This window comes from Trichomycterus rosablanca, chromosome 9, assembly GCF_030014385.1.
Source record: "Trichomycterus rosablanca isolate fTriRos1 chromosome 9, fTriRos1.hap1, whole genome shotgun sequence".
In the NCBI taxonomy this organism is placed as follows: Eukaryota; Metazoa; Chordata; class Actinopteri; order Siluriformes; family Trichomycteridae; genus Trichomycterus; species Trichomycterus rosablanca.
Window position 1 is genome coordinate 18,868,659 of NC_085996.1, and position 116,532 is coordinate 18,985,190.

Consider the following 116,532-nt stretch of genomic DNA (forward strand, 5'->3'; position numbering starts at 1 on the left):
CCACCGGGACCCATGTCACTGTGCGGCACTCACTCACCAGCTGCTCCATCGTGCCACCAAATATATTGATTATTGCAAAATATAAGTCAAATGAAAGAAAATTTACAGTATCACATGCTGTAAACTTGTATATCATCCACAACTGCGAGTTTCCTACTCGAAAGAACGATTTATTAGGCTTTACCAGTGAAATGTTTCAACGCATTAACACAACACATCGACTTAAAGCAAACTTTGACAACTGTAAGCTCGTAAATTAAGAGTTTCGTAAACGGCGCTTTTAAAGCACGCATTACGCTGCCCCCTAGCTGGGGCCCTAACTATGTCAAGCTAAAATCTGTGTAAAGCTGTTGTTGATAAAGAGTCGGTTGTCGCGTTTCCCTCTGAATGGGCCCCGCTCAGGCTACGCTCCACTCACTGTAGTTCTCGGTCAGTCACTCTGGCCAGAGAAACTGAGTGAGATGCCGCTGTGGCAGGCGGGCAAAGCGAACCCAGCTCAACTAGAAAACAACACAAAAACAAGCAGAAATGGACAACAATGACGCATATTTACATCTCAGTAAGTTTTAACTGTGTTTTATGCACTTCCGGGGCTCGAAGCTTGGAGCTCTTCCGCGCTGTTTACTTTTCTTGCCTGTATGTATGAGTGTTTTGTCAGTGGCCGAGTGGTTTTTACATGGCGGGTTGTTGAAGTGTGTGAAGAAAGTACGAACACTCGATGATAAAGGACTTTATATGAAACATAGAAATCAGTCAGTAGTCGTTATGAACGCACTTGTCTTTGGTTTGTGTGTTTATGGACGCTCAGAGAAAGAACGACTTGTTAGTCATGTGACGGGTCAGAGGTTTGGCACTTTAAACTGCGCTCGGAAATTTATGGCACAGTCGCTAAGTCTCTGGTGTCTCAATCCGGATTTATTAGTGCGCTAATGGCGCTCAAAGCCACTCCAGTGTGTGTCCGCTGCTTACAGGCTGTTCAAACAGCACATAACTCAACTAAACCTTGGACTTGCACCACCACGCGTGCAGTTTGTTTGACATTATAACTAAGTAAGCATCGACTGATCACAACCCTCCATTACTGGGACGGTCTGGCCTGACTTCAACTGGCTCATAAAAGACATTGTAATTGGCCTTATTTAAGTCCGCCTTGATCTGCAACCTAAAACACGTCCTGTTTAACTGCCGCATCTCCAGGATTTAAAAACATCTGGGATATACGCCAACACATCTGGGGCTTATAAGGAATCTGGCAGTGTTTTCCTTCTGGAAAGCATTTTTTACATTTTAATATCTGCAAGCACTATTTTCAAGAATTTAAAATACATTTAGATTCATTTTTAGCTTTAATTTTATCAGAGCTTTTTTAAATATACAAAATTGTCAGGTTCCACAAGGAAATGCCTTTTTATTTTTAACAAAGATAGGTTGATTTTTATCTGTGATAAAAATCAACACTGTAGGACTGAATCATAACCAATGTCATGTTTAAGGTGGGTGTACGTTTATGTTAAGGTTATAAGTCAGTGAGCCTGTCACTATTTTAAAAAATGGTTTAAGAAATACAGTAGACCCTTGACTTACGAATTTAATTGGTTCCGAAGGGTTGTTCTTAATTCAAAATGTTCGTTAGTTAAACCTATTTTTCCCATTAGAAATAATATAAACAGAATTAATCCGTGCCAGACCTCCCAAACCACCCCCTTACATAACCTCTCTAATGCCTTAAATGCTCTTTTTTTGTTATAAATACAAGTATATTTTCCCTTAAATCTTAAATTATAGAATAGACATTACTGTAATAAACAATAATAAACAACAATACACAGTAGTACTGTACTGAACATAAAACACACATCACATTTCAGTACAGTACGTGTGCTTTACTATACACCATAATACATTTCCTTCTTTTTTTTTAATAAAATGTATCTACCAGAAACAACAATAACTCCCATATTTCTCTATTATTTCCTTGGTTATTTCAATTGTGTTGTATTTTGTAGGTGTAATTGCACGAAAGAAAGAATACTTAGGAGTAATTAAATAACAACGAATAGTAATAGATTTGTTCATTTTCTCAGCACTACGCTTCCTCTGCAACTTCTTTGAGGCCATTTTAATATTAAATTTTACAAAATATAAAGAAAACACAGTCACGTGTTTTGCAAATTTCGGTTTGTAATCTGAAATTTGTTTGTACGTTAAGTTGAAAAAGATCGTTCGTAACCCAAAATGTTCGTATGGTAAACCGTTCGTAACCCAAGGGTCCACTGCATTGTTTATTGTCATGAGTACTTTTTTAAAGGTTCGCTTGTTGACTCTAACCCACTTTATAATATTAGTTTGATAAAGCACATGAATTGAACTTGCAAGCGAGAGATTATTTCTTAACTTTCTCTTGGCTGCTCATGTATTTAGGGGTCACCACAGCAGATCATTTTGGTCAGCATACTTGATTTGGCACTGGATACCTTTCCTGATGCAGTCTTTCTTATTTTTATCCAGGACTGTGACTGGCACTAAGAGTGCACTGACTGAAAGTACACCCCCCCAATGGCTAGGCTGTCAGACATAGCCTTTTATATTGGTGTAGTTGCCGACCAGCCGTTAGCACCGCTGAGTGTTTTGATGCTGCGTCACCCGAGCATCCCTTAGTGTTTCTTAATAAATATTATGTAAATTTTGTATTTCGTAAAATTGTGAAAAGTACATTTTCAAAAGTGAAATGCAAAAATTTACCTGGTTGTAAAATCAAACAGTTTAACTTGCGTCATTCCAATTGCGGCCGATGACCCATAGTGGTGCAGCTTTACTTTAAGGCCTATTATTTCTATAAATGTAAACATTTTGTCCCTGGTTGCGACACAATTTATCAAAAGTCAAGAACCACTGCATTACACAGAATATAGTCTCATGTAACTTAAGTGAGAATTACTTTGTCACACCACACTGCTCATCAGAAAGGGGACCCCTAAGCCCCCCACTGACAGGATGTGTTTTGGCTGGTGTACTGTATGGGTGTTTGAGTCAGCAAATTCCTATTCATTTATTTATTTTTGAAATAAATGTTAAATGTTAATACAGTAATCCCTCGCTATATCACGCTTCGACTTTTGCGGCTTCACTCTATTGCGAATTTTATTTGCAAGCATGTCTAAATATAAACCGCGGATTTCTGCTAGTGATGGGTCGGTCGCGAACGATCCGGCTCTAAGAGCCGGCTCTTTAAAGTGAACGATGGGATTTTTTTTTTTTTTTTCTTTTTTTCATTTTTTTTTTCTCGTTTTTTTTTTCCCCGTTTTTTTTTCTGTTAAAGCCGCACGTGATTGGTCAAGATGCGTAGTGGCGTGCACAGACAGCGTGCACACGAACAGGAGAGAGAACTTGATAAAGTTCCTCAGACAAGGGGGGTGTGTTCGAAAAGCTAGCTCTCTCTCTACATAGACGCATTTTACGTCATCCTGTGCGCGCTTCCGATAAGGAGGCTGTTCAAACATGGCTGACGGTGCGGACAAACAAATGGAGTTATTTTCAAACGTAAATAAAATATTACTGATTTTTAACTTGTATAAACTTGTACCGAGTGTTTTTATTTGCAAGTTCGGGCTTGTCAGGAAATGTAACCGTTATCGGTACATGAAGGGAAATGTTATACTGACGTTAGCATGCTGTGCTACCTCAATCCGTTGGTTTTAATGACAAGATGCTAAAGCCGATGGAATCGGGTTATAAAAATAACCATATAAACACATGGTTTTTACTTCGCAGATTTTCACCTTTCGCGGAGGGTTCTGGAACGCAACCCCCGCGATCGAGAAGGGATTACTGTACTTACTTTATTTGGTCCACAAGCCTAATTATAACATTGCAAATGTGCAGTCCTGAGCAGAACAATTGGCCAAAAGGGGGGGGGTAAAGCTGAAACTAATAATATACAGTGTATCACAAAAGTGAGTACACCCCTCACATTTCTGCAGATATTTAAGTATATCTTTTCATGGGACAACACTGACAAAATGACACTTTGACACAATGAAAAGTAGTCTGTGTGCAGCTTATATAACAGTGTAAATTTATTCTTCCCTCAAAATAACTCAATATACAGCCATTAATGTCTAAACCACCGGCAACAAAAGTGAGTACACCCCTTAGTGAAAGTTCCTGAAGTGTCAATATTTTGTGTGGCCACCATTATTTCCCAGAACTGCCTTAACTCTCCTGGGCATGGAGTTTACCAGAGCTTCACAGGTTGCCACTGGAATGCTTTTCCACTCCTCCATGACGACATCACGGAGCTGGCGGATATTCGAGACTTTGCGCTCCTCCACCTTCCGCTTGAGGATGCCCCAAAGATGTTCTATTGGGTTTAGGTCTGGAGACATGCTTGGCCAGTCCATCACCTTTACCCTCAGCCTCTTCAATAAAGCAGTGGTCGTCTTAGAGGTGTGTTTGGGGTCATTATCATGCTGGAACACTGCCCTGCGACCCAGTTTCCGGAGGGAGGGGATCATGCTCTGCTTCAGTATTTCACAGTACATATTGGAGTTAATGTGTCCCTCAATGAAATGTAACTCCCCAACACCTGCTGCACTCATGCAGCCCCAGACCATGGCATCCCCACCACCATGCTTGACTGTAGGCATGACACACTTATCTTTGTACTCCTCACCTGATTGCCGCCACACATGCTTGAGACCATCTGAACCAAACAAATTAATCTTGGTCTCATCAGACCATAGGACATGGTTCCAGTAATCCATGTCCTTTGTTGACATGTCTTCAGCAAACTGTTTGCGGGCTTTCTTGTGTAGAGACTTCAGAAGAGGCTTCCTTCTGGGGTGACAGCCATGCAGACCAATTTGATGTAGTGTGCGGCGTATGGTCTGAGCACTGACAGGCTGACCAACCACCTTTTCAATCTCTGCAGCAATGCTGACAGCACTCCTGCACCTATCTCTCAAAGACAGCAGTTGGATGTGACGCTGAGCACGTGCACTCAGCTTCTTTGGACGACCAACGCGAGGTCTGTTCTGAGTGGACCCTGCTCTTTTAAAACGCTGGATGATCTTGGCCACTGTGCTGCAGCTCAGTTTCAGGGTGTTGGCAATCTTCTTGTAGCCTTGGCCATCTTCATGTAGCGCAACAATTCGTCTTTTAAGATCCTCAGGGAGTTCTTTGCCATGAGGTGCCATGTTGGAACTTTCAGTGACCAGTATGAGAGAGTGTGAGAGCTGTACTACTAAATTGAACACACCTGCTCCCTATGCACACCTGAGACCTAGTAACACTAACGAGTCACATGACATTTTGGAGGGAAAATGACAAGCAGTGCTCAATTTGGACATTTAGGGGTGTAGTCTCTTAGGGGTGTACTCACTTTTGTTGCCGGTGGTTTAGACATTAATGGCTGTATATTGAGTTATTTTGAGGGAAGAATAAATTTACACTGTTATATAAGCTGCACACAGACTACTTTTCATTGTGTCAAAGTGTCATTTTGTCAGTGTTGTCCCATGAAAAGATATACTTAAATATCTGCAGAAATGTGAGGGGTGTACTCACTTTTGTGATACACTGTATATATACAGTGTATCACAAAAGTGAGTACACCCCTCACATTTCTGCAAATATTTCATTATATCTTTTCATGGGACAACACTATAGACATGAAACTTGGATATAACTTAGAGTAGTCAGTGTACAACTTGTATAGCAGTGTAGATTTACTGTCTTCTGAAAATAACTCAACACACAGTTATTAATGTCTAAATAGCTGGCAACATAAGTGAGTACACCCCACAGTGAACATGTCCAAATTGTGCCCAAAGTGTCAATATTTTGTGTGACCACCATTATTATCCAGCACTGCCTTAACCCTCCTGGGCATGGAATTCACCAGAGCTGCACAGGTTGCTACTGGAATCCTCTTCCACTCCTCCATGATGACATCACGGAGCTGGTGGATGTTAGACACCTTGAACTCCTCCACCTTCCACTTGAGGATGCGCCACAGGTGCTCAATTGGGTTTAGTCCATCACCTTTACCTTCAGCTTCCTCAGCAAGGCAGTTGTCATCTTGGAGGTTGTGTTTGGGGTCGTTATCCTGTTGGAAAACTGCCATGAGGCCCAGTTTTCGAAGGGAGGGGATCATGCTCTGTTTCAGAATGTCACAGTACATGTTGGAATTCATGTTTCCCTCAATGAACTGCAGCTCCCCAGTGCCAGCAACACTCATGCAGCCTAAGACCATGATGCTACCACCACCATGCTTGACTGTAGGCAAGATACAGTTGTCTTGGTACTTCTCACCAGGGCGCCGCCACACATGCTGGACACCATCTGAGCCAAACAAGTTTATCTTGGTCTCGTCAGACCACAGGACATTCTAGTAATCCATGTTCTTGGACTGCTTGTCTTCAGCAAACTGTTTGCGGGCTTTCTTGTGCGTCAGCTTCCTTCTGGGATGACGACCATGCAGACCGAGTTGATGCAGTTTGCGGCGTATGGTCTGAGCACTGACAGGCTGACTTCCCACGTCTTCAACCTCTGCAGCAATGCTGGCAGCACTCATGTGTCTATTTTTTAAAGCCAACCTCTGGATATGACGCCGAACACGTGGACGTCTTTGGTCGACCCTGGCGAAGCCTGTTCCAAATGGAACCTGTCCTGGAAAACCGCTGTATGACCTTGGCCACCATGCTGTAGCTCAGTTTCAGGGTGTTAGCAATCTTCTTATAGCCCAGGCCATCTTTGTGGAGAGCAACAATTCTATTTCTCACATCCTCAGAGAGTTCTTTGCCATGAGGTGCCATGTTGAATATCCAGTGGCCAGTATGAGAGAATTGTACCCAAAACACCAAATTTAACAGCCCTGCTCCCCATTCACACCTGGGACCTTGACACATGACACCAGGGAGGGACAACGACACATTTGGGCACAATTTGGACATGTTCACTGTGGGGTGTACTCACTTACAGGGTTTGGACAATGAAACTGAAACACCTGGTTTTAGACCACAATAATTTATTAGTATGGTGTAGGGCCTCCTTTTGCGGCCAATACAGCGTCAATTAGTCTTGGAAATGACATATACAAGTCCTGCACAGTGGTCAGAGGGATTTTAAGCCATTCTTCTTGCAGGATAGTGGCCAGGTCACTACGTGATGCTGGTGGAGGAAAACGTTTCCTGACTCGCTTCTCCAAAACACCCCAAAGTGGCTCAATAATATTTAGATCTGGTGACTGTGCAGGCCATGGGAGATGTTCAACTTCACTTTCATGTTCATCAAACCAATCTTTCACCAGTCTTGCTGTGTGTATTGGTGCATTGTCATCCTGATACACGGCACCGCCTTCAGGATACAATGTTTGAACCATTGGAGGCACATGGTCCTCCAGAATGGTTCGGTAGTCCTTGGCAGTGACGCGCCCATCTAGCACAAGTATTGGGCCAAGGGAATGCCATGATATGGCAGCCCAAACCATCACTGATCCACCCCCATGCTTCACTCTGGGCATGCAACAGTCTGGGTGGTACGCTTCTTTGGGGCTTCTCCACACCGTAACTCTCCCGGATGTGGGGAAAACAGTAAAGGTGGACTCATCAGAGAACAATACATGTTTCACATTGTCCACAGTCCAAGATTTATTTACACAGTCCTTGCACCATTGAAACCGACGTTTGGCATCGGCACGAGTGACCAAAGGTTTGGCTATAGCAGCCCGGCCGTGTATATTGACCCTGTGGAGCTCCCGACGGACAGTTCTGGTGGAAACAGAAGAGTTGAGGTGCACATTTAATTCTGCCGTGATTTGGGCAGCCGTGGTTTTATGTTTTTTGGATACAATCCGTGTTAGCACCCGAACATCCCTTTCAGACAGCTTCCTCTTGCGTCCACAGTAAATCCTGTTGGATGTGGTTTGTCCTTCTTGGTGGTATGCTGACATTACCCTGGATACCGTGGCTCTTGATACATCACAAAGACTTGCTGTCTTGGTCACAGATGCGCCAGCAAGACGTGCACCAACAATTTGTCCTCTTTTGAACTCTGGTATGTCACCCATAATGTTGTGTGCATTGCAATATTTTGAGCAAAACTGTGCTCTTACCCTGCTAATTGAACCTTCACACTCTGCTCTTTCTGGCATGTGTGCAATTAATGAAGATTGGCCACCAGACTGGTCCAATTTAGCCATGAAACCTCCCACACTAAAATGACAGGTGTTTCAGTTTCATTGTCCAACCCCTGTATATATACAGTATATATCCCTTGAGATCATTGTCAAGCTCCTCCCGTGTAATTCTGGGCTGACCTCACCTTTCTCAGAATCATTCTTACCCCACCAGGTGAGATCTTGCATGGAGCTCCAGAGTGAGGGTGATTGACTGTGATCTTGTATTTCTTCCATTTTCAAATTATCGCACCAACAGTGGTCTCTTTCTCACCAAGCTTCTTGCTGATGGTCTTGTAGCCCATTCCAGCCTTGTGCAGGTCTACAATCTTGTCCCTGACGTCCTTTGATAGCTCTTTGGTCTTGCCCATGGTGGTCGGGAGATTTGAACGGAAGAAACTGATTCTGTGATAGGTGTCTTTTATACAGGGACAGGACTAATTTGTGTGCCTTTTGTGCACATAACCGGTCTGTGGGGGTCAGAATTCTTGCTGGTTGGTAGGGGATCAAATACTTATTTCCCTTAATTAAATACAAATTCATTTATAACTTTTATTTAATGTTTTTTTTCTGGATTTTTTGTTGATATTCTGTCTGTCTCTCTGTTAATATAAACCTTCCATATAAATTATAGACTGTTCAAGTCTTTGTAAGGGGGTAAACTTACAAAATCAGCAGGGGATCAAATACTTATTTTCCCCACTGTATATATATATAAGCTCCGGTTTCCTCCCACAGTCCAAAGACATGCAAGTGAGGTGAATTGGAGATACAACATTGTCCAGAACTGTGTTCAATATAACCTTGTGAACTGATGAACCTTGTGTAATAAGTAACCATCGTTCCTGTCATGAATGTAACTAAAGTGTAAAACATGACGTTAAAATCCTAATAAACAAACAAACATGGGGGGTAACTTATTTTTTTATATAATTTCTTCAATGACACACCTACATTTTCTTCATGCTACATTAAAATCAAAATGGCAGAAATAGTAAAAAGTCCAACTTCATAAGATATCAATGTGGTGTACTTGTGAAGAAAGATAGAGGGAACAAGCTGCCTTATCAGAAAGCAAAAAGTACAGATAACTGACACTTCAACTGCTGTGGTAGCTTCTTAATCATGCATTCATATCATGTAAAGAAAACAGTCTATTTTTTACTTTTAATTTGGTGAATCTACAGCCACTTTATGAAAACAGCTGTTGTATGCACTATGTTGTGTTTTTTATTTTATTGTTTTTTTTTTTTACTTGCATCTTACCAAAAAATGCAAGTTTAAATGCAAGAAGATTGACTGGAATATGAAAATGCACAAGGCAAAAACCAGATGAACTTGCTTGGAGCATGTCTGGACACGAATGAATATTCTAATAAGTACGCTTGATTGACATCCATCTGTCCAGGCCTCCAAGCCTGCTTTGCCACTCAAGCAGATCCATGCACAAAGGTGCAATTGCCAAGAATTGGGATTTATTGACCCACAACACTTCCAAATTATAGAATTATCACAGTAGGCTGGACTGGTTAGGTTGGCTAAGAATAAACTATATACACCGATCAGGAATAACAGTTCTACAATTACTGACTGTAGTCCATTTGTTTCTCTGCATGCTTTGTTAGCACACTTTCATGCTGTTCTTCAATTGTCAGGACTCTCCCAGGACCACTACAGAGTAGGTATTATTTAGGTGGTGGATCATTCTCAGCACTGCAGTGACACTGACATGGTGGTGGTGTAATAGTGTGTGTTGTGCTGGTATGAGTGGATAAGCCACAGCAGTGCTGATAGAGTTTTTAAACACCTCACTGTCCCTGCTGGACTGAGAATAGTCCACCAACCAAAAATATATCCAGCCAACAGCGCCCCGTGGGCAGCGTCCTTGAGTTTAGAAACACTTAACATTTGCTTAGTAGACTGTTCACTTTTTATATTTTGTGACTTTCCTTGCTTTCCAGTCCCACTTTAAACCCCACATAAAACTGCTACCTGAAAGGAAATTTTAAGGACCTATTTGAAAAGACCCACTTGGGAAAATCTTTGACTTTTTATCATATCTTAATCTAATGCACCTAATAAAATACCTGCAGTTTTGCACGCTCTGTAAGAAATAGTGTAGAATATCACATATCCTAGATAGCATATCACATATCCTAGCTTGTTTGGAAGCTGGGGTTAGAGCACAGGGCCAGCTACTCAGGGGCCCAACAGTAGCTGCTTAGCAGCAGAGCCAGGATTCGAACCCACAACATTTTGATTGAATGTCCAGAGTTCTACTGACTAGACCATGAATATAGCCAAATATGTGCTAAACTGGCAATAAAACCAATCAAATTCTTGCTTTTACAGCCTAAACTGTATTGTTTTTCCACTGTTTTGCATACAGTAGCACAAAAATGACAGCAAGATGCTGAAACAAATGATTAGTTATATGTACCGGTCTTGCCTTTGCAAAGACTATGAGATTTTTTTGATAAGAACCACAAATGTTAAGATCTGGCACTTTGGACTCAAATTTAACAGCACAGTCAATGATTGTTTTGCCAGTGGCTCCTGAACGGCAGCCAGTACAGTCATCGCTTGAGTTCTGCAAGCCTCATTTCCAAAAAAGGTGGGATATAATGTAAAATGCAATAAAAACAAGAATCTGTGATTTTGTAAGTAAGTGTGCCTTTTTGATTATAGCTTCGAAACTTAGGCTGGCCATTACACTGACTATTTTTATATCCTGTCTAAAACATACTTTTATTCTCTGGCATTTAAAACTTCATGAGAATTGTATATTGTTTGTGTATAGTGGTTTCTTTGTTCTTATGTCTGTTTTTTTATTATAACCGTGAGACAGGGCCATGTACTTTGGTTAACTGCTGTTTTTAAATGTGCTCTAGAAATAAATTGACTGGCAAAAGTTCAGCTGAATTAAAGTTTTTCTAATGTTTTCACTGACCAACTTCATTGTATTTTGTTTATCCAAGCACATTTGGAATTGAAAACCTGCAACACACTTAAAAAAGTTTAAGGGACAGTGCATGATTAGGCAAGCCGTAGCCTAGTGGTTAAGGTAAAGGACTAGCAATCCAAAGGTTGCTGGTTCAAGCCCCACCACTGCCAGGTTGCAGCTGTTGGGCCCTTGAGCAAGGCCCTTAACCTTCAATTGCTCAGACTGTAATGTAACTGTAATGTAAGTCGCTTTGGATAAAGGCGTCTGCTAAATGCTGAAAATGTAAACTAATGTATTACATCACTTTTACTATTATTACTGTAATAGCCTACATTTGTAATACTCATACATTTTCAATAGGAGACAGATATGTACTGCAGGCAGGCCAGTCAAGCACACACACTCTGTGTCTACAAGCCATGTTGTTGTAGGCCATACTGAATAAGACCTGACAACAAAGCACCTGCTTTTCTCAAAACATACTGAAACATGGACTCATCTGACCACAGCCCTTGCTTCTACAGCACGGTCCATCTCTAAAGGGAACTTGTTAGGCGTCTGTTGGTCTTACACTACACACACACACTCTTTATACACTGAAATGCCTCTTACTGTTCTTGTCTGTTAAACTACTTGATTTTGTCTGATCAATTGATTAATTTTAAAATTATATAGGAAAAGTCCACATATCAGTCCACATTTGAATTTGGGGTTTGGTGTCAGTGTAGTTTGTTGTTGCTTCTTTATGTAGCATTTATTGCCTGATCATACTTACTACAGTTCTTGAACAGTAAAATAAAAGAATAGACCACTGAAGTCGTGCGTCATTCTGTAGTCCTCGTTATGCCCATATTTGGAGACCCGGGTCTAAATCAGATTTCCTATAGGAAAAATGAACGGGGTTTTCAAAAAACTTGACTCTAAAGCATCCTGTGCTAAATAAACATGTTCAGAACCTGTACGTTTTGTCCTGTGTACATTTTTCACTTGTACATCACTGGATTACTCTGAATTACGAGGTTGTTAAAGGGTCATAATACTAATAATGCTACACGAAAGCTAATGCTACTGCACATTAATTAGACATCACTGAACTACACCAATCAAATCAACGGAACGAGCGGCTCGCTTTTGGTGAGTATAACCAAAGGCGTAACACCCGACCATCCTTGCTTTCTACTTTAATGTACAGTAGCTATCTACTAAAAATATAAAGTAAAACTTGTGAATATCACTCCACTGTTACACTGGTGAATCGCGCTGCTTCGTGCAGTTATTTAAGAGGCTTATAAAAGAAAAAGAAAGAAAAAATTAAGAGGCTTCCAGTTTAGTGACGTCAATTCAGTGCGAAGTAGCATTAGCTTACATGTAGCAATATTCATATTTTGACTCTTTAACGACTTCATAATTCAGAGGATCCAGTGATAATAGACAGAAGAATCTCCATAAAACAAAACGTAACAGCTCTGGAACATTTTTATGACTACAGGATGCGAGAGAGGCAATTTGCGAAATCTCCATTCATTTTTCCTATTCAAAATTTCTGTTAGACCCGGGTTACCAAATATGGGCATAACAACATGGCGTGGACTACAAAATGACGACACGACTTTAGTGGTCTATGCCCCCAGACAAAGTAAAACTGAAAGTGATTTGTGTTGTACAAAGCCGTTGGGATATGTTTGTCAAAACTAAATCTTATTTGCAAAGCAATAATGAAATGCTAATGTGTAGCGAGACAGTAAATTACAGTGGTACATTTCTTTACTGCTGAAGACATGCATGTTTGACATGAAATATTTGATGATCTCACACTTGCACATCAGGAGTACACCTTACACCTTACAGCATCGTTATCGTTACATGACGCTGATGTTTTTATGATGGCGAGTGTTCAGTACGTCTTGGATATGTAGATTTCTTGTGTGGGTGCAAAGCCAGGTAAAATGTTGCTTGCTTTAGATTATCACCAGGCTTCAGTTATCCCCACATCAATTACTGTTTTGTTATCGTCACTTTTCTTTGTAACCTCACCTAATCTTATTGCTCCTTATTAGCTTTCTGAAGAATGACATTTTTTTCCAGTAAGATTTTCTGCTGATGTTAGCATTAATCAATATGCAGTTAATACCTTCTAATTCAGAAATGCAGAAACCATTACTAGATTGCTAGCTTCTTACATTAACATACGGTGTCTTCTTTGGCTTGCACAACTGCAGCTGTAATGAAGACGCAACCAGTTATGGGTGTGAAGACAGGCAGATGAGATGAGTATTGATATAGTCCACTTTAGGGGTAGAGTTAGAGTCTTAGAAATGCATTAGCACTGCAAGTTAAGTGAAAATAGTCCATTATTGGAAATAATATTCACATATGAAATATGAAAAAATACTTTCACTTCATTACCATCACAGAAACAGTTTCACTACTACTCTACACATCTGGTTTCTTTCTATCATCTTGCTTAAAACTGGTCAGTGTTTAATTTTTGATTTGCTGAGTCAAGTGGAAAAAGTTGACTCTTATTTTTCTATGGTGTCACAGTTCCGTTTCCTTGGTAAATGGTTATATTTGTGGTCGAGGTGAATGCTAATTGTCTATATTTCTTTAAGTACAGTTACACAGAGCGAGGTGTTAATCACAACATTAAAACCCTGCAGTGGTAAGGCATGGGTGTACAACAATAATACAACAAACTTCTTTCTGTATTTTGTTCTGTATACAAGTAAAGATTGGCTGCACCTAGGAACCTTTTCATTGTCTGAAAACTAACTTGTGAATGAACAATGCAAACCTACTCTGCTGGTCCAAGGACGTAAACACAACAAGTCTTGCATGTTGACATGACACACCCTCGACAGCTTGTGTGTTAAAGTCATCAGAGTAAAAAAGAACACTGCATAAGGCTTCTGGAACAAACCCAATACTCAGTGCAGTTACACCTACTCTTATTTAAAAAGCCAGGATCCATTAATATACTTAAATAAGCTATATGAAATTTGAGCATTAGTAGTATACGCTAGGGGTGGGCGATATGGCCTTTAAATAATATCCCGATATTTTGGGATATTTTTGCGATAATGATATTCGCTAGCGATATATAAGAACACTTTTTAAAAAATTTTCTTTTAAAAACACTTTTGTTTTGCAGACAGGAAATCTAAGGTACAAATGTTACTAAATGTAAATTAAATGAAGCATCACTTCCTGTACAGTAACCTTCAAATAAAATAGAATATTCACTGCTAAACAAAACCTTATAACATCAATGCCAAAACTAAATACAATGTGTACATTGAGTGCAAATGAAAATGTATCATTTAAGTGTGGAGTGGAAACAAAATTGAGTCAATATTTATACAAGTAAACACTTTTATTTTTACAACCGCAGCAATTTCTTTGTCTAATCAACAAATCTTCAATAACAGTCAACAGGAAAATATTTTTACCTTCAAATCTGTTTCAACTGTTTCAACTGTAACTTAAAATTAAATAGGCAGGAACCACAGAGTTTCCAGTTGCTATCAATGTAGTGCACGGTCAAGCTTAAATATGACTCTGTGGTTCTGCTCGACCACAGGTCGGTAGTCGATGCATAATGCGATACTGAAGCGAACGTAGCGGCTAACTTAGCACGGCATTCGTCATACAGTTGAGGCAATGCTATTTGAGAGAAATATTTCCTTCCAGGGATGTTGTACCTTTGGTCTAGCTTCTTAACAAGCCACTTAAATCCACCCTTTGGATAGGCACCATGTCCTTAGCTAACCAAAATGTGACTGCTTCAGTAATTTCACTCCACCGCTTGCTTTTTTTGTCATACGGAGCGAATGCCCCCCCTGTGGTCACCTGAGTGATGTTAGGTTTGGCGTGTTTGTTCACTGACACAGTTTTTGGCCTCACATGATTCTCGGACTCACGCAGTGACTGACACTCCTCGTACTCACGCGGGTGCTTTTGCTTTAGGTGCTGAAATAAATTTGATGTGTTGCCACCTTTTGACAGTATTTTTGCACGTTTTGCAAATTACAGTCGTTTGTTTGGAGCCTGACCTTCTGTATCTGAAAAACTTCCACACTAGTGATGTAGCTCCCCTTTTAGGGATTAGTTCGTCCTCAGTGCTAACTCCGGCACTACTCTCTGCATTGGTCGCCATTATTTCACTGTTACGTGCTGGAGAGCGTTTGCTAACGATATCGCGATATGGCAAAAATCATATCGAATTTACAACTATACCAGTATTATCGTGAACGATATTTTATCACCCACCCCTAGTATACACAATACACCTACAGGAGATTTTATGACAGCCAGTTCCAGATCCATAGGGATGAATATGCAGTTGGTCCCCCATTTGCAGATTTTACTTCTCTGTGAAGGCTTTCTTCTAAGATTTTGGATTGTTTTCTACCTGTTTATCCAGAAAAGCATTTGTAAGCTCAGACAATGATGTTGGACATTAAACGGTTTTCCATCCACCAACTTTTTGCGAATTTTGAAAATGCGCATTAAAAAACCTGGATGGAAAAGCTCAAAATTCGAAAAAAGACCCAAATATCGCAAAAAAAGTTTTCACGCTTGAATGAGGTGGAAAAGTTAGAATATCGCATCGCCGAAATGCGAAAAAAGGGGATGGAAACGGGTTTTGCGAATAAACGATATATATATATATATATACAGTGTATCACAAAAGTGAGTACACCCCTCACATTTCTGCAAATATTTCATTATATCTTTTCATGGGACAACACTATAGACATGAAACTTGGATATAACTTAGAGTAGTCAGTGTACAACTTGTATAGCAGTGTAGATTTACTGTCTTCTGAAAATAACTCAACACACAGCCATTAATGTCTAAATAGCTGGCAACATAAGTGAGTACACCCCACAGTGAACATGTCCAAATTGTGCCCAAAGTGTCAATATTTTGTGTGACCACCATTATTATCCAGCACTGCCTTAACCCTGCTGGGCATGGAATTCACCAGAGCTGCACAGGTTGCTACTGGAATCCTCTTCCACTCCTCCATGATGACATCACGGAGCTGGTGGATGTTAGACAGCTTGAACTCCTCCACCTTTCACTTGAGGATGCGCCACAGGTGCTCAATTGGGTTTAGTCCATCACCTTTACCTTCAGCTTCCTCAGCAAGGCAATTGTCATCTTGGAGGTTGTGTTTGGGGTCGTTATCCTGTTTTCGAAGGGAGGGGATCATGCTCTGTTTCAGAATGTCACAGTACATGTTGGAATTCATGTTTCCCTCAATGAACTGCAGCTCCCCAGTGCCAGCAACACTCATGCAGCCCATGACCATGATGCTACCACCACCATGCTTGACTGTAGGCAAGATACAGTTGTCTTGGTACTTCTCACCAGGGCGCCGCCACACATGCTGGACACCATCTGAGCCAAACAAGTTTATCTTGGTCTCGTCAGACCACAGGGCATTCCAGTAATCCATGTTCTTGGACTGCTTGTTTTCAGCAAACTGTTTGCTGGCTTTCTTGTGCGTCAGCTTCCTTCTGGGATGACGACCATGCAGACCGAGTTGATGCAGTGTGCGGCGTATGGTCTGAGCACTGACAGGCTGACCTCCCACGTCTTCAACCTCTGCAGCAATGCTGGCAGCACTCATGTGTCTATTTTTTAAAGCCAACCTCTGGATATGACGCCGAACACGTGGACTCAATTTCTTTGGTCGACCCTGGCGAAGCCTGTTCCGAGTGGAACCTGTCCTGGAAAACCGCTGTATGACCTTGGCCACCATGCTGTAGCTCAGTTTCAGGGTGTTAGCAATCTTCTTATAGCCCAGGCCATCTTTGTGGAGAGCAACAATTCTATTTCTCACATCCTCAGAGAGTTCTTTGCCATGAGGTGCCATGTTGAATATCCAGTGGCCAGTATGAGAGAATTGTACCCAAAACACCAAATTTAACAGCCCTGCTCCCCATTCACACCTGGGACCTTGACACATGACACCAGGGAGGGACAACGACACATTTGGGCACAATTTGGACATGTTCACTGTGGGGTGTACTCACTTATGTTGCCAGCTATTTAGACATTAATGGCTGTGTGTTGAGTTATTTTCAGAGGACAGTAAATCTACACTGTTATACAAGTTGTACACTGACTACTCTAAGTTATATCCAAGTTTCATTTCTATAGTGTTGTCCCATGAAAAGATATAATGAAATATTTGCAGAAATGTGAGGGGTGTACTCACTTTTGTGATACACTGTATATATATATATATATATATATAGTTTAAAACTGAGTGACTGTCAACGTGTGTAGTGTACATGAAGAGGTGTGATGTTTTAAAGACTGCTGCGTCATCTGCCCGACGTCTCTCACGTCATGTAAAGGTTTTTTAGCATAACTGTAGTTGATGGAAACGCAACATCTTCCGCTTTTTTTCTGCCGATATTTCATAAATGCACATTACACTTGCGAAACGTTTGGATGGAAACCTGGTTAGTGTTTGATGGGGTTGAGGTCAGGGCTTTGTGTGGGACAGTCAAGTTTTTCCACACCAAACTCACCCAATCATCCCCCTATGGATCTTGGTTTGTGCACTGGGACACAGTCATACTGAAACAGAAAAGGGCCTTTCCTCAAACTGTTAACACAAAATATCCTCACATTTTCCGTCACTAAAATTAAGGGGTTAGGCCAGCCCCTGAAAAACAACCACAGAGCATTATCCCTACTCCAGGAAACTTTACAGATGGCACAATGCAGTCTGGCAGGTAACAGGTTTGGAACAGTTATTGAGTCAGCAGAGCTTAGGAGACTTTAACTCACTTTTCACTAATAATACTCACAGTTCAGGGACTATGTAGGATGGAAGCAATTTCATAAGCTGGCTTGTTGCAACAGTGGCATGCTATTACAATATCATGCTCTAATTAAGTGAGCTCTTTAGAATGACCCATTCTTTCCCAAATGTTTGTAAAGGCAGACTGCATGGCGAGGTGCTTGTTTTATACACCAGTGGCAATGGAACTGAACTAGAATGATCTTCTGTGGCGATCTTTATAGTAGTGAAATTATATTCATAGTTTTTTTTAATTCGATTACTTAGTTGACCACAAAATAAAAAACCCACAGTGGCAGATTTGACCATCAAAGATATGTAAACCCTTAAACAATGTTTTGGTTAAGGGGTAATTTAAAGACATTGGTTGATCCTTGATATTAAATGAGAGTCGATATCATAAACGCATTTGATAAAACTCATTTAGCATGTAAATGTGGTCATTCATTAAAACATCTGAGATTGTTGCATACTGTGATGCCACAACATACAATAACAACTTGATTTTTGAGGTTATTTGCATACTGCAGCTTTAGAGAAGAAAAAGTACAAAGGCCTCTGTACTGGGATAACAATTAACCAGCAATACTTTGTGCTGTTCTATTAGAGCCTGGTTAGTTAATCTATACAATATGTTCGAGCAGTGGGTGGTAGGCATTATATCAGCTGGCTTTGATTGTTATGAATGACCCTACACGCCCTCATACCTCAGATAGAGCGACACACAGTATTGCAGTGATTGAAAGTGCAATAAACGAAATAAACTGAGCTCAGACTATCTATAAACACATACAAAAACAAAATGTTAGAATTCTGCTTTTGAAGCTCAGAGCCGGACTGGGACTCTATATATTATTTCATAAAATGGCAAATAGTGCAAGCAGACAAGAACAATGCAAACCCCAATTATAGAATACCAGGACATTACAGAAGACAAAACAGGACTCACTGAGGGCATTTATATTCACATGAATAATCTGATCGTTATCATTTTTTGTCAGATACAGTATCTAAGTGGCCAGGCAAATAACATACTTTATTTTAGATTGGAGTTGGATGGAATTCGATTTCAGGAACTAGATTTAATCCCAGTAATAAATGTATGAGTGAATGTTGAATGGATTTGCTTTTTTATGGTAATTGGTACTTCTTTCAGTTTCTATAACTGTGTATCTGTGAATACATTTCAAACCGCGTGCTAATGTAAGAATGCTCAAACGACAACCTATTGTACTTTTAACAAGAGGATTAGATGAGTGAAAAAGAACTTTTTTGACTGCACTAATACACCAAAATACATCATTCCCCATGGTCTTTGGGAGGCCATTGGCGTGGACAAGATGCTAATTATGCTGATTTAGTATTAGATGTGAGTATGTCTTTGTTAGTTGGATTTAAACAGTAAGTCACAGGTCGACAAAAGTCCACTAACACCCGGCCTCGATAAAGTGTCACGTCTGTGTTAACTAGACAGAGTCTAAGTTAAAATACACACAATAATCTGATTACTGCAAAAAATCTGATTTGGTCAATAATCTGATATCTAATCATAGGAAACCCCTGGGTTTAAAAGTCATGCCGTAATCTAATCTCTCAGTGTAAGGATCTGTAGTGAAACTACTAGTAGTTATTTAGACCAGTTTATAATGTTTTTTTTAATCAAAACCATTATTTATTTTTAATTTTTTTTATTGAAGTCCACAATAATACAGGTATGTGCAGCATAATGTCTTTTCGGGCAATGTCTGATCTCATATATGTCCGTGGTCTCATAAGGTTATATTGGAGATCAGATATTCTGATTGAAGAACAGGACGCCCGATCTATATATAGTTAATAAGGATGCACAACAGCATCACATATAAATTTGCTAAGTATACTAGTGTATGTGCAACATCCAAATCACATAATGTCCTATTTCACAGAACGCATTAGGCACATTAGGTGGTACATTCCTGTAACAACTAATAGTTTATTATTATTATAATTAACAATGAATCGAATATGGTTTATTATCTAATACATGCATATAATCAAAGTGTTCAAATGACGGCCACTCAGGTGGCACAGCGGTAAAACACGCTAACACACCAGAGCTGGGATTTGGAATACATCGTATCGAATCTCAGCTCTGCCATCTGGCTGGGCTGGGCGGCTGCATGAACGAAGATTGGCTGTTGTTCATAGGGTAGGATATGCCGGATAGGGACTCCTAATAACTGAGTGAATTACGACCTCTGCTGGCTGGTTGATGGCGCCTGCACGAGTCGAGAAATAATGCTGATCAGGGTGTGGCTCTCCGTGCACAAAGCTGATCAGCATATGAACTCGTTTCGTGCAGGTGAAAAGATGCAGTCGGCTACTGAACACGTGTTGGAGGGGGCGTGTGACAGTCTCGCTCTCCTCAATCAGGGCGGGGGTCAGCTCCGGTGGAGAGGAAGCATAATGCAATTGGGTAAAAATTGGACACGCTAAAATCAGAAGAAAAAAGGGAGAAAATGCATTACAAAAAGTGTTTGAATGACTAAACAACTGTGCTAATTAACATCTAATTGTTTTACTTTGTCACCAGTATTATATATTTTAGAATCTGTCGTGTGTTTTTTCGAGTCCCAAGGCTGTTCCATGTTTGTTAATCTTTAAGGTATAAACAGTGCCTTAAATATTCCTGCTATGAACCTCTCTGCTGATGCACACCAGTCTAGCACCTGTAATCTCTTACTACGAAGCTGCACTGTTGTAACATGCAGAATGTGGCTTGGCACTGCCTAGCAGGAATGTACCTGAAAAGGCAGCATATGTGGCTCCAAAACGCATAGATGCTCTTCAGCATTAATGGTGCTTCACAGATGTGCAGGTTATTCGTGCTGTTGGCATGAACCCACCCCCATACCACGACAGTCGTTGGCTTTTAAACTTCACATTGGTTACAGTTGGGATCGTCCTTTTCCTCCTCGGCACAGAGAACACAAAGCAATGTCCATTATTTCTAAAAAACAATTTAAAAGGTCGACATGTCAAACCAATTACTCTCACCAAAGTACACTTCATCTATCTGTTGATGCATGCTCAATAATCCAGGTACACAAATCCACAGAGTTGAGTCAGTTCATCTGGACATGAGTTTGTTGTAGAGATACGTTTCGTCACTCAATCCGAATGACTTCTTCAGTCATGACTGAAGACTGAAGAAGTCATTCGGATTGAGTGACGAAACGTATCTCTACAACAAACTTGTGTCCAGATGAACTGATACACTTCATCTAGTTACCTACATCTGTTCTGATAGAATTGAAAGTACCAAAAAATGCCTGACACCTATATATGCCAGCACTACAACCTAGTGTGTTTTATTTATTTTTAATTGTATTTATTTATTTGCAATCTTAAAAACAACCATTAATGTCATGTAATGTCAATTCTCTTTAGTCAACGACTGTTTAAAGAGCAGTTCAGACCCAGAGCATGCTTTGACTTTTAAAATGCAACACAGCAGCACAGCAGCATTTTTTATTACATGTGACCTGAGATTGATTGCATCATTTGGTCAGATATGTGTGTGAAAAGGTCACACTGTGATGGTCATTCGTCACGTCAAATGTAAATATATGTGAAGGTTCTATATACAGCCTCTGTACTGTATATAGTAAAGAGGCTGTATATACTGTATGTACAGCTAATATACTACCTTCAATTTACTGGGAGGGCTTTCCACACATTTTGTAGTGTGTCTGAGAATTTGTGCCTGTTCAGTCATTTAAGTACTTAGGTTATGCCTAGTTCACACTACACAATTTCTGCTCTGATTTTCGCTCGCCGACTGGTCGACGCTAGATTTGCCGGCTCGGGAGCAACTCGGCGTTCACTTGGCAATCGAGACTCGGCTCTCAATCGTTATGTGTGAACTACCCAACAACTCGATGCGATCGGCGATCGACTGAAGGGAGATTTCTAGCATGTCAAATATCTGGATATAAGTTGCCCGACTGGCAATGAGTGCTATGTCGAGTAGCCAATGAGAACGCAAGATACGGGGTGAGGGAAAAGGCAGAGGCATAATATAGTTTCTATCAGAATACATCGGCACACACAAGTTTTACAGTATTTCTGACCTTATCGTTCTCTACAAAACACCAACGTTGCATTGCAAAAAATATTTAATAACCTCCAACTCACTATAGAACAATCCAAGCTGTTTGCGTAGCCAAATCCACACAGATTCATTTATTTTTTCTCCTTGATTTTATGCTGCACATAAGCGCACAAACGTTGATCGCTCGCTACTTGTTGACGTGCATTTTTGGACGTGGTATCATTAAACCCCTCGTCACTTCTCGCATTTGTTTTCATGACAAAACGTAGTTTGGGAGACCAGAGAAGCTCGCCTGCGATTCCAGTTGGTGATAGATGGTGTAGTGTGAAACCCCCTATTGCCGATCAGTCGTGTAGTGTGAAATATACGACGACTTAAAAGACTCCCGATTACAAGAGATCCAGTCGTGTAGTGTGAAGTGTACAGCGACCTGACGACTTGGAAAGTCGTGTGGTGTGAACTTGGCATAACTTGAGGTTAGTCATTGAGTTTGGATGAGAAGGCCTCGAAATGCATTTTAATTTTAGCCGGTAATAGAAAGTAATTTTTTGCTATTTAAAAAAAAATCTCAAACAGATGGCAGACATTTGGTTTTTATGTACTGTTGAATATTTTTTTTGCTGGGGATGTAAACACTCTGTGGTGTATTGGTGTAGCTTTAGCTTATTGTACATCACCAAAGCTTTAACTGTGTCAGCAATGTGGCCTCAACTATTATAGCTTTCAATTATGTCTATGTGGGCCGTTTCCTTTATGAGCTGACATATTTTCAAGAGGTATATTTGTTTGAGTTACCCTGAAGGCATTCTCTCTGACTGTATTAATCTCCTGTTCTGCTTTAGTCTTCTATATATTTATTTTTATTTTATTAATATGACAGCTTATATGACAGCTTTCCATGTACATATTTGCATATACAGTTACAATCAGAGAAATCATGTTTAAATGCATTATAGGCATGTGTGTAGAATTAAACTGAAGTATACAACAAGAAGTCTCCGTAATGTGCAGCAGTAAAACATGCTAATGCACAAGTTCTGAGATCTCAGCACTCGAGTTTGAATCTCAGCTCTGCTATCAGCTGGCTGGGTACCTAGACAAACACAGGGGAGGGGACAATGGCTGAAACAGGGTTTCTCATTGGTGGGGCAGGTGAGACCTTTGTTGACCACTAGAGGTACCTGCAAGAGGGACTGATCTCTGTGGGACCACACTCCCTGAAAGAAGTGACCACAGGCTTGTCGAAGGGGCGCATGAATAATTGATTTTTATAAGTGCTAACAAGCTTCTGACACCTCTCTTGTGGAATCTTTATCCATTCTTCTCTTGCAAAAGCTTCAGTCTTTGATGTTTCAAGGTTTGATGGCTTTCATGCTGAGAAGGCCACTCCAGGATATTTCAGGACTGATTCCTTAACCAAACTTTGGTTGACTTGAAAGTGTGTTTGAAATCAGTGTCTGGAAAGTTGCTGAAAGTCAAATGATCACCTCCATTATGCCAGTCACATGGTCAAGGTTGCCATTTCCTTCAGGAAAAATAGTATTCTTCTAGTCATAAGCCAGACAATGTCAAACAAACCGCTGATTTATATGGTCAAACAATTCCAGTTTTGACTGAGTGGCACGCGTCGTAAAGTCTGGCCATAAAGTTCTTGGTTGTTAAGTGATCTCATGGTTACCACCATGAAGTCAATCATAACATGATTTCACAGCATCTGCACTCATTTTATTACTCATTCATGTTTTTTCTTCAATTTGTCATCTGTATTCTTTTGACATTATTTGACATGCTCCTTTATTGCACTGCTTTGTGTTTTGTCATGTTGTTTTTTAGTGCTAAGCTGGTCTCTGTCATTTCTAATATATATACAGTATATAGGGCCAGTGATAGCTCAGTGGTTAAGGTACTGGACTATTAAACAGAAGGTTGCCGGTTCAAGCCCTGCCACCACCAAGTTGCCACTGTTGGGTCCCTGAGCAAGGCCCTTAACCCTCAATTGCTCATCGTGTAAGTCGCTTTGGATAAAAGCGTCTGCTAAATGCTGAAAATGTAAATGTAAATGTAAATATACTGTATATACTACAACCCCTGGCAAAAATTATGGAATCACCACTCTTGGAAGATGTTCTTTCAATTGTTTAATTTTGTAGAAAAAAAATAAATCACAGACATGCCACAAAACTATCATTTCTCAAACTGTCAACCCTCTGGCATTAAGAAACAATAAAAAAAGAAACAAATATAATAGTTGTGGTCAGTCACAATTGCTTTTTTTTAGATCAAGTAGAGGAAAAAAATATGGAATCACTCAAATCTGAGGAAAAAATTATGGAATCATTAGAAAACACTGCACCATTATTACTTTGTTGCACCACCTCTGGCTTTTATAATGGTTTAAACTCTCTGAGGCATGGAGTTAACTAATGACAAACAGTATTCTTCATCAATCTGCCTTCAACTGTCTCTTGCTGTTGCCAGATCAGCTTTGCAGGTTGGAACCTTGTCATTGACCATTTTCTTCAATTTCCACCAGAGATTTTCAAATGGATTGAGATCCGGACTATTTGCAGGCCATGCCATTGACATTATATGTTTTCTTGAAGGAAAGTTTTCACGTCCTTTGCCCTATGGCAAGATGCATTATCATCTTGAAAAATGAAGTCATCATCACCAAACATCCTTTCAACTGATGGAATAAGAAAAGCATCCAAAATTTCAATGTGGACTTTGGCATTTATTGAAGACCATCTCCCCTGTGCCTTTACCCGACATGCAGGCCCATATCATCAACAACTGTGGAAATTAACATGTTTTCTCTAGGCAGTTATCTTCATAAATTTCATTGGACAGACACCAAACAAAAGTTCCAGCATCATCACCTTGCCCAATGCAGATTCGCGATTCATCACTGAAGATCACTTTTATCCAGTCACCCACAGTCCACGATTGCTTTTCTTTAGCCTACTTTAACCTTGTTCTTTTCTTTTTAGGTGTTAATGATGGCTTTTGTCTGGCTTTTCTGTATGTAAATCCCATTTCTTTTAGGTGATTTCTTACAGTTCAGTCACAGACATTGACTCCACTTTCCGGCCACTTGTTTCTCATTTGTTTTGTTGTGCATTTTCTGTTTTCAAGACATATTGCTTTAAGTTTTCTATCTTGATGCTTTGATGTCTTACTTGGTCTACCAGTATGCTTCCCTTTTACAACCTTCCTATTTTTGTTTGTACTTGGTCCAGATTTTAAACACAGCTTACTGGGAACAACCAACATCTTTTGCGACATTCCACAATGATTTATCTTCTTGAAGGAGTTTTATAATCCTCTCATTTGTTTCAACTGACATATCTTGTGTTGGAACCATGATTCATGACAATCTGCTTTGTGCAACAGCTCTCCGAGGTGTAAGCACTCTTTTTAAACTGAAGAATAATTAGCAAATCTAATCTGCTGCAAATGTTTTGTTTTTAAACTGCAAATTACAGAGTGATTCCATAATTTTTTCCTCAGATTTGAGTGATTCCATATTTTTTTCCTCTACTTGATCTAAAAAAAGCAATTGTGACTGACCACAACTATTATATTTGTTTCTTTTTTTAATTGTTTCTTAATGCCAGAAGGTTGACATTTTGAAAAATGATAGTTTTGTGGCATGTCTGTGACTTATTTTTTTTCTACAAAATTAAACAATTGACAGAACATCTTCCAAGAGTGGTGATTCAATAATTTTTGCCAGGGGTTGTATATATAAATATGATTAAGTTTACAGCTATGTGGCAGTAGCTTGTAAACTTCAATTGCACTTGTTCTCTCATTGCACTCTGCCAAGTTCAGGGTTTGTACTCTGGTCTTTGGTGATTTGTGTGTTTGCAATGATATTTTTGGAGTCTAAGACACAAATAGCCAAAACACAAATAGTGTGTGTGTGTCCAGGAGTTCAATGGTGTTGTGCTTGCACTACTTTAGCCAGTGCTTGCTTTGCATATGATGATCTTAGACTGGCTTAATACAAACACATATTGTAACAGCATTAATAGTTTAATGTATGCAGACAAGGTCAAAAGTGTCATGTCAAATGTCCAGCTTATAGCACAACTCTGGTTTTTGACCACTTTACATAGCAGAGTATAACTGTTTTTGGCACAGAGCTGACTTTTTAGTACAGTCCATGTATTCTGGATAGGACCTCTTCATCACCATGCTTGACGATTTGCATGGGGTGTTTATAGTAATATGTTTTTTTTGTCATAGTGCTGTGCATGATGACCCAACATCTCCATCTTGATTTCATTATTATTTAAGGATATTGTTACAGAACTTGGTTTGTTCAGATGCAATTTTGCAAACCTACATCATGTTGCCATAAAGAGAGAAGGGTCTTTTTCCTAGAAACTCTTCCATGTGCTAATGTGCTTGATTTTTTTTCTCTGTCTTGAGGGCTCCATTTGTAAACAATTCTTCTCACTGTAGAATGGTTGGGTGTCTTTATATCTATTTTCAGATTGATAAGCAACAACAGTTACTGTTTTAAACTTAAGACTAATTTCCTTTCCTCTTAGTATGATGTAGACACACACCGGAATGCTCCAGAACACCAAGCTGCCAAAAGTTCTCCTGTTATAGAGGTGGTCACATTTCTTGATAATTACTTCAATTCTCTGAATCTGATTTGCAGTATGTGGCTTCTAATTGCTCTCTTAATGATTGTTACAAATGACTACATTGAACCCATTTTTGGTTAGGGGTTACCTGAGGTTGGTTAATGTTCACAGAAGTTGGTGAGGACTATATAATTATTTTTAGGCCCTGATACATAGAAACGTAGAATTAAAAGAGGGTAAAAACTAATGAATAAATGAATGTCTGTGAAGTTCATAGGTTAAATGCGAGTCTTTAATCTCCAATACCACACACACTTGCCACCCCTAGCCTACCAACAGGTGTCCAGCCCCAGAGTAGACAATATTCCTGACATCCTGAACCTGTTTCTTGGTACGACATTGTGTGTGTCGGGGTTGGTGGTGGGGGCAGCAGGGGGATTGTTTTGGGTTGGGGTGTAAGTACAGCAGGAAGCGGCCTGTGTGGGACTGAGACATGGATTATCTTGAGTAATACCATACCACCACTGATTCCTCCCCCATCTTTAATCTGCCTGGTCTAGTAGTGATGTACCACTGGGGAGTTTTTTTTTTTGTGTCAGAGGCAGTTAATGGTCTGGTCATGAAATTGCAGTTGGACAGCCAGGGTGGGAGACAGCACTGTAGAGTAGTGCCAATGTGCCAATCATCTTGTTATGAAGTTACCTTTTCTAATTATTATTAGCAGTAGACACTGGTAAATTTTTTGCCTGACTGTTGAGGTTTAAATATTGGGCATTTATTAGATTCATTGTTTCATGCTAGCACATTTGCATAAATATTACACCAAAAATCATATAACCAGCATAACAATTTCACTTAAAATCTGGGTCCGGGTTTCGATTCCTAGGTGGAGCGGTCCGGGTCCTTTCGATGTTGAGGTTGCATGCTCTACCTGTGCCTGGTTGGATTTTCTCCAGGAGCTCTGGTTTCCTCCCACAAGTCAAAACATGCAAGTGAGGTGAATTGGAGATACAAAATTATCCATGACTGTGTTTGACATTAAAGACTTGAACTGATGAATCTTGTGTAACCAGTAACTACCTGTCCCGTCATGAATATAGTGTGTAAAACTTGACATTGAAATCCTAATAAATAAATACCTTTTCTATTGATGCATGTGCTAATGCGACACTCAGACAGTAGGTTTACTGATCCTACTCATCAGAGGCTTGTTTAACGTAATATATTTGTAGCCAGTGCTCACCCGTAATATAAAAGACATTAAATACTAGGAAATTCTGAAAATTCATGTAAAGTTTGCAACTTTTCACTCAACTGGTTATGCTTATTATATAATTTGTAATAAAAACATTGCAAACTCAACATGGCAAGATAGAAGCATTTCCACCAGCGGTCTCAGACATTTTAAACCCCTGTCTACATTAGGAATGTAGTATGCGGTATGTTCGTAAACCTTTACCTGTGATGGACCTTGGGAAACTTTAGACTGTGTGATTTAATGTCGCATGACTGATGACTTTTGTCTAACAAAAATCAGGGCACAAATCGTGTAGTGTAAACTAGACATGAGGCTATTAAGTTGGAACCCAGACTGGTTGATAAGACAGGTGTCAGACAGAGGACTGGGAGTTACCCCCCACTGCTGCTGCTGCAGAAGTGACTCCTACTTTTCGCTTGCTGGCATGAGTGGTGGAGAAATTCAGAGAACATAGAGTTCTCAATCAAATGTACGAGGAGTAAACGGATGAGAGAAGAGGTCTACAGAACTATGTGTCAGCCTATCAAAATTGCTTGTATGTATTAGTAAATGTTCTTTTTTATTTTTTATTCATTTCTATACACGTCACTAATAATTTTTTAGGTGGGGGGTGGTGGTAAATATTTTCAACTGTATGCCTTTTGATAGTTGTTTTCTTCTATGAGACTTTTAACTCCTTAAAGGAAAACTTTAAGGACTAATAAGATGTCTTTTTTTATTAACAAAATTTTTTAGAAACTTGCTTTTAAACAGACAAACCTGTATGAGCTTTTAAAAAGTTGCTGGGGTTTCCTCTTATGTTTTAGATTGCTGTTTGCAATGAGATTTTGGGCTCTGTGTGTATGTACTTGTACAGTGGATATAAAAATTCTACACATCCTTGTTACAATACCAGGTTTTTGTTATGTAAAACAATGAGATAAATAGATAAAGATAAATAATCTCTGAACTTTTTTCACCTTTACTGTGACCTATGTGATGCTCAGTGTTGTGAATTATGGAATTATGGCATAAAATTAACCTTGGTCTTACCAGACCATAACACATTTTCCCACATGCTTTTGGCAAACTTGATTTAGGTTTTTGCAACATGTTGCCAGGCTTGGATGTTTTTCCTGCCACCCTACCCTGCGGCCCAGACATATGAAAAATTACAGGAGATTGTTGTCACATGTAGTACACAACCAGTACTTGCAAGAAATTCCTGTAGCTTCCTTAATGTTGCTGTAGGCCTCTTGGCAGCCTTCCAGGTCTGTTTTGTTTTCTCATCAATTTTCGAGGGACGTCACTGTCATATTTTACTTGTTGAGGACTGTCATGTTTTCCATTGTATGTAACGTCTTGGATTTTTTTTGTACCCTTCTCCTGACTGATACCTTTTAGCAATGGGATCACTTTGATATTTTGTGAGCTCTTTTGTGAGGGAAATCCTACTAGAAGAGCTGAAATTTTATGGGGTTAATCAGTCACTTTAATTGATGGGCCGTTTGTATTGAATACTATGTAACATGAGTTCAAATGTGATTGGTGAACACAGCCACATCCCCAAATATAAGAGGGTGAGTACACTTATGCAACCACATTATTTTGGATTTTTATTTTTCCCCTCTAAACAATTTCAAGTTTGTTTGTCAGCTGAATTGCACAGATTGCAGGCCCATGTTGCTGCATAGTTTTGCCATGTGTCATGTGACCTGCTTGTCTGATAAATAAACTGTCAAACGAATGAGAAATTGTAAATAGTGAATACAGAAAGTATTTTGAGTTTGCACGTTATTATGTTGTGTATTGGATTTTGAATGGTTATAAAGAATCTACATAAAATCACATATAATGATGGAGCATAAACTTTTCTTAACTAATTAAAAATCAAAAACTGAAAGTTCATATTTACTAAAGTATTTAGACGCTATATTCAGTTTTTTTTGTAAAAGCCCCAGCGATTACAGTCTTGAAAACATCTGTATGAGCTTTGCACACCTGGATGGATGACAACTATGAACTGACATTTTCAGGTCTCTTCACAGATGTTTGATGTGGTATAAGTATGATCTTTGGTTAGGCCACTTAAGAACATTTGGAGACCTGTCACATAGTATGTTTTACCAAACACATAGACATCATAAACAGGTAAAATGGCAGTTCACAATCGGAACTTTCCATTCACTATCGGAAGTCAAGAGGTCTGAATTCTTTCCTGAATCCACTGTAAATAGCACTAAATCTTTATGTGAACTTTATTTCTTACATTTATTTGGCGGACACATTTATCCACTGCAAATAACTTGTGACATGGAATATAAAGCTTAGCAGGGAATGGCTAAGTGTTGCTTAAGGGCTTAAGTATGGCTCTAACAGTCATAAGCATAGTAATACGTCATTAGAAAATAGATAATTATCAGTGATCATATATATTCATTACATAGTTACACTTAGAAGCAGCTTTGAGATAACATATGCACAGTTTTTGGTTGGAATTACATTAGTTCAGTGTTTAAACATTCCTATGTAAATACCAGTTGACCTGTAGTAACCTGTTGACTATTGGAAGCATTACTGATACTAAAGGTCATAAAAGCCTTGTGTTAAACTGTAGTGTCTGTATAAACTTTTTACTGCTGTGTCATTATGGTTGCAAAACCACCTTGTCAGACTTCCCAGTAAGATACTTCTGACTTTTTTTCCCCCCGCCTCTGATAGTAGATCTGAATGAGAATGTGTGGAAGAGGAAGACATTGAGTGTGAGTGGGTGTGTGTATGTGGGTGTGTTGATGAACTCTGGGAGTGGTTTTTAACCTGTGGGCTGCAGTGGTACTGCAGGACAGGAGTAAATTTTTATTTACTCCAAAACAAAGACAGTTGTGACAGTACAGAAAATATATATTTTTAAATATACACACATATTTAAAAAAAAATTCAGTTTCTTACTTTGACTTCCGAAAGTAGAAAATAGTAAATTATTAAAATAATTTCATTTGCCACTCAGGTGGCGCAGCGGTAAAAAGACACGCTGCAACCAGAGCTGGATTCTGAGTACCTCGTATTGAATCCAGCTCTGCCTCCCCGGTTCGAGGCTGAGTGGCTGTATGAGCAACGATTGGCCGGTTGCACAGTTGGGGGGTGGGACAAAGAACCGGATGTGGGTCTCTCTCTGTCAGAATGCGATTACGACCTCTGCCGGCTGATTAGAGGCGCCTGCACAGAGATGAGGAAGAGTGCCCTTAGGGTGTGTCTCTCCGCATGCAACTCTAGGTGGCGCCAAACTCATCAATGTGTGGGTGGCAAAAATGCATCTGGCTGCTGCCCATGTTTTGGAGGGGATATGGGTTAGCTTCGATCTCCTCTGTCAGGGCAGGGTTCGGCATAGATAGAGAGAAAGCACGATGCAAATTGAACAATTGGATGCGCTAAAGGAGGAGAAAAAGGGGGGGAAAAATTTTTTCATTTGTTAATATACATGAATTTGTGAATTTCATCAACACATTCCAAAAAAGTTGGGACAGGAGCAATTTATGGCTAGGTAAAAACAAGAAATAATGATGTGATTTAAACCTGCCACTAAAGACTATTTTTCTATTGATTAATCTATAGACTATTTTATCGATTAGTCGATTAATCTAACAATTAATTTTCCTCCAAAAAATTTAATTCAGAATCTCATTTAAGCTTCTTTTATTTTAACAAAAAACTGTATGACATAATGATATGGCACAAAACTAAATGTAAACAGTGTTTATGTCCACTAGGGGTGGGTGATAAAATATTGTTCACGATAATACCGGTATAGTTGTAAATTCGATTAGATTTTTGCCATATCGCGATATTGTTAACAAACGCGCGTCACTCGCTCTCAAGCACGTAACAGTGAAATAATGGCGACCAATGCAGAGAGTAGTACCGGAGTTAGCACTGAGGATGAACTAGTCCCTAAAAGGGGAGCTACATCACTAGTGTGAAAGTTTTTTGGATACAGAAGGTCAGGCTCCAAACAAACGACTGTAATTTGCAAAAATACTGTGGCAACACATCAAATTTATTTCAGCACCTAAAGCAAAAGCACCCGCGTGAGTACGAGGAGTGTCAGTCACTGCGTGAGTCCGGGAATCATGTGAGGCCAAAAACTGTCAGTGAATAAACATAGAATACACAGGTTACCATTTGAGAATGTTTAAAACACAACAGCACTAAGCGGAATGCTTTCCTTCGTGTATGAGCATGGAAACTGAATCACTGAGTCAATGAGTCAGAAACGACTCTTTTCAGACGAATTAATTATTGGAAACGAATCAGGATTTTTTGATGCTCATTAATTTGAAGTAAAATGGACAACATAAATGTGATTGTGAGATTCTGCTGGTTTGTTTAATCTAAATGTTGTCAATATGAATACAAATACAGCCTGTAATAATACAAAATACAGTCGAATCCGGTTAATTGGACCACCGGTTAATCGGACCAGCCGCTTATTCGGACCGAATCCTAAAGTACCGAAACAAATCCTATTATGTACGTGTAATGTTATTCGCTTATTTGGATCAAAATTCCGTTTAATCGGACCAAAGAACGTGAGAGCGAATAAGAAAAAGAAGCCACAAGTCGCCACTTAGAGCGGATGCAAAGCGGGTCAGCGAGATATGGGAGGATTCCTGGGCTCCCCGGGAGAATTTATGCTTTTATCAAAGGTCAGGAAATCCGAAAAGTTGTGTTGACAAGAGCAAAACCAGTGGGAGGTGAACACGCCCACCACTTTCTTTCCCACAACGAAGCACCCAGTAGCCAGCAGCGTGGTTATTGGATCCATCTGCATCTCCGCTTTTCGGCGAAATGAAGTCAAGTGTAAACAAGAGTGTCCGGCAACACGTGCAAGGAATTCCCTCCTGTCAATCACGATTAAAGTCTACACGAGAAAGCTATCATTCCACTATCATTCCTTGTAACATAGGGCATGTTCGTGTAATCGGACCAGCCGGTTATTAGGACCAAAACGATCGCGTCCCGATGTGGTCCGATTAACCGGATTCGACTGTATAAACATTGTAATAAGTCAGAATTTATCAGAACTACAATGTTCTGTGTTTTTAAGATACTTACAAACAATATAAGCTAAAATACGGGCAGTGGCCTTCCATTGTACTTTAAGTTTACATTATATCAGCCCTAATATATATTCATTTGCACTGAATGTATACAGAATTTTCACTTTTGGCATTGAGTTTACAATTAGGGGCTTATTTATCAGGGAATATTCTATTTAATTTTAAGTTACAGTTGAAACAGTTGAAACAGTTGAAACAGATTTGAAGGTAAAAATATTTTCCTGTTGACTGTTATTGAAGATTTGTTGATTAGACAAAGAAATTGCTGCGGTTGTAAAAATAAAAGTGTTTACTTGTATAAATATTGACTCAATTTTGTTTCCACTCCACACTTAAATGATACATTTTCATTTGCACTCAATGTACACATTGTATTTAGTTTTGTCATTGATGTTATAAGGTTTTGTTTAGCAGTGAATATTCTATTTTATTTGAAGGTTACTGTACAGGAAGTGATGCTTCGTTTAATTTACATTTAGTAACATTTGTACCTTAGATTTCCTGTCTGCTAAACCAAAGTGTTTTTAAAATAAACTTTAAAAAAGTGTTCTTATATATCGCTAGCGAATATCGTTATCGCAAAAATATCCCAAAATATCGTGATATTATTTAAAGGCCATATCGTCCACCCCTAATGTCCACATCTCAAGTGCTCGATATTAAACAAAGTGCAACATGTGTTTATGGCATTCCGTACACAAAGCAAAGTGCTTAAACTTAATGAGGTCGGCACGTCTCATTAAGTCCAATGTACAGTACAGTAACGACAGAATGAGCCCAGATTCTAACCTACACATTCACTCAAAACTTACTTCAAATTCTAAGCGATGTAAACAAAGTGGTAAGTTTTAGGGCGCATTCACATCAAAAGCTCTGTGCGCTTTGAGCGCCGCAACAACCGCAAAAATCACGAGCCCAATGCAGCAAAGTGCGCGGCGTTCTAACTGAACTCGCTAAGAAATACTGTACTTTAAGATCTCCGTGATTAAGAAGCTTAATGAAACAATATAGAAGTAAAAGTTTTGCCGCATCTCATGCGGCCTAACTGAACTTGCTAAGTAAGTAAGTAAGTAAGTAAGTAAGTAAGTAAGTAAATTTTATTTATAAAGCACTCTTAAAACAACTTACGTTGACCAAAGTGCTGTACATCGAATAATTGTTGACATAATAAGGAATACGGTATTCTAAGATCTCCGCGATTAAGACACGTAATGAAACAATATAGACGTGCAACATTGTGCTAGTGCTGCCGTGATATACCATCAAAGCTTTGCACAGTGTACAAACCACCTTTTTGTTTTGTGCCAGTTTTAAGTATTCCCAAACTTTTGATGATTTGGGTCTTGGAAAACTTTTAGCTTTTCTTTGAAAGCTCTCTACAATCGGCCTCTGACTGCTGCAGACGGCATTTTTTAATACTGCGCTTAATGCCGCCTACCAGCAAGAAGTGCTGAGGGAAATCATATGAATGGAAACATTGTAGAAATTAAAAGTGATCATTTATAAACATAGTTTTAAAAATGATGCATCGACTTAAAATGCGTCGATCAGTCGTGGCAGCCCTAATGTGATTTCAAACATGTGATTTCAACAGGCGATTGTAATCATGATTTGTTGGTTTATCTTTGCTGTCCTGGTGAGTTTAATAGGGATATTGAGTGAAACGTTGGGCTTTTTTCCACAGTCAGGCAGGTTTGCTACTGCGCCATAAATTTAGAACTTCCGGACAGTACTCCCAATGGTGTTTTCAGGAATGTTCCAGGTCTTGGAAATCTTCTTATATGTAAATGATCTTCTCTTTTAGCTTTTGTGACAGCTCCTTAGTTTTCAGTTTGGTTACGACTAGAGATGCATGAGTATCGATACTGGTATCGGGTATTTGCCCGATACCACGCTCATTAACTTGTACTCGTACTCGCAAACGAGGCTCCGATACTAAACATCCGATACCGTGTGCCTAGTGCATGTTGCTGCGTTATGCCTAGTTCACACTACATGATATTTGCCCTGATTTTCGCTCGGCGACTGGTCGGCGCTAGATTTGCCGGCTCGGGAGCAACTCAGCGTTCACTCGGCGATTAAAACTCGGCTCTCGATCGCTAAGTGTGAACTATCCAACAACTCGATCCAACGGGCTCGCCGGGCGCTTGGCGATTGGATCAAGTTTTCTAGCATGTCAGATATCTGATCCAATAGGTATCGGTATCGGCAAGTACAAAAATACATGTACTTGTACTTGTACTCAGTTGGGAAAAAATGGTATTGATGGATCCCTAGTTACAACACACCTTGTACACTTGAATCTCTAGGTGTTGTTTATCTAACACATCACAGCTGAAGCAAATTAAGGGTCATCATTGCCTCAATGATTAAATCATGCTGTAATCAAAAGAAACTTTTTGGTGAAATCTGTGTATGTTTGTAGATATAATACAGAACTCTACATCTTACAATATTTACAATATACTGTATTTGTGTGGTTTATTAGACTGCAGGATGTTGCTATACATAGTTTACATCACATGCTTCCTTCATGACAGGAAGTTTTGTAACTTTTGAACATCACTTTAATTTACACACCCATGAAAAATAGTGTTAAGTACAAGCCCAGTTCCCAAAAATCAGAAAGTGAATTGTCAGCTGTGTTTTACTGGCATTTATTAAAAGTTACTCAAAAGAGAAATATTTAATGCTTTATTCTATCAACTTTATTGACTTGTGTAAATAAACAGCTAATTCCAAATTAAATTCTTGCAACACCAAAAAAAAAGTTTGTAGTATGATTAAAAACATGTTTTTTGGAACTTTCCACTGGTAATTAGATAAATAGGTGACAGCAGATGCTGTAATAAAAGGCTTAGTGAGCAAGGATTAGTTGTGCTTTGCCACTTTGTAAAAAAGTGTTTGAGTAAATAGTTCAACCGTTAAACCGTTATGTAATAATGTCAATCTTTTTTCATAAAACCGATGTGCATCTAATGTGCATCTAAAAACCAAAATGCTTCTGAAATGAATAAAGTAGACCTTGAGTTACGAACGGTTTACCATACGAACATTTTGGGTTACGAACGATCTTTTTCAACTTAACGTACAAACAAATTTCTATGAACCGAAATTCGTGAAACACGTGACGTCACGAACAAGTTGACTCTGACCGTCTCTCTCTCTCTCTCTCTATATATATATACAGTGAGCAAACATTCCGACAGCGGACGGTGTATTTCTGGTGTTTTCTTTATATTTTGTAAAATTCTATATTAAAATGTCCCCAGAGAAAGCGCAGTTTTTTGTTGTATAATTACTCCTGGCAGTAGCTGTCACTGTGTATCAGACAGAGGGGACAGTGAGTGAGAGAGAAGAAGGAAGTTATTCTCTCGTGAAATTACACCTACAAAATACAACACTATTGAAATAAAGAAGGAAATAATAGAGAAATATGAGAGTTATTGTTGTTTCTGGTAGATACAATGTATTATGGTGTATAGTACAGCACACATACTGTACTGAAATGTGATGTGTGTTTTTTATGTACAGTACAGTACAGTACTACTATGTATTGTTGTTTATTATTGTTTATTACAGGAATGTCTTCTATAATTTAAGATTTAAGGGAAAATATACTTGTATTTATAACAAAAAAGACAATTTAAGGCATTAGAGAGGGTAGGTAAAGGGGTGGTTTGGGAGGTCTGGCACAGATTAATTCTATATTATTTCTTATGGGAAAAATAGGTTTAACTAACGGACATTTTGACTTATGAAAAGCCTTTTGGAACCAATTAAATTCGTAAGTCAAGGGTCTACTGTATAACCACATGGGCTCGGGAATAGTTTGGGAACCTTGGTCAGTATACACAGTTTATCACTGCATCCACAAAAGACCCTACTAGGCAAAGCATAATCCTTATATCAGCTATCCTAACCCATTAAACTTTGGGTTTGCATTTTAAATGAACAAAAGTGTTTAAATCTCTTGTTGTATTTTGGCAGATCCAATTAATGAAACACATTTTATGATTGTACCAAGTCAACACTGCTGATATGAGAGAATAAAGATAAGACACTACAGTGAAAAAATATCTTTCCTTCCTGTTTATGAATACTCTGTTCTTCTATTTTTTTAGACTAACCACCCCTTCCACTTGTGTTCTGGACAGGGTTAATATTTTAAGGAAATGTGTATATGTGCTTTTGAGCCCAGGTTTAGTCCCTGGTACTGATCTATTTTGCCTTGTACTGCCTTGTACTGATTGAGGTTGAAGGTAGACCTTACCGGATGTGAATGTAATCCGCTCACAACAGCAGGAATCGATTGCTATGAACGATCCTGTGTATGGACCAGAATATTCGAATCAAGTGTAAAAAAGATTAGGAGGATGTTTGTATTGAATCAGGTATCAAGCAAAACTCTGAACTTTGATATAGCATAGTTGCTGTTTTAAAAATGGGATTGGTACAACCCCAACCTTTATTATTGTAGACCTCTTTGAGACACCTACAGTACCTGGATGAAAATGCATACCTGCATAGTGCATTCAGCTATCAAAAAATAGCTTTTTTGTTTTTGTCACATGAGCTGCCGAAAATGCATGATGTAGACTTTATCAAAAGTAACGTAGGAGTGCACCATGTCTCTGTTGTTATCATGCTGCGGTGAGCGATGCTTGTGAGATGAGGGTGTTGAATTTATGCTGTGTCAGATTTTAGCACAACACTGTCTCTACATGGCACAGTTTGTAAGTAAGTGTGTGTTAAACACCCCTTTTCAGAAACAAATGGTTAAGTTACTAATCCCTGATGTGATAAAGCATGCATTAATTGTCCATGGATTCATATCCAGGCTCTAGTTGCTTTGTGTTAATTAACAGTAGGGTGTGGCATGATATATAATTTACCATTCTGTACACTCGGAAGGATTAGGAACACGTGCCAGCATTTAGGGTCGATTTAATGTACCCCGTCTGCCAACGTATCGAGGCAGACTCAACCAGAGTGAGATCATTTCTCACCCTTGTCTCTCTAGCTTCCAAGTCCTCTCTCCATTTGTGTCTCCCCATCTGTTTCATGACAGCTGGTGAGCTGGTAGATTCAGACTGAGCAGCTTAATGCCACATCTCATCAGACATCAACCTTGTTTGGGTCAGGACTAAACAAGGACCTTCGTAAAAAGCGTCAGGTTTAGAATTTTAGACACCTTTGGTAGAAATGGGTAAACGTTTATTAGAGATGTCTGCAAAATTAGTGAGGATTATTATATCATCTATGAGTGCTTTTAGATTCCTTGCTCTGAATTCTCCAGTCTTATCATGTATTATGAGACAAATCTCTGTGCTGAAGCACTGATATATTTTTTTAATTGTTTATGGTATATTTGGTGGTAAGTTTTGGGTCATTGTCCTGTGTTAGACTCATTGCCAGCGTCCTTTGATCCTCAGTTTCTCAGACTTGTTGTGTTGCATTTGCTTTATGGAATTTTCAATATTTATTGTATTTAATATATATTTGTCTAATTTTATATTTACCTGTGCAGTCTTCTCTGAGCCACTGGCCGTCAACATTTGGCATGGTGTTCTTTTTATCAAAAGCTGCCCCCCCAAACACACAAACATATCTTAATCAGACCACAGCAGCTAATACCCCCCTGGTACTATAAAACACCAAAAATCATACTGAAACTGGCGGAAAAACAAAAGCAAAACACCCACCCAAATGAATACCACCGTTTATTCCTAGAAACCAGAGAATGTTTCCCACATCATATGACAATGTACACAGACGGATCCAAAACTGAAACAAGAGTCACAGCAGCAATCACATCCGCAAACTACCAACACAGCATACAACTACCAAACTACAGTCCATATTCTCCGCAGAAGGCTATGCTCTATTATTAGCCCTAGAATATATCCAAACAAGCAACCATAAAAAATTCCTTATTTTTACAGACTCAAAATCATGCCTAAAAGCCTTGGAACACCTTGACACAGACCACCCCATTATTTCCCGAAATACTGACAAAAGATAAAGAATTACAAGAACAGGAATATAATGTAGTCTACTGCTGGATCCCAAGCCATATTGGAATCCCAGGAAACGAACGATCAGATCTGATCGCCAGAACATCCACTGCAGACACGATCACCACACGACCCATTCCCCCCAGAGACGCCTTTCCAAATATCTTCTCATTCTTTAAAAACAAATGGCAGAATGAATGCCAAAACAATGAATAAACCACAAAACAAACTGTACGAAATAGAGCCAAAAGTAGAACAAACCTACACTAGAATCAAACCATCCTCACAAAATGCCGAATCGGACACACTACGCTAACAAACAAGCATCTCCTCACTAAGGAAGATGCTCCAACCTGCTCGATGTAAAGAGACACTAACAATTAAACACATACTGATAGACTGGTTTTTTAATGAGAACGAGACACGAAATGTGCACCAGGGAAAATAATAAATTTTTTAACATATTTACATCTAAAACATCTTTTATCATTTGTTTTAAATGACACAAAGTGAAGAAGCAACTTGAGTACCGCGGTATAAATGACCCCAGCGTGTAGGTATGGCGCTAAAACTAATCAATCAATCAATCAGACCACAGCACTTGTTTCCCCATTGCTTTTACTAAATATTAGTAAAGAACAACTCAACCTTCCTGCAGGTTCCTTGCTGTCATAAGGGGTTTGCTATGCCTATCTGACTGACACACAAACAGTTCTATTTTGTTTACTTGGTCATTCAGAACTGACATTTTGAACATTTTGTTGGATGTCAGCACAAGATTTAAATATATAATTCTGATAACAAAGTCAGTAGAGTCCTGTATTTACACTGATCAGCCATAACATTAAAACCACCTCCTTGTTTCTACACTCACTGTCCATTTTATCAGCTCCACTTACCATATAGAAGCACTTTGTAGTTCTACTGACTGTAGTCCATCTGTTTCTCTGCATGCTTTGTTATCCTACTTTCATGCTGTTCTTTAATGGTCAGGACTCTCCCAGGGCCACTGCAGAGTAGGTATTATTTGGGTGGTGGATCATTCAGAGCACTGCAGTGACAATGACATGGTGGTGGTGTGTTAGTGTGTGTTGTGCTGGTATGAGTGGATAAGACACAGCAATGCTGCTGGAGTTTCTAAAAACCTCACTGTCACTGCTGGACTGAGAATAGTCCACCAACCAAAAATATTCAGCCAACAGTGCCCCGTGGGCAGCGTCCTGTGACCACTGATGAAGGTCTAGAAGGTCTGATCCACTCATACTAAAACAACACACACTAACACACCACCACCATGTCATTGTCACTGCTGTGCTGAGAATGATCCACCACCTAAATAATACCTGCTCTTTGGGGGTCCTGACTATTGAAGAACAGGGTGAAAGCAAGCTAAAAAAGTATGTAGAAAAACAGATGGACTACAGTCAGTAATTGTATAACTACAAAGGGCTTCTACATGGTAAGTGGAGCTGATAAAATGGACAGTGAGTGTAGAAACAAGGGGGTGGTTTTAATGTTATGGCTTATCGGTGTATATTAAAGCCTAAAGCATTTAACTTAATATTTTTATTTTATATTTTCCATGTTTAACATGGAATTGCTGTACCCTGTACTGAGAGGGGATTCACTGGACAGCAAAAGTGCAGAATTCTGCATAACATTGCTGTTGTATTTACACATACAGGGGTTGGACAAAATAACTGAAACACCTGTCATTTTAGTGAGGTTTCATGGCTAAATTGGACCAGTCTGGTGGCCAATCTTCATTAATTGCACATTGCACCAGTAAGAGCAGAGTGTGAAGGTTCAATTAGCAGGGTAAGAGCACAGTTTTGCTCAAAATATTGCAATGCACACAACATTATGGGTGACATACCAGAGTTCAAAAGAGGACAAATTGTTGGTGCACGTCTTGCTGGCGCACCAAGACAGCAAGTCTTTGTGATGTATCAAGAGCCACGGTATCCAGGGTAATGTCAGCATACCACCAAGAAGGACAAACCACATCCAACAGGATTAACTGTGGACGCAAGAGGAAGCTGTCTGAAAGGAATGTTCGGGTGCTAACCCGGATTGTATCCAAAAAACATAAAACCACGGCTGCCCAAATCACGGCAGAATTAAATGTGCACCTCAACTCTCCTGTTTCCACCAGAACTGTCTGTCGGGAGCTCCACAGGGTCAATATACACGGCCGGGCTGCTATAGCCAAACCTTTGGTCACTCGTGCCAATGCCAAACGTCGGTTTCAATGGTGCAAGGAGCGCAAATCTTGGGCTGTGGACAATGTGAAACATGTATTGTTCTCTGATGAGTCCACCTTTACTGTTTTCCCCACATCCGGGAGAGTTACGGTGTGGAGAAGCCCCAAAGAAGCGTACCACCCAGACTGTTGCATGCCCAGAGTGAAGCATGGGGGTGGATCAGTAATGGTTTGGGCTGCCATATCATGGCATTCCCTTGGCCCAATACTTGTGCTAGATGGGCGCGTCACTGCCAAGGACTACCGAACCATTCTGGAGGACCATGTGCATCCAATGGCGGTGCCGTGTATCAGGATGACAATGCACCAATACACACAGCAAGACTGGTGAAAGATTGGTTTGATGAACATGAAAGTGAAGTTGAACATCTCCCATGGCCTGCACAGTCACCAGATCTAAATATTATTGAGCCACTTTGGGGTGTTTTGGAGAAGCGAGTCAGGAAACGTTTTCCTCCACCAGCATCACGTAGTGACCTGGCCACTATCCTGCAAGAAGAATGGCTTAAAATCCCTCTGACCACTGTGCAGGACTTGTATATGTCATTTCCAAGACGAATTGACGCTGTATTGGCCGCAAAAGGAGGCCCTACACCATACTAATAAATTATTGTGGTCTAAAACCAGGTGTTTCAGTTATTTTGTCCAACCCCTGTACATTACAGGTGTGTGCACACAGAGTCACATTTCAGTTTTTGTCTGTGGTGCTGATCTACGTGATTTGCAGCCCTACTGTTGATTTAAATATCAACTATTGTTGGAAACTAATTCAAAGTACTTAGTTAACTATTTGACAACATTTATCAAAGGAAACGTTATTTGGATTAAAGTAGCTTATCAGAGGACATCTGTAATACAGTTTCTCCTGATACACCAATCAGCCAACAAAACATTCAGACCACCACTAAAATGTGCATGTCAATGCCTTGTAACAGTTGGGCATGTCACAGTTAGAGAAAGAATAATTATTGGGCTGATGGTAGTTATTGGTAGTACATCTGTTGAATGCAGCAGATACAAATAGCATAAAAACCTGAGTGTCTTTGACAAGGGCCCAAATCATTATGGCCACACGACTGGGTTGAAATATCTCAGAAACAAGCAATGATTGGACATCAATGGACAATGATTGGATCGTCCGCGGGTGGGATTGCCTGAGGGGATATTCATCATAATTGCTGCAGTCACGACCTCTGCTGGCTGATTGAGACAGGAATTAATGGAGATCAGTGCTTGTCTGTATGTGATATTGATCCAACCTATGAACTCGCCCCATGCGGGTGAAAAAGAAGCGGCCGTCTACGCACACATGCCGTAGGGGGTGTATGTTAGTCATGGCTCTTCTCAGGAGTGGAAGTCTGCAGCAGTAGAGGAAGCAAAATGTGATTAGGTAATTGGATACGACCAGATTGGGAAAATGCATAAAAATCCATTTTTGCCAAGTATGAGATTTTATTTAATATTATTTTTTTATTTACTTTGCTGTATCAAATTACAAGGGTATGCACTGTTGCCTCACAAAAAGAAGGCCCTGGGTTCAATTTCCAATTGGAGCAGTCCCGGTCTTTTCTGTGTGGAGTGTGCATGTTCTCCCCGTGTCTGCGTGGGTTTCCTCCGGGAGCTCCGGTTGCCTCCCACAGTCTAAAGACATAGAAGTGAGGTGAATTGGAGATACAAAATTGTCCATGACTGTGTTTTTTATTAAGGACTTGAAATGAGTAATTACCGTTCCTGTCATGAATGTAACCAAAGTGTGTAAAACATTAAAAATCCAAATAAATAAATAAAATAAATACAAGGGTATGTTAAGCACTATCAAATATTTTTTTTGATAAACGTAAAAGTATTGTTGTGATTATGCTTGGTTAAATTAAAAAGCCAAAATTATGATCACACCAAAATAATAATTTAAAAACACTGCCCTGGTTTTGACAGTCTGCGGTTGCTTCTTTGAATCTGTTTTCTCTTAAAAGCTGCACTTTGAACTGCAACAAACAGGTCAAAGTTAGCACTGCAGTGGTCTGATTGTGAAAGGCAGTGTGGTAGAACAGTGGGTGGGTAGACTGTCTATCATACGCTAGCTAGTATGTCCACAGTCCCAAAAAATAAAAGTTGCATATTATAGTAAGAACTGACTACTGCAAAACAAATCAGATCTACTATTTTATCCAACCATAGTGCCTGATCAACTGATCTGCTCAATGTTCTACAGTACACCTCTGCAGGGTCAGGCAGTAGATCTGATCAGTGCCTCAAAGAAAAACTCTGCAGGTTAGACTCTGTATCGGAATAGTACCTTGAAGAAAAAACCCCCAGATCAGACAGAAGATCTGTCTGCAGATTTAAGTAAACAGATGCAAATTAGACTCTAGAACTAGCCACCACCTCAGAGAATAGCTTTGCTGATCAGACATTAGTTTTGCCTATAAAAAGACACTACATGTGAAGAAATAAATAAATGATCAGACACTAGATTTAAAGGAATAAAAAATGATTAGACACTAAACTTGCACCATGCTACACAGAACTAAATTTGCAGATGAAAAATTAAATTGCAGATCCAACACTTGATAGTCAGGCTTGTAGGAATATCCCTGCCAATATGTGTCTTGAATTGCTATATTTTAATGATAATTAATCCTTTAATTAAAGGATCAGTGTAATACATTACAGTTGGAAAATAAACAGTGACACAACACTACAGGTCTAAAAATTTGATCTGTCTTTTAATGTCATTTATTTGAAGAAGCAAAAAATATTCAGCTATATTTTTGATACTTGATGATTTTCTAGGATTATAGTGGCATGTGTTTCTGTGTTTATACTATTCTCAGCAGAAGCCTGCAAGAAGATCCCATATCCCTCTCCACACACACACCCACCCACCTGTTTTATATTGGTGTCTGTGAGCTTATTTAAATCTAACAGCTGGTCTAAGTGGATCATTCGAGGACAACCTGCATCATTTTATGATTTTTCTTTGTAGTTTAAATGCTGGACCTAAATCGAACCTGGACAACCCACCCACAAATATATGTTCCCTCTTTTATTACACACAGTACTGTGTGAGGTCCCGCCTATAGTTGCATTTGTTTTCATCTATAGTTAGATACCTAAAGGCCTTTACTTTTATATAGCTTAAAATGTTTGAACCCACAGCATGATGCACTTCCATGTTTAGCTACATCAGTACTAATAATTAGTGCAACCATTCTGTATGGAACATTACAGGTGATTCCATATACACTATTACATCATGGTGAATACTGAATTAAACATGATTAGCTATTGTCATGAGCTTTATAGGCAAAACAGTCTGTGGGCAGAGATTTGTTTTGACACTGTAAATGTGTTTGTAACAAGTGATGAGGATAAAACACAGAGACTCACCACCGGACTGATTGTGGGCCCAAGTGCAAGAACTGACTAGAATCAGAAAAAAAATAAGGAAAAGCTATGAATCTAAAGGCAAAATATCACACCATGAGTGTGCTTTTTAAAAAAGCAGTCAGAATGTATACTTTTTCCAACCACCTAAAGTAGGGCTGGGCGGTATATCATAAATATCGATATATTCGATTATACTTTTTACACGATGTTAAAAATGACCATATTCGATACATCGAGTATGCATAGAATACACAGGTTACCATTTGAGAACGTTTCAAACACAAAAGCGGTAAGCGGAATGCTTTCCTTCGCGTATAAGCATGGAAACTGAATCACTGAGTCAATGAGTCAGAAACGACTCTTTTCAGACAAATTATTCATTGGAATCGAATCAGAAAACTGTGCTCTTATCTATGGTAAAGATTCATTCGATTTGCTCACTGTGGGCAAAACAACTCTGGTTCAAGAGATTCAGATGTATAAACCAATCAGAGCTTCCTAATTTAAATTTTAGGCGCAATTACAATCTCTCTTCATTGGTTGCTGTATAATTGACAGATAAGTGAACGAATTACCAGTTTCAGCTTTCAACCGCGACAGCCAAGAGAATAAATGAGGTTAAATTATCTAAGACAGTTTTCATTAGTGAGGTGGATAAACACAGTTAAATATGGATTTTTGTATTCTGGAAATACACAAGATGGCCTCCAAGGTAACCTGTGGTTATGATTTTATGCTGCTGTGTGGTTGATCTGGGTCGCGGTGCTGCTGTTTACTGTGCGATTTCATTTTGCAATGATAACAAAGCATTATCAAATATTACATGTTTTCGGGATTTTTTCGATGCTTATTTATTTGAAGTAAAATGGACAGTATAAATGTGATTGTGAGATTCTGCTGGTTTGTTTAATATAAATGTTGTCAATATGAATACAAATACAGCTGTAAACACTGTAATTAGTCAGAATTTATCAGAACTACAATGTTTTGTGTTTTTAAGATAACTTATATAAACAATAAAAGGTCAAATATGGGCGGTGGCCTGCCATTGTACTTTAAGTTTATATCATACCATATCGTATATCGGCACTTTTCAAAAGCATATCGAGATATGACTTTTTTTTTAGCCATATCACCCAGCCCTAACCTGAAGCTAAATTCAAAGCCAGTCTGTAGAGTGTTAAAGACAAACACTGTACAGTCTAGATTATGTGGCTGCTTGGCAAACCAAAAGCAAGCGCAGGGAAAATGCTCAAATAAGGGAGGAGTCGACTCTTTCCTTGCAGTGACTTTTTTTTAAGGATCTAACTACTACTACTTTTGAGACAGATTGCTAGGTGAAAGGTCAGCAAGCCAGCTACTCAATCCACCAACAAATTGACATGTGATTGCAGCCATATGCTTTTCTCTATCTACAGAAAATTGAAGGGATGGGAAAGGCAGGGAGTTGGTTCAAGCAAGTGATTCGAAGTAGGTAAAATGCCTTCATCAGGAATGCAGAAGCAAAACCTTACATTTAAACGAACACCAAAAACCGCAAATTCAGAGAGTTCTCTCACAATGCAAAATAAAGACACAACACCAGTCATCTATCTTACCTACCTACGAGCTTTGTCAAATGACTCGGGGCCACATCTTTCCCCCGGATTTTTTTTATATTGCTCGGAATCAGCTGCAGTGTTTTGGCACTAATAAGCACTACAGCTCCTGGTATTTTTAGTCCACTTGGGACATCACAGGAGTTAACATTGTGTGACCGTTTGGGCTAGCCTGGTACTACTTTGTTTACCGTTTAAGGAAGGCTGTTTCTTGTTTCAGCGTGACTGTACCCCTGTGCGCAATGCAGTGTCCATAAAGATAAGGTTTGACAAATTTGGTGTGGAAGACCTCTGGTTACCTGCGCAGAGCCCTGACATCAGTACCTAAAATGTGAGCCAGACCTTCTCATCCAACATCAATGCCCGATCTCAGAGTCGCTCTTTTGAATGAATGGGCACAAATTCCCACAGCTACACTTTACAAGCTGTTATCGCTGCAAGAGATTGAGGGGTCACAAGCTGCTTATCTGCTCTTATGATAGGACTATTACGAATCTCACAATTGTTAATGAAATGAAGAACCAAGACATAGTGGAGAACATAACTTAATCATCCAAAAATTCAACAACACAGTGACCTTAACATACTGCCTACATAAGTCCAGTTATAGTCAATGGCAATCACTGACTAGAAATTAGGAGTTTGTGGTCCAAATTAAAATGACATTGATAACCTTTCAGCACCACAAAATAATAATTTACATTGACGTGTGTACATTTTGACCCATCAAATGTTGGCATATTTTTAGAAGAACCCACAACAAATGTGTGTGTTTAATACAGTTTATCAGGCCAAAGAGCTGCAGCGAGGCATGAGCATGAAGAGAACGAATTGCTGAGCTGTGTTTAGCCCTGTTGGCTTCCCTTCAGCATCGGAATGTGACATTTACTGAAAGCCACTGGCAGAATGTGTCTTGTGTCACAGCCAGCGAGAGACAGAGAGAAAGAAAGAAAGAGAAGAGAAGAGGGTGGGGGAGCAACACATGGACATTTTTAAACAACTTTGCTGAACAATTTGTTCTCTGTTGAAGATTATTGGCTTGCTCACTGGTCTGCTCTGTGCTGCCTGTTAGCTGGTAAGGAGAATATGCTTAACCATGGCACATGTTTTCACAGATTAGGAGGTATCAAATGAAGAAGACTTGGGGTATAGGGGTGGTGGTGGGGGGGGGGGGTGCTGACAGGGTTGAAACATTCTGTATGAAGCTGCACGCAGAGCAAAGAAGAATTGTTGTGTTCCAAATAGCATCCTGTATACTAAATAGTGTGCAAAATCTGATTTTGAGTATTTTTTGGCTACGACTTTAGCACATTGCCAGCTATTGGCATATTTCTATTATGTCGTGAATAAACGAATGTTGAGGAATTGCATAATTAGACAGTAGTTTTGTCAAGGGCATTAACACTTAAAATAACCCAAAGGTTGCCAGATTTCTGACAGTGTTTTATCCACAATCCACACTTTGTTGCTCTGTTCACTGAAGGTTCAGACTGCAGAGACTGCAGCTTAAAAGTGCTGTGATCCAAAAGATGCTGTCACACCTACTTGTAATGCAACCTCACCTCAAACATTTTGCACAAATTGGATAGAACATGTTATTTTGGACCCTTCATCACAACAAAATGTCAAAATGCAGGTGCAGTGCGGTTGGATTACTCAGAACCTGTAGTAGCAGCTAGGGGAATGCTCATAGTTTTGTTGGTGACATTACTGCCCAACAGTTCTTGCTTGTTGGCGGTTTTTATTTTAGTTGGTTATATTAATTGATGACCAGCATTATTGTTTTTTTAAGACTGCCCCATAAAAAGGTGCTGATATTACATCGCACATCATCACATTAGTGGAAAACGGATGCTGTGCTGAAAGCTTACTTAACAGAAAATTTGTACCCTCAGCCTACATGCACCAGATAACCACGTGCTACCACGCTCCAAGGTCAGCGTCGTCCTGAACTCTCTAAACACCAGACATGTCATCAGTCAGGTGCAATTGTAAAGCGAACTTCAAAACATTCATACATTTAAATTATTAATAGGAAAACTGTTACACATTTAAATTCCAAACAGGAGAACTGTTTAGTATCATTATGGAGCAAATAGTAAAAAAATGCATGTAGTCATTTTATGATGGATATAAGTGGAACAACTAGCTCTGGTCATGATATTTTACTAAAGCTGTTTTGCTGTCATGTTAAGCTTTTTTTTCTCCTTGATTGAAAGGCTTTAGCATTGTTGACTTGAAATTTAACATAATGGGTCTGTCTGAAAACCTAGTGAGCTGTAGTGTTGCCTACTGCCTACCTAGGCAGCTGCCTAAGTAGAGAGGATTTTAATAAGACATCAAATGTCTCACATTTTGTGCCGCACTGAATGCTGGGATTGCCTTCACCGCTAAGAAAGCATTGGATGCTCATTCGTTATTCAGTTAGATCAGGCGTCACCAACACTGTGCCCGCCTTGTTGCCCACAGGGACCACGTGTGTTGCCCGCAGGGCATGTTCTAAAATAGCACTAGTGACTATAGAGTTCTCTAGAAAAAGTTTCTTGTTTCATTGTAAGAAGTCTGTATAATTAGCAAATTTTTCTAATTAAGACAATTGTAGACAAAGTTTCTTAAATTTAGATTATTAATCTTGCACATGCAAATCTAGTCAAGTCAGTTAATCTTAAAATAAAAAAAACAAGATCTATTGTTTATTTTTAAGATTTTCTGCCTTGTCAAGATTTCATTTTTTGCAGTGTGTATTAAAGTACTGCGGGAGGCTTAGTGGTGCAAGTGGTAGGGTTGGTGCTCCAGTGATGTAGGTTCAATTCCCACCTCAAATGACTGCGGAATTTGATATGCTCCCCCTGTATATGTGGAAGCACTCTGGTTTTTTGCAAGTAGGTAGATTGACTACTTTAAAACTGCCTTAAGTGTATCTCATGCCCTGCAATTGAATGGCATACAAGGGGGTATTCACACTTTGCGCGCGAGTCATGACTTCATGGAGATTCCCAACCGGCTGATAGCAATGCTGAGGATTTATGATTTATTGCTGCAGAAAAAATGTAGAGTAGGGGGCCGCACACTGAATCTAAAAATGTGAAGCAACACAATTCATATAAACACAAACACGCACATACACATACAGAGGGAACTAAAAGAAGTAGCCCAAACAAGCATTTACTTTTTTTTGGCAGCAACGTTACTAACAAAACTGTGAGCGTTCTTCTAGCTGCTATTACAGCCAAACCACACTTCACAGCAGCAGTGTAATCAGTGATCTCATGTTATACCTGCATTTTTAAGCTCTGCTGTGATGAAGCATCTTAAAAGGGATATTATGTCTAATTTGTGAAAAATGTGAGGTGCATTTGCATTACACTTAAGTGTGACAACATCATTTGGATCACAGTAAGTGTGGATTGTGGATGAAATCTGGCAACGTTTGGTGTGTGAATCTAGGGTTAGTGTGAATACTTTTGAATATTTTGACCAACCTACTGTTTAAATAATATACTTTATCAATATATAAATATAATTAAAAAATTCTATCAATGATAAAAAAAACAAGTATTGGTGCAAAAGATATAAAGAGATGTTTAAGAGAATAGAATATACAAGCTGTCGCAAAAAAAATAAAAAATTAATCAAATCTATAAAATGAGGACAGTTTTAGAGAAAGCATACAATAACTCGTGAAATAAAGCGTGAAATGTTTTGTTTAATATACAAACCTCTGTACACTGAGCAAAAAAGCACTAATTAGCCAGTAAGCTGGAGCGCTGTGTATCAGTCCACACACACACACAATCCTAGTGCTCGAAATAGCTTTGCCAGTGGTCAAAAATAAATTTGACACTCTATTTAGTTAGGGCAGCATGGTAGCTCAGTAGGTAGCACTGTCGACTCAGAGCAAGAAGGTCCTGGGTTCGATCCCCAGGTGGGGCGGTCTGGGTCGTTTCTGTGTGGAGCATGTTTTCACCGTGTCTGTGTGAGTTTCCTCCAGGAGCTTCGGTTTCCTCCCACAGTCCAAAGACATGCAAGATGTTAAATTGTCCATGACTGTTTATGACATTAAACTTGTGAACTGATGAATCTTGTGTAACTAGTAACTACCATTTCTGTCATGAATGTAACCAAAGTGTGTAAAACATGACATTAAAATCCTAATAAATAATTAAACACTATTTAGTTAATAAGATGGTATTTGGAACACAACAGCTTTCATTAGTTTAGTTCCATTAGTTCCATGTCATTAGTTTTATATTTACATTCTCAGTTTTTTCACTCTGAACTTGCTCAGGCTTTAGGGGGTGGGATTGAATCTAGAGTCACTGCGGTGAATATAGTGGGTAGCTGCAGTTCTTGCAACCCCCTTTTCCCTAACTTAAAAAAGCCCTACGGTGCCATACCAAAAATATAGAAAAAAAGCAATCAAAAAGCCAACATTTGAATGCCTACTTTTTGAATACAAGCAAGGTTGTAATTGGTTAAAGCGGTATATTGTGCTGAAATGTCCTGAACTGAAGGCTAGGAGTAATCTAAAATGTATTAGATGCATATACAGCAAAAGTGCTTTATCACAAAATAAGTGGAATAATAAATATAAATAAATGGAATGGAATAAATAAATATAGTAATAACTGGTTCTTATTAAGCATGTCAACTTCATCAAAACAGAGTTAATCGAAAACTGTTACTTTGTAGTTTAAAAGTATATTAAACACAAATATGATGTGGATTTTTCATTCCATTTTCTTTTTTTTCACAGACTCACCTGGGGCCCTGAACTCTCCTCTCTCACAGCCTCCACCAATGAGCTCCATGATGGGTCACTCAAGTGTTATTAGCTCTTCACGGCCCATCCCTTCAGCCATGGGCTACTCAGTCATCACTTCCTCTATGAACTCGCCCTCCATGTCATTGCCTTCCACACCAGTAATGGGTTACAGCACCCTCAACAGCCCACAGGTAAATATGCTAAATCCTGATTAGTCATTTTGGTTAGTAATCAAGTACTGAGAGTCTCACAGGGACCCGTGGTTAGTTCTGTCTTTGGTTGTGGTCTAAAAGGAGTTCGATTTTCCAACATCTGTGTGGGTATTTGATGAGTACTCCTGTTTTCTCTGTTTCTCCAAAAAATGCCATTAGCCATGTTGCTCATAGGTGCATGTTTAGCTCATTGCTAAATGGTGCAAGCTGGGTAAAGAGCCAGATGTCATGTAAGAGCCAGATGTTATTTGAAAATGGTAAATGCACATCTACCAAACACACCTGCATTTTTTGTATTTGCCATAATGCTTATCATAAAAGCTTTGAGACTCAAATATAATACCGATCATGCCATAAAATGACACAAATATGTGTTAAACATGGCATTAAAATCCAAACAAACAATCATAAAAGCATAGTGAGGAAAGACTGGTAGTCTTGGAATGCACAACGTGGCATGCTCACTGATGGCCGATTTAATGCTGCTCCTACCAAAGAAAGCTGACTGACAGAATCTCTCATTGTGATGGCTGCTATGAGGCATTTCTACCAATCCACCACTAGCAGGACAGCAGAGGATGGGCCAGAACAAATAAATCAAACATTGTGACTTATTTAAATGAAATTTATAGGAGTATTTAAACAATCCATTGTTTACAATATCAAGCTCATTTCATTCATGCCAATGTAATGGGACAGTGGTAGCATAGTGGGTAAAGCATTGGGATATCAATCGAAAGATTGCTGGTTCAAATCCAGGTTCTGCTATTCAGCCACTTTTGGACCCTTGAGCAAGGCCCTCAACCCTGTCTGCTCCAGAGGCACCATACAATGGCTGACCCTGCACTCTGACCCCAGCTTCCAAACAAGTTGGGATATACAGAAGAGTAATTTAATCGTACTGTACACCTGTATATGTATATATGACAAATAAAAGCATTTCTCATTCTTCTAAAATAAGAACTGTAAGCTTCTTACATGTCCACATGTGCCTTTTAAAAAAATTGGCATCCTCACAAACTGTGTCAAACTTTCCTTTTTTTGCCTTTCAAATTGTGTTTTATTCAGCCCTCTTCTGCCAATATGTTTTGATGATATGGTATGATGTGATGTTTATTCACAAGCCTGTGGTTGTGGTATGAGTATAAACCTGCCTTTACTGTTTAAAGTTAAATCTGTGGCTAGTAGACTTTATTCACAGTAAATTTGCTGTTTTTTTGTACATTCATTTAAACAAATGAACAGCTATAAATGTGCCGTTGTCTTACCTAGGCAGTTAGCGTTAGCCTACAGGGTGATTGCTGTATATGTAATCCTAGTCATCAGTATAAAATGCTCGGTCAGTGCAAATGACAGTTACCTAAAAAATAGTTCCATTTGCATTTTTTAATGATGCCTTGATCATAATTTGTTAGTTAACACAAATAAAAAAGCATAGCTTACTAAAAATGTCATTATAAAAAGACAGACACTGTACACTTTTAATGTAGCATATAACTGTTTGCCCTGCAACAAAAGTATGTGGAGATGTTGACTGGCAAGCTGTTGCCAAGTTAAAGTTTCTAAACTGGACTAAAAAGCGTCCTGCTATGCCCTCTTGGGGTTGCGTTCTTCAGATGCTGTTCCTTTGGGTACATTTCAATAAATCTGTGTACTAAAAAAATGTGTGTTATTTTAGTGTAAACAAAACAAATATGCATATATACAAAATGATAAATATGTGTTAAATATGGCGTTAAATAAATAATGCATATATACATGAGGGTTCTTTAAAAAGTTTCCGTACTTTTTTAAACTCTATTTATTAAGAATTTCAAAAACAAATGACATCACTTTTATACATAGTCACCTTCCGGTGCATTTTTTCCAGCATCAGAGCTATGTTGCCTAGAAGCCAGTCATTGGTCTACAATGTTTTCTGGTTTGGATCTCTGCCTGGATAATTTTTATCTTGAGTACAGCTTTGCCAGTTAAACTCTCATAATAAGGTGATCTTGTTTATCAGCCTTGACTTAATACTTTCCAATCTTCACTAGCTTTAGCAGCTTCACATGAAATTCCAGACATTTTGCTGTTGAATGTGGTTTCCCATGAGAAGGTAAAAAATTTTAACATGTGCTAGTGAGTCTGTTGGCTATTAAAGTGGGCCAAATTTCCATCCTGCACAGAGCATTATTAAAATTATTTCTGTTATCTTAATGTTAGTACATATTTTATGACATATTTCCTTGGGAATACAATAGACTTCCACATTCCTGCTATTACCATGGGATTTTTCTTCTCTAATATCCTTAGATGACCATAGGATTATTTCTGTTCCCATCCCCAATGTGCATAGACATTAGCAAAAGAAGAAATAATTCACTTAAGGTTGGATTCATGGGTTTTACAGTTAAAACAAGGACAGACCCAGTAGGCTTGTGTCATAATTGTGGATATATTTGATTTCATAAGATTTAAATTAATGAAGCCCTACATGAGTGTTGTTTTTTCTAATTATTTTAGGACATTTAAGTACATTTAAGGAAATATTCCCAACACCCTTGTGCATAGTGTTACAGCCTGTTACCTAGCCTGCTATCAAATGGGAACCGCTCAATCATCAATCATTATTTGAAATATTTAAATGAATGGTATTGTCCCCCTTTGCAAAATCTGAAGACCCACTTGCAAATTCCACTTGCAAAACTGCAACAATTAGTGTCCCAAGTTCCCAAACCAGTAAAAAGTTTTAATAATAGGAAAGTTGATGAAACACAGTGGTTTACACGCCTTTGTCCAAACTTTTTTGGGGTGTGTTGCAGGCATCACACATCTAAATGTGTTTCTATTTACAACATACATAAATGAATGAAGTTGATCAGTTAAAACACTTTAAATCTTTTCCTTATACTTTTGGATTCAACTCTTTCAGAATTGAGGTTGTTTTAACAGAACAGACAGAACAAAGCTAGAATTGTTAATGGTTCTTTGCATTATTTCCAGAAGGATGTGTAAAGAAATGTGTCTGGACATATTAGAGGAGAATATATCATTCAACAAATTTTATTTGGACAACCTCAGATATAAAGCCACAATAACTGATTTTTTAAGAAGAAGGTGACAGTGCTTGCAACTAGAAAGTGTAAGAGGTTCTTCATGACCATAGAATTCCGTTTCAAATCTATAGAGAATTTAGATATTGGAAGACAAATCAGTGGGACCATGGTATTGTCCACGTGACACTTGTCATGTCACTGTATAATTCACACTCTGCGGTCATGTCATAAGGATTACTTTGTAATCAGTCTTCCAGTTTATCCCAGGTGTTAAATGGGGTTGAGGGCTTATTATGTGCTGTGCTGTCTAATCAAATGATTCCACACCACTACTTACAAAAACTAAAACAAACGAAAAACAATACAACAATGGTTCTGGGAGTGGCATTGAGTTTAAAAGGCTTAAAGTTTCAAGGTATTTTTTTCCATAAGGATGTATGGGGAAACCTGTTACTGCGTTCCGTGGTCCTGTGGAACTGCGTATATTTTAGGCTTATGTAAAATAATGGGGTTGTTTTTGACACTTATACACTAAAAATAAGACAAGTGTAATATTAAAGAACACTGAAATACAATTGGAAACAGTTAAATACAATAAAGCCTGTTTTTTAACCTGTATTTCTTTATTGTTTCCTTATGCTTTATAATTGTGGAGATGCTTGATCTTCAAATACCGTAATTCATTCAGTAAGGGCACATTGACATGAGAAGCGGCACAATAGCGTTTGTCCTGGCTGTGCTGTTATTTTCTATGGAGTGTGGCGATGCACAAAGCTTAACATGACTTATTGTACTAAAACAACAAGCAAGGAATTTCATTAGTAGAGAGAACTTATAAGCAGTAATAATTAAGAGAGGCTTTGTGTTCCTGTGTCTTTTTTAATACTTTGTTACATTAGGCTTTTTTAACGATAAACGTTTAGACCGTTTAGAAAGCTGATTCTCATAATTTCTCAGCACCCCGAGCTGTCACACAAGTTTAAAAGTGAAACAGGAGGAAAATCCAGCTAAACACAGATACAAGTGGATGCTTTCAGAGTGGATTTGACGGTTATTCCACACAAATGCAGATTCGTCTCATATGCACACTTTGATGACATTTTACCCCACCAGAGCTGAGCAAAGTGGCAGTCACACATACATAAGCTGCGTCCGAAATCGCATACTTACAGAGTACATACTAGATTTGAGAAAGTACGCATCGCTCGGCCGGTAAAGAAGTACGCGCTTTCAGTACAGAAGTGTGCAGTATGCACACAACACCCCTACGTACTACGTCCGCCATCTTACCAACGTCAAGTGATGACGTGAGGACGTGATGGCATAATATCACCATAGTTACGGACCGCATGCTCATTACAAGCCCCACTCGCCAAAACTTTGGATATTTATTGTTTTTTTGCACTAATCATAATGTTATTTAGGGTTTTGTTTATCTTACTTACACTTGTAAACAGAGGACTCTCCGTTTTCCACCATCTTTCTTCTTTCTCCAGTTGAATTATGGGATACATTAGCGGACCGAAAGTGTGCATCGTTTGCATACTCAAACATGGCTGCCCATGAAGTTGGTCATGGGCACTTCTCGCGTACCTTTTTATGTATACAATGTATTCGGACATACTAACCGCTCTCGCGTACTGCTTTTGCATACTATTGAGTATGGAAGTATGCGATTTCAAACGCAGCTATTTGAAGTTACAAGGTACCCCCGGGCGGCACGGTGGCTAAGTGGGTAGCACTGTCGCCTCACAGCAAGAAGGTCCTGGGTTCGATCCCCAGGTGGGGCGGTCCTTTCTGTGTGGAGTTTGCATGTTCTCCCCGTGTCTGTGTGGGTTTCCTCCGGGTGCTCCGGTTTCCTCCCACAGTCCAAAGACATGCAAGTGAGGTGAATTGGAGACACTGAATTGTCCAAGACTGTGTTTGATGTGGCCTTGTGAACTGATGAACCTTGTGTGATGAGTGGCTACCGTTCCTGTCATGAATGTAACCAAAGTGTAAAACATGACGTTAAAATCCTAATAAACAAACAAACAAGGTACCCCTCTATTGGGTTTTGATTTGTGCATATGTTGCACTGACATGCTTAAATTTAAGATTAAATTGGACATGTTAGTTGTTGATCTGTGCGGTTTTAGTAGGTTTTAGCCTCAGTTGAAGGACGCTAGGATGAGCGGGCAGTGGAGGTGGAGACGTTTCTGATGAAATGATTTGAAATCATTCGTTTGAGGAATGTTTGAGACGTCCGCCCTCTACCGGCTGTTCTACTGTGTCAGGCACCATTTCTTACCGTTTAGTTTACCGAGAGAAAGCCAGACAAAAAAAGCGAGACAGAAAGCGAGACAAACCCCGAGACAAAAAAGCGAGACAGAACGCGAGACAGAACGCGAGACCTAAGGGGAGAAAGCGAAGGAATAAAGAGCGCGCGCGAATGACGGAGATACACATCTAAATGTAGAAAGAGAGAAAAACGATGTAGGTGCTGTGTGTATATAAGGGAAGATTAACAACATAGGGTGCATGCAGATAAATAACCAAGACCCGTTTTCAGTTCTCGTTCTTGTATTTGTAAGCCTCCTGCTTCATTCTGTTGCAGATGAACTCTCTGAGCAGTGTGAGCAGCTCAGAGGACGTGAAGCCTCCTCCCGGCCTGCCGCCTTTAGCCAACATGAACAGCTACCAGTGCACCAGTCCCGGCTCCATGTCCAAACACATCTGCGCCATCTGCGGGGATCGCTCCTCAGGTACGATACAGAAGCATGTTTACCATGTTTACCATTCTAGAACACCATGTCGTTATGTACAGTTACAGTCGCCACAATGCCAGATTCGTGCCTGTCAACAGCAATGCCAGTAACACTGTACAATTCTCTGTACCAATCTGATACCACGGTAAAAGCAGAAATATCCATTACGTGCAATTCTTTGTAAAAAATCTAAAGGTGTGTAAGTAATGTCAAACGTTACACTAGACTATGATTTATATAGTGAAGTACCTGTCATACCAAAGTAATTCCAGGCATTGTAGCTATTGAATCCATTGTTAGCATTTTCATTGTATTTATTATAATTTGGCAGTGGTAGCGTAGTGGTTAAGGCACTTCAAGACCCACTACCACCAAGTCGCCACTGCCCAGCCCCTGAGCAGATGCCTTAACTTATAATAGCTAACTCTTAATTACTAGTGTGTGTGTATATATGTATGTTGTGTGTATATATATATATATATATATATATGTGTGTGTGTGTGTGTGTGTGTGTGTGTATATATATATATATATATATATATATATATATATATATATATATACAGGGGTTGGACAAAATAACTGAAACACCTGTCATTTTAGTGTGTGAGGTTTCATGGCTAAATTGGACCCGTCTGGTGGCCAATCTTCATTAATTGCACATTGCACCAGTAAGAGCAGAGTGTGAAGGTTCAATTAGCAGGGTAAGAGCACAGTTTTGCTCAAAATATTGCAATGCACACAACATTATGGGTGACATACCAGAGTTCAAAAGAGGACAAATTGTTGGTGCACGTCTTGCTGGCGCATCTGTGACCAAGACAGCAAGTCTTTGTGATGTATCAAGAGCCACAGTATCCAGGGTAATGTCAGCATACCACCAAGAAGGACAAACCACATCCAACAGGATTAACTGTGGACGCAAGAGGAAGCTGTCTGAAAGGGATGTTCGGGTGCTAACCCGGATTGTATCCAAAAAACATAAAACCACGGCTGCCCAAATCACGGCAGAATTAAATGTGCACCTCAACTCTCCTGTTTCCACCAGAACTGTCCGTCGGGAGCTCCACAGGGTCAATATACACGGCCGGGCTGCTATAGCCAAACCTTTGGTCACTCGTGCCAATGCCAAACGTCGGTTTCAATGGTGCAAGGAGCGCAAATCTTGGGCTGTGGACAATGTGAAACATGTATTGTTCTCTGATGAGTCCACCTTTACTGTTTTCCCCACATCCGGGAGAGTTACGGTGTGGAGAAGCCCCAAAGAAGCGTACCACCCAGACTGTTGCATGCCCAGAGTGAAGCATGGGGGTGGATCAGTGATGGTTTGGGCTGCCATATCATGGCATTCCCTTGGCCCAATACTTGTGCTAGATGGGCGCGTCACTGCCAAGGACTACCGAACCATTCTGGAGGACCATGTGCATCCAATGGCGGTGCCGTGTATCAGGATGACAATGCACCAATACACACAGCAAGACTGGTGAAAGATTGGTTTGATGAACATGAAAGTGAAGTTGAACATCTCCCATGGCCTGCACAGTCACCAGATCTAAATATTATTGAGCCACTTTGGGGTGTTTTGGAGAAGCGAGTCAGGAAACGTTTTCCTCCACCAGCATCACATAGTGACCTGGCCACTATCCTGCAAGACGAATGGCTTAAAATCCCTCTGACCACTGTGCAGGACTTGTATATGTCATTTCCAAGACGAATTGACGCTGTATTGGCCGCAAAAGGAGGCCCTACACCATACTAATAAATTATTGTGGTCTAAAACCAGGTGTTTCAGTTATTTTGTCCAACCCCTGTATATATATATATATATATATATATATATATATAAGGCTATGCCACCACTATCAAATCTAGTGTAATGATTAAAGGCTATGCATTGTACATTATAACATTTTTGATAATATCTCAGATACCTAGCTAACTCATAATAGCTAGTGTTTATACACTGCCTGGCCAAAAAAAAAGGTCACACACTCTTAAATTTCGTTGGACCGCCTTTAGCTTTGATTACGGCACGCATTCGCTGTGGCATCGTTTCCACAAGCTTCTGCAATGTCACAACATTTATTTCTGTCTTCAGAGTTGCATTAATTTTTCCACAAGATCTTGTATTGATGATGGGAAATTTGGACCACAAAGTCTTCTCCAGCACATCCCAGAGATTATCAATGGGGTTCAGGTCTGGACTCTGTGGTGGCCAATCCATGTGTGAAAATGATGTCTCATGCTCCCACTCTTTCACAATTTGAGCCCGATGAATCCTGGCATTGTCATCTTGGAATATGCCCGTGCCATCAGGGAAGAAAAAATCCATTGATGGAATAACCTGGTCGTTCAGTATATTCAGGTAATCAGCTGACCTCATTCTTTGGGCACATAACGTTGCTGAACCTAGACCTGACCAACTGCAGCAACCCCAGATCATAGCATTGCCCCCACAGGCTTGTACGGTAGGCACTAGGCATGATGGGTGCATCACTTCACCCGCCTCTGTTCTTACCCTGATGCGCCCATCGTTCTGGAACAGGTTAAATCTGGACTCATCAGACCACATGACCTTCTTCCATTGCTCCAGAGTCCAATCTTTATGCTCCCTAGCAAATTGAAGCCGTTTTTGCTGGTTAGCCTCACTGTTAAGTGGTTTTCTTAGGGCTACACAGCTGTTTAGTCCCAATCCCTTGAGTTCCCTTCACATTGTGCATGTGGAAATGCTCTTACTTTCACTATTAAACATATCCCTGAGTTCTACTGTAGTTTTTCTATGATTTGATTTCACCAAACGTTTAAGTGATTGCCGATCACGATCGTTCAAGATTTTTTTCCGACCACATTCCTTCCTCAAAGATGATGTTTCCCCACTGTCCTTCCACTTTTTAATAATGAGTTGGACAGTTCTTAACCCGATTTTAGTAGTTACAGCTTCTCCTTAGATGTTTTCTCTACTTGATGCATGCCAATAATTTGACCCTTCTGAAACAGATTAACATCTTTTCCACCACCACAGGATGTGTCTTTTCACATGGTTGTTTAACAAATGAGAAGCTACTCACTGCATCAGTTAGGGTTAAATAACTTGTTGCCAGCTAAAACATAATCACCCATGCAGTAATTATCCAATGGGAGGCTCTTACCTATTTGCTTAGTTAAATCCAGGTGGTGACCTTTTTTTTGGCCAGGTAGTGTATATATATATATTTATATATACATGCACACACTAGCTATATATATTTACCGATTAGCCATGACATTAAAACCACCTCCTTGTTTCTACACACATTGTCCATATAATGACCAACTCAAACAGATGACTAATCATCTCTGACTTTACATCTACAAGGTGGGCCAACTACGTAGGAGTGTCTAATAGAGGGGACAGTGAGTGGACAATGTATTTAAAAACTCCAGCCATGCTGTTGTGTCTGATCCACTCATACCAGCACGACACACACTAACACACCACCACCATGTCAGTGTCACTGCAGTGCTGAGAATCATCCACCACCTAAATAATACCTGCTCTGTGGTGGTCCTGTGGGGGTCCTGACCATTGAAGAACAGGGTGAAAGCAGGTTAAAAAAGTACCTAGAGAAACAGATGGACTACAGTCAGTAATTGTAGAATTTCAAAGTGCTTCTATATATGATAAGTGGAGCTGATAAAATGGACTGTGAGTGTAGAAACAAGGAGGTGGTTGAAATGTTATGGCTGATCAGTGTACAGTGTATCACAAAAGTGAGTACACCCCTCACATTTCTGCAAATATTTCAATATATCTTTTCATGGGACAACACTATAGACATGAAACTTGGATATAACTTAGAGTAGTCAGTGTACAACTTGTATAGCAGTTTAGATTTACTGTCTTTTGAAAATAACTCAACACACAGCCATTAATGTCTAAATGGCTGGCAACATAAGTGAGTACACCCCACAGTGAACATGTCCAAATTGTGCCCAAAGTGTCAATATTTTGTGTGACCACCATTATTATCCAGCACTGCCTTAACCCTCCTGGGCATGGAATTCACCAGAGCTGCACCGGTTGCTACTGGAATCCTCTTCCACTCCTCCATGATGACATCACGGAGCTGGTGGATGTTAGACACCTTGAACTCCTCCACCTTCCACTTGAGGATGCGCCACAGGTGCTCAATTGGGTTTAGTCCATCACCTTTACCTTCAGCTTCCTCAGCAAGGCAGTTGTCATCTTCGAGGTTGTGTTTGGGGTCGTTATCCTGTTGGAAAACTGCCATGAGGCCCAGTTTTCGAAGGGAGGGGATCATGCTCTGTTTCAGAATGTCACAGTACATGTTGGAATTCATGTTTCCCTCAATGAACTGCAGCTCCCCAGTGCCAGCAACACTCATGCAGCCCCAGACCATGATGCTACCACCACCATGCTTGACTGTAGGCAAGATACAGTTGTCTTGGTACTTCTCACCAGGGCGCCGCCACACATGCTGGACACCATCTGAGCCAAACAAGTTTATCTTGGTCTCGTCAGACCACAGGGCATTCCAGTAATCCATGTTCTTGGACTGCTTGTCTTCAGCAAACTGTTTGCTGGCTTTCTTGTGCGTCAGCTTCCTTCTGGGATGACGACCATTCAGACCGAGTTGATGCAGTGTGCGGCGTATGGTCTGAGCACTGACAGGCTGACCTCCCACGTCTTCAACCTCTGCAGCAATGCTGGCAGCACTCATGTGTCTATTTTTTAAAGCCAACCTCTGGATATGACGCCGAACACGTGGACTCAACTTCTTTGGTCGACCCTGGCGAAGCCTGTTCCGAGTGGAACCTGTCCTGGAAAACCGCTGTATGACCTTGGCCACCATGCTGTAGCTCAGTTTCAGGGTGTTAGCAATCTTCTTATAGCCCAGGCCATCTTTGTGGAGAGCAACAATTCTATTTCTCACATCCTCAGAGAGTTCTATGCCATGAGGTGCCATGTTAAATATCCAGTGGCCAGTATGAGAGAATTGTACCCAAAACACCAAATTTAACAGCCCTGCTCCCCATTTACACCTGGGACCTTGAAACATGACACCAGGGAGGGACAACGACACATTTGGGAACAATTTGGACATGTTCACTGTGGGGTGTACTCACTTATGTTGCCAGCTATTTAGACATTAATGGCTGTGTGTTGAGTTATTTTCAGAAGACAGTAAATCTACACTGCTATACAAGCTGTACACTGACTACTCTAAGTTATATCCAAGTTTCATGTCTATAGTGTTGTCCCATAAAAAGATATAATGAAATATTTGCAGAAATGTGAGGGGTGTACTCACTTTTGTGATACACTGTATATGCCACCACTATCAGATCTAGTGTAATGGTTAAAGGCTATTTTGCTAATGTTTGATGTTAGTGGGCTCCGTAAGGTATCTGAAAGAGTCCTGTGGTATATGGTACCAGGGCATTACCAGCTGGTCCTTTAACTTATGTATATTATGGGATGGATCATACTTCAGTGAAGTTTGTGCCATATCTTTTGCGGGTAAACAATGCACATCAACATGGTCTTGGAAAAATAGGATTTGACCGATCTGTTGATCTTCTGCCATTGCATTACGACACGTCATTTATTTATTTATCTTCTATTATAGTATTACTTGTTGTCGGCCAGTAAACAACCAAACATTATTAAATTGCATGAACTAACTCTGCAGTAAACAAGGAGTAAACAGCAAACAACAAATAAAGCTGTTAAATAATAATAAAGTGCATGAAGCAGAACGCTGATTAAAATGCATTAAATGTTGTAATAGTTACACAGTAACATGTACGATTAGTTCTGCCTGTATTACAGAACTGAGTTCTATACAGTAAAAGAAAATATTAATGTAAATGTTAATGTTGTGGCAACATATACATAAAATAATGTATAAAGTCCAAACATGGGGGGGTGGGGGGTTAACGAGGGGTTTACTTTAACGGGGTTTTACTTTTAATGTTACACAAGCTCAGCCGGAAACCGTGTCATTCCAACATCTTCCCTACACACTCGCTCCCTGCGCCCTATAGTACACTTAACATTATTAAAGGGCCAGACAATATATTTGTAATTCACATTAGACGACAGGAGATGCCTTAGAAAACAACTTTTTTTTTTCTTAGAATAGCTCTTTTTTTTTTTTTTTTTAAGGAAAAATAATTCTTGTGTGAAGCTTCCCCAGCATGAATATTAATAAAAGTGCCTGTAAAAAAATTGGAACATGTAGCTTTGTCTCAGAAGTGTCTTTTTGTTATTACCTTATGGGATTAAAAAATATCGAGATATACAGTGTATCACAAAAGTGAGTACACCCCTCACATTTCTGCAGATATTTAAGTATATCTTTTCATGGGACAACACTGACAAAATGACACTTTCACACAATGAAAAGTAGTCTGTGTGCAGCTTATATAACAGTGTAAATTTATTCTTCCCTCAAAATAACTCAATATACAGCCATTAATGTCTAAACCACCGGCAACAAAAGTGAGTACACCCCTTAGTGAAAGTTCCTGAAGTGTCAATATTTTGTGTGGCCACCATTATTTCCCAGAACTGCCTTAACTCTCCTGGGCATGGAGTTTACCAGAGCTTCACAGGTTGCCACTGGAATGCTTTTCCACTCCTCCATGACGACATCACGGAGCTGGCGGATATTCGAGACTTTGCGCTCCTCCACCTTCCGCTTGAGGATGCCCCAAAGATGTTCTATTGGGTTTAGGTCTGGAGACATGCTTGGTCAGTCCATCACCTTTACCCTCAGCCTCTTCAATAAAGCAGTGGTCGTCTTAGAGGTGTGTTTGGGGTCATTATCATGCTGGAACACTGCCCTGCGACCCAGTTTCCGGAGGGAGGGGATCATGCTCTGCTTCAGTATTTCACAGTACATATTGGAGTTCATGTGTCCCTCAATGAAATGTAACTCCCCAACACCTGCTGCACTCATGCAGCCCCAGACCATGGCATTCCCACCACCATGCTTGACTGTAGGCAAGACACACTTATCTTTGTACTCCTCACCTGATTGCAGCCACACATGCTTGAGACCATCTGAACCAAACAAATTCATCTTGGTCTCATCAGACCATAGGACATGGTTCCAGTAATCCATGTCCTTTGTTGACATGTCTTCAGCAAACTGTTTGCGGGCTTTCTTGTGTAGAGACTTCAGAAGAGGCTTCCTTCTGGGGTGACAGCCATGCAGACCAATTTGATGTAGTGTGCGGCGTATGGTCTGAGCACTGACCCCCCACCTTTTCAATCTCTGCAGCAATGCTGACAGCACTCCTGCGTCTATCTTTCAAAGACAGCAGTTGGATGTGACACTGAGCACGTGCACTCAGCTTCTTTGGACGACCAACGCGAGGTCTGTTCTGAGTGGACCCTGCTCTTTTAAAACGCTGGATGATCTTGGCCACTGTGCTGCAGCTCAGTTTCAGGGTGTTGGCAATCTTCTTGTAGCGCAACAATTCGTCTTTTAAGATCCTCAGAGAGTTCTTTGCCATGAGGTGCCATATTGGAACTTTCAGTGACCAGTATGAGAGAGTGTGAGAGCTGTACTACTAAATTGAACACACCTGCTCCCTATGCACACCTGAGACCTAGTAACACTAACAAATCACATGACATTTTGGAGGGAAAATGACAAGCAGTGCTCAATTTGGACATTTAGGGGTGTAGTCTCTTAGGGGTGTACTCACTTTTGTTGCCGGTGGTTTAGACATTAATGGCTGTATATTGAGTTATTTTGAGGGAAGAATAAATGTACACTGTTATATAAGCTGCACACAGACTACTTTTCATTGTGTGAAAGTGTCATTTTGTCAGTGTTGTCCCATGAAAAGATATACTTAAATATCTGCAGAAATGTGAGGGGTGTACTCACTTTTGTGATACGCTGTATATTGTATATCGCCATTCAGAAAAAAATATCGAGATATAATTTTTGATCCATATCGCTCAGCCCTAGCATTAATAGGTCTTGGCTGTTTAACAATCTGTTGGTGGTTCATGGCTTGTCCCTCCTCTGACCACTGTCTGAAGTTACTCATCACAGCTGCCTGTGAGCACTCTTTGCTGTCATTTGGGTCTTTATGCTGCCCTATATCTGCTGCACTTAACTTATGCACCACAAGTAATGAACCGTAACATTGTGAACATTTTTATGTCTTTAAATGTTTACCATATTTTACACTGGACATCATAAATGAACTAAGTTTAAATAAAAGGACCATTGTAAACATGTTTGGCTTCATGGCAGGAATTGTGTTTTATAGTAGGAAAACATTCGTTTGGTAAAATATTCATTTATATATTTATTTGTTTACAATTATGTTGCATGTTTAGTTTTTTTTTTAATAACACTGAAAAGTATTTTTATAATCCAGTTGGACAACTCTGACTAAATACAAGAACACCCAGCACTAATGTCTGTGGTTTTATGAGAGACATCACACTTTTACTAAGCATTCGTGTTGGCTACAAATAAATAAATACAACCCATATAATTACTCAAACTATTATTACTCGAGCCATGTCATAAAGCCAGCATTGTTTTAAATGGATTGGTTTATTGGCCAGGTTTATTATCGTGCTACTGCACCTTCTTCTTCCATACAAACATTATGCTTTCTCTTGATGATTTTGTACATCTCAGTTGTACTTTTTTACACATTTTGCAGCAAATCAGCTTCTTTGAAGAGTCTAAAGTGAGGTGCTCTTAGAATTTGCAGAACTTTAGTCATAGCATTCTCAGTTGCAGTGCACAGAAGTAAAAACTAGGATTCAATTTGTAATTTAGTGTCACTGTTTAATATTTCACATGCTAGTATAAACAACTGACAGACTAATCAGTATTTTGTTAACTCGTTTGTCAGTTAGTTGTTGGCTTAATAACTGCTATTATGTAGTCTTACTGTGCAGCTCTACAGTTACCATGACACTGTTGGCTTTGCTGTTAGAAATAGTATCAGTATTTTAATGAACATTTATATGCTACTGTATACATTTCAGTTAAACAAGTAGTCACACACTACCTTGACACATTTTCTTCTTAGTTGATTTCTTATGCTAGTCCAAATCTGGTAACCAAGTCTCTTACTGTGAATACAGGAAAACACTACGGTGTGTACAGCTGTGAAGGGTGTAAGGGGTTCTTCAAGAGGACCATCCGGAAAGATCTGACCTACACGTGTCGAGACAACAAGGAGTGCCTGATCGATAAACGGCAGCGCAACCGCTGCCAGTACTGTCGCTACCAAAAGTGCCTGGCCATGGGCATGAAGAGAGAAGGTGTGTGTGTGCATCCCTCAGACTTACAATAGTACAGAAATGCCCAAGGCATGAGTGACATGTGTGCTTGTATTTTTTGAGTATTTACATTTTTTTCTTCGGGGTCTCTCCTTGCTTCCTGCAGCAGTTCAGGAGGAGAGGCAGCGTGGGAAGGAGAAAAGTGATAATGAGGTAGAGTCAACCAGTAGTTTTAATGAAGACATGCCTGTGGAGAAAATCCTGGACGCAGAGCTTGCAGTGGAACCCAAAACTGAAGCACACTCAGAAGGCAGCCCCGGAAATTCTGTAAGCCTTCAACACTTGCACACCATACCCACATTACAGCATTTAAATTAGCATCATGCATACCTAAACCAACCTAACAACTTGTTTAAATATTCCTAAAATACTTTATATATTCTAAATAGCAGCTTCTGTGAATATCAATGTCTGTGGTGAGCTTGACACAAGTAGTGAATAAACCAAGACTGTAAACTAGGGATGCATCGATACCATTTTTTCTCAACCGAGTACAAGTACAAGTACATGTATTTTTGTACTTGCCGATACCGATACCAATACCTATTTAGAATACCGTTTTTTTTTTTTAACAAAAACACACGTGAGAAGTGACGAGAAGTTTAAGGATACCACGTCCAAAAATGCACGTCAACAAGTAGCGAGTGATCAAAGTGATGAAATCAAGGAGGAAAAATAAATGAATCTAAGTGGATTTGACAACACGAATAGCATGGATTGTTCTGTAGTGAGTTGGAGTTTAATAAATATTTTTGCAATGTTGGTGTTTTGTTGTTATGTTTTGTAGATCAGGTCAGAAATACTGTAAAACGTGTGTGTGTGCCGGTGTATTCTGAAATAAACTATATTATTCCCCTGTCCCACCTGTTTACACTCCTCTCCTGCGTTTCCCCTCACACCGTATCCTGCGTTCTCATTGGCTGTTCGACATGTCACTCATTCCCAGTCGCACATCTGAGATCAGATATCTGACGTGCTAGAAAACTCGAGCGCTCGGCGAGCCGGTCGGATCGAGTTGTTGGATAGTTCACACTTAGCGATCGAGAGCCGAATTTTGATCGCCGAGCGAACGCCGAGTTGCTCCCGAGCCGGTAAATCTAGCGCCGACCAGTCACCGAACGAAAATCAGGGCAAAAATCATGTAGTGTGAACCAGGCATAACGCAGCAACATGCACTAGGCACACGGTATCGGATGTTTAGTATCGGAGCCTCGTTTGCGAGTACGAGTACAAGTTAATGAGTGCGGTATTGGGCAAATACCAGATACCAGTATTGGTACTCATGCATCTCTACTAAACATTTACATGGAACCACCCACTCTAATATATTTTCTCTCTTTCTTTTTCTCAGACCAATGACCCGGTCACTAATATCTGCCAGGCAGCAGACAAACAGCTCTTCACACTGGTTGAATGGGCTAAAAGGATACCGCACTTCTCTGACCTACCCTTGGATGATCAGGTCATTTTACTCCGGGCAGGTAGGCCAACAAAACAAACATGGACACAGACACATGTCCACAAAAATACAGACACACAGACCAAACACAACCTCACAGATCCAAAGAAACATTCACATGGACAGAAAGACAGATACAAACACAGACAATGACGCACATACAGAAGAACAATTATGCAACACAGTTTTGCTGTACACATATTTTCCATCTTCCACCTCTGACTATTGCAATGTCTATAGCAATGACCAGAACTGTTTATAGACAATGACTGTAACCCTAATAAAGTGTTACCTTCTTCTTGTTTTTTATCCTTTATTTGCACCCTGACATTTTGAGTTTGTTGTTATTCCTAGGTTGGAATGAGCTGCTTATTGCCTCCTTTTCACACCGCTCTGTCACAGTAAAAGATGGCATTTTGCTGGCCACTGGCCTTCACGTGCACAGAAGCAGCGCCCACAGTGCTGGAGTAGGCTCTATTTTTGACAGGTACACTCACTCATCTATGACTAACACACAGTCCACAATTTGATCAAGCATAATCCTGTGCCACAGGGCAGAAATACAAGCAGCACATTAACTCACTTGCTCAAACCTAGGGAGAGCAGTCCACCTTCTGCATGTTTTGGGAGGCTGGAGAAGAGTTTTGATGGAGACAGACTGACAATGATGGTGAATCATTGTAAATATCTGAAATATCCTGGTACTGCTCACTGCCCACACTACCTGCTGTGCCACTCTGCCGCTCCACTAAAGATAGTTTTAATGCTTTTTTTTTTATATTCAAGTCATGACATCAACTAATTGAGGTGCACGAAATTCGTTTTTTTCCATTTCGCTTTTATCAACCGCTTTATCCTGGTCAGGTTTGCAGCAGAAGACAACCCTAAGGTGGTGGACTAGCATAATAGACTGCTGTGCCCCAGTGTGCCTGCAGAATATTATTATTAATACTTTAAAACTTTCCCAAATATTATTTACTTAAAGTTTGTACTTGAAAATGTTCCATTGCACAATCCATGTTTTATTGTAACTATTACTGTTCTCCCATCGCAAGCTTGATATTTGACAAAAACAGTTGACAGTTTGTGTCTACCCATTTGTGTATTTGTGAGTGCTTAGGCTCCACCACAGAATCTTTAGAATGGTTGTACTGAAACACTGTGTGTATATGTCGTAGGGTGCTGACTGAGCTGGTGTCAAAGATGAAAGACATGCAGATGGATAAGACGGAGTTGGGCTGCCTCAGAGCCATTGTACTTTTCAACCCTGGTCAGTAATATGCCCATACACACACACACACACACACACACACACACACACACACACACACACAGCAAAATCCTCAAGATTAGAAGACGTGTCTACACCGATCAGCCATAACATTAAAACCACCTCCTTGTTTCTACACTCACTGTCCATTTTATCAGCTCCACTTACCATATAGAAGCACTTTGAAGTTCTACAATTACTGACTGTAGTCCATCTGTTTCTCAGCATGCTTTGTTAGCCCCCTTTCATGCTGTTCTTCAATGGTCGGGACTCTCCCAGGACCACTACAGAGCAGGTATTATTTGGGTGGTGGATCATTCTCAGCACTGCAGTGACACTGACATGGTGGTGGTGTGTTAGTGTGTGTTGTGCTGGTATGAGTGGATAAGACACAGCAGCACAGATGGAGTTTTTAAACACCTCACTGCCACTGCTGGAATAGTCCACCAAACAAAAACATCCAGCCAACAGCGCCCTGTAGGCAGTGTTCTGTGACCACTGATGAAGGTCTAGAACAGGGGTCACCAACCTTTTCGAGACCGAGAGCTGAATAATACGAAGGGCTACTAACATAAAGTTGCATGGTTCACCTTTAATAATATTATTATTATTATTATCATTATCAATATTCATATATATATATATATATATATATATATATGAAGAGACTGTCTGATCATATGTCAATGTTAATGATTCCTCAGAAAAATTATTAACAACGATTTACCATGGTAGGAAACATATATTTCAACATGCAACATTATTAATCTCTATTAATCTAAATCTGTTTCAATATTTGAAAGTCAGAGCTATCACATCTCTGATATTTTTGTAAATATCTTTCTTGACAATTTTGTATGAATGAGCACATTTGTAGCATTTTGATCAAAATCACACCATTTTTGTACAGAAGTGGTCACTTCTGTACCATTTTTTTTAGAAAATCATTAACAGTCACATCTTCAAATCATGTCCCATTTGTACTTATCACGTCCTTTGCAACATTTTAGAACAAATCATGAACTCGGTCCCATGTTATGTAAAATTTTTTAAAAAGCTGTGATGTATATGGAAGATTTTGTGACACGTACTGAAGTGTCTCTTCACATTCTTCTCAATCATTGTAAAAATATTAAGTTTTTTTTTCATCATAGCTGCGCATGCGTAGCCTGCTTGTCTCAGTGTTCTGCGCACAATATTAAACTCCGCACCCAGACAAGATCAGAGCTTATATAAACATACAACATTTTTGTTTTTAAAATGTTATATTCAGTATTGTCATTTTCAAATCTACATCAATGCAAGTCTTGTTATTGATTCAATAAGAACAGCATCACAAATACAATTTTTAGACGGATCTCTACAGTCACTTGTGCTTTTTTAGAACATGCCCTGCGGGTGACTCACATGGTCCCTGCGGGCGACCAGGTGCCCGCCGGGGGCACCGGGTTGGTGACCCCTGGTCTAGAAGATGACAAACTCAAACAGCAGCAATAGATGAGCGATCGTGGACAGTGAGTGTACACGGTATTTAAAAACCCCAGCAGCGCTGCTGTGTCCGATCCACTCATACCAGCACAACACACACCAACACACCAGCACCATGTGATTGTCACTGCAGTGCTGAGAATCATCCTAAATAATACCTGCTCTGTGGTGGTCCTGTGGTGGTCCTGACCATTGAAGAACAGGGTGAAAGCAGGCTAAAAAAAGTATGTAGAGAAACAGATGAACTACAGTCAGTAATTGTAGAACTTCAAAGTGCTTCTATATGGTAAGTGGAGCTGATAAAATGGACAGTGAGTGTAGAAACAAGGAGGTGGGTTTTAATGTTATGGCTGATCAGTGTATATAGCGAGTTTTGTAAACCCATAGGTGCCTTACAGAGAGTACACACAGCCAGAGGTTAACAGTAAAAAATATTACAATGAAGTTTTAAAAACTTATCTATAAATGATCATTAAAATAATCTAAAATAATAAATGTTCATGTTTTTTTAATTGACCCAAGAGCTTTTTAAATAAACAATGAACATCTGTGCGCTTTAATTGGCAATAAAAAATGCCATAATCTGTGAGTCCATTGCCATCAAGTCTCGATTTTGCTCATCAAATTCTTAGTGGTTTATTTTTTGGTATATTTTAATTTGACCTATTACCTAGCTATTACCTTACCGACCACTTTATTAGGAACACCTGTACTTCTGATCATTCATGTAATTATTTAATGAGTCGTGGCAGCAGTGGTGAGAATTAAATAATACATTTACATTTTCAGCATTTAGCAGATGCTTTTATCCAAAGCGACTTACACAATGAGCAGAACACGATGAGCAATTGAGGGTTAAGGGTCTTGCTCAGGGACCCAACAGTGGCAACTTGGTGGTGGTGGGGCTTGAACCGGCAACCTTCTGTTTACTAGTCCAGTACCTTAACCACTGAGCTATCACTGGCCCACAGCGTAAGAGCTTTAGTCACCATTTAATCAAACATTTAAATAGAAACCTGAGTGACTTTGATAGTGTCTAACACACTATACACTCCTGTATTCCTCCACCACTCATGCGGGCATCTTAACCAGACAGTAGGAAACGCTGTTGCAGCAGCAGGAAGGTAAATCACTATTTGGCCTTCCCTCCTAGGGCAAAAAAATTGTGTCTGTTAAGCATCTGAACAGGCTGGTGTCTTTATAAACCTGGCTGAGGTATTTAAACCTAAAGATACTGTTGCTGTGTGTGCTGCACTTCAACCAATCCTCAAAATACTTGCTACCGTATTGTTATAAGCATTTTGTGTATGAACCTTTTTATTTTAAATTAAATCAAGTGAGAAACATTTTTGCTGATATTACCCCAGTAAAATAGACAGTAAACAAAAAGTAACTTAAAGCAGACAGCAAATATTAGTGAAGCCTTTGTAAATCTTTATATTGTTAAATGTCGGCGGCACGGTGGCTGAGTGGGTAGTGCTGTCGCCTCACAGCAAGAAGGTCCTGGGTTCGATCCCCAGGTGGGGCAGTCCGGGTCCTTTCTGTGTTGAGTTTACATGTTCTCCCCGTGTCTGCGTGGGTTTACTCCGGGTGCTCCGGTTTCCTCCCACAGTCCAAAGACATGCAAGTGAGGTGAATTGGAGATACTAAATTGTCCATGACTGTGTTTGATGTAACCTTGTGTGAACTGATGAATCTTGTGTAATGAGTAACTACCGTTCCTGTCATGAATGTAACCAAAGTGTAAAAACATGACGTTAAAATTCTAATAAAACAAAACAAACAATATCGTTAAATGTTCATTATTCAAATATAGTTAATGTTTAATCAGTTTAAATTTTGAGACAGGACATGTTTATTACTGTGTTACAAAACCTTCTAAAACACATTCTGTGATAGTTTGACAACCGAGGACACCAACTGTTATCAAAGTGAAACTGGAATTTGAAATAAATTCTGGATTTAGCACCTTAGCTACTCAACAGTCCAGAGTGTCTGTTGTCACACATTTTAAGTCCAGCATTTGTCCTTTTGTACTACAAAACCACACTGGGGTAGCAAGTGAAAATCCTGGCTTGCTGTTGTCTTGCTTATACAAGCAGGTTCATCTCCCAAAAAGATTCTGTTTAGGTAGAAGCATATGTTGCTTTAAAGTGTGTATGTACCTCAAAGCATTGATGGTGCTTTCAAAGATGTGCAAGTTACACATGCTATTGGAATTAACACACCCCAATGCCATGACAGATATTTTGCATTGGTAATAATCTGGATTTGTTTTAACATGTAATATTTATTATTTCTTTTTTTTTTTTTTTTTTTATCTATTTTTTCCCACTTTTTCCCCCTAACTTTTATCCCCATTCTAATCATGTCCAATTACCCTGAATGCGTGCCCTATACTGATTCGACCCTTTGCCGCTGACTGAGGACGCCACTCAACTGACTTGCGCTACCTCCGGTACACAATCAGTACAGCCTGCATTTTTCACCTGCACGAGCCGAGTTCATACACCGAGAGACACTGCACACGGAGGGTCACACCCCCCTCAATGTTATTCCTCAGCCCTGTGCAGGCGCCGTCAGTCAACCAGCAGGGGCCTCAGTTGTACCAGTTATGAGGACCTATGCTCCGACTTCTACCCCTAAGCCCCTGAACAACAGCCAAACGTTGTTCATACTGCCGCCCAACCCAGTCGGAAAGGTAGAGCTGAGTTTCGATACGATGCATCTAGAAACCCAACTCTGTTCTAGCGTACTTTACTGCTGCGCCACCTGAGCGGCTCATTTATTATTTCTTAAAATAATTTGGAAAGTTGACTAATCAGACCACATTACACATTTTATCTCTGCATCAGTCAAATAAATCACCACTTTCTAAAATATTGTTGATATATGGCTTCCACTTTGCATAACAGAGTCTTTACTTATAATTTAATGTATTAACTGACAGGTTTTCTGAATTATTCTTAAGCCCATGTGGTTATATTTACAAAAGTAATCTTTAGGGTTTTGCATGTAAACATAGCCATGTTTACCCCCCACATTAGACCTTTGGTAGGCTGTTTGTATGTTAATTCTGTTAACGTTATGAGAAACTGAGACAAAGAGTTCATTATATGTAACAAGTATACTGTAGTTTTTATGCTCAAATGTTAAATGCTTACCCAAAAATAAAACAGTTTTCCCTAAATGTAAAATTTTCTTGGATCATTAAGAATATACTCCAGCTGCACTGTTTAACATATTTGTGATGTCCAGGTATTTCATACCCAGATGTTTTTACTGATTTGTTTCTCTTAAATTCCTGTTCTGTTGTGCCAAAAGTAAATGAAGGTTCAGGAGCAACTACATACAGTGTATCACAAAAGTGAGTACACCCCTCACATTTCTGCAAATATTTCATTATATCTTTTCATGGGACAACACTATAGAAATGAAACTTGGATATAACTTAGAGTAGTCAGTGTACAGCTTGTATAGCAGTGTAGATTTACTGTCTTCTGAAAATAACTCAACACACAGCCATTAATGTCTAAATAGCTGGCAACATAAGTGAGTACACCCCACAGTGAACATGTCCAAATTGTGCCCAAATGTGTCGTTGTCCCTCCCTGGTGTCATGTGTCAAGGTCCCAGGTGTAAATGGGGAGCAGGGCTGTTAAATTTGGTGTTTTGGGTACAATTCTCTCATACTGGCCACTGGATATTCAACATGGCACCTCATGGCAAAGAACTCTCTGAGGATGTGAGAAATAGAATTGTTGCTCTCCACAAAGATGGCCTGGGCTATAAGAAGATTGCTAACACCCTGAAACTGAGCTACAGCATGGTGGCCAAGGTCATACAGCGGTTTTCCAGGACAGGTTCCACTCGGAACAGGCTTCGCCAGGGTCGACCAAAGAAGTTGAGTCCACGTGTTCGGCGTCATATCCAGAGGTTGGCTTTAAAAAATAGACACATGAGTGCTGCCAGCATTGCTGCAGAGGTTGAAGACGTGGGAGGTCAGCCTGTCAGTGCTCAGACCATACGCCGCACACTGCATCAACTCGGTCTGCATGGTCGTCATCCCAGAAGGAAGCTGACGCACAAGAAAGCCCGCAAACAGTTTGCTGAAGACAAGCAGTCCAAGAACATGGATTACTGGAATGCCCTGTGGTCTGACGAGACCAAGATAAACTTGTTTGGCTCAGATGGTGTCCAGCATGTGTGGCGGCGCCCTGGTGAGAAGTACCAAGACAACTGTATCTTGCCTACAGTCAAGCATGGTGGTGGTAGCATCATGGTCTTGGGCTGCATGAGTGTTGCTGGCACTGGGGAGCTGCAGTTCATTGAGGGAAACATGAATTCCAACATGTACTGTGACATTCTGAAACAGAGCATGATCCCCTCCCTTCGAAAACTGGCCTCATGGCAGTTTTCCAACAGGATAACGACCCCAAACACAACCTCCAAGATGACAACTGCCTTGCTGAGGAAGCTGAAGGTAAAGGTGATGGACTAAACCCAATTGAGCACCTGTGGCGCATCCTCAAGTGGAAGGTGGAGGAGTTCAAGGTGTCTAACATCCACCAGCTCCGTGATGTCATCATGGAGGAGTGGAAGAGGATTCCAGTAGCGACCTGTGCAGCTCTGGTGAATTCCATGCCCAGGAGGGTTAAGGCAGTGCTGGATAATAATGGTGGTCACACAAAATATTGACACTTTGGGCACAATTTGGACATGTTCACTGTGGGGTGTACTCACTTATGTTGCCAGCTATTTAGACATTAATGGCTGTGTGTTGAGTTATTTTCAGAAGACAGTAAATCTACACTGCTATACAAGTTGTACACTGACTACTCTAAGTTATATCCAAGTTTTATGTCTATAGTGTTGTCCCATGAAAAGATATAATAAAATATTTGCAGAAATGTGAGGGGTGTACTCACTTTTGTGATACACTGTATATGTCTGATATGGCTCAGTCTGCCCCCAACTAAAGCTTTAGACACCCTTATGTTAGGTTTTAAAAGCTAGATGATATAGCACTAAATGCCCTGCTTTCCACAGTACATGATTTAAACTTGTAGACAGCTGTGAGCTGGTGCCAGAGGATCTAAGTTAGGCAAACATATTGGACTGCAGCAGTGCTGTTTTACTAGATCCTTTTACTAGAGCCAGATCCTTCTTTTGTTATGTCCTTAGTAAGAAATCTGTTTAAATTGGGTTTCACAAAACAGCATGTTAACCTATACTTTTGTTAAATAACTAAACGAATATATGTGGTCCTGTTTGCATAATGTATTTATAAATAACAACATACAAAATGTATGTAGCCAGGGGTGCTCAGGTATCTCAGCGAAGATAGGGTAGAATCTCAGAGGTAGTGTGCTAGCTTGTTATACCACTGTTGCGCCACCCGAACACCTGTGGGAGTTATCTTTCATTGTGCTAAATCAGCCGGTCAAGTGGCAACACAGCTACAAAGATATGATTGGCTATGTCTGAGAAGTGGGTGGGGGTGGTGCACGAGCCTGGATTAAAAAATTAAGGAAGGTTGCATCAGCTAGGGCATCTGGTGCAAAAATTGTGCCAAATCAAGTATGTGGACCAGAATGACTCGCTGTGATGACCTCTAAAAATAGAGGAGCAGCTAAAAAAAAGATATCAGCCAAATGTCCACATATTGCATAGCTTCTCCTAGAATGCCACTGAAAGCCTTACTAAATGTGGGTGTTTTTGTTTGCAGATGCTAAAGGCCTGTCTAACCCAGCTGAGGTTGAGGTTCTCAGAGAAAAGGTCTATGCTTCGCTGGAGTCCTACACCAAGCAGAAATACCCAGACCAGCCTGGCAGGTAATGCACTGCATTAAAAATTTAGTATACCAATGAAATTTCATGCTTGATGCTCATGACTAATGTGCACTTCTATTTTTAACCTGATTTATCTTGTAACTTTTGAGAAGTACCCCAGCTTGCCAGTAGTTTTATTGGATGCCCTTATTATGATATTAACACAACATTCAGGTAGCACGGTAGCTCGGTGTGTAGCACTGTCGCCTCACAGCAAAAAGGTCCTGGGTTTGATCCCCAGGTGGAGTGGTCTGGGTCCTTTCTGTGTGGAGTTTGCATATTCTCCCCGTGTCTGTGTGGGTTTCCTCCAGGAGCTCCGCTTTCCTCCCACAGTCCAAAGACGTGCAAGTGAGGTGAATTGGAGATACAAAATTGTCCATGACTGTTTGACATTAAACTTGTGAACTAATAAATCTTGTGTAACGAGTATCTACTGTTTCTGTCATGAATGTAACCAAAGTGTGTAAGACATGACTTTAAAATCCTAATAAATCAATAAAATAAATAACACAATATTTACACCTGTAGTGACTTTTCATTCATATCCCAAATTGCTGTTGCTAGTGGGTGTATTTGTCTTTAAATTTACTTCTGGTCATTTGGCATCATGCCATGTTAAACAGTAGCAAAGCTGACATGTTTTTGCTGTTTCATTTACCATTTTGTTATGAACCCCACCATAACATTGCATTACTTTGTTGTTATAACTACCTGGCAACCCTGTTTACCAGTACCGTTCACCTAGTGCTCTGAGAAGAGAAGAAGATTAACTGATCCTGAATCAGCACTTACACTCTGCTATGTGTGTGTTTGTTGTCAGGTTTGCTAAGCTCTTACTTCGTCTTCCCGCTCTGCGCTCAATCGGACTCAAGTGTCTAGAGCATCTCTTCTTCTTCAAGCTGATTGGAGACACACCCATAGACACCTTCCTAATGGAGATGCTGGAAGCACCTCACCAGATCACATGACACAAGCCCAGCCTCCACTGCCTTTCCTTCTGTAAATAAATCCATGTAATAATTGGTAATTAACGAACTTGATTGAGGATGTAAGCTACACATTTTGTACCAAGCAAGCTAGCACAAACTATCTTTAATATAAAAATGTGTTTGGGAAATTGGGACGGAGTGGTATCCTATTCAAATACAAAGACAAAATCAATTTTAAAAGAATTGTTTTGGAAAAAAACATTTTTCTCCTTGTAAATAAGTGATTTCAGACATTCATTCTAACAGCAAAACAATGCAATAAAGAACATTTATTTTATTGAAAAACTAGAAAGTTGTATACTACGTAATTTCTAAAAAAAAAAAAACCTGGGTTCAGAATTATGTCTGAATAAAATATTTAAATTTATACTGGCTCCTCTTTTTTGCGTAAGCACCACTTTGAGAAGATTGTTACCAGTATCAGTAGTTTAGTCAGGTTAATGTATATTGCACACTTTTAAACACAAGGTATATTAGACCGTTGTTTTTCAACTGGGGGGCGAGGTCCTGTTGCATTTAAGAAGAGTAAAACAAATCACATTTGATGGGATAGAAAAATCAGCAGGCTATTGGCATATGGGAGATTTCTTGTAATGTCATATACATCTACACTATATTGCCAAAAGTATTCGCTCGTCTGCCTTCACACGCATATGAACTTGAGTGACATCCCATTCTTAATCCATAGGGTTTAATATGATGTCGGCCCACCCTTTGCAGCTATAACAGCTTCAACTCTTCTGGGAAGGCTTTCCACAAGGTTTAGGAGTGTGTTTATGGGAATTCTTTTAGAAGCGCATTTGTGAGGTCAGACACTGATGTTGGACGAGAAGACCTGGCTCACAGTCTCCGCTCTAATTCATCCCAAAGGTGTTCTATCAGGTTGAGGTCAGGACTCTGTGCAGGCCAGTCAAGTTCTTTCACACCAAACTCGCTCATCCATGTCTTTATGGACCTTGCTTTGTGCACTGGTGCGCAGTCATGTTGGAACAGGAAGGGGCCATCCCCAAACTGTTCCCACAAAGTTGGGAGCATGAAATTGTCCAAAATCTCTTGGTTAAGAGTTCCTTTCACTGGAACTAAGGGGTCGAGCCCAACTCCTGAAAAACAATCCCACACCATAATCCCCCCTCCACCAAACCTTACACTCAGCACAATGCATTCAGACAAGTACCGTTCTCCTGGCAACCGCCAAACCCAGACTCGTCCATCAGATTGCCAGACGGAGAAGCGTGATTCGTCACTCCAGAGAACACGTCTCCACTGCTCTGGAGTTCAGTAGCGGCGTGCTTTACACCACTGCATCTGATGCTTTGCATTGCGCTTGGTGATGTAAGGCTTGGATGCAGCTTCCCATTCCATGAAGCTCTCTACACACTGTTCTTGAGCTGATCTGAAGGCCACATGAAGTTTGGAGGTCTGTAGCGATTGACTCTGCAGAAAGTTGGCGACCTCTGCGCACTATGCGCCTCAACATCCGCTGACCCCGCTCTGTCATTTATCATGGCTGAGTTGCTGTCGTTCCCAATTGCTTCCACTTTGTTATAATACCACTGACAGTTGACTGTGGAATACTTAGTAGTGAGGAAATTTCACAACTGGACTTGTTGCACAGGTGGTATCCTATCATGGTACCACGCTGGAATTCACTGAGCTCCTGAGAGCGACCGATTCTTTCACAAATGTTTGTAGAAGCAGTTTGCATGCCTAGGTGCTTGGTTTTATACACCTGTGGCCATGGAAGTGATTGGATCACCTGAATTCAATGATTTGGATGGGTGAGTGAATACTTTTGGCAATATAGTGTATTTTAAACTGCCTATAGCCTATGTTGGGTCTTTGAGAAAGGACACGTTTGATTTGCTCACCGCAAAAGTGCAAGGATCAATGGACAGTGACTACATTGTTGATGCAGCTCCTGCTGAAGTACACCCAGGTGACAAAGCTCTCATCACTAGTCCATTAGAAGTAAACCCACTACATTAACCAAAATAAGAAATATACCAAAGTAATAGACCTTCATCACGGATTCATCAAATTTCACATGGGCAAGAACACAATACCTATTGTCATCCTTGCTGAAAGTGTAAAAATATCTAACCTTATTGAGGGGAGTCACAAAAAGTTTTTTTAACAAAGAGGAGAGAAAAAAGGTTAAGAAATGCTGCATTAGACCTCTTTACAATTAGGAAAAATAAATATAAGAATTTAGAATTTAAGAATAAATATAAGAATTTTTAATTTACAAACATTGTCTTATTTTTCAGATTTGAGTGTCCGTCTGTAATAAACAGTTTGCTGTCCTGCATTTGAAAGTTTGAAAGGAGGATGCGAATACCAATCATCTGTTCTATTTATAACTGCCAATTTTTGACAAATATTTTTTAGATAATACCTGAACTAACTGAGGCCCCTGAGTTTTTATTAGAGCAGTCTTGGTTCTCTGATGAGGCTGAAACCTTGAATAATCATGTTTAAACTATTTAATTCAGCCATCTAATGCCTAGTTCACACTACATGATTTTTGCCCTGATTTTCGGCTCTCAATCGCTAAGTGTGAACTACTCAACAACTCAATCCGACCAGCTCGCCGAGCACTCGGCGTCCGGATCGAGATTTCTAGCATGTCAGATATCTGATCTGAGTTGCACGACTGGCAGTGAGTGCTATGTCAAACAGCCAATGAGAACACAAGATACGGCGTGAGGGGAAACGCAGGAGAGGAGTGTAAACATAAAACATAACAACAACGTTGCATTGCAAAAATATTAATTAACCTCCATCTTACTATAGAACAATCCAAACTGTTCGTGCAGCCAAATCCACTCAGATTCATTTATTTTTTCTCTTTGATTTTACGCTGCACATCAGCGCACAAACAAGTTTGATCGCTCGCTACTTGTTGACGGGCATTTTTGGACGTGGTATTATTAAACCCCTCGTCACTTCTCGCGTTTGTTTTCGTGACAAAACGTAGTTTGTGAGAGCAGAGAAGCTCACCTGCGATTCCAGTTGGTGATGGATCGTGTAGTGTGAAACCCCCTATCGCCGATCATTTGTGTAGTGTGAAATATACACCGACTGAAAAACTCCCGAGTGCAAAAGATTCAGTCGTGTAGTGTGAACTGTACAGAGACTCAGCAAATCAGAAAGTCGTGTAGTGTGAACTTGGCATAACTCTCTTGGTTAACCTGCTTGAACACGAGTTTTTAATAGTTGCTTGTTGTTGCTCAGCAGGTGGCGCTGTTTGGTGGCCTGTTTTAGGCTTTAGGTACCTCGGGCACATAAAGAATGACTACAGCGGCTTTACAGACCAGTTCTGTTATTTCATAATTTGCTTGTATGTTAAATCACATTTATTTATGACAGAACTATTGAATTGTTAGAACTAATCAGACAAATGCTGTTTGCGTTTGCCTGTGAAAACTTGTACAGCTGCTTTACTAGAATTAAAGACTTATTACAAAACAGAAGACTAGGGTAGTGTTCTCAACACCAGTCTTAATTTAGGTTGCAGTTAGTCTATAACAACAAGTTCATCAATAATGAACTTTCAACCAGTAGAGAAACAGAGCAGCTACAGTCCAACTTAAGAAGGACAGTATTAATGTAGCCTACTTAATGACCTTGCTTTTAAACCTAATAGAAAAAAAATAATTACTTTGTTTTAGGTGGCTTTGTCTAAATCATTCATCTATTCACTTAAGCCTATGGTCAGATTTGTGCCAATACAGTTTAAAATAATCCAATAAAATTAATGATACAGTTTTATGTTCTGATATCATGTTAGATTGTCTTGAATATATTTGGTATTACACTTAAATAGCATAATGACAATGAAGTTAAAGAATCTATAGAAGGATTTATTTATTTATTATTAGTGAATAGAACAGTTCTAGTCAGTGACTCAGTTCTAGTCAGTGACTCAAATCCCACTAGCAGAAAGGGGTTAGGGTCCTAACGACCTGGGTTTGATTACCAGCCTCGGTCACTGTCCTCTGCGTGCTCTTGTTTCCTCTTACTTCCCAGTTACATGCAGGAGGTGAATTGCCTGTTTAAACTGCTCTTACATGTGAGTAAATACAGCCCCGCCATGTCCAGGCTGTATTCCTGCCTATGTTTTCAGATTTCACCTAACCCACACCAGGATGAATGACTAGTTAAAACCAATAAATAAATGAATATTTATAGTGAATCACTTGTTTATGTGTTTTTTATAACCAAACAAAACATATTTTAGTTAATTCGTTTTAAAATGTTATGTAACATTTTTCATACTTTTGTTTTCATACTCTTTTGTCCTTATACAAAATAGAAGACAAGAAAACACAGAAGTGTTTTTAAATAATTATTTCATTTATTAACGGGAAAAGGTTATGTAGCACCTGCAGTTGTTACAGTGTTCAATCATTAAATTTAATTTATTATCATACAAAGTCAACCTGTGACACAGTGCAATGTAGTTTCTGAATTGTTTCAGGTGCTTGGGTAGCTCAGCGATACGCTAATCAACCCCCACTTAGGCTTTAACTAGGTTTAAGTCTTTGTGATATGCTCCTGTTTAGGAGCACTTACAGTAACAATTGGCCATGTCCAAGGGAGGGAAGGCTGGGTTAGGTAGTCACCTCTGTGCTGGTACAACAGTGATGCATTCACAAGGAGCATAAGAACACTAAAAGCATAGTGTTTTCTTTCTTGCATGCTAAGCTCTCTGTGGGAGTCTACTGCTGGCAGAAAAAAAGCTGCCTTTGCTTTCACATATGTCAAAGGAGGCTTTTTCATGAGGGTGGTATGGGTATTGCATAACCTTGTTTCTTAAAAAATAAATACTAAATATAAAATGTAAATATAAAACGTTTGACCCATCCGTCTATACTTACTCAATAATGATGAATTAAAAACAAGTTTTTAGAGTATTGTAACATTTGCGGTACAAATTGTGGTCAGATGCATCGCACATGCTTTAATTATCTTTGAGATGTGTCTAGGGGTCAATTGGAATCCATCGCTATTTAAATTATTGGACATAGTTTGGAACTGATCATGGATCTCTGCAGTTACATTGTGGCAAGGCATGGGTAATGGATATAAAACAATACACAAGCCTTTGAGTGTTCCCAGGACCAAAAAGCCTCACTAAACTTTAGATAAAAGAAGTTTGGCACAACCAACCTTAGACCTTGTTTAGATTTGGCTGTCTATTCAAATTGGGCATCTGTTTGATCAGGGAGGTAAAAAAAAAACTAAATGTCACTCTAAAGAGCTTAAAAAGTCCCGTGCAAAGATGGGAGAAACTGTTGGATAAACAACCAACTCAGCAAAACTCAGGTCTTAATGCTTTTAGGCTAAAGTGGCAAGACAAAAGTCACAGCTGAGTGTGGAGATTGCTAAATTGCATGTGAAGGACTCTGGTAACGTAAGGACAAAAATTTTCTGGTCACATAAGACAAAGCTGGATCTCTGGACAGAACAGCAAGCAGTATGTAAAAGAAAAAACAGGCACTGCACATCACCTGGCTAATACCATCCCTATAGTGTAATGTGATGGTGGCAACATTATGCTATTGGGGGGCTTTTTATGGGCAGTGACAGGAAGACTGGTAAGAATTAGGGACGTATGAATGCAGCCAAGTACAGAAACATTATTAAAGCAAATTTCATCCAGAGCATATTCAAACTCAGACTGGGATGACCTGAAGCATACAGCCAAAACAACATTATGGTAATTCACAGATTATCACTGTCCAATCTCATAGAGCTTGGGAGGATCTACTATGGAGCTTATGGAGCTTATGGAGATTTATTTAATCCAAATTAAGGGTCTTGTTTGAACATTAGAAACAAATGTGCAAAAATGAAAAAGCACAATGGAAGAATGCAGTGTGAGTGAGTGTGTGTGAGAATGTGTGGGTCTGTATGTAGCATAACATACTTTTGTTGACAAATGTCAAAGTTAATATGTGAAATCTAGTCACCGTTCATTTGTAAAGGCAATCAAGTATCACAAAAATTCTAAAGAATGATTGCAGTTAAATCTACTCACACAATACAGAGGTGGTCCGAGAAGCATCTGGAAAGATTATTGCTTGTTATGGGGCCAAGCCAAACAAAGTCATCAAAGAAGTTCATAGATTTTATCTATTGCCAAGGCATATATGTGAAGAAATCATTATGAAAAAGTGATGAACTGCTCACTGAAGCCATAGGATGACCTAGGATCTCTTTTTTTCAACACCTGTAAGTCCTGATGAGTTAAGGCTTAAAGGATAATGTCACATGACCTGTGATGAAGATTCTCTTCTTGTGAAGAATGACAGATACATTTTGCAATTAGGTGAACATTTATTTAGGCGGATAGAACAGATCAGAGTAAACATGACTATTTCTGGCAAAACTTAAGAGAACTTGCTGGACTTCTCATTGAAGCAAGAAGTGACCCAACTGAAAAGGATGGTAAACTTCATTATCCCTGCTGACTTTCCACATGTCATAGTATCTGCTGTGAAAGCTGTTTGTGCATACGATGAACAAAATAACTAATTCTACAGTACATTACATCACTGGTATTCAACTTGGTCAATTATAATCAAATGCCATAATGAGTGGAAATCATTATGTATCAGTATGAGTTCAGACAAAATTCAGACAAATGCATCAGGCTAGATGGAATAAATGCACCTCAGCAGTAGCTAAACACCTTCAAAAAGCAAAATAAAAAGGCACCCAAACTATTGCCCATTACTAAGGATGTCAAACATCTGCACCTCTACTTTGGTGGGATTGCTCAAGATTTGCTTAAGATTTGCCCCACTAGAGATGTTTACTTCGACCTAGCACAAACAAGACTATCCTCTTTAAAAGACAAAGAGTGGGGGAGGTGTCCAGGATGCCTGTAACTACATTGACATCAAGAGACTAGACACCGCTATTGAAAACATAGGTATATGCCTGTCGGAGGTTGAAAGAAAGCTGCATAATCCTTTTATATATGTTAAAATTAAAGGCAGAAGTGGAGAAATGGTGCCATTTTTCAAACCAACAGTTATCTCTGCCATGAAGCTGTTCTTGGAAACTCGTGAAAAGTGTGTTCCACATGACAATCCATTTATCTTTGCCTGTCCGGGGGCGTTGTCTGCTTTAAGAGAGAGAGATGCTGTTCATAAATTTGCTCAAGAATGAGGTGCGAAATGTCCTGAGGCTATGTCCTCCACAAGACTGGGAAAACATTTCTCCATCGTGTCCAATAGAGGAAAATAAAGTTGTACTTCTAGAGGAGGTACAACAGCTGCCAGATTTCTTAGAACATCACATATGTGTTTACAAAAAATATTACAGGCTGCCAGTGGGAGCAGTTAATGTGGTGTTTAATTATTAGAAACTCCAGTGGACTACACAGAGCCCATAGCTTCACTGAACAGCTAGGGAATGAACCGGAACATAAATTGTTTTTACCAACATCAGTGCCTAGTGCAGCGTTTGATACTGTAGATCATAAAATTTTACTGGATAGGCTAGAAAATACAGTAGGTGTTAAAGGACTTGCACTCTCTTGGTTTAAATCCTATTTAACTGACCGCTCTCAATTTGTCTATGTAAATAATAAATGCTCGGAAACTACAAAAGTAAAATATGGTGTTCCACAGGGGTCAGTTTTGGGACCTCTATTATTTACACTATATATGCTTCCATTAGGAGAAATTATTCATAAACATGGCATCAATTTTCACTGCTATGCATATGACACACAACTGTATATATCAGCCAAACCCAATGACTTAAATACACTTGACTTGACTTGACTTGACCTTACCTTAGCTTCACTAAACAGCTAGGGAATGAACCGGAACATAAATTGTTTTTACCAACATCAGTGCCTAGCTATACACTGAAATGTGTTTCCCTCCAATAGCTAGGTTTATGATCCCTCTGTATTTGTGAGCCCAGCTTGGATGGAATTTAGGCACTGCTGTTACCTGCAGCATTGCTCTTACCATTATGCCACACAAGCTCATAGGTCATCAAATAAAACTGTCTATTCAATTTTGTACAAAGCCAATGCCATATGATTTTAACAAAAGTCAATGTAGAAGACACTGCTCACTCTCCCTTTTAGTTATGCTGTAATAATTAAGGGTGCTGGAGTCTAAAGCTACTCTCTGTAACACTGACATTTTACTCTTAATAATTTCACATTTAACTAATAATCTTCTGATGTTTTACCCCAAGGTGGTTCTGACAGAAACCTGTTTAGCCACCTGAGGTTGAAGACTGCACATCGAGACTGCTGTGCCAACAATCCTGCTCCTGCTAGATGTGACAGAAACCTGGCTTGTTTGCACCAAAAATGTCAAGAACTCACTACAGACTTTATCACAGACGAATAATGATGAACTCCAATTATTTTTGCTAGTTTTAACTTTTAGTTTAATTTAATTTTGTGTATGTATAATTTGTGTAAATCCTATTTATTCAAATTATCCTCCAGGCCACCCAAGGAGGATGGGTCCCTGCTGAGTCTGGTTTCTCTCAAGGTTTCTGTAATTTTAAGGGAGTTTTTCCTTGCCACTGTTGCCCTCGGCTTGCTCAACAGGGGTTTTTGGTCTGTAGGTCCTGGATTCTGTGAAGTTGCTTTGAGACAATGTTTATTGTAAAAAGCGCTATACAAATAAAATTGCACATACAGTAGTGTTCAAAAAAATAGCAGTGACTTTAAAAAAGTGAATAAAGCACAAAATCATTATAATAACTTTTATTTCCATAAATGCAAACACACTGAAAATACTACACTTTCAATTCTAAATCAAAACATTAACTAAATGTAGCCAGTTTGTGTTAATCCTTTACAGAAAGTTAAGAAAAATGAATATTAGGCTGTTCAAAAAAATAGCAGTGCCAGCATTTTTCTTTAAAAACTAAAAAAATGTACACTGTAAAAAGGAGACTGTGAAATGTACAGTAACTTGCTGGCAGCAATTAGCCGGTAAGTTGCTGTAATATATTTTACAGTACGCATACTGCAAATTTAATTACAGTAACTATAAAATACTGTAATATTTATTACAGTAATAATCACAGTACTGTAGCTCTTTTTACAGTAATTTCACATTACTGTAACCTATTACAGCAGTAATCACTTTACTGTAATTGTTATCACAGTCTTTTAATTACAGCAAATATCAGACTACTTTAAAGGCATTACAGCATTTAACACTAAAATAATATTCAAAAAATAACTATACATTGTAAAAATTAAGACACTGCATTTGTAACAAAAAATCATTTATTGAATTTCAACATTTTAAAACATGTTTTTGAAAATACATAGATAATTAAATAAATAAATTCATATTTTTTTTATAAACACAGCTGTTCTGAACAAAAACAAAAATGTGCAAGTGCTTTGTTTTACATTTGCTGGAATCCACATCTTGGGCTAAAGTTTTCTTCCCTGGACTGTAAAGATAAAACAAGGAATTACTGTTGCTGCTGTAGAAATGTATATACAAGACTGGAGACTATGACAATTTTGTTAATTCCTAACCTCCCATTAGAGATATCACATTAATAAACACTGCTATTATAAATACTACCATTAAAAATGTGCTGTTTAAAATTCTTACCTGTTTTGGGGCTCTGTTTTGCTTTAGTCCACTTCAGTAGGCTACTTACACATGCCTCACGGTAACTAGAAAAAAACGAGTGACGAGTTTCACCACATAGAACATGGAGCTACAGAACAGCCACATATACACACGAACGTTACAAACAGTGTTGTTACTCCTACGTACATTCAACTTATGGCGTTATCAACTAAATATCACCAGATAACTAAATATCATGTACAAATAGCTTATTTTGGTAATGTTATGAACGCTGGCTCTCTAGTGTATCACTTTTGGCTAGACCATTAGCTAGTTGTTTACCAACTGGCCGATTAGTTCTATATTTAAGCGAGCTAGCTCGCTCTCTGTCTTGATAGCGTTTTAAAAGAGTGACTATTATCAAGTAATTCTAATTTCTGTACCTGTTACTGATGATATAAAGACGTCTTTCTGTCTGAGTGATAAAAAAACTAGTATTTGTGTTAGATATAATGCAAACTGTACTATTACCAAAGACGGATTATTGTTTAAACTGACAGAAAAAGAAAAATCCCGCTTAAACTTACCGTATTGTGATTCACAGCAGAAATATGCTTACTGTAGAATTTGCCCACCACTGAATCTTGACCATGATCCTTTGCAGATCTACAGTAAAATGCTGTGTACAGGTTCTACAGTAAGAATTTTATCATTCTACAGTAGTAATACTGTAAAAACTACAGAAATTTGTTACAGTGTATCTATAACATGAAAAAATGTTTGAGGTTTCACTTTACTTTAAATTACTGAACTAATATTCAGTGGCATAACAATTGTTTCCGAGATCTGTGTTGCATGGAGTCGACCAACTTCTGGCACTTCTGAACAGGTATTCCAGTCCAGGATGATTAGACTACATTCCACAGTTCTTCTGCAATTTTGGGTTTTGCCTCAAAAAAATGTGTTTTAGATATCAGCCCACAAGTTCTCTCTGGGATTGAAGTCAGGGGATTGGGCTGGTCACTCTATTACCTCAATCTTGTTTGTCTGTAACCAAGATGTTTTGGGTCATTGTCATGTTGAAACACCCATTTTAAGGACATTTCTTCTTCGACATTGGGCAACATGATCTCCTCAAGTATTCTGATATATTTAAATTGATCCATGATCCCTCGTATGTGATAAATAGGCGTAACACCATGGTATGAAAAACATCCCCATATCATCATTTTGTACCACCATGCTTTACTGTCTTCACAGTGTACTGTGGCTTGAATTCAGTGCTCAAGGGTCGTCTGACATACTGTCTACGGCCACTAGACCCAAAAAGAACAATTTTGCTTTCATCAGTCCACAAATGTTGAGCCATTTCTCTTTGGACCAGTCAATGTGTTCCTTGGCAAATTTGAACCCATTCAGGACATGTCTTTATCTTAACAACGGGACTTTGCAGGAGTTCTTGCTGGTAAATTGGCTTCACTTAATTATCTTCTGTACTTACTGGTAACTTCAGATGTTCCTTAATCAATCTGGTGGTGATCATTGGCTGAGCCTTTGCCATTCTGGCTATTCTCTGATCCATTCGAACAGTAGTTCCACGCTTCCTTCTGCGTCTTTCAGGTTTTGGTTGTCACTTTAAGGCATTTTAGCTGAGCAGCCAATAATTTGCTGCACTTCTCTGTATGTTTTTCCCTCTACAATCAACTTTTTAATCAAAGTACGCTGTTCATCAGAACAATGTCTGGAACAACCCATTTTACCCAATATTTCAAAAGGAAATGAGCTATGACCAAGCTGTGCAACATTTGCCACCCTCCTACATTAAATAAGGGCCAAATTTGACACACGTTCTTCTGCAGAATGAATGACTTCACCAATTAAACTCCTCACTGCTATTATTTTGAACAACCCCCTTTCAATCAATGCTTTGATTACTCAGAATGAGCGGCATGCATGTCCTAATTGTTGGGTTTGTTTTGTTTTCATTACTCTACTACACTTTCAAGTGAATTTTTTGCTATGTAGGAATATCACTTCTACTAAAAACAGTGATTTATCAAGTTAATGGTGTTGGACTGCTATTTTTTTTAACACTACTGTATATAGTATTTCTGCTACTGCCCAGTTGCCCTGTACGTTAACATACTTTTTATTAATTTAATATCTAATGTAAAATATTTTGTTATTTACCTTCAGTAATGGCAATGGAGAATGAGACACAGATGAGGTAAAAGCTGTTGAAAGATTTATAGGGTTTTGACAAGTACCTTAAGAAAGACTTATGTCTTATGTGTCTGCAAGCTAAAACCCATGCTCTTCAAAGCAGAATGTGGACTTATGTTAAATGATGTGAAAAACTGAATAATGGCGTCAAAAGGAGCAAGCTGTTTGTAATGATAGCCATGTATCATTTTAGTGACTTTTGCTGTACAATTTTATATTTTATATATTGGTTTTATTACATAACACATTTCTATTGTGGCATACCACAAAAAGTAATTAATGCAACTATATAGAATTATTAAATTTTTTTGTAGAGCAGACAAGGAAAACAATATAATAAACTTAAGAAATTTTTTTTACATTTACTTACATTTACATTTATTTTGACTTTAATGTAATTGCAGTATGAACCCAAGATAATTCATGTTTTATCTGGTCAACTTAATTTGTTAATATCTATTTCAGGCCCACAACATTCCAAAAAAGTTGGGATGGGGGGCAGTTTAGGGATAGTAATTAGGTAAAAAAAACTTAATAATAATATGATTTCAAACAGGTGATGTCAACAGGTGATTGTAATCATGATTTGGAACAAAAGCAGCATCCAGGAAAGACTTAAAATAGCAGAGATGGCAGACAGTATTCAGTTCACCAAATCCATAAGGAAGTTATTGAAATGTCTTCAAATAAGATTGGAATGCATTTGCTCATTTCTCCTTCTAAATGCTTAATATAAATAAACAATTCAAGAAATCTGGAGGAATTTTAGCGCATAAAGGGCAGGGGTGCAAGCTTAAGCTGATCACGCCTGTGATCTCCGATCCCTCAGACGACACTGCATCAAGAACCATCATTCATCAATAGTTGATAAAATCACATGGGCCAGGGATTACAGAGTCACATTCACAAAGGCCACTTAAACTTTACTGTGCAAAAAAAGCCTTATGTTAACCATGTCCAGAAGAGGCGTTAAGTTCTCTGGGTTCTGAGGCATCTTGGACGGACCGTCACACAGTGGAAACGTGCACTGTGGTCAAACAAATCAGTTCATGGACAGCGTGTGCTCTGGACCAAAGACAAAAAGGACCATTCAGGCTGTTATCAGCAACAAGTTCAAAAGCCAGGGTCTGTCATGATATAAAGTTGTCATTGTCAATTTACTACTATGATGGCAGCTTTAATGCAGACAAGTACATTAAGTAAATTTAGAGCAACATGCTTTCTTCGAGATGACATCTTTTGCAGGGATGTCCATGCATTATTCAAAAGACAATGCAAAATGACATGTGGGTACTGAAGTGGCCTGTTTGTCTACCCTAGTAAAGAATGTGTGGAGAATTTTGAGCTGAAAAAATGCAACATGACAACCCTGTATTGCTGCACACCATAAGACGTGTTTGCAGTAAGAATGGGACAAAATAAAATCTAAAACAATGCATTGCTTGGTGCCAAAAAGTATGGTGGCGTCAAAACACAATAACATTTACAAAACAAACAAAAGCTGGCAACACAACAACATTAAGGAAAAACGCGAATACAAAAAGGACAACACAACAACATTAAGGAAAAACGCGAATACAAAAAGGACAACACAACAACATTAAGGAAAAACGCAAATACAATAAGGACAACACAACAACATTAAGGAAAAACGCAAATACAATAAGGACAACACAACAACATTAAGGAAAAGCGCAAATACAATAAGGACAACACAACAACATTAAGGAAAAGCGCAAATACAATAAGGACAACACAACAACATTAAGGAAAAACGCAAATACAATAAGGACAACACAACAACATTAAGGAAAAGCGCAAATACAATAAGGACAACACAACAACATTAAGGAAAAACACAAATACAATAAGGACAACACAACAACATTAAGGAAAAGCGCAAATACAATAAGGACAACACAACAACATTAAGGAAAAACGCAAATACAATAAGGACAACACAACAACATTAAGGAAAAGCGCAAATACAATAAGGACAACACAACAACATTAAGGAAAAAACGCGAATACAAAAAGGACAACACAACAACATTAAGGAAAAGCGCGAATACAATAAGAACAACACAACCAACATTAAGGAAAAACGCGAATACAAAAAGGACAACACAACAACATTAAGGAAAAACGCAAATACAATAAGGACAACACAACAACATTAAGGAAAAACGCGAATACAAAAAGGACAACACAACAACATTAAGGAAAAGCACGAATACAATAAGAACAACACAACCAACATTAAGGAAAAACGCGAATACAAAAAGGACAACACAACAACATTAAGGAAAAACGCGAATACAAAAAGGACAACACAACAACATTGAGGAAAAACGCAAATACAATAAGGACAACACAACAACATTAAGGAAAAAACGCGAATACATAAAGGACAACACAACAACATTAAGGAAAAGCGCGAATACAATAAGAACAACACAACCAACATTAAGGAAAAACGCGAATACAAAAAAGACAACACAACAACATTAAGGAAAAACGCAAATACAATAAGGACAACACAACAACATTAAGGAAAAACGCGAATACAAAAAGGACAACACAACAACATTAAGGAAAAACGCAAATACAATAAGGACAACACAACAACATTAAGAAAACACGAATACAAAAAAGACAACACAACAACATTAAGGAAACACGCATACAAATCTACAACGGAAGTGCTCCCGGTCACTAGAGGGCATCTCTATCATTTTTTTATCTGTATGAACATTGCAGCAAAAGAAGCAAAAAGCAGAGCAGCTTAGTGTAGAGAATCTGGCTTCGGTTTAACTTTAACATTCAGTGATATAATTCTAAACAAAAGTGAGCTTTTGATAAATTTATGTCAAACCATTGTTATACAAACACATCGATGTTTCTCACCTACTACAAACTATTTTATATTAATTTTAAATAAAGATCAATAAATCTGATCATTTTATATTGGAGATAAATTAATCTATGCAGGTCTCGTAATTTCATTTTATTAGAATAAACATCAATGTTTCCCATTTACGACAAACTTTTTTAGTTAAATTTTTAGTTGTATTTTATTTAAATTTATAGTTAAGATAAAAAAAATGTATGATCACTGTACTGTACATCTGTATATGTATATATGACAAATAACGGATATATTACCTTATTTCATAAAAGATAATTGTAAATTATAGAATTATTTGATATGATTAGATTTATTAATGTAAACTATTTTATATATACACATACAGTACATACCCCTCACCTACAAACTTCTTTACATTATTAAATCATTTATTTTAATTTCTAGTTACAATCAATAATTGTATAATAATTATATTTTACAGTTGTGTCCATTTATGTGTCTATATAAATATGTTTTACATTAATGTAATCAAATAATACAAGATTTAAACGTATTTATTTATTTGCACAATAAAATTATTATAAAAGAAATACAATTTTTGTATTGTTTTGTACAAGGTTTGTAGTAGGTTAGAGACACTGATGTGTGTATATAAAAATTAGTTTGACATTAATACATCAAACACTTTAATGGATTCCTTTTTCTGAAAAAAAATGCACAAAATGTTATGAACACTTCTCGGTTTTTCCATTAGTTTTTTTGTTTTTTAATAAATAGACGTCATCTTAAAATTAAAATTAAATTGCTTTTTAAGTATTTTGCCTATTTTCATGTGTAAGAATTCATAAACTAAGTCTTAGGTGTTTCTTCAAGCACTTATTTAAACCAGAATGCCGAATGTCAAACGAATGTTGAATATTAAACTAATGGGCATGAGTATGTACGCTTAAAATGCTTAATAATAACTAACTAATACATTGTGAATATACTGTTAAATGGTTTATGACATTAAAACATGTTAAACTGTAAAAGCATGGCACAATATGACAGTCTGGTTAAAGCTCAAGTTAGTTCACTTTGCAATTATATAAAAAATTTGGCAAGTTAATAGCTGCCTGATGTTTAAAAAACAAAAAGGCGCTATACAGTCAAACCGCCAACACTAAAAAGCTCAATTTTATTTAGAATTATATCACTGAACATTAAAGTTAAACCGAAGCCAGATTCTCTACACTAAGCTGCTCTGCTTCTTGCTTCTTTTGCTGCAATGTTCATACAGATAAAAAAAAATGATAGAGATGCCCTCTAGTGACCGGGAGCACTTCCGTTGTAGATTTGTATGCGTGTTTCCTTAATGTTGTTGTGTTGTCCTTATTGTATTCGCGTTTTTCCTTAATGTTGTTGTGTTGTCCTTATTGTATTTGCGTTTTTCCTTAATGTTGTTGTGTTGTCTTTATTGTATTTGCGTTTTTCCTTAATGTTGTTGTGTTGTCCTTTTTGTATTCGCGTTTTTCCTTAATGTTGTTGTATTGTCCTTTTTGTATTCACGTTTTTCCTTAATGTTGTTGTGTTGTCCTTTTTGTATTCACGTTTTCCTTAATGTTGTTGTGTTGTCCTTTTTGTATTCGCGTTTTTCTTTAATGTTGTTGTGTTGTCAGCTTTTGTTTGTTTTGTACATTTTATTGTGTTTTGACTCAGCGGGCCACCGTAAAAAAGTCTTTTAAGTGTTGTGAGAAGGAATGGCAACATTACAAAGTGAAAAATGCTTCACCAGCCCAACTTTTTGGATGTGTCGCAGATCTAAGATGTAGGAATAGAAGTATATTACAGTTTTTCTGAGTTGCTAAAACACATTTTCTGAAATGTCCTCTCCTTTTCTCAAAACAGTAAACACTAAACCCAAAATGTAAGCTACTTTCACAAAACCTTTGACTTGTCTTGCAAAATCAAACAATCAATTCAAAACTATTTTATCTTTGCTCAAAATCAAACACGTCCATCAAAATACACACAAATCCAGCCAATGCATGAACACTACACAGCAGTCATTACACACTACATAAAACAATACAAAACACTGAGCTTTTATCATAGCAAAACCAAACATCTTTATTCAGGAATTCTGAAATGTTTTTTGTATGCATGAAATACAGTATATGAACTGCAATATATTTATTTATTGTGTATACAGTTTGCAAGTCAATCATTTTTTCTGCCTCAGGATCATGTCTCTGGGCTCGGTCAGGCAACAGGACTTTATCTTCATCACTGGCATTATTCTCCCTACCTAGACAATGCAAAAAAAATCCATGCAGAATCCAGGCTTGAGAAGAATCCACCCTAATGTCATCACATACTGCATCCACTGACTGGAGCAGATTTTTCTGGATACGCTGAGTAGAATTCCTCAAATGATTTTAGAAAGAGAGAGTATGGTTGATTTAGATTTATGAAACAGAGGTTATTGATAAACCACTAACATACGTTTTGACGAAGGTAAAAGCTCACATTGGTCAAACGACAATGTACACAGGGTGGTGCTCTCTCAGCTCAGGATCCCCCGCTGAAGTCCAATCAAAGCATCTTGTAGACCATCCAGAAATGTTAGTAGTACCCCATTGCTGTTGATGGCCGCACATACATTTTACATTTTCAGCAATATGCAGACACTTTTTTTATCTTTTTATATGGCTCATGCTCAAAGGTCCAACAGTGGCAACCTTGCAGTGGGTTTACTAGTCCAGTACCTTAACTGCTAGGCTACATGGTCACATTGCCACCACCATGATCAGGCATTTCTATAATTGCAGGTTGATCAGTTATGTTGAGACCTCTTCTCCACCTCTTTGTCCAGATATAAACATTCATGGGGCGTCTCCGGGGTTTTAGTTTAAATGTGACACATCATGACAGACCTCATGTTGTTGTATAAATGTGCTGCTTTACACAGAATACAGTATTTGATATGACTGCTCTTGTTCTTGGTCATCCTCATCTTCCTCCTCGTCCACCACCTCTGACACGCCCTTCTCTTCTTCTTCTATTGTTGCCCTTTATTGCTAGTCACAATACAGCTCAGAAATGCCACATGCATCTGAAATGACTTTTATTCTGTTTACCTAATAATTTTAACCCTTTTTACTGATATGACACGTGTGTGAACAGTTTTTACCTGTAGTGTGTTAACAATGACAATAGTGTGTTTGTTGTGTTTAACTTTTGTGGCATGTGTGTGCCATTTTGCATCAAGTGCGCTACCATGAGAAATGTGTGTTAGTCAGTGAGAATGTGTTTAGAGTTTTGCAAAAAGGTTGAATCAGATGTGAAACTGTGTCAAACTAGAAGAAAATGGTTTAAGGTATTGTGAAATGAGTGAGTCATTCAATAGACAAGTTTTGGCAGTTGACAGTTGTGTTCCAAGAATGGGGTTTAGTGTTTTAGCGATTGAGAAAAACTGTAGTAGTACCCCACTGCTGTTGATGGCCGCTCATACATTTTACATTTTCAGCAATATGCAGACACTTTTATCCAGACAACTTACAGTATACAGTCTAAGCAACTGAGGGTTACGGCTCATGCTCAAAGGTCCAACAGTGGCAACCTTGCAGTGGGTTTACTAGTCCAGTACAGCCCCGGTTCTGGACTGCTTTGCTTGGGGGGGCAGTAAAACCTAATGAGGGGGCATGTTGATAGTCATGTTTTTGAAGCCAGAAATATATTCAAGGCTTGATTTGTGCATGAATGATGACAGCCAAGCTATTGATACTGGCTTAAAGTGATGTATGAGGTAAAGAAATAAAAATGCATGTTTTCGAACTTAAACTTAAAACCCAATGATTAAAAAATACATGTTGATTATGTAAATGGAGAAAAAAGATTATCTAATTGTATTTCATTTTAATACGCCCCCTTAATTAAATTGCCATTACTAATAGAACAACTCTATTTCTTGAAAGGCTTTAATACAAATTTAAGTCAAAGCTGACAAATGTACCTACACACAGACTGAGGATATTCAAACGTGGAAATAGGAATGAGTGAGAATATTTATATTATTGGGAAATTAAAATATAAAGAAAACAAAAGAATACTAATTCTGTAAAAAAAAAGTGTTTACCAGTATACCTGCCTCTCGCTCACACTAACAGAACATATACTGCCGAACTGAACTGTTTGGGGCAGTCTGCCGATTTTTATATGACTCAAAGAGCCAATCAGGAATAAGCAAGGAAATATCTTCACACTGTAAAACAAAATGCATTTTTGTGATTGGTTCAGAGATAATTTTAAAAATAGCCGTAGCTTGCATTGTGCTTGGGGGGGCAAAGACACAATTTGGGGGGGCAATGCCCCCCTCAGCCCCCCCCTAGCGCCGGCCCTGGTCCAGTACCTTAACTGCTAGGCTACATGGTCACATTGCCACCACCATGATCAGGCATTTTTATAATTGCAGGTTGATCAGTTATGTTGAGACCTCTTCTTCACCTCTTTGTGAGAATAAATCCAGCTTTGTCCAGATATAAACATTCATGGGGCGTCTCCGGGGTTTTAGTTTAAATGTGACACATCATGACAGACCTCATGTTGTTGTATAAATGTGCTGCTTTACACACAATACAGTATTTGATATGACTGCTCTTGAAATGCCACATGCATCTGAAATGACTTTTATTCTGTTTACTAGGGCTGTCGAAGTTAACGCGATAATAACGCATTAACGCGACCTCAATTTAACGCGATTAAAAAAATTAGTGCCATTAACGCAAATTCTAGTTCATGTTGACACTTGACTGGTAGAACAAACGTTTTAATGTCGGACTTGCCACCGTTTTTCATTTGCGGTTTGTTATCATAATGTAACCGAGCGTTGTAGGGATGCACTTGCATAATAAAGAAATAAATACACGCTATATTCACAAGTTGTCGGGAGCAGAACACTTTATTACACTTAATTAACTTCTTCTTCTGTACCGAATACCGGAAAGCTGAGTCGAGCACGTTAGTTCATGAACTATGGAAGCCCCAAAGGGTCAAAACACACTCACTTCGTGTAGAAACGTCCATCAAACCATCGTCACGATACAACCACAGACAAGTCTGATACAATAACTACGCCTTATCCCACCTAAAGCACCGCTGATCTACAATGTTTGCTGATGGAGAAATTCTAACCTACAATCTGACATTTACTGCCTAGTATGTGAGTGAATAAACTCCCTTACAGTTTTCTCTTGTCCCAGCAGTTTTTAACATCAGTACATTTAGCATAAAATGTGTTCACCATTTTAATTGTAACATTTCACTTAAAAATCCTTGTTTTCTATAACATTTACACAGATTTTTTTTAATGCGATTAATCGCGATTAACTATATGAAATTCTGAGATTAATCGCGATTAAAATTTTTAATCGTTTGACAGCCCTACTGTTTACCTAATCATTTTAACCCTTTTTACTGATATGACACATGTGTGAACAGTTTTTACCTGTAGTGTGTTAACGATGACAATAGTGTGTGTGTTGTTTTTAACGTTTGTGGCATGTGTGTGCCATTTTGCATCAAAGTGCACAATCATGAGAAATGTGTGTTAGTCAGTGAGAATGTGTTTAGAGTTTTGCAAAAAGGTTGAATCAGGTATGAAATGGTGTCAAACTAGAAGAAAATGGTTTAAGGTTCTGTGAATTGAGTGAGTAATTCAATAGACAAGTTTTGGCAGTTGACAGTTGTGTTCCAAGAATGGGGTTTAGTGTTTTAGCGATTGAGAAAAACTGTAACAAATGAAATGAAGTTGACCAGACAAAACATTAAATTTATTGGGTTCATACAGTCAATGCAATGAATAAAGTCAAAGTAAATGTAGAAAACACTGTTTAAAAAAAGTTAGCAATTTCTCGTGTGTGTTTGTGTTTTCATCTTTTTTTATACTAGGTTCCTAAAGTGCAGGAAAAAAAATCATAGATTTAAAAATCAGTTTTACTAAAGAAAGTAGTTATATTGTTTTTATTTACTCTCTATATAACAAATATCAGTTTATTATTTATTTGGAAAGTCGTGTCCCAAACAGTGGTATATGTTATATAGAATAGAGTTGATTATGTTTGTGAGTGAGTGAGTGAGTGAGTGAGTGAGTGAGTGAGTGAGAGAGAGAGAGAGAGAGAGAGAGAGAGAGAGAGAGAGAGAGAGAGAGAGAGAGAGAGAGAGAGAGAGAGAGAGAGAGAGAGAGAGAGAGAGAGAGAGAGAGACTGATGGATAGATGCTTGGAGCTCCTCAGGCCTGCAGGTGTCCGGACTCAGCAGCAGCAGCAGTGTGTGTAGTGTATTAAAGCTCAGCTGTAAGTGGATCAGCTTAAACTGTGACTTCACTAACTCAGTTACACACACACACACACACACACACGGAATATTTTATACAGACTGAGACACCATACAAAGGTAAGATTAGTTTTATTAATAAGTATCAGTTATAACTTTCTAAATAAATTTGTTGTAACAATGTGTTAAATGTGTGTTAAGAGACTGTTCAAATGCTTTTATTATAAACATTGGCATTTATATATTTGCCTATATGCCTCAATCATCAGCTGTCACTCACGTCTTAACTTAAAAAGTTTTTCATAGTTAGAAGGTTCTAATGGATCAACTTCATCGTTAAGTAATGATTAATTAAAAAAATTAGTGAAAATGTTTTAATGGCTTTCATTTTTTGAAGGTTACTTCTAATCAGAAGATCATGGGAGAAGGAAATTTATCAGCTTTAATGGGTAAATGACCATTAATTCTTCTCATTCCACTGTCTTAGTATATAATCATTTTATTAGTATATAATAATAAAATAATAATTGTTGTTACTGTCGCTGTTGTTGTTAATTTTTTAGTTTTTGTCTGTATAGAAGTAGAAGCCTAAATACTATATGAAATACATAAAGATTATACTGTACATATAAATTGTTAAATATTGTATTTCCAGCAAACTTACAATCACCACGCAACGTTGTATTTTAGTTGTGATTTGGTTAGTGCCAACACAACTAACAGAGTTCTGATAAACCTTTCCTACTTTACCGTTAACTTTGTATTCACCTGTCTGATACTATTATGTCAATTACGTTGTTAATAAGCACTTTGTCAGTTAGCCTAGTTAAAAATGATAGTTTTGCTGATATTGCTTTTTTCCCCAAACTAATTTCAGGTAAGTCAAAAGCTATAAAATCGCTTGAAACTTAATACATGCAGTAACGGTATAATTTAGAAGTCGTAATGTTATTAGACAATTAAATAAATTTACGTTAGGCTATAGTTATTTAGAAATGGAGATACCTAAAATATCACGTAGGTTTTTCAGTTTTTACATCATCTTGCAGTTTACAAAATTAATAGCCAGTATAAGGTTTAACGATGTTACTAGAAAAGCAGACTGAAACGTTGTGCTTTTTGAATTGTTACTATCCCAATATTATTTTATTTTAACTTTCTAACTACATGCAACCTTGCAAATGTCAGAAATAGCAGTTATAACAAACGTCCTAACCACGTAGTTGCGTTTACTGGGTACAATTTTAACTACTACCAAAGCTTACAGCTGTGTAAAAGTACTTTTGGTAGCACAAACTGATTTACCTTTATTAAGTGCACTGTGTAAAATCTTTTTCTAGTTTAGAAAGTTATGGTCCGTATTAAGTTTTATGTAAAAAAAATAAAAGGGATCCAGGAAACAATGTCGGCAATTAATTATTCTGTGCATATGCCTGTGTTTTAATATACAGTTTTATTACACAAAACAATGTATCTAATAGGTGTGTTTGTGTGTGTGTTTGTTTGTTGTGTGCTGGCGCGCAGAAGGCGGGCGCGCTCCTGTGTGTGAAGGCTGTCACACTCGCATCAATGAGCGCTACCTGCTGCGCGTGCACGACTCTCTGTGGCACGAGCGCTGTGTGAAATGTGCTGCCTGTGCTGAACCGCTGCGCAGCTCCTGCTTCCTGCGCGACTCCAAACTCTTCTGCAAACTCCACTACCGGCAGTAAGATCCTCAATTATAAGTTTACATCAACTGTTACAGACCACAACACTCTATTCTGATGGAAAACACTGTGATGCGATTGTTTTCGGCAAACATAATTTTCTCACATTTGGCCATTTTACACATCCCAGGTAATAATTCTGTTAATGCAATAATTACATATACGCGAAGAAAGCGTTTTATTCGATGTATAATCATATTTTAAACCAACTCTATTGATATAAGCTTTATCTCGGTTTACAATCTACTATGATTTTAACACAATATAGGCCAATGTACACACAATAAAAATACATAAATATAGCAGATTACAAAACAATTTATTCTGTATTACACAGTTAATTTTATACAAATAAATCCATTTACATGCTTGATACATCCGTGTTATATAGGACAGAGTGAGGAAAACGACGGTATTAAACGATGGACGGAGTTTTTATATTGTAATACGCCTATTTCTTTAAAAAAACGTGTCTCAAATATTTGCCTATTTAAAGTAAATCAATTCTGCATTTACACTGAAAAACAATAACTAAAACTAGTAATTAACCACAAAAATGTATATAGGCCTACTTTAATGCATATATCAGGGCCAGTGATAGCTTAGTGGTTAAGGTACTGGACTAGTAAACAGAAGGTTGCCGGTTCAAGCCCCGCCACCACCAAGTTGCCACTGTTGGGTCCCTGAGCAAGACCCTTAACCCTCAATTGCTCATTGTGTAAGTCTTTGGATAAAAGCGTCTGCTGAAAATGAAAATGTAAAATGTAAATATATCCACTCACTGACTTATTTCTCTTAGTTAATTGTCTTCAAATTTACAATGTTAAGTATTTCAAAATTGTTCATCATTTTTTTTTAAACTGCATATTCCTGTAAAATAAAAGTATTTAAGTATTTTATTATCTTGCAAAAATATAATACCACAAACAAAATTAGTCAACAGAAATTCCAGGCTGAATTAGTGTTATCTAATTAGCTAGCATTAGCAAAATATGAAATATTTATATGTTAATCTTAAATATTTTGTTTGATATTTCTTTATTTAATATAGTAGTTTTATTGGGATTTTTGCTCTACATACAGTTGTTTTTACAGCTAAGCCTATGTAAATACTCTAATTTGTTTGTTATATTAAACTAATATTAAATTAATTAATAAAGAATATTAAATTCATCTATTGGTTATTAATAAAGTTACAGGGTCAGGTGTATTACCAAATATATTTTACCTAATTATAATAACATTTTATATAATTCTATTAAATAAAGTAATATTTTGCTTAATGTACACGTAATTAACCAGATGACTCTTAGTAATACGATTCTACAAGTTTTAACACTCTAATGATCAGTGAATAAAGACAAAGAAATAAAAATGTTATATAAAAAAATGTAAATCTTCCAAAACAAAAGTTAAAATCCACAGTAAATCCACTTTCACTAAACCCCACAAACGCAAAATCGTTATTGCGTACCTCAAGCTTTTTCTTTCGTTTTACTTCAAACCAACCTGATTTTCTATTTATTATTAATTCTCAGGGTTGTTACAAGTGCCATTTAAAGTGAATTAACAAGTCAAAGGGACATTTATACAAAATTATAAATGTTCTCAGGTCAGAAAAAGAAATACAGTGGATATAAACAAAATTTCTGTAGGGTAAAAGCAGACTCTGGTACCTAAATATCTTGATATTTTAAACATTGTGCATGATCTCTAAGTTATTATAATTATTGTTATTATAAGTTTAATTATTATTATTTTATTATTATTATTATTATTATTATTATTATTATTATTATTATTAGTAGTAGTAGTAGTAGTATTAGTAGTAGTAGTATCCCTTTTTCCTTCTATATAAACCATTTATTCATATATTTAAATCATGTTTTATAACATGATTCATAAGTTAACATGTTTCATAAGAGTCATTATTTTAGTTTTAATTTGCTTATAGTTACTTTATACTTTATAGAGACAGTTTCAATGTTTTGAAACTATATATTGGATCATCAAATTTACATTTATGGCATTTATGGCATTTAGACGCCTTTATCCACTTACAGTTAGAGTCAAGCAATTAAGGGTTAAAAACCTTGCTTAGGAGCCTAACAGTGGCAATTTGGTGCTGGTGGAGCTTGAATCATTAAGCTTACCACTGCCCTTTAGAAATCTGTGACATGTTACAGAAATGTTTTTTCTTTCTTTCTGACAGTCAGATCACTCTTTGCTAAAGCAAACCTAATGCAAATGCATAGAACAAGAAATCAGCTCATTTTATTTCGATATTCAGCATGTCATTTGATGCATGTTTCTTTTGCACATGAGCATTGTGCAAGCTCTTGTCTACACAGGTCAGGTAGTGTGGACAGCATTTGCGTGTCCTTGTTTTGGCAAATGCCAGTTTATGTTTAGTTGGTTGGAGATTGAGGGCTTGACACTGAGCTCCTGGAAGACAAGGTTACAGTAGATGGAAGGGCTGTTATGGGCCGAGGAATGCATAGAGAAACACACAGATGACCCCCCACCTTCCTCCCCACACAAAGAAACTAACAAAAAAAGATCCATACCAGGACGCCTCTACTGACACACTGTCAAAATGTGTTAAATTAGCGAGGCTCATCAGTGTGGCAATGGCAAGCTGGGGACAACATATGGCCACACTGCACCGTGTGCCACGGCCCCCCCCCCCCAAAAAAAAAAAAATCACACAATCTCTTACTCCCACACATCCTCACCTACGACAAGACACTAAAGGACACAACTGATAGAAGGTCCAAATAAAACTTTGGTCAAATTTGTAATGAAAAAATTCTCCTTTTAAATAATTAAATATTTAAACTATTTGAAACTTTATAAAGCTTTACAAAAATGTCCTCAAATGTTTCCAAACTGATACCTTTCTCTCATTTTACACACACACACACACACACACACATTAAAAGTGGTAATGATGGAAAAGTGACCACTGTGATCTTAATAAGTGGACTTGCAGTAGGCTGTGAGGTTGACGAAGGTCTTTAGGAGTAGTGGGGAGTGGACCATATGCTCAGGGTGCAAAAGAGCCATGAGAGGTGTTTGTGTGTGTGTGTGTGTGTGTGTGTGTGTGTGTGTGTGTGTGTGTGTGTGTGTGTGTGTGTGTGTGTGTGTGTGTGTGTGTGTGTGTGATCTCAGGCTGTACTTTGCACTGAGGCATCTGGTGCCATCTTTGCTCATCTCAGAGGTGCTGCTTGTCCAAGTGTAAGCTTATATGACCTGATCAATTAGCCACATACCCAGCACCTGGCAATGCCCACTACCCTACCACTTAAGTGGAGTGGTCCACTTGGTTCATATCCACCAGGGCTCTGGCTGGCACATTATGGATGCTGCCAAGGAGCAGAATAGCTGCAAATAGGTCAGCACAAGTCTGTTTAAGTGCACTGGCTGTATTTTAAGGAGATATAGTTGTGTCCCATGCAAACACCAAAGCCTGAATATGCAGAATGGTTCTAATGTCTGATCCTACTTCATTTACCCTAAACTTAAACAAAATAAATATTGCATTAGAAAGAAACTGAACCAGTAATGTATCGGCATTTGTTTACACCAGAGCTGATCCATTATTTACTTGCCAACTGGACTATTGGCTGATTATAAAATGGATAGTTGATTTTTGGAGATGGTAAACTTTGTGTCAGTGTAAATTCATGGGTTTCATTTGCACAATAAGGTGTCCACGTACTTAACAGGGCTTAAAGGAGTGTTTATCTGACTAATCTGATGGATAAATACAGGATTAGGTATTTATCTGATGGATAAATAGAGAATTTTATGGTGTGTTGCCGTGGTAGCTTTAAACTTGCACCTTTTTTAAAATAAAGAAATCATGGGTCAAAATGTCTCAGGTCCCCGAGTTCATTCAATAAGCAAGCTACTGGCTATTAGGTTTGCCAGGTGTTAATAAATCAAATGTATAATACAGACAGTGCTCTGTTTACTTGATATGCAAAGTAACAGTTTTAAGATATAAATCTGTGTGAGACCTAATTTTAATTTCTATTATAGGACTATACTGTTTGGCAATGGTTTTCCACACACTTATACACAGAAGTTCTTTTATGTGCAGTGAATCTGTTTTATATTGGTGTTTAGAATCCTTTTCTGTCCAGTGTGCTTGCTTGGAGCCATTTTCACTGCTTGCAAAGGAATTGTAAACATAACCAATCATTTGTTAATGCATCATGAACATATTGGTATGGTTTTGTTTCAATGTTTGAACATCAGATTAAACTACACAAGAACATTATTCACTTTTATCTTACTCTTTCTTAACCCTCTGTTAGGGTTTTTGGTGTAGTTTTGAATTTGTGTAATATAGCCACATATTTTAGGTGATGCTTGACTGAATTTAGCATCTGTCTTTAGACTTTTATTATAAAGGCAGTGGTAGCTCAGTGGTACTTAAGGTACTGGACTAGTACTCGGTGGGTTGCCGGTTCAATAACCACCACTGTTGGGGCCCCTTAGCAAGACCCTAAATTGCTTGCATGGTTCAGTGTCGGAGTATTGGTATTTGCTTTGACTAGAACTGTCTGCTAAATGCCATAAATGTAGTGAAGTCAGTGGGCTTTCTCATCTGTTATCAAAACTAAGAAATGTGTCATCACGCTTGTCTGTTGTTATCACCATACTATATATAAAATATTATGCTGGAGTATTTTTTTGCTAGTTCACTCAGTAACATTATCTTGTATTTGACTATATTTAAACCATGTGTCACCACCTGTATTCTGGCAGTCTCAACAGATGCACTGAAATATTAACAGCTGCATTTAACACATTATTTTAGACACTGTTAATTGTTGACTGTGTTTGAAATGGTCATATTGTATGTAAAACTTTCTAATAAATGCATGAACTATAAAGAGTGTAAAAATGTTGATTGCACAGCCAATAATTTACCCTGCCCCACTCTGAGCACTGAAAAAACCTTGTTTGGTTTCCCTGGTGACCCCACAGCAACACTAATAAGTCTTAACAATGCAAGGCTTTAGGATGTTTCAGTTCATGCTGATCAGCAAAAGAATTTCACTAGCTGTGCTTGTGTGTGTGTGTGTGTGTGTGTGTGTGTGTGTGTGTGTGTGTATTCACCTGGTTGCATTCCAAAAGTAATTGCTTAGCATCATTATTTTACAGAAAACAAACAAAACCGACATAGCACATAAAATAAAGAAATAAAAAACTTCATACAAAAGAAAGTTGTATTTATGTATGTACTTATCATTCTAATTTTGGAATAATTATTAATTTTATTTCTTTTATTGGATGATATTCATAATATTTAGACAAATGTGATGCTTTAGGCTGCATTTACAAACATGTGTCACCAAAGCTAAAATGAAAACATCATAATTTCCCCCCTCACAAAAAAAAACCTGAATCACCCCTCAGGCTTAGTGCTGTCACACCTCTGGAAGCAAACCTCCCCTGTCACCTTTCTCCAAAACTCAGACCCTGATTCCCCTCTGAGCGTGGAAATCTCAGCCCACAGTTCGACAAACAGAAAATGTGGCTGCTGCCAGAGCACAACAATGCCAGCGCGGCTCGGGGCCAAGTTCTGCAATTGTCTGCGCTCAGTTAAGTCGAGTTAAGACCGTTCCCTGGCTCGGCCTCTCTCGCCAGGAGGCCCTGTCGTGACGGCTCGGGCTGGAGCCACAGCCTGCAGAGATGCTTTTTTCTACGCTCCCTGGGAGTTCTGTTCCTGGACACTGCGGCGGAGCCGACAGCCCAGGTCTTAGTCCGCTCAGTTCCACAGCTATGGTTGCTAGGTGCTAAGACTATGGTTGGAGCTATGTGTCTGTATGTATTTAAGATGGTGCAGGGGTGGAGGAAGAAAAAGGGGGTGCAGGTTTGAGGAAAATGCCAATAGTCTCATCTAACTCCAATATGAAAAAGTGACATTCCTGGAATAACTGAAATGCATGGATCCTAGTTTCGACCTGATTCAGTTGTTCTGGAAATTGTGTGCATCACTTCTGAGTGTATCTGAAACATAACAATTGTAGCTACTTGAGCAGTGTTTGGATGCAGACAGACATCCAGTCATATAATGACTGCATACAATTAGGACAATTTTCAAGGCCTCCTTTATGTGTCATAGAAACCTTTTGTTACTAGTAGATTCAGCTATTTTAGCCACACTCACCAGAGACAGGTTCTTACAATCAATCATACATTAATGCTAGCTTATGGACAAGCAGGGGCAGTACATGATTTGTATTAAAGCACTGTCACAAGATGAACTAGAGCTGTTCTTGTAATTGTTGTAATTATTAGTGATGTTATCATAAAGTGGAAACATCTAGAAGCAACTACAGCTTCATTGTCTGTTTCTGCATAACAATACCATGGACAAAATTAGGAAAGCTTATTTTAACTGTTGGTATAGCAGCAGCTTTAATAATAGATTTTTGGTGGTTTGTGTCTCCTTAAAGAAAATCAAGTCTCCAGCAGTAAAAATTGAACCTAAATGCTTAAAGCAATGTAGCAGAAATAGTGATTTGTTTGAAGTTCAGTTGTGGAGGGTCCGCAACTGTCATGTACTGCAAAGAATGGTATGTGGCAAGCCAAAAGTCTAAGTGGATACTTATTGTGAGACAGTACATCATATTGAGAAGGGCAATAAGTAGCTATTTTTCTTTCACATTCACCACTTGTCCTAAACTTCTATGTTTATTTAGTTATTTATTAGGATTTTAACATCATGTTTTACCCTGGTTTACATTGGTTACATTCATGACAGAAACTGTAGTTTCAGATTCATCAGTTCCAAAGTTTAATGTCAAACACAGTCATGGACAATTTTGTATCTCCAATTCACCTCATCTGCATGTCTTTGGACTGTGGGAGGAAACTGGAGCTCCCGGAGGAAACCCACACAGACACAGGGAGAACATGCAAACTCCACACAGATTGAACCCAGGACCTTCTTGCTGTGAGGCGTCAGTGCAACCCACTGAGCCACCATGCCACCCCCTAAACTTGTATGAATGCATATATAATTTAATATATTGTACTTGTCTATACAGGCTTCTAGTATGCAAGACTTCCTGCGTAGTCTTACATGCTGGATTCTGGCCATAGAGTACAATACTGAGGCCCACTATCAAATATTGTTCTTATTGTTTCGACTTTTGAGTTATTAAACTTTACCTTTGACTGTTGTTTTCCTAAACTTGAGAAATGAAATGTTCACTATAGAAGCACTTCTGTAAGTCGCTCTGGATAAGAGCGTCTGCTAAATGCTGAAAATGTAAATGTAAATGTACCTGGCTGGGTATTTCTTTCACTGCATATGTATTATATTTGTTATATTATTTAGACATTTTCCCCCCAATCTACTTATCTCCAATTGCAATCCCTCAAGCATGCACTGCCACTGGCTTCTTATTTTCATCTGATAGGGGCTTGGTCTTAAAGACCACAGTATTGCATATTAAAAGTCACACAACTACCCCTCAGCCAGCAGAGGGTGTAATTGCAGCAGTGATAATGAATCCCTGCTCGACCACTGTCCCTCCTCCTACAGACACACAACCAATTGTGTAATATTAAATTAAGTAATATTTAAATAGTGAAAGCTAACTCACTTTCTCTGTCTGTAGACTGTTCTCAGTGCGCTGCAGGGCTTGCTCCGAGGGCATCTCCCCAACCGAGCTGGTGATGCGAGCAGGTGCCACAGTTTTCCACCTGCACTGTTTCTGCTGCTCAGTATGTGAGTGCAGGCTGCAGAAGGGAGATCATTGTGTGCTGGCAGGGGACAAGCTGTACTGCACACAACACTACCAGCACACACTAAGCAGCCCTGCCACCACAGACTCAGGTACTACATAAACACACAATGTGTTCTTATATGTGGCAATAAACAATATGCACAAACGAAAACAACATTAAATTTTACTTAGAAATTATCTTCCAGTTTACTAATTTTACTCTGGATGGTATTCAGGTCAAAATGCAGGTACACAATTCTTAATTTACAACATACGAGCAAGTCACTGCTGTTCTGTCCTATACAGTAGAAATCTTTAAGCTTTTTGAAAATGAATCATGATTCCAATTTCAGTGACATTGTCAAAATTCAGTTAAAAGTCAAGCCAGTCAAAACTCTGACAACCAACTATATCTGAATCTACAAGATGGTATGTGGATATGTGGACACCTGACTACAAGCTTGTTTAACATGCCAAACCATCAGCATTAATAAGTTAAATATCCTCACTTTCATTTGCAACCATAACAGACGTTTATGTCTGTGAGAATTTGTGACTTATTATTCAAGAGAGTGTTTACTTAAGGTCATACTATAAGAAAAAAGGCCCGGCCTGCTGTTGATGTATCAACTGATACCAAATATATTTAATCAGGTTAAGGCCAGTGCTCCATGCAGGCAACTTGAAAAGCTTTTTTCCTCTGCACAGGGATTTAATACTGATTTTGTTGATCTTGAGTTGAGTTAAATTTTAAGTATCCTGGATGAAAGATCTGACCATTTCACTATAAAACCATAAATAATTAATACATTAATTTATAATTATTAGGATCCTATTAAAGATGAGTAAAAGGGGTTGTACTTAATTCAACTTTTAGTTAATTAGCATAATTTCACAGTGATAAAAATAATCCAATATTTAATTGAAGAAAATTTATTTAGAGAAAAATCCCTCATCAAGAAATAATATTTTTAATAAAAACACATATGACACAATTATTGCCACCACTAGAAATTCTTAGAAACAAAGTGTACACAATATTTTTCCTTCTATATTTAACATTTAATATATTTTTCAAGAGCCAGGAGTAGAAGTAATCCATGATTTTCACTGGGGTATGTATATGAGGCGACATAGTGGTCCACTTCTCTTAATCATTATTCGACTAGAAAACACCTTTATAAGCCAGGAAATGGCCATAAAAATTGCCACTCACTCGAAAATACCCACATCTACAGTTAGGACAACCATTAAAAATAATCAACAATCAACTGGAATTGACAAACAAGGACCAAGGTTTGTTTTCACTCCATGCACAGTGCAGAAGATGGTAGGAGAGGCAAAACATCCAGAAGGATCACTGTTGGAGAGTTACAGGAAGAATAGCATCTTGGAGTCACAACTAGATCTCAAAGGTCACCTCTATACTAATAGATTATTTGATCTAACCACGAACATAAGTGCCTGAAGTTTACTAAATGCTTCTGGGACTGGTCAGATGAAATTACAATTTTGCTTTTTGTCAACAAACAATCAAGATAGGTTTGGTATAAATAGAAAGATGATTAAACTGAAAAAACCCAATGCCCACTGTTAAGTATGGTGAAGGGTCTGTGATATGGTGCTATTTTACCTACAAAGGCCCTGGGAACCTTGATATGGTACATGGCATCTTGGACTCAATTAAATATCTAAAATCAAAATCTGTCTGCCTCTGCCAAGTAAGATAAAATGGGTTGTCACTGGGTCTTCCATCAAGACAACAACCACAAACATGTTCAGATCAACACAAAAAGAGAAGAGTGCCTAGGAGAGGACCCTGGTTGATCTGGAGAGATTCTGTAAAATAGAATGATAGCAAATCCCCTGCTCTGTATTCTCCAACCTTATAATATGCTATAGGAGAAGACTTAGTGCTGTTTAATTAGCAAACAAAGGATGTACAAAGTATTATATGCAGGGGTGCCAATAATTGTGCCATATTTGGTTTAGTAAAAATGATTTCTTATTGAAGGATCAGAATACATTTACTATGATTGAAGGTTACATTTTTCTATTTTTTACACTGTAAGAATAAGCCTATTCACCAACATTTTAGCCCTTTTTACTCATCTTTTACAAAGCTACCAATAACTATGGAGGGGACTGTACAATAACTGAACTCGAACTGAACTGATATTTCTAGCATTTAGATACAGTCTACTAAGGCATCACACACATTTTCTAATACTGTTCACAGGGCAAAGTGAGGATGGAGATGATGAAGAGGATGATAGCAGCATCAAGATGGCAGAAGACAGTAACCCTCCTGGAGAAGGAGACCCAAAAAGGCCAAAGCGACCACGTACCATTCTCACCACACAGCAGCGACGGGCATTCAAGGCCTCATTTGAAGTTTCATCTAAGCCCTGCAGAAAAGTAGGAACACACAATACTATTTTCCTTCTAAACTAATGATTATTAAAGACGGGTACTATTTTTAAAGAGAATCAGAAACTAAATAAAATGGAAGTTTTAGAAGTCAGTTGATAGTCTTATTTAAGACTTATTTAGCTTTTTGTGCGGTGTTTATTTTCAGACATCAAGGATATTTAAAGTAAAGAAAAAAGCATGCATTCAGTGCTCAGTGCCTTGTGCTGTTTATCTCTGTTGTTATGATACTCAAGTTAGGGTCAGTACATCAGTTAGCCTACATGACCCACTAACCATGAAGGTCACAGTGTCTCTCTCTCTCACTCACTTTCTTTTGCTCTGTTTCTGTCTCACATTCTCTGACTTTCCTCTGTCATTGTAAGGTAAGAGAGACCTTGGCAGCAGAGACGGGCTTGAGTGTACGAGTTGTCCAGGTCTGGTTCCAGAACCAAAGAGCCAAGGTAATGTGATGCCTTTCACACACACACACACACACACACACACACACACACACACACACACACACACACACACTCCTCAACAGGAATGGTTAAAAAACAAAATTGTTCTGTTCTGCAGGAAGTACAGTATGTTATAAAGTCATGCAAGAAACTGCTGACATGTTGTTGTAGATGCCCTTAGATAAAAAACTGTATTACCAGAAATTATGTTTCCTCTCTGATCCCAATAATTCATTAATGTCAGTCATGTCCTCCAGGAACTAATGTAATGAATTCTATAAATGTATTAAATGGATAAGTATTCTTAGCTATTCCTGTACATCTTGTGTGGGGGAAAGTGTTTGACAGGGGTACAGGAATTCCTTTTATAATAATCTGATAATATTCCCTCCACTGAAAAAGCATAGATAGGTAGGTTGGTAGATAGGTAAATAGATACTTTATTGATTAAAATTAAAGTCCCAGTAGCATTATCAAATACACACTATAAAAATTCGAAGAAAACAGCACAAACATAACCAAGATTAAAGGTAACCTGAGTTTTACATATATTGTATAACTAGAGAGCAGTTATTAATGATAAGGATGGATTGAGTGTAAATAAACAAATGGAATTAAAAGTGCAGGAAGGTGCAGTTCCAAGTATACAGTACATGGTACAGATTAAAAATAGATTAAATATTAAATAGTAAAGTGATAAGTGACGAGTATTGCACTTTGAATTGGGCCGATATAGCCATATATATATATGTATATAGATCGACCAGAGGTGGAAAGTAACGAATTACATTTACTCGCGTTACTGTAATTGAGTAGTTTTTTGGTGTACTTGTACTTTTTAAAGTAGATTTTACAACCAGTAATTTTACTTTTACTTAAGTATGTTTTGTATTTAGAATTGTAATTCGCTACATTTTAAATAACATCCGTTACTGAGTAAAATAATAAACGCTAAAAAATCGCGTCTGGGAAACTGCTGCAGTAAATTCTGCGATGGGGAGTCGGATCTTTTGGCTCGGTTCCTTTTAAAGAGCCGTTCAAAAAAATGGCTCTTCATTCTTTTGTTCAGGCAGCGAGGCAACGACTCCCAAAGGCACGACTCGGTTCCTTTCGTTCATTTTAAAGAGCCGTTCAATAGAATCGAGTCGTTCACGAACGACCCATCACCAGTGGTTATACAGTTTGAAAAAGTTTTATGGGATGGTCTGTACTAAAATGACACATTACACATCCCTAAATGTTTTAAATGTTGTATCAACATGTTTTTTCTATTCTATTTGAATAAAAAACAACTATTGTGAGATTTACGTATATCCACTTGTCAGCCTATCCTGTTAAAAAAAGTAACTAAGTAACGTTTACTCTGAGTACATTTTAAATGAGTTACTTTTTACTTTTTACTTGAGTAGATTTTTAGACTAGTAACTTTACTCGTACTTAAGTAAAAATTCATTAAAGTAATAGTACTTTTACTTGAGTACAACATTTTAGTACTCCTTCCATTTACATTTTCATTTACATTTTCAGCATTTAGCAGACGCTTTTATCCAAAGCGACTTACACAATGAGCAATTGAGGGTTAAGGGCCTTGCTCAGGGACCCAACAGTGGCAACTTGGTGGTGGCGGGGCTTGAACCGGCAACCTTCTGTTTACTAGTCCAGTACCTTAACCACTGAGCTATCACTGGCCCTTCCACCTCTGACATCGACATACATACGCATGTGTATGAATATACTTAAGTACACATGTCTAAAACTAACAATCTAAATCTAAATATCTATATCTAATAATCACAACGTAACATCTGATACATGCACCAATTGTTCATATTAAAACTAGTGGTCAAATATTGTGAGGTAAATGTGTTTGCTAAGAATGTTTTTTTTTAATTAACCATAGATGAAAAAGCTTGCCAGGCGACAGCAGCAACAGCAGCAGCAGTGCCAGTCGCCAAAGGAGAAGAGAGACTGTCAATCACATGCTAATGGTAAAACTAAGACATATACAATCTCTCTTATTATATACAAATATATCTCCTCCACCTCTCCACCTAGAGTGTCTTAATCACATGTGTGACAACATTACTGATATTGGTTAAGAAAGTAAGTTAAAAGTTAGTAAGTGCATGAGTCAGTGAATAAAAGGAATTGGTAATGTAGAGATATTGGTTAAACATTTGGGGCGTGGTACGGTGGCTTGGTGGGTAGCACTGTCACCTCAAAGCAAGAAGGTCCTGGGTTCAATCCCCAGGCGGGGTGGTCCGGTTCCTTTCTGTGTGGAGTTTACATGTTCTCCCTGTGTCTGCGTGGGTTTCCTCTGGGAGCTCCGGTTTCCTCCCACAGTCCAAAAACATGCAGTCAGGTTAATTGGAGACACTAAATTGCCATATACTGTAGGTGTGTGTGTGCCGTAATGGGTGTGTGTATATGTGTGTGTGCGTGTATGTGTGTCTGTCCTGCGATGGATTGACAGGGTGTTACTGTGTGCCTTGCGCCCATTGAAAAGCTGGAATAGGTTCCAGCACCCTGCCCCCCCGTGACCCTGATTGGATAAGTGATTAAGAAAGTGAGTGCGTGAGTGAGTGGTTAAACATTTGAATAAAGGATTTATCATGTGAATACATGACAATGACAAGGTGACTGTAACTAAGTAATTAACTGAATTAAGTGACAGAATTAATTGAGTTACAGTAATCCCTCCTCGATCGCGGGGGTTGCATTCCAGAACCCTCCGCGAAAGGTGAAAATCCGCGAAGTAAAAACCATGTGTTTATATGGTTATTTTTATAACCCGATTCCATCGGCTTTAGCATCTTGTCATTAAAACCAATGGATTGAGGTAGCACAGCATGCTAACGTCAATATAACATTTCCCTTCATGTAACGATAACGGTTACATTTCCTGACAAGCCCGAACTTGCAAATAAAAACACTCGGTACAAGTTTATACAAGTTAAAAATCAGTAATATTTTACTTACGTTTGAAAAGAACTCCATTTGTTTGTCCGCACCGTCAGCCATGTTTGAACAGCCTCCTTATCGGAAGCGCGCACAGGATGACGTAAAATGCGTCTATGTAGAGAGAGAGCTAGCTTTTCGAACACACCCCCCTTGTCTGCAGAACTTTATCAAGTTCTCTCTCCTGTTCGTGTGCACACTGTCTGTGCACGCCACTATGCATCTTGACCAATCACGTGCGGCTTTAACAGAAAAAAACCGAATCGGCTCCCAACCAGGAGACGAATCCCATCGTTCACTTTAAAGAGCCGGCTCTTAGAGCTGGATCATTTGCGACCGACCCATCACTAGCAGAAATCCGCGGTTTATATTTAGACATGCTTGCAAATAAAATCCGCGATAGAGTGAAGCCGCAAAAGTCGAAGCGCGATATAGCGAGGGATAACTGTACTCAGAATTTTTTTTTATTTGTACTATTTGAGTAACTAAATGACTGACAGGGACTAAGTAACTGACTAAGTAATTAAGATATATAATTATTGAATGATTGGGTGACTAAACCATTAAGTCATTATCGTTTTACTTGTTAAGGACAGTGGTTCACAGAACTGTTTAGAACCCAGAGTATGTACTATCGTCGCTCATTATCGATGTTTCCTGACACAGCGCCCTCTGGTGGAGAATTTGCCGAAGAGCTAGAGAGCATGAACACGTACTTACCTGTAGCTCAGCAACAGGAAACCCTCAGCTTTAATGTGGACTTCAGACAAGGCCTTACACCTCCACAGATGCCTGGTGATCACATGAACCCATACGGTACTAGATCCCACATACTTTTCTCTATCTACACAGAAAACGAATATTGCTTCCCTTTTTTTTTCTAACATGTTTATCTCTCACTTTAGACATTTTAGAGGCCTTCTACAGTGACAGAGAGGGCGACCAGCTCTGCTACCTTGGGAACAGTCTGTGCTTTGGGGATGCATCTGTCCTGACACCTATTGACCGGCTATATTCCATGCAGGATTCGTATTTTGCCTCCTGTGTATAAACTGGTATGTGTGTCAGTAAGGAAGAAAATGTATTGGATTGTAATTTAGATTTTTTTCTTGCGATATTTATATTTATTTCTGTATGTTTCACATGTAATCTGTTCACATATTGGACTTAATTTTCAATACAAATAAATGACTGATTTAAAAAACCTGTGTATTAATATCAGGTATGATATAATAAGAAAAATCACTAATAATTTTCTATATTAGTAAAGACACTGATAATATTTACAATGATCAGTTTTATCTTGTTTCATCTGTATTAATCAAATTAAACACCATTTTTCATTAGTGTACAATCTTTTCGTAAAACAGTGGCTTAGTAGTTAACTAAATGGCATTGTTATTATAACTATGTTGTTGACACTTAAAAATACTAAATTCCCCTCAGTGTTAGAAATGTTATGAGAATAAAATGTTTCTTGTACATCAACATGACTTTTACAGTTATTAAGTAACATGTAAAAGCAAACTCTCATTATACAAATAAAGTTTTAGTGTGCAAGTTAAAACATCCCCAGCTAGCTTGCTCTTCTGGCTATACATGTCCTATCCATATCTTGGTTTGTGCTGGGCTTTGATGTAAGTGAAGGTGAGCTTGTTGGTAAGTGTTTTCTTTCCTCTGATTTCACAGCACTCGGCTCATGAAGGAGACAAGTAATCTATCACAGTTAACTTCTACATCTGACAAACCCACATTATTTTCACCCAAACATTGCCCGTTACTCTAAAATACACCACAGTGCAGAAGAAAGTTAACCTAACTAACCTAATTTAATTAGTCTAAAGTATAACGATACATACAAAAAAAGAAACGTAGTATTATTTTACTTGTAAAACATTTTATCTGGCAAATTTTAATACCCAATACCTACTGAAAAGGCATTCAAATGTAAAAATCTATGTAGAACAAATTATTTATGAGATAAATAACTTTGATACTTAATACCTCTAATACATAATCTTACACAAATATGCAGTGAGAGAAAATCCACCATGTTTATGTGTTTATGTCAAAAATGCAGGCTGGCTCACATTGTCACAAAGAGAAACAAGCAAGATGCTATTTATTGTCTTTATCCTGTTTACAGTAATTTATTTAACAGTAGCCAATACTGTCAAAATACATGAATTATGTTTGTCAAACACTCACAGAAGTGCATAGAAACACAGAACATTCATCATTTTGGCTGTATCTCTTTCTGCCAACTCCCATCTAGCAAAACAATGTTTCTCCAAAACCATGGTGCAACACAGAACACAAGTGCAAACAACACAATATATACAGTGCAGACGAAAAACAGCATAAAAAATACAACGTCCTACATAAAAAACATAAAAATGTACTCTGTGTGCAAGTGTACTCAGCATATACGTATGTACTCAGCTTGTGATTTAAAGACAATTAAATGGACAGGTTTTGATTTATATAACTTTAGAAACTATATAACTTCATAATGGTTAATGTTATAGTAGCCAAACATGTTAAAATGTGCCATAATAACAGAGGTTTTACACTGCTAGCAGGCCAGTAAAAACTGTTTATAAGGTAGCTTTCTAGTGGCTTAAAAAAGCAACATCTATTTTATGATTAAAGTTCTATGTCACATGTGTCAAACCGGCCCGCCACGTCATTTTATGTGGCCCGCTTGAGCTTTAAAGACGTATGATTTTCTTAAAATACACTGTAAAATCGTACATAAACTGCATCTCCCACAATCAGAGGCGATTTAACCTGCCTGTGGGCCCAGGGGCTACGGCTGGTTGTGGGCCCCCACGTAGTTTTCATAAAATCAGTACAAAACGCAAGACAAGAGT

General features: G+C 38.6%; 2 protein-coding genes across 3 annotated transcripts; both read left to right on the plus strand.

Moving 5' to 3' along the window:
• Positions 1 to 422: 422 nt before the first annotated feature.
• rxrgb (retinoid X receptor, gamma b) lies at positions 423 to 77,754 on the plus strand. 2 transcript variants are annotated; one of them, XM_063002030.1, is made up of 10 exons: positions 423 to 559; positions 51,017 to 51,216; positions 56,872 to 57,019; positions 66,153 to 66,332; positions 66,460 to 66,617; positions 67,702 to 67,831; positions 68,164 to 68,296; positions 68,988 to 69,079; positions 76,296 to 76,401; positions 77,219 to 77,754. In XM_063002030.1, exons 1-10 carry the CDS (start codon positions 529 to 531, stop codon positions 77,364 to 77,366), a joined length of 1,326 nt encoding a protein of 441 aa, XP_062858100.1. In that variant the 5' UTR covers positions 423 to 528; the 3' UTR covers positions 77,367 to 77,754. The 2 variants fall into 2 exon arrangements, with proteins under 2 accessions (XP_062858100.1, XP_062858098.1); XM_063002028.1 differs by having other exon boundaries at positions 424 to 559; positions 66,457 to 66,617.
• A 15,196-nt stretch (positions 77,755 to 92,950) lies between these two features.
• lmx1a (LIM homeobox transcription factor 1, alpha) lies at positions 92,951 to 114,710 on the plus strand. The gene is made up of 8 exons (XM_063002476.1): positions 92,951 to 92,996; positions 99,896 to 100,076; positions 107,721 to 107,938; positions 110,068 to 110,246; positions 110,624 to 110,701; positions 112,602 to 112,689; positions 114,326 to 114,475; positions 114,574 to 114,710. Exons 1-8 carry the CDS (start codon positions 92,951 to 92,953, stop codon positions 114,708 to 114,710), a joined length of 1,077 nt encoding a protein of 358 aa, XP_062858546.1.
• The last annotated feature ends 1,822 nt before the right edge of the window (positions 114,711 to 116,532 follow it).

Excerpts from the sequence above, each read along its gene's own strand:
- rxrgb (XM_063002028.1), top strand. The coding sequence starts at position 529 with ATGGACAACAATGACGCATATTTACATCTCA. Across the intron at positions 560-51,016 it reads TGACGCATATTTACATCTCA|ACTCACCTGGGGCCCTGAAC; the intron begins GTAAGTTTTAAC and ends TTTTTTTCACAG. Across the intron at positions 57,020-66,152 it reads CTGCGGGGATCGCTCCTCAG|GAAAACACTACGGTGTGTAC; the intron begins GTACGATACAGA and ends CTGTGAATACAG.
- lmx1a (XM_063002476.1), top strand. The coding sequence starts at position 92,951 with ATGCCGAATGTCAAACGAATGTTGAATATTAAACTAATGGGCATGA. Across the intron at positions 100,077-107,720 it reads TGCAAACTCCACTACCGGCA|ACTGTTCTCAGTGCGCTGCA; the intron begins GTAAGATCCTCA and ends CTCTGTCTGTAG. Across the intron at positions 110,247-110,623 it reads CATCTAAGCCCTGCAGAAAA|GTAAGAGAGACCTTGGCAGC; the intron begins GTAGGAACACAC and ends TGTCATTGTAAG.